The sequence below is a fragment of the Chamaea fasciata genome, unplaced genomic scaffold (assembly GCF_029207755.1).
Source record: "Chamaea fasciata isolate MVZ Bird 193981 ecotype frontalis unplaced genomic scaffold, bChaFas1.0.hap1 SCAF_7, whole genome shotgun sequence".
Taxonomy (NCBI): Eukaryota; Metazoa; Chordata; class Aves; order Passeriformes; family Sylviidae; genus Chamaea; species Chamaea fasciata.
Window position 1 is genome coordinate 8,920,342 of NW_027094092.1, and position 144,179 is coordinate 9,064,520.

Below are 144,179 nucleotides of genomic sequence, written 5' to 3' on the forward strand. Positions count from 1 at the left end.
GTACATTCATTACATTTGTCTACTGAAATTTTTAAAAAGATGCTCCACTTCATTGTACTCAAAGGCACAAATATTTATCTGTCTGCAGAGTTCCAGCTCCTGAGGAATCCCTGTGAAAGAGATTCCATGGGTGATGTTGGCCTTTATGGCTGCTCTCACCAACCACAGGAAGGATTGGCATAGGGACACATTAGGGACACAATTATGCTGTCCATATGGTTCTCTGGATTAAGGAATCAGATGAAGCTGAGATAATAGATCCAGGCTGGTAATTGCATTTTGCAGATTTGAGCTGTCGGGTAGTGAGTCAAGGAACCCAAGCTGGGAACTGGGCACTGCTGTTCTCATAAAGACCATTGGCTAATTGATTACACAGAAAACAGTTCATGTAGATAAAAGAAGCTACTTTTTTCCAATAACTGACAAATATGTTTTGGCTGAGGCAGAGGATTGTTAGCAAGTTACCAGGAAAAGGGGGTGATGTTTCACTTGAGCCATTAATTAATTGCCACCCCAATTAAGTGATTTCCTTTTATTCTTATTCCAAAATTTCCAGACTGAAAGTTAATAAGCTATTAAAAAAACAGAAGCAAAACTTCCTATAGATATTAAATAACTGTACTTCTTATTTCTGGGATGATAGAGAAGATACAGTCTGATTATGGTCATATGGTGCATCTGATTGATGGTAATAGAGCATTTGTAACTGCAGCTGATATGGAAGCTGTATTATAAACTTCAGTAGTTATATTTATCACAAATTGCTCTTTAAAATCATCATTAAAATTCTCAAATTAGTGCCCTATAACTTAATTATAATTTTTTGTGTTTTGATCTTGTTTTCTATTAAATATGCAGTCAAGGCCCACCTGGTACATAAGTGCTGAGGAAACGGAGATCATTGTCTGAAGCATGAGGATGCTGTAGTGATAAGCACTACTGATCTGTAATTGAGGAAAATAATTATTCTGTCTTCAAATTAGGATTTAAACAGGGTGGTGACACTGAAAAAGGAGAAGAAAACATATTCATTAGTATATGTATTACTTTGTGTGCTGAGTGACATGGAGATGTCATGAAAAAATACATTTAATCGTTGTGCATTTCTTTATAATATGCATGGAAAAGAAGCCAATCAAGGTTCTGCATGCAAATTCTAATTCTGATATTTCCTGACTGCTAGCACTTGTCTTTGCAGTCTTCAGTCTTCACACACACACACACACACACACACACCTTCAGGGTAGCAACCAGAATTTCTAGTGACTCTGTTGCACATGCTCAGTTTGAGGTCTGAGCATCATCTGGAGGCAGCAGAAGACAGGAGAAATTAAAAGGTGGGTTTACTTCTGTCTGTGGACTTAAGCTTCCTTTGAAGCCTCAAGGGAAAAAGGAGAGATAACTTTCTGATTTTCTGTTCTTTAAGTTATAGTAAAATCAACAACTCAAAGTAGTGACAATTCTGAATGTTAATGCAAAGCACATAAGGTGAATTTACCTAGAATTAATAGAGTTTTAAAAATTGAAATTAGAACTGCTATTTCATGTAGACATTTTCATTTCTTCCATTTAATATATAGATTGTGTCACATTTTTTGGTGTCGTATCAGAGTGGAGGATTACCTAAAACGTGTTGCCTTTAGATTCAGTTAGCGTGGAAAAGACTTCTGAGATCATCAATTTCAGCCTGTTTACCAAACACCACCATGTCAACTAGACCATGGAACTGAGTGCCACATCCAGTCTTTTCTTAAACACTTCCATGAACTGTGAAGGTCGGATAAGTAAAAGAGAATCCTGCTGAAAGATGACCCCTTTTAAAGTCTAGGATTGCTTACTTGGTAATGTGGCCTGTTACAGGTTAGTCAAACATGAAATCAAATCCTAATGGTAAAGTGTGCCTGTATTTTCTAACTAAAGCATTTTATCTATTGCAAATATAATATTAGCATGTTGCAAAATTTACCCCAAACCCTGCTGACTGTCAAAGTTGTTACTGACAATCTCTGTCCTTTCTACAGATACAGACTGAGGAGAATGCTGTCTGCAAACCAAAGTGTTCATTCATAAATGGCTTATTAGGAATATGATGCTGATTTTTTGTCATACATTCTATTAATCACAAGAAAAGCAGAGGACTAATTAAATTTGTTTTTTTTATTGCAACAAGATAAACAGTGCTTTAGAAGTTAGCTGTAAACTTGTTCTTATTAGTGCCCAAAAGCAGATCAATAATTCATCTCTACTTCTTCCTGTACTTTGTTATTAATCACAAATTAATGGCCACACACAGCAAATGAAAAGATGGACTCCAGTATTTTTCCCTGGGAGATCCGCATCATTCCACTTTAGATGTCACAGGGTGGTTCCTGCACTGTCTCTTCAGGCAGCAGAAGCAAAACCACACAATGTGACGTCAGGCTTCAAGCTACAATATAAATGCTTTTTGTCCATACAAACTGTAATGTATGCTCATCAAAGAAAGTTTTTAAAGAAATTTTAATTCCTAATAAAAATTACATAGACCTTTTATTTTGGAAGTGAATGAAGCTGCCCAAAACGTTTGAATATGTGACAGGTCCATACCCTGTTGTTAAGATATGTAACTTTCAAACATCAGCAATACAATTTTGCTAATTGATTTTATTGTCTTCTCTGATGTTTGGTTTTGCAGCCTGTTTTGATACTGACCTTTAAATCTCTCCCCTTAATCAGCTGGAGTATTCTTTTATGTCTCGTTCTTTCTCACACCTTCCTTTTTCTGCATTTCTTTGTGAGACTTTTGTGAGATTATTCCAGGAAGAATCACATGGTATGTGATTTCATTATAGAGGAAAGAAAGCCAAAGCTGCTTGAAATGAAAGAAGCAATTCCACAGGGAATGGTAAAGTCATGCTACCAACATACTGCTGTTAAAAATCTTGTATATGATTCACTGCCTTATTTTTATAACATAATTGAAAGTGATATATTTAGTGATTAAATTAATCAATAACAAAAAATAAAGTAAGCATTTCCAAGCAGTACCTCCAGATTCGCTTGTTAGTCAAACCAGGAGGCTTTTTTTCTGCTGTTTCTCTAAGCTGTTTAGTTGTTCATGGGATTGTCTTTCTTGTGTGACTTCTCTTTTTCACTACTGACAGAAATTTAGGTGTGCATTAAGGGGTATTACCTAACTGATGCTGGAACCAAAACATCTGCAACATCTGTCATCTGGGCACCAGGGCAGGTGGAGATGGATACACCCCTTGGGACCAGGAGCCTTACCTTCCCCTCTTTTGCTCTGTGTCATACAAAGGTCTTTTTTCTTTGCTTCAAATACTCTTACATGCCAAGTAAGTAGTAGTAAAGAGAGGAGATTACAGATAATCAATTCAGTGACAGAAGGATTTGAACATTTCTTGGAATATGAGACACTGATATCTGAGGCTCTGATTCACTGCAGCCACAGCCATAGCCCAGGAGTACACTCAAGCTGACCCACTTCACTGTGAAGTCCTGTGAAAATAAAACTTTCATTCTAACAGAGAGTTAACAAATGCCAGGAACTTTGAATTTGAGGAAAATACAGTAAGGGCCTTCTCTCTATTTCTTTTGTTCTGTTAGAAGGGAACACAGAGTGAAATCTGGTGAGCAGAAGCACTGTGGAGAATCTTGTACCTGGTGGCGACAGTTCAGAACAGAATTTCAGTGCTTGCAGAGTGCCTGTTGCCCAGCAGTGTTCAGTCACAGGTGTAACAGGGACAATTTTGAGGAACTTGGTTTATCTTCATTGTAGTGAGATCAGTGTCTTCAAAATCCATTGTCTCCATAGGGAGCAGAACTGGATATTTTGGTAGAAGAGGAGCACTTGATTCTCCAAAGTGTCATAGTCTGTGCATTGAAGTATCAGTTAGGGAATATCCCAAATGAGTGCTAATAGTTAAATGTTAAATAGTGCTGCTATTTCAACACTACAAAAATTATTTCAGGTTGTAGGTTTTCTGTTACGTAGTTCTTGTGTCCTCTCAAATTAAATTATTGCACAAGAGCAAATAGACCACTGGTGGCCCAAAGGATTCAGTTCTAAATAAAATGTGGAGTATTTGCATTTAGTGATATAAACAGTAAATTACTGTTGCATAATGCTGGCATTGTATGAGCAAGTTTCTAGGCTAATAAAAATATTCTAAGGCAAGAAAATAAATGAAATAGAAAATGCTTTTTAGAAAAATACTTTTTATTTTTACTCATATGAAACACAGACACAGACACACAAAAATGTCCTTTAAAATAATTTGCCTAAAATTGAAATTCTGATTCCTTTTATTTTCATTTCTGTCTTTTTCAAAACTGAATGTCTTCACTATATAAAAATGAGAGAGAAATAGTTTTAATTGGGTAAATATGACTGAGATATATGAAAAAAAGCAAAAGTATGTTTTCTGCAACACATGCTTGGAAAAAACATTTAATGTATATGATTTTTTCACGCATTTCATTTTCAGGTTGTTTAAAATGAGCCAAAAAGTTTTTGGAGAATGTATACAGACATGCTATGTGAATTAGGCCCTTTTTAGAATTTTGTCTGAGATTATTATTATATTTTTGTTATTAAAGGGCATATGTCAACAGCATTTTCATGTTCATGCAATGGGCAATTCTGTCTCACAAAGCAGAGCCAATCCACTTATTCATAGTGCCACCATGGTTGCAGTCAAGAAGAAGCCCTTGCGAACCACCACCTTCAGGATTCCTGGAGCAGAGCTGGATGATCACTCCTCACTTTACTGTGCTGCCGTGTGGTTTTCCGTGTGAGATCTGTACGTGCCAAGCAGCACTTTTTACACATGCACACATCACATCTATATATATGTACACACATTATATGAATTATACATCACACACATCACATTTAATTTGGTGTTTCATCTGTTCAGGGTAAACTGTTTGTGCTTTACCAACCCTATGATCAGACACAATTCCACAGAAAAACACAATTGTTAAGAAAGCTGACCTTATCTTTATTAGAATCAATTTTAATTCCACAAAGCAACATTTACAAAAAAAGAAAAGAACATTGAAACTTTCTAGATTTAAACTGAAAACGGCTTTTGTTGATTGTTCTCATGTTTACCTAGAAGAAAATTTTCATGTTCACCTCACAAACTCTTTTAGTGCAGGGTCATTGGTGGCATCTAGCCAGTGTTGGCACATTCAATTGATTATACAATACAAACTCTAATTAAACGGCAATCTTCCAATCTTAACAACGCAATGCATACTTTCTCTTTTACATGCTTTCTTATAATTCATTTTCTGCTTCCAAGCATCATTTTTGTCAGGGGTGCAAGTGCAAAGTGCTGCGGGCAGTGAAGGCCTGTACAGTAACCGTGTCAGCCGCAGGGCTTGGTGCTACAGGATGTGCCCATCAGCTTCTGAGCCCTCCTGAGGCTCACGAGAGGGTCACCAGATACTTAGGACCTCAGATGTTTTTTCCCCTCTCTGTTCCTTTGATGCTTTAAGTTTTAGTTTTCATGTTTTTCACATTCTATGATGCCCAGGGGTGTTGTTCTGAGCCTCATATTAAGTGTTGGTGAGCTCTCTTCACAGAGCAGGGAGACAAAACAAATCCTACTCCTGCTGAAGACCAAGGACAACTTTCAGGCCCAAAAGCACAAACAAGGGTGGGCTGAAGGAAGGAACAAGAAGGATGGGACCTCACAACCTGAAGCTGTAATTGGACAATTAAACTTCAATATGCAAATGGACCAAAACTTTAAAAAACATAATATTTTGTGACTGGTCATCCATTTTGTGACCATTTTGGGTCCACCTTGGGTGTAGCCCTGGTCAGGCCCTGTCCTGCCCAAGATGTACCCTAAAGGCCTTAATAAATACCTACTTAATAAATACCTACTCTATTCTCTAGCTCTGTCCAGTCTGTTTCAGGTCAGCCTTCCCAAGGCATCACCTTCCAGTCCAAACCATTCCATGATTCTCTGTGAAAAAGTGAGGAATTTTGTCAGCCCTTCTGGAAGCTGTTCTTTCAAATTTCCTACAATGCTTTATTTCCTGTAATGTCTAACTTACCCATGTATTTTTCTGACATTACATCTGTTTCACACTTATTTTTACCTACTTTCTTTTAAATAAGAATCTGTCACAGGTTAAACCGTTGCTCAAAATATGATTTTGTATTGTTTTCTAATGCCTCACCTGTGGTGTTTGAGAATGTGTCTTCACCTGAAACGAAAATTGCAAGGATTATATGTTTCTAAAGTCAAAATTTTATCCAGGAGACATTTGCCAACAATCATTTTGTGACATTAATTCCAAAACATGGAAGATGTGGTCTAAGCACTTGACCTCAGCACAATTAAGTACACAGGCTTCTGTAGTGGCTCAGAAGTAAACAGATAATACATTTAATTCTTTGCTGTGCTTGGGCTTTCAGCTGAGTGAAAAGGCATTAAGCAACATGAGACACATAAGCTGGATAGAGAGGATATCCATAGATATCTAATTAAAATATCTGACTGCAGTTCAAGGTCCTTTGATTATTTACTCTTAAATCTCCCAGTGCAATGAAAATTATTCATGCAAAAGATACAGACAAATTCCAAATAAGTACAAAAGCAGCTGCTGTTAAGTAGTTGATCTAGTCTTGTACTAGCCTTTAAACTCTTTCACAGCTTATAATGAAAGGAACAAAACATTTCATCTTTCAGAGGCAGCAACCGAGACTGTGATGTTATCTTTCTTATGATACGGCTTTGAACTGTGACATTTATTCTGACTTCCACCCTCATTCCTATTCCTACCTTCATGCTGAAAGAGGATTTCATTCGTATTCGCAGATATTCTTTTGTAACTTTTATTCAACCTTTACCTTGAGGCTTTCTTTTTCCCCTTAGGAAAGTTTTTTTTTTTTTAATTTGATCAATTGAATTTCATGATCACTTTTGAAAGCAAAGAACACTTTATGATAGCTTTATCTCTGCAACAAAGAGTATGTGTTAACAGAAGGAATCCCACTGAGGGAGATTCAAATATTTTCAGAATTGTCAGTTTGGCTGCTACTGTCTACATGGAATCATTTGAGGACATGGAGGTGAACATCCATGGTGTTATTCTAACCCATCTAAATGCAAAGTTTTTCTAACAATTTTAATGGAGGCTGGATTCTGCCCCTTCCTTTAACTTACCTCACTGAAAAAATAACCAAGCAATAAATAAAAATGTGAATACCAATTCCTTTCTTTTTTTTTTTAAACTTAATAAGTGAGCAGGGAGTACCAGATGGGGAACAAAACAGAAATTGGTGACAAGACAAAATCATCAAGTGACTGTGAACGTGGTCTGATTGACAGACAGGGATGATTCAAGCTTCTGAGACCTCCAAAAGGGGAGCACTGCACCATACATGTGCAGCAGGTTTGCAGAGCAAGTCTTTGTACGTGTGCAGAGGAGAAACCTCTGAGTAGAAAGGGCACAGTTCAGAAAAAGCTGAAGAGGTATATTTTAGCAATGCTATTTTATAAAAATGAAGTAGCAAGAGAAGAACATAAACCTATTTACTGAGAAGAAATATAGGGATTTAGATGAAGGGCCATGTCCCCTCAACTCACTTTTTCCTACAGCAGACACAGGTGTTGCTGCTTGTCTTTGAAGAACCCAATTATTTTCTCCATTTCCCCCTTCTTCTTTCTCTGTCATGTTCCTGATAATTGCTTCCTGTGTTTTCACATGAACAGGAACCTGTGAAGAAGTAAAAACCTTAAGACCTATCATGCTCCTCCTCCTCCCCAGAAGAATGAGTTCTTCTGCTCTGCCACTGAAGGAAGCAGTGAAGGAGTCAAAGCAGAAGCAGAGAGCTGAAAAAAGAATGTGGAAGTTCCTTGAGTAGTGTAGCATTCGCAGGCAATTGTTAGGTCCTCACTGAGTTGTAGCTGGCTTGGACACTGCAGCGTCTAATGCCTGCATTAAAGTCTCTCCTTTGTTCTACACAATTCAAAGGTCTCAAGCTAATAAGGAAAAAAACCCTACTTATATTTAATGAAAGGAAATGATTGAAATAATTCCAAAATAGAGAACCTGTAAGATTACACTGAAAATAAAAAAGAATTGATTTTTATTTAGTTTGTATTTTCTGAGCTGTCCACATACCACGATAAATAGAACAGTAATTTTGAAGCCTCTACTTATCCTACTTTTGAATCTTTCAGGAAATTTCTGTGGCAACATCACACCAGTCCATCAAAAGACTAAGTATTAACTTTGTTAACTGACTCAGCATCTCATGACAACCAGCCTACTGATGAAAAGCACTGGGCCTGTTACTGCTCTGGTTCGTGTTCTGAAGCCTTATGTTCAGCTTGATGTTTCTGCATTATTCTACCTGGTGAAAGAACATTATTGAAAAGCAAAAATTTTATTAGAAAAATACTTATTTTTAATAGAGGTTTCTTAAAGTTACTGATTGCTATGGGGTTTGTCTAAAAAAACCTGGATGGAAAGTAATAGATTTCAGTTAAGGAGCCTTGTTGCATAATCAAGAAAGGGAAAAATTCCACAAACAGCAACGTGCAGCTTTTCATTTTCTTTAGAGAATGCTGATCTATGCCAGGTTTTTCGCTAACACGGATCAGTCTGTCTTTCCCAGGTCCACTGCATCTCTCCCACTGATCCTCCTGCTCCTTTCCACACCTGTGCCAGGCATCCTTATGAGAGCACAGAGTCTTGAGACAGGTGCCTCTCCCACCACAGGCATGCACATGGCTGGAGACAAGAGCAGACAGTGTAAAACATTGGGTATGGAGCAGAGCTCCCAGCTATGGGACTCTCTCCACATCCACAGCAGAATCTGTTCTGCAGTGACTATAGTTTTAGCCATCTGTATTAAAACACATATAAAAATTACAAGAAACTGTCGTGGTCCTTTTTATACAAAAGGATAAATAGAGCATTTTATTAACACTTTTTGCAGCAACAAAAGTGACACAGTCCACATCTTTTTCATTAAACACAGCAAAAGCTATGGTCACATTTTACATCACTTTGAGGCACAAAGCAAAATACTTCTTTTCTTAAGGTCAAGGTCAAGGTATGATTTGCATTAAAAAAAAAGGAGAAAAGACAATCCTCAAGTTGTATATTGCGGTAGCAGGGTTTCCAATCACTAGCACAATACAATGAACAGACCAAGAATCCAGAATGGATTATTACGTACAATAATAATCATTTGATTGAATTAAGAAATGGATCATTGTTGTCATTTTAGAGTATTAAGAAGTGGTCTGGTGTTGCTAACTTCAGTTTGGTTCAATCCCAACAACCCCAAGTATATACAACAAGCTAAATGAAGGTTAATATATCATCTAGAAGATTATGCACTTCATAATGCATTGCACTTATTGCTTGGTACACTAATGTTGCAGTCACTGTTGAGTTATGCTAAAAAGACAAGCGTGATGCTTGTTGGCTTCTTTCAACCCAACACTAGTTATTTACCACTTTGGTTTATTGTGAGTTTTTATGTTACTCATATTCAGTGTCCATTATCATCCAGTTTGATCAAAAGACAAATACATCTTTTATTTCAGGGATTTTTAAAATAACAACGTTTTCTATAATTACAGTATCTTCAATAAACTTATCTATGTATACAACTGTGGCACGATGTGTAAAAATATGAAAGCTATTAAGGGAAGAATAAGGGTTAAATTTTTCTCTGTTTCTTCTATTGGTTTCAAAATATTCTGCAAAACAAATACATCCTTTTTCATAGGGCTACTTGCTCATAGTAAACCTCTCTTTGGAATTTTGTAAAAGACTATATCTTTTTCTAAGTTATATTGTTTTGGTTTTTTTTTCTCTTTCTAAAGACACCAGTACAAATTCAGAATATACTGCAAAGAATAATAAAGCTTGTTTTTTGATAAAGGGATTTGCCAGGCTGCCCGAAAAGTCAGACTTAATATTATATTGTTTTTATATTAGTTGACAAATGCAGGGAAGAACATGACAGTGTCTATAATTTCATGAGGTTCTGTAAAGAATAGAAATAAGAATTTGTGCCCAAACATTCAGTATAAAACTCCTAAGTAATTCCTTTATTTATCACAGAGTAGCCTGCAGCATGTAGTCACGATAAACATACAATATGCCCTATTTGTTCTTTAGGCTTGATACAATTACCATTAAGGGAACTGGGTCAATCCTGGTAAATGTCTAGGACTCAGCCTTTCTTCTTTGAGAAAGTTCTTGTCCTAGACTAAACACACAACTCCTACATTGCACTGAGTAAATGTGTGTCTTTAACACAATCTCTTTCAATACAGTGTAACAAATATGTAAGTGCATTTTTTAATGATCAAGTAGTTTTGGCTTTCTAAAAAGAGCATTAGATGTGCCAACTTGGTTGCTTAGTTGTGCTTTAATCTTTAATTATGAGTTTTAGCTCTTGTATACTGTAAAGTATCTACTTGCCTCTATAGTTTTGACCAGTAAACCCTTAAAACTCTAATGTTTTTAGAACAAATATAACCTAATGAAAGTGATAACATCACAACTCATACAGATTGCACTTCGATGTATTTTTTTTACAGTAAGACCTTCCTGTTTGATATGTGTTTAAATGTTCATACCACATTTTATTTCTGTGTGCAAACAATCACAATGAATTTAATCACAAACACTACAAAATATACCAAATATTTAGGTTTGTTATGAATAATCTCTTTCCTTGTAGTTGTATGAGTCTTGTACTTCCTCTTGTACAAATTCCTCTTTTTTCTCCCAGCCATTAGGCCAGCCACCATTGACCTGGGTTGTAGCACCATAAGACTTGGTGGTACCATAATTTACATAATTCTGAGTAATGTCCCCTGTCTCTTCAGCAAGTTCATCTTCATGAATAAAGCCACATTTCTCTTCACTTGTCTGTTCAGGGTCTGCCCAGGGTTGTTTCTCTCCTGAAGCAAATATGCCATAGAAGATCACACCTCCATAATGAACTAAAGCAGCAATGAGGAAGACATACTGCCATTCTTCACGTGTCTGTAAAGAAGAAATTTGCTAAATCAGAGCAGCACATAGATCTACCTAACTCTTCTGAACTGGAAGATTTAAATTAGGGATTGAGGTTGTGATAATCAGCACAGCTGAAACATTTAAGTGTCCATTTTAGAAGCATTTATATCCACCTTTCTTTGAAAAATTTATCAGCCCACAAAAGCATCAACCTAGTGGGCATATAGTGAAGTATGCCTCAAATCAGCACCCTTGGATGCAAGTCCCAGGCTCCAATATGGACATCCTGGCAATATTATAGAAAGTATTATAGAAAGGTCTTTCTGTTGAAACAAGTTGTATCAAACTGGAAGATTTGAAAACCGTATTTCCATTTACCTTGTTCTTTGTCATTGCTCCAACAATTATAGGGCAAACCATTCCAGACAAGGTCCCGACTCCATTAGAAATCCCCATTAAAATGCTAGCATACCTTGGGGCAATGTCTAAATGGTTGACATTGAATCCTGCAACAGAAAGGTCAGTGAGCGTTCACACCAAGAGGAGAGCAGTACTTCAGTTGAGAAAAGTGACATGACAATTTTACTATAACATATTTTGGCTGCTTAATTGCATTTCTTTATCCCTATAAGACTTATAATGCCTAAATATTCCTAGAGAGATGCTGGGTTTTAATTTTCTTTGAAGAAAATATTTTAAAGGAACACCAGGTTAATTTTCTCCCAAAACTGCAGTTTAAGAAAACCTCCAAACCTCCCAGTAGTGTCTGTGTAGAGTAGAGAGCACAGAAAATATTTAGGCAGGGTGAAAATTTGTATTTCATAGTCCCTTACATGACCATTTCATGCTGTAAATAACATGTCTTTTCTTCAAATTTGCAACATATTCCTTTCCTATTGCCCACATTTTTCTTTTCGTCACATAGACTAGCAGAAGGGAGTTGTTTTCTATTCTTCAGTGGTAAATTGGAGAAAAAAGACAGTATCTATAACTGAATTACTAATTAATTTTGAAAGATATTTATTTGTTCTTTTGCATTTTCAGCAGCACAGTCCTGCTGGAAATGTATGCAGTAACTGTTTAAATAATCTAAAGAGACAGAATGAATTGTTCCCAAAATAAGTCCTTAAGTGAAAACAAAAACCAAACCTTTGGATACAGACAGTAAAAGGGAAAAGGCAGGCAGTATGATATGGTCAACTTGCGGAAAGCAGTACACTTCCCAAATGGTACAAAAGAAGAATGATACCTTGCAGAATGCATGAGATTAAGGACAGATTTGACTAGAGGAGATTTTAGATGTTTGGCACAAAATGGAAGAGAGCCTGTTTGAGACATAAGGAACCAGCATGGGAGAGGATACTAAAATCACAGTGGGTAAACAAGGGGTAGCCAGGTGACTTGTGTTTGGGAAGGGAAAAGGCAAAGGGTTGATGAATCAGCAGGAAAGGGGAATAGCTGAACTGTAATTCAGAAAAGAAATTCTAGTAATTAAGCTCCAAAATAATATAATACCAACAGGCCCCAGATTAATAAAATAATACAATATTAACAAATCAATAACCAATGCATAATGGGAAAAATTAAAAGATCTATTTAAAAATAAATTTTAAAAATGTATTTAAACAAAGATGTGTAATTTTAGGTATCAGTGTGTAATACCAGTCCATTTCTCTTCTATGTTTGATTTCAAGAAAAGTCTGTAGTGTACATTAACATCTTAATGAGAGTCTAATTTGCTGCAATGAATATGGAAAAGATTGAACTATTTGAACAGAAAAAATCTAATACAAAAGCTGTAATACTAAATGTAAATTCCTTTGTAATGATCGTAAATAATGTCCTTTGGGAATTCCAGAGTGACTGGGCTTTTTAGTTACTATCCATGAATAAAAGCAAAGCTAGATGTTCTATCTCTTAAGATAAAAGAGTTTAGTATTAATAGTAATATAATCTTACCAGATATGGCAAATCCACTAAAGCCTACAGCAAGCACTAAGAATGAAATAGCCACTCCTTTGCTGTGTGAATATCCCACCACGAGAAGAAGAGTTGCTTCCATACCAAAACCTGGCGAAATAATAAATAAAACCAGGCACAGAATTTAATTCACTCTCAAATACTGCAGGCCTTAGGATGCCATGATATTTCATAAGAACACAAATAAAACATTACCTTAGAGTGGGATATATTCAGGTATTTCTTTCATCTCTAAAAAAAATGTTCTTCCTCTCTCAAAAAATACCTAATTTACTCTTTGTATGCTAATTTATTGCTATTTTCTTTCAGTTTTAAGAAGAAAATAAATACTTGTGATGTGGTTAGGTCAGTCCAGCCAACTCTCATGGGAATATACATTTAACCTACTTATGAATTTTGAATCTCAGAAGTCAAGGATATAACAATGTAAAAAGTCAAGGTAGTTGTCTGGGCTCTCTTAGTGCAGAGGGTATTTAGATGAGGAGCTAAGACTGAATAAGTAGCTAAGAGTAGGCAAAGTACCCTCCGAAAGCTCATCTATTTCTTTAACAGCCTAAATGGTTTTAAAAATGCCAAATAACTGCATGGAAATGGCAAATGGGAGCACCTGTCTTTTCTTTTATTTAGTAACAACATCTGCATTACAGAAAAAATGCAGAAAGTATTGCCTCCTAAGAACACACGACTGTGCAGTTTGTTTCTTTATTCTAGACAGAACACAATATGAACATCAAATCCCTCCAAGAAACTTTTAAATAAAATACAAAACTTACCTCCACAGTTCATTATCTTTCTCACATTAGTTGTCGAAACAATCTGCCTGCTTCTTAAAAAGTCAGCAATTTGTCCCCCAATAGGAACAATAATTGTCATCACTAAATGTGGCACAGCAGATAAGATACCCACCTAAAATTAAAATTAGAATTAGCAAAGTATAAACCATGAGAAAACCTTGATTCTTCATTTCCTGAAGAATTCAGCAGCTAATTAATTATTTATTTTCAATGTCACACTCTGTGTTAAAACTAAAAGTCTTGAGTTATGAAATGAAAAAAATGGTGATATGAAGATTTTATTTTATATTATTTTATTTTATTTTATTTTATGAAATAATGAGAGTTTTTAAGAACCTCTGATGCCATGACACTTTTTGTTTACAGATTGTTTTCATAGTTTATATTCAAGATAAAACTTTTCACCCCCTCACTTCACCCCTGTCAGAATTTTCAGAGAAGTCATGATCAAATGTGTAGAACTGAATTACTACCTTTCTTTTGGTGTTTACTGCAACTTTGCAGTAAGCCTCACATGCCTAGACAGATTCCCTGTGGATCATCATCACGTGCCCAATGGCCATTTGTCTTTGATTACTGACCAAGCTGCAAAGTGCATGTGGGCAAAAGGTATGTCTAAAAAACTCTGTATGTAAAAAAAGATAAAATACTAAATATCCATTGGTGATATTCAAAGTGCTATACATACATAGTAAAATAAGACATGGTTCTTTTTTGATGACTGTTCCAATAGATTATATGTGTGTGTTCATATTTACCTTACAGGTCTGATCCAAACTTCACATGGAACCTTAGATCACCCCTATATCTCACATTTTGCCACCATCTTTTCTCCTTTTTAAATGAGAAAGGGAGATCAGTTCTCACCACGTTAAAGGGGCAGATAGAAAGGTGACAAATTATACTATCCTTCCTAGAACAAAATGGCCCTGCTTTATAAAAGGCACTTGGAAAAATCCATTTGTCAATGCTTTCTATACAGCTTTGGTGGGATTCTGCAACCCCTGGGGCACCAGGCACCAGGGCTGACTGACACCTTTCTAATAACAATCATGATCTGGTTTTGAGCACTTACTTGCAATATAGCCCCAAGTAGATCATCACTAAATCTCATCCTGCCTCCACTTTTCCCTACCCCATCCTTTGTCATAGTTGTTACTTCACTTATTCATGCTGGTCAAGGAAACAGCAACTGGGATGAGTAAGATTTAAATCCATGATAAAGGTGCGTGACCCTTTTCTTTCCTATTCTTCACAAATACTACAAATGTAGCTCTGATATTTACTTAGTTAAGATAAAACTTTACATTCTTTTTACATACCTTGCTTATTTCAAATCCAAACACTTCCTCAAAGTAAGCAGGCTGACTAATTAGCAGCAAGTAAAAGGTCCAGCTTCTACAGAAGTTTGCAACTATTATTGCATAGACTGGCATAGATGTAAAAAATTTTCTCCATGGTGTTTTGTATTTCTGAAACACAGAAAGGAGATCCAGTTACCATGCTGATCATTATCAGCTCTCCATCTTCCCCTTCCTTACCCTTTCTTTAGCTATGGTTCAACAAGCACATTTATACACGGCATATAAAAGTTACTACAAAATGCACAAGTGGAGAAATTCAGTGGTACTTAATTGTGTCACAACACTCCTGTGCAAGTGCTTTTGTCTCAGTCATATACACGAACATATACAGACATAAGACCAAAATAATGATGTCTTTAAATGACTTTTTAAATAATACTGTCTCTAAATAATAATGTATTTACAAGACAATGTTGCTGTATGTAAGGCAACAGATTTGACACTGTAACTACACGGTTTCATTCAGATTTACTGCAAGCACTTTTTTTTTAGCATTTAAATCTTAAATGCTACCTTCTTCTAAAGTATTCCACCTTTTAAAAAAAAAAGAAATCAAGCCTCAGCTGAAACTGCTTGGTCAATATATTTTTTTGTTTCTTTTATTGTATTTTTAAAATAAATTGTGTAAAGAAACAAAGAAAGACAGATGGACAATCCTGCTGAGTCCCAGCACCTGTCTACAAGCCCAGGCTTCCACCCATCTGTGTTGATCCAAACACAGGATCCATTTCCAGATAAGTGCTTGAAAATCACTTCAGCAAGAATTCAGGCTGAATTCAGTCTACTATTGATTTGAATACTGGCTTTTCTTCAAAGAAAAACAGCCCATAGATGGATATGTGCAACACCCTGTATACCTATTAAATTACACTTAAGTGAGAGGTAAGGATTAATTAAGTGACTTAATTAATGAGAAGCCAGCCAGAAAATATAACTTGATGATATGGGAAGAATTTCAGCTTAAATATTTTAGAATCACCTGAACTATTGGTACAAGATAATCACAGTGAAAAAAAAAGGAAAAAGTTTAATTAAAAAGCCACAATAAAAAATAGACAGGAATTGTACAATCCAAATTCGAATTGTATGGAAATCCTTCACAGTAACTAATTTCACATCAGATTTTCAAAACCATGGACTCTACTGAGTGCTGTTGGATGTCAACTGAGACAGGCCTTCAATAACACCTAAAAAAGTCAGCTATCAAAAAATGACTGTAATATTTTCAGTCCCTTATTTAATATGAAATGAAGTTTTGACTAACACAAAAAATGTTAATTCCTGAGTTCAGTCAAGATCCAGTGTTCTGACCAAACAGAAACATAATGAGGGTCTACTGGGAATGAAAGGTGTAAAAATTTATGCAGATGAAGTGGGGCTTAAGCTTTTTTTTTTGTTTTCTTAAGTGAGAAAACATGGCAATAGTTCCTTTAAAGCTTTTCAGCAGTTACAGAAATAAGGTGATTATTAGTTAGCATGATTTAAGTGTTAATTTCCTGGAAAATTCAGAGTTCATACTTGCTTTTTAGCAGTTCTGGAGAACTAAACCAGTACAGAACTAAGATTATGAGAGGCTTGATAACATGTCTCCAGCAAAACTACTGCTATAATGGGAAATATTCTTATGGATCTCAAAACATGCTCTATTGCATCTTGCAGTCTTTCTGGCAGACAAAACATAAAATAATAAGGACAGGCAATTTCTGATGTTCTGGGGACCTCAAGAGACACTGAGTAGTGCTTTTCCTGCAGTTTGCTTTTAGGAAGAGGAAAACCTTTCAGAAATTACTATATGGGAAGGAAACTGACTTTTTCAGCTCAAGATATAAGAAAAGTCTAAAGAAAGCTGCAGTTTCAAATGTAGCTGTACCTCTTTTTTATAATTTGGAGTAGAGGCATAAATTCCACGAGTCATCTGCTAGAAGAACTGGAACCTGTCTTAGTGCAAAAACAGTGTCCACCCAGAAATACACCAGTACATTTAAGATCTTCCCATCCCCCAGGAACACATTTGTTCAGATCGTTCAAAATACACTTTTCCATCTTAAAGGAGAGTGTTTGATTTTTTTTGTCGTTCTCTTTGTTTGGGTGCTGGGATGTTCGTTTTTCTTTCTATCTCATTGGAAACCAGTGTGTGGGTAATATTCTTACTTCCATTGCACCTAGGAGGTTGGCACTCTCTCCAATGCTTTCTTCTATGTATCTCCTTTCTTCATCTGTGATTGTAGGATGCTTTGCAGGACTCTCATATGAAACCAAAAGCCAAAACATGTACCAGACTATACCAAAGCTCCCTTTGGAATGGAAAGAAAGACTTTAAAAAGAAATGCACAATAAAGCAGCAAACAAGGAAGAAAAATCTGTGAAGAATTACAACAAATTCAAATGGCAATTGTTGTCAGTGCTTCTTTACCAAGTTCCTTCAGTAGAGATAACTCTCCAATAGAGAGCTCGATCCTGTGAATAATACTTGTGCAAAATACATGCAGAACTAGAGCTAAGTGAAGTAGTCTTTGCTTCCTTTACAGAATGATTTCAGGGGAAGTGAATATTCACTGATCTCAACATCAATTTGTACCATGCAATACAATGAAACAGCTTCCATTTCATTTCACCAAACTGTAAATGAGGGCCCATTGAACTTTAAGATGCTGCTGTTTGATTACGGCACTAAATTTTTTACCTGCAGATTAGAAGACTGGCAATTTTTTCAACAAAGCAATGCACTTCCTGAGTAGTGTATTAAATTTTTATAATGCTTCCACTTAATTCACATAAATGCAGAATGAATTCCCTTGGAACATTTTTTTCAGTCAGTGTAGGTTAACCCAACTGATGTGGATAAAGTTATGTATGTCTTCAGATAAAAATCAGGACAACTTATTCAGGGCAGGTACTCTAAATTTGCAGTTTTATCAGTGTGAGAGATGTTAATATGAGCAGAGATTCTATAGATCTGCCCAAAAGTTTGCACTGCTCATGCTAAAAGTGATGAAGGTTAAGCATGAGGTAGCTTTTCTTATTTAATCATGTTGCTTTCTTACATATTCTTCTCTTTAAATTCTGTTCTTTCATTGTTCTTTTCCCTATTTTTAGCTTAGAAGTCCCACTTCTCTGGGGTTTTTGTCCTCTTAACAGTAGCTTTTACATTCTTAGAAAGGGTAGAGTAAGGTCAAACAATACTGGAGTGAAATGAGCAGAAATGCGTACCATACACATAGAACACAGAAGACCACCCAGTATATTGCACTAGAATCCCAGCTAAAGGCATTGCAATGACAGCTCCTGCATAGGAACCTACAAAACAAGACATGTGGATGAAAAGGGAGAAAGAAATCAATTTCCAAACACTTGTACTTTATAAATGGAAGAAAGACAAAAATACAAAGTTACTTACCACAAAAGGAAGTGGTTGCTAACCTACTTCTTTCTAATGGGGGGGCCCACTTGCTCCAAATACCGTGGCAGGCAGGGTAGGTGACCCCCTGGGGAATGGGTGTGCCACAAGTTAGCTAATGCTGGTCAGTCACTCAGTTAATTGTCTTTGCATGAGTTTTTATTTTTAATTGCTATAAACAAGAGGTTGAGAATGCTTTGCACTTTTATAGCAAAATCTGAGCACAGCCACAGAAAAACATCAGTATCTATCCAAGTTAAAATGGGTTTTGTAGGTCACTCCAAATCACTAAAGAGACCGTATGAAAAAAGTATCAAACATGTTTCCTTTTGCTCCCCTCCCCCTTCCAAGGAAGAATTGCAAATATATTAGAGTATTAGTGCACAAGGACCAGAGTCAAAGGAAGGAGGACAGCACAGACCTTCTGAAGTCTTTTAAATGCAGGACCGATTTAACCAACCCTTTTTTAACCTAAAATTTAAAGTATAACTTAAGAAATACAGATTAAAGTGCCACTGCTCTAAAGAAAATAAGATCTATAACCGTTTAGAAATATACTTTTAAGAGAAGTTTTTCACTCTGTCTTTAATGAATCTCCTTGGGCATGAAAAGCAAGTAGTTGAATGATATTATTTGACTTGATTTTAAACCAGCTACCTTTTGGGTCTGTCTTCAAAACCAGCCTTTAACTTAGCAACAGAAAAACTAAACCTGCAGTGTTGAAATTTTAAAAGGTGTTATATGAAATGTACAGTAATTGTACACAAATTCCTGATTAAGAATTATGGTCTATGCATATACACCATCTATATGTATTATATAGGTTATATAGATTCACTTTCCTCCTAATCTGAAATTTTGTTCCCTCTGCAAAAAGTAGAAAAACTAATAACATTTTGCAATTACTGAGTGTTTCACAAATATTGAGAGGATGAGCCACAATATGCAGAAAATTGCAAAATCACTACTTCTGTTTTGAAAGAAGATCCTGTAACCAGTTTCCTGCTCAGTTCAGTATTTTATAAATAAAAAAAAAAAAGATATAAGATTGTCATAATTTATCATAAACCTTCTTCAAACATCTTGTTTTGGAATTTTTTTGCATTCATAATTCCTTTGAGCAGCATTGGAGAAGTGTGTGAGTCTACAATAGCTATTTTATTGTGTAATTAATTACCCACGTGCTTATCTTCCTCTCATCTTTGCAGTGAAACACACCTCTGTGCATGCAGCTCACTTGCCAGGAATGGATCCAGATTTATACACATATACTTTAAGAAATTGGTTGACAGTCACCTAAATTCCAGGCACTTTCTGCACCCCCTTTTTTTTTTTTAAAATCTTTTAATACAGTAAAGTACACTAGTTAAAAGCAATTCATGCAACAGAAGTTTTGTGGCCCTGAGGAGCAAAGAACCAGCCAGGAGAGGAGAGGAGAGGAGAGGAGAGGAGAGGAGAGGAGAGGAGAGGAGAGGAGAGGAGAGGAGAGGAGAGGAGAGGAGAGGAGAGGAGAGGAGAGGAGAGGAGAGGAGAGGAGAGGAGAGGAGAGGAGAGGAGAGGAGAGGAGAGGAGAGGAGAGGAGAGGAGAGGAGAGGACAATTATTTCTTTCCTCTTTTAAATTATTGTAAACCTCTTATTCATTCCAAAAATCCATGGCATGGTCAGGACTTCAGATATAACCGTAAGCTTTTATTATATATTTATTCTGTGATACTGACCAGCAAGTAACTGTTGAAAATTACACCAGTATAAGCCTCATGCAGTATAGGAGTTTAGTGAAACTTCAGTGCTAAATGCATATCTCACTGGCTTCTCAGCCAGAGAATACTTTGCCATGAAATTTTATAGCTGAAGGAAAATCAAAGAGCTATAATTCATACATGGAAATCCTTTATACTCAAAATCGGTAATAAATTTAAAACCATTTCTACCTTCCTTCCAAAGATGCAATTGCTAGTTAAAGGCTAACAAACATCTATCACATTTACTAGTTATTTTATAATTTTTCCATACCTCTACAAGGCCCTGCAAGATCCTAACGAAGATGACGCATCCATAGTGCACCCTGGCTGCAGATGGTATTAGCATGTTGAGGGAAGATGTCAGCAGTATAGCAGCACCAAATACTCTGCAAAGATGGGGAAAAAGGGGAAGTGAGTGACTCCAGTGTTGTTCCAATTGACTTGTTCTACATATGCTGATGTATCAATATATATGTTCCCTGCATGTGTTCTTTATATGAGGAATATACTGACTGGAGGGGATAAGTGTCTACTTCCATCTAGTGTATTAATCTGTCTGGTAAGACCCAGACCAAACATGGATGTATTTATCTACTTAGCCTAATATCCTAAGGAAATATGTCCTATGCAATCACAGGTAGAGATATTACTTTCCCTATAAACAGCCACTTTAAGTTTCACACTAATTTCAACTGAATCAGATTGAAACCTCCACCCTGTGGAAACAAAATTAGGAACTTTCTCCAAATGGTTTGCTAAAACAGACAGCCAGTAAGTTTCTCATGTGCTTTGATTGTAAGAAAGTGACACCATGCATTCACTCCTTATAAAGCAGAAGAGAATCCACTTTTGTACAGGCCAGAAGTATCAGGAAGAATTTTAGAACTGGGATTTTCTTAGACACAAGAGTTAATCAATCTGGAAACACATATCTGTAGAAAACAAATCATCCTTACTGCTGTTTTTTCAGAGGTTACTCCCTGAAAATTGGTCATTTTGATTCCATAACATCCTAACTTCAAATAAAGCACATTAAAAAGTCTAAATAAATGCATGAAGTGGTGATCCATTTTCAAATCCACTGATTTGACTGAATTTTTATTTGATTCAATTAATACCCACCGCTTGCAGGAGGAAACCTTTTCTCCAGCATGATTGTGTCTTTTTTTTTAAAATAAAGCTATATAATGCAAATATAAATCTGATGACACGTGACATCACAGTATCTGATGTGGAACTGATTTGACAGAAACCTTTGACCTTCGCTTGTGTTCTTCAGAAACTGGAACAGTGCCGTAAGTCAGTGAGAAACAGACCTTGAGCTAAAGAAGCAGGATGAAAATTCTCCTCAAAGACACAATATTCCACATTCTATATTTAGAATCACATTCTGAAACAAACCTTCAAATAGCAAACTGAGTATATGCCGCTTTTGTTTGACACATACTAAAGGGCATGGTAAGGAACCTTTGCTAAAGAGATCTTAATCTTGTCTCCTCATTGTGCTGCCTTTGTTCTCCATCTGAAGTTAAACAACATTTAGCTCTGAACAGCACATTTCTGGCTTCGCTTGTCAGCGTGTTCCATACATTTTCTGGGACTGACTGGGCACGTGGTTGTGTTGCACTGTGAGGACTATTTTGACCTAAATTTTCTTCTACTTTTAATTTCTTTATTTGTAAGTTTCTACTCCAAAACTACATGCACTTCATTTCCTTATAATTTAATACCTCATGTTCACATAAACTCCAATGGTGTCTTGTCCTGTTAAAATCGCAAGAAGACTGAATATTAAAAAATGCCATGTCTTTATAAGGATGATATTTACAAAATTGTTGCAGTAGGTAACTGTTTCTTCAAGGAAATTTACTCTTGTTTTTTAATCCTGTATCTGAGATCAGCTTCTATTTGCGCACAACTGAAAGCTGTGTTTCCCAGAATGGCCTCTGTTCTCATGTTTATTAAAGAGAAACTGTTCTCTTGAGTCTGTTCCTTCTAGAAGACAAAGGAAAATGTCACTGAAGGAATGATTAGAGACATGCTTCTTCCAGATTAAAATCTTGCCTGTATTTAAACACACAAATACTGGTGAATATTCAGTTACATCAGGGTGCAGCTGATGGAAAAATTCTGCAGTGTGACTTGTGAATCAATTCTCTTTCTGAACTATGCTTTATGATTTCCTCACTCTCCCCAAAAATCTAAGGATTTAAAAGTAGAATAAGTTAGAGTTAAATTAAGATTCTTGCAAGAAATGACGTTTTAAATTCTTTTTGTGAATCACTGTTCAAAGTGATGTCATGCATGGCTCTTTTAGTAAGTCCATTTCCTCTATAACTCTTAATCAAGAGCAAATAAACCTTCCTATATTTGCTTTGCATCTCTCAGGGCACAATCATAAATATAATAAGTATTTCTCCTTTGTGCTCATTAATCTTCTTACATTTATTTCCATAAATACTAAATTCTACCTAACAAAATATTGTGATATAGTGCTGTTTTTTGTAAAATCTTACTGGTTTATTGCTTTAAATATCTCACTTAGCAATATTTATTATTATTTAGATCAACTAAAAATGATTTTGAGCTACAGTCAATCAAAATATATTTGAATGCAGCTCACATTTGAATATATTTAATTGGGAAATGGAACAATTCTGATTGTTCCTAGAGCATTTCTAAACTATTTTGCTGGCTCACACATCAAATTCTCAAATTGCGTAATCCTGTTTTTTTCTGCTTACATATTTTTCTGTCCACTAAGCTAGTGATTTATGGTCCTTTATATTTAATTTCTGCATCTTGCTCTATTTTTCTGCAAGGTTAACTCCAGCAGTCGGTTAGAAAGCTTAGATTCCTTATGTTATGCCAAACTGGATGTGTGTGTGATTCCACTGTTGTATGCACTGATGGTTAGTGTCCATTCTCAGACAGATACAGCTCCTTGCAAAACAGTTTCCAACTTGTTTGGGAGTGTTTGTTGCTCTCCACATCTCACTGCATTTTTATACAAGCACCTGTTTGTCCTCTTAGTTTTCTGATATCACACTGAATGGGGAGGTGTGGCCGTTATTGGACGCACAGATTTAAAGCTGCTCTGCCCTGTTGTACCTTTCTTCAGTTGTATTTCCACAGCTGAGCTCTGCAAGTGAGCCAAGCCTTGCTGCAGGGTGTCCCTCGGACTGAGCAGAGATAAAGCAGGTGAGACCAATGACACTGCCATAATTCTTGGCCCTGGCATTAGGACAGAATTAAAATGTCATGACATGTCTTCAGCAGACCCAAGACTTGCGAAAAAATTCCTGTCTGATTCAAAATCAGCAATTGTGCAACTCTATCTGGAAGAAAATAACCATAGAAGACAATAAATCCAATGGTAGTATGTCAGGGAAAGGGGAAAATCCCAACAAATTCTGGTCCTCGTAAGTGACCAGAAGCAGTCCTGAAACAAAAAATTATGCTTTACTTATCTATTTCTTCCTAGACTGAGTAGAATCAGTCCCAAAAATCAGAATCTAACATTGGTCTTCAGTGTTTTGCTGACATTGGCCTCAAAGGTCATGAACTGTGACTTAATCCTCCTGTAATATAAGTAGTAATAATAGCAAAGTCATATTTGAATGTGACACATTTGGGATAGGAGAAGAGAAAGAACATTACTTTGACAGCTTGGGAGAAGTGCTTAGAATGGAATGAGATTGCAGGGGGAATTAATCTGTTTGGGTTTCAAGACAATTGGCTCATTTTTTCTCTTTTGGACAAAAGAAAAATAAACGTATTTTTTTCATCTCTGGATTTCTAATCTCTGCATCTGTACAGCAGCACTATTGTCATCTGCCTTTGTCAGGCATTCCCATTACATGAGCATTCGGCAGTGTGTTGCAGATATTGTTACTCAGCTGGAAGCAGTGTCAGCTCAAAAGGTGAGCTGAGCACAGAGCACTTCAAATGCTGAGTGCCAGATGGATGATATATCGAGTTACATGTAGGATATCTGAAAGTAAGGGGTTCGAGTTAGACACATCTTTTTACCCCAGTGACTGGGAATGAAAATTGCTGCAAAGAATTCATGAAAGTAAAGACCCTTTTAGATGTGTATGTGGTGGAATCAATTCCTCATCTGAGTCCCCTGTATTTTTATTTATGCCAAATTTTAATATATTTGACAATTTCCACAATTATTGATGTCTCTCTTCTCTGAATAAGTAAAGTTGCCTTGAGGAAATGAAACTAATAGATACTGAATGTGTGTTTTCTAAAGCATATGAAGTACCTGAGCTAAATTTGTCCTTTAAAAAATTGAAAAGTAAGTCTTTATGTTTAGAACTGATTTTTTAATATTTATTTAAACAAGAAAATGCTGTCATTTTAAGATGTGTAAATATATGCTATAGCAATGAATTATTAAAAAAATTCATAAAAATTCAAAATAATTAAAGAAGAGTAAGTCTTGGTCACTTACAGCTACAAAACACCATTGCATGTGTTTTAACAGACTTGCATTGAAAAATATGAAAGTATGGAAAGCATTCAACAGCTTCCATAGAAAATTAATTCAGGACTGTAACTGAAGAATTTTTCCCTCCAAAGTGCCACTGGTCATAATTTCATGGAAAATCAATCCATTGAATAGGAAAGGTTGATTTTTTTTTTGTTTGGTTTTTTTTAGTTTTTTTTAGTTTTTTAGGGAGTCACAGGGTGTTTGGGGGTGTGTGTGAAAGCACTTTGCATCACTACAATAAATTAAATTCAAAATATTATGAAGTAGTTTCTTCTGACTGTAAACAGGAACCTATGGAAAAGGTGATCCATGTTCTTTTCTGAAAAACCTCTGCATTTGACAATTTTACATGAATATTGATCATATTCTAGGGAAGATTATACTCATTGGATGAAGAATGTGTATTGACCAAATACTTGATTTGTAAACAGTGATAATACATTTTCCCTAGTCATAGTTAGAAATTTATTAGGTAAGGGTGGAAAATAAAGAGGATTGAAAACATGAGCTTTCTTGTGAAATTTTCCCAACCTAGTTTAAAGATTTGATGAAAAAAAATCTGTCACTATAAAAGAAATGAAATGTATTTGGATTCAAGCTGGTGAGTTGGTTTGCCATTTTCCTTACAGAAATCACCTGAAATATGTTGAACAAACACTTATTTTATGAAATATGTAGAAAAACTTAAGGTGGGTTTTGTCTCTGCTTTTCTTTCTTGAACAGTGCTTGTTTGGGAGAGTCCTAGTGCAGCAGCAGCAGCAGCAGCAGCTCTGAGCAGCAGAACATGTATCACATAATGTGACTTTTTAGACTATTCTGTCAGCTCAAGATTTGTAAAACGTATTCTTTTACCTTACCTACTGTCTTTCATCCATGGCACACCTTCTCCTGCAAAGGGCAGCAACACAACTAAACATGCTTATGTAACATTTTTATACAACACAAAGAATATTCTGTCTGAGAGGAACTGCAACGCTCAATGCTGTATTAAGTACTTCATTTTTTCCAGTAAAGCATAATGTCTAGAAAGAAGCAAGACAGGAGCTAACTGCAATGTCTGTGGGCTTATAGCAGCTTTTCAGAATCTTTTCTTCTGCAAAAGTTGCTGGCAAAGACAGCTTGTGATCAGCCTTTTAACTTAGATTTTTCTTTGAATATATAGAAATATATGGAAATTTCTGGGGTTAGCTGACAACACTTCCCTCCTTACAAAGCATATCTCTACCCATATCAGGTGTGATGAGGGCCTTCTAAGACTTTGATACCGAACATGTACATTTTGATGACCTGAATTTGCTATGGTTTGGTCTGCCAGGTTGGAAGATAAAAAAAATCCCAAGATATTCATGAGACTTCTAGCAAAACAGATGATCCAAGGGGCTGGATCAAGCACTGGTGTGAAATGCCATGCAGAGATTAAGTCGATGTGTGTCAGCAACCCAAAGTCCTTCAGCTTTCTGCCTTCTTCAAACCCCCACTGATGCCACTGACTCATACCAAGACCCCACACAATTTTCAGGCTGTGCCTTCCATTGCTTATTTGCAGACCTATTTTTGGACATGTCAGTGTGTATTTTAGAAAAACTTGGGTGCTGTTGGATGACAGCACCACTGGAATTGATGCTGACTGTAAAAGAACCATGGGCCATTAAATGCAAATTGTTGTTCTTACCAGCAAGTGCATTACATTATACTTTCATAAGCAGATCAGGTTCCATCTGAGAAGTTATAAGCATTTGCCCTACTTAGTAGTAGTTCTTCCTTTCCACCTTTTTACTTTATATATCCAGTATATGTCTTCTACCCATGCTGGGTTTTTTTAAAAGGTTTTAATTTCTTCAATTTCCACAACTGCAATCCTATTGTCTTTCTTTTGTGTCACTAAGCAAATCAGATCCTTTACACTTTTTCTGCTTTTTTTCCTTCATTTGCTCACTGTACCAATCCTCTCTATTTCCTGTCTGAATTCAGCTGGGGAATTTCTCAACCTGCGGTTTTGTTTTACAACTCATTATATCTATACATGTCTAGATAAAGCTCATTCCTCCTAGCTCATTAGCTTTGGGACAGCTTGCTCTTTAAATATGTAATCTGCTAGATAATGTTTCAAACCAGGATTGTCTCATTCAAATCACCTTACCAACATGCAGGGCGTAGGCTGTCGTTCAACTGTCTCTGCTGATTTAGAGATATATAACATGTCTATCAAAGGAATCATTTGTAGGTTTAATTTTAAAATGTTTTGTGGAGTTGTTTGGGAGGATAACTAACATGTAAGACCCAAAAGCTGGACATCTATACTGCTTTTTGGAGTGTTTTCTGATATATGGGCCACGTATATCAGAAAGTTACAGCTGATTGTATCAGGACTGCTCAGAGCAGAGGCAGATTCCTTCTTAGCAAAGTGGCAGTGACATTTGTGTTTTTATGCTACCAACCTAGATAATACTATATTGCATCAAACCCCGAGTACAAATTGTTTTAGGGTGAAGTAACAAAGCAAGTAGAGGTGATTAAGGATTCCTGTTGCATAGACTGCCTGCAATTAATGGTCAGAAGCATTCCTGGATTTTGTTTCAGAGACTGTTTTACTTATTAGATACCACTGCTAATGCAGTAAGGATTTGTGGAAACTCAGGACTAGAAGAGAACTGGGAGCAAAAAGTTATTTGACAGCATTGACATATCTGGATGATAAAATCCTAGCAAATAAGAAGTTTCTTTTTCAGCTTGTTCTGAAAGGGGTGTCATGATACGAGGGCTTGAATTGGGTGATCTTTAAGGTCTCTTCCAACTCAAACCATTCTAGGATTCTCTGAAAGTACCTGGTGTAATTTTATGTAAACTGTGTAATGAATTTTATACAGATAAGGATCTCAAAGGATCTTCATCAATGCAGGATGGAATGCAAAAATAAGCCCAAATTTCAAATATAACCCTACTCTTGTAGTTATATCTCAACGAGGAGGGCTAAATTCTGAAAACTTTATATTTAGTTCTGAAAAAATCAGTCAAGGATAAATTTGGTTCTCTGCATTTTGTGTCTCAAGGATTACTTCTCTTCTGTATTCAATTAGTTCCAAAATTCCACGTTTGTCAATGTGGTATTATACAGCTTCTTCTCAGTACCAGAGAAAATAACATTTTAGGCTATAACACTCCTGCCTGAGGTGCCTTGCAAGCTAAACGTTAAGACCATTAATGATGGCTCACCTGCTTCCAGTGTACATAAATGTAAACTGTGCTCTTACTGACTCTGAAAAGATTACTTTTTTGCTTGATAATAGTGTGATTTGTTTTTCATTTTTTTTAGCTGTTCCCCATGCATTTTCAGCTGTTCTTCATATTCACCTCCTTGACTGCAAACTGTGAGTAGCCACTCATTTGGAAGACTTATACTACCTGAATTGATTTTTTTAAATTGTATACCTATCACGTCACTTGTTCACCTCCTTTGTAATCTAAACACTCCTGATAATATTTGCCTTAGTGTAGTTGTCTTTTTCAGTCTGTAATCATGCTGCTAACCTTTCTTGGGATAGCTTTTACTTATGTTTATTTCAAATTAGCTAAGTAGAACTGAAACCATTATGGGAAGACACCGTTTTGCTGTTCTATGGCAGATAGAGTCGTTTTGACTTTTGTCTAGTACAGGCTAGCTTCCCAATTGCTCTGTTGACCCCTCTACCGTAAACATATCCTTGTGAAATGCTCACTCTGACAATTAATGTTTTCCTAAATGATAGACAGAATGTAGTGGTTTTCTCTGAATTTGGCCCTTAATTTGCATAAAACAGCACAGGGCTAACAAAACTGGGATTATGCCATGAATATTGGAGTGGTAGATGAACTCAGCTGCACCAAAAACCAGAGAGAATAATCTACCTTTGCCATTAGAGATGAACACTTATTCCCAAGCACCAGTCCTAGGTTGAACACGTTTCACAAGAGAATCACTTAAAACCAGACCTCTTTAAAAAGAGTCTGTGGCCAAAAGTCGTAGTATAACAGCTTTATTTGGCTTTCTTAAATCAAGATAAAACAGGTTATTCTCATTCATATGTGTATATGGGAGGAGGGGGATGTGTCTCTGTGCTCTTCATACTAAATACTATTATAAGCCCTTCATGAAACATTAATATGTAAAAGTCGACCTCCCGCCATCTAATCTAGTATAATAAGGGCTTGGATACATTATTAATTTTTGTCACACATCTGAGGCCCCCTTTTATCAAGCAAAACCCCCATCTAAATCCCTTGTTGCATCATTAAATTGTGAAAACAGCTTCATCATTCCTGACAGAAAAATGGAAGCACCCTGCACCATATGGCAGGGGGAGCAGCAGTACCAGTTACCAGTTACCCCAGTCCCCTTCTTGCACAGACTGGTACTTCAAAGAACCTGCAATGCAGTAGGGTGGCAAAATCATCTTGGGGGGCGGGTTTTGTGCCATTTTGGCTTCTTTGCCTGGAAACAGATGAGCCCCACACCAGTGCCAGGGATCAGAGACCAGTTCAGTCTGCAGGATTTTGGATTGAATGTGAAAGGTGGGCTTGGCAAGTGCAGCTCTGGGGGGGTTTCCCTCACGATACAAGGTCAGCTGAAGTCCTCAGAAGTTTGCACTTGTTTAATCATCCACTAATCTCCTACTCATGCTGTGAATTAATCATTGTTTGCAAATCAGAAAACACACAATATGCCTACCTGCTAAAAGAATTGAACAATTTCCCTTTTTAATATAGAGAAATTAAAGACATGAACTTCTGGGACGCCTTTTTTACTTTTATTTCTAAACCAGTACTTTACCTTAAATTTTTATGCTTGTTGTCATTAAGGCTGAGTTAGAGAGATTCTGATTTCACTGACATGCTAATGACAGTTTCAGTGTAAATCTGTGGGACTCTGAGACAAGATGCACTGGCAGTTGTCTGAAATATCATTCATTTTATTCATCTAAATAATCCTATCAGATTACTTGCTGAGAAGAAGGATTTAGCCTTTGATAACAAGAAGAATGGCACTTGAGAAACAACAATTAATTTGACGTGAAATGTTAATTTGTAGAGTTTCATTCAGATTAGAGTGACAATGATTAGGAGTTCAGCATAGATAAGAGATAATTGTATTGTAGAGAAATGTAGTGTAGTCGTGTAGTTACATTTTTTAATGTGAACAGTGTCAGGATTTGAGCTTTGACAGATAGTAGGAAATATATGTCATTACCAAAGGTGATTTTGATTTTTTAAAAAATTGTCATTCTATTCTGCCCTTAGTGTCTCTTTGTGCCAGAAGGTTCTAATGTTTGACTATACACAAATGAGCTAAAATGGTCACTCAGCTTTGTTTTATAAAAGATGGTCTGTGATTATTGCAGATTTACTTTTGAAAAAATGCTTGACACATACAGTCAAAACTGGCATTTCTATTTTAAATATACAACTGCATTGGGAATTGGTTCTCTATTGTGTAATCTAACAATGTCCTATTCATTTCAAAGAATCTTTACTGATTTACAGTAAATGTTTAAAAAGTTCACTTAGGAAATCAGTGTGGAAATACTGCCAAAGCATTCTAGCAATGCTTTTGGTAGGGCAAGGGGTTTGTTACAGACTTCCAACATAAAGAATATTTAAAGGGTGTATCAGAAGTTTGAAATATCATGATATTCAAATTATCTTGAGATGAGGTGATAAAACCAAATAGTTTCACACCTTTCCATATGTGTGTGACAGCACAGCAGGTGGTTTATTCACAGACAGCTGCAGTAGCATGAATATGAAATAGGGAATATTAATTGGAATTAAAATACTACATTTCTAGATTAAAAACAAAACATGTGCTTACTTATAGGACCACATAGCCTGAAATTCACTATAGCAAGAGCCCTTAACACTTGATTATATCTTATATTTTGTTTAATTATCCCTTTACTGCAAACGTTTTATGATAGCTAAAACATAGCTTCCATCATAGAAATTTAAAACCCAATGAAAAAACCATAATTTCTCTGGTTGGACCAGTGGTGGGTAGCCATTAATGTTACTATTTCAGCTTTTTTTGTTTGTATGGCTGTCAATTGCTGATTCTTGTCATCTCTTTCCAGAGAACTAAAGCATACACTTATACCATGCAATTTTTCCAGTGGAATTACATGCATACTTACAATCAGATTACCTCCTAGTAAACTTTTTATATACATGTAACCTGAATACATAGCTCTTGCTGATTCTTTCACTAGGCATCACTTTATACTGTCATTTTTGGAGCAATTAAAGATCTCTAAAACAATCTCTAATTTTTCAACACCCACACTAACATTAATGTGTCCAAATTACCCACAAAAATCCGAGGTCAACATCATTGATTTAAATACACTCATTGCACTAAATAAAGAAAAATAAACATTCTAGGATTACACTGATTACTTTAGTAGAGCATCATGCTGGAAGCTTGTGATGTGTTTCTGGTCCCACATGGCTTAAGATCCCACTCAGTGAGACTGCTTTTCAGAGTGGTCCCTCCCTCCCTGATGTTACCTTGCACTCAAGTGTGATATATTGAAAAGAATCCAGTCAACCAAAAGTTGAATACATCATCTGATCGACTGGATCTTTTTGTACCCACAAGTTTATCAGCATTTATACATATTCCCCAAATGACTGGTGAAATGTTAAGACCTCGTCAAGTCTCAGCAGTATCATAATGGTGTCTGAATCTTTGAAAGGTTCATTAAGTCTAGCCAGATAATCGTCAGTCTCCTAGCGTGATAAATATCACTAGTCCGGTTACAGTCACTGACCTGGTTGTGCAAAACACAAAAAGAAAAGAAGGGATTTCGTGACACCACTTGAGGCAAGCACCCAAGTAACCTTGGGCTGCCTACAAGAATATATAGGCAGAGAGATGCCTGGGAATGATACAATACACCTGAGGCAAGAAGTGATTCCACAGGATGATACCTAACTAGATAAAATACACCTAGCTTAACTGGAGTAGTCCTCAGGTATTGTCATAAACGTAAATGTTTGTGAAGAAAAGTCTGATTAGAGCATGACAATTTGTGTGCTTCTACTACTGACTTTTCCTAGCGATGTCCCCGCCATTGTCTTGCAGATCTCTTTAGTTGCACCACTTTACATCTGAATGGGTTCAGATGGCTTTTCTGATGTTGTTTGGGTGAGTGAAGACAGCTTTTGATTCTCTGGGTCAGATTCTGCAGCCTTTACTCAACCAAAATTCCAGTTAATCTTGAGGAGTTACAGACTGTGTAAAGATGCAAAAATGATTAAAGGAGGAAGAAAAGGTAAATAGCCCTTTTAATGGAACTTAATGGCTGTTTGAAAAAGCAGTTTAGCTTTCTGAGCCGTTATCAGAAAGATGTCACTTGTAAACAGAAAGACAATGGACACCCCAGTTTAAAAATTACGTGGTTTGATTTATTTGTTTTTAAGGGTAGGATATTAGTGTTTTCTCAGTTACAGAGCATCTCTCTGTTTGCAAATACTGGTTTCTACTGCAGATCTGTCTAAAAGCTATGTATCTTGAGGAGACCATGTTTTGCTTTAGCCACACTCTCTCCTTCCTCTCAGTCTCAAGCACTCACAAGCCATCTTGCTCGTCAGGCTAAGCCTCTCTGCCCCTCCAAGCCTACCTCTAATGTCGCCCACTCCTGAGCAGAGTTAAAGGTATATATGGCTGAGGTCAGTATCCATTTGCACCTAGTGTGGTACTGGTTTGAAGAGTGGCACTAGGACCCTTTGCTGCTTCTGCGAACGATGAGCCTGTGGCATTAAGCATGGATGTGAAAGCCTCATGTGTCTCGAATGCTCTGGGGATCTAATTAACAGGTAGTATCGCACCCTGGGTGCTTGAAAAATTGCCAGACACCATAGAAACGAGTCCTTAAGTCCCCGGACCATCTGCACTTTCTTTTCATTGTGGAAGTCTCATTTAAACATGTTTTTCGACGATTCTAAATTCATTTATGCTTTAATGAAAAATTCCTGCTGACGGTTTTCCTTTTCATTAAAACAAAAATCATAAAAATCTTTAATTTAATCACAGGGGGGAACAAAAAATCTCTCAAGCTTTGATGAAATAATGAATCTTTGAATTTGCCTCTGAATACATGTTATTTGAATCTCGTTGCCAACAACCTCCTGAAGTGCGTGACTAAAGGAAAAGGAAACCAACATGAGATATGCCCAGCAAAACCAGGGGGTTGCTTGAAGGAGGGTGAGAGCAATGCAGCATCACAGTGGAGTTCCCGGTTCGCATGTAAGCGGTCCTTGCCTTCCTGAACTCCTGCCTTTGAGCCGGGCTTACTTTGCGGGAGTGCAGGGGAGCCCCGGCTGTGCGGAGCACAGCCCCGCTTGGGCTCGGACTCAGCCTTGCCGCTATTTAGGCGCAGTTTACCTGTTCGCTGCCAGCCGGGATGAGATGTACCCTCCGGGGATCTGGGTGATTATGTATCCCCAGAAAAAAGAGCCGTGGATCATGCCAACTGTTTCGGGATCCCAATTAAACTTCGCTTTCTTCCGACGCAAGGGAGCGGGACAGAAAGAGAGAAAGACAAGAGAAGAGTTGTAATTGTGCCACTTCAGAGCTTTCACCCGCAGTGCGAACGAAGGGGTTCCGGTGCCTGGCTCTGCCCCGGTTCCCCGCGGCAAAAGCTGGCCAGACCAGCAGAACAAACCCAGTGACAGCATCAGAACCGGCACCGGCCGTGCCTACCCGGGACACCAGAGGGGCAGCGGGGCCCGTGTGCCCCGAGCCGCCCGACCCAGGCACGGATGGCGGGGCCCGGCAGGGCAGCCCCGTGACTTCCCAGACACAGCCCGCACTCACCTCTTGTCTCTGCGGGCAGCAAGCCGTAAGGGGTTTGTGGATTTGGGTGTTTAGGACTCGTCTGCATTTGTCACATCTTTCTCGCCACACTTTAGCGCGCTTTAAAACGTCTCTAATCGTTTAAAGCCTTTTGTCAAAGCAAATTCACCCCGGTGTTTTCAAACATTCCTGCAAAACCTCCCCGCCTCCTTTACGGCGAGGTGCACCCGCTGACAGTTGATGCCCTCTTTCTCCCATCCGCTACGTTTATTTTAGGAGATATCTGCGTTTTTCAAGGCTGTGTGGAAAAGACAGGGCCGGGGGCGAATTGTCCGCACAATAATACCGCAGACTGGGGCTAAGAACTGAAATGAAAATGTAGAAATAATGGGTAGAAATTGTTTCTGTGTCAAGAACGGGATTTCCTTCCTTCGAAGGGCAGCGGGCAGGCGGAGGGGACCGGGGAGCATCTGGGCTCGGGTAGGGGGAAATGCCGCGAAACCATCCAGACCCTGTCCCTCCTGTGCTGAGGTGCTTGACTGGGAGTTGTACTGGGAGGATGTGGGATTTACGAGGGAAAGGTTCCCACCTCTTTAATAATTTTTCCTCCTCGGTGTATGGTGCTGTTATTGACCATATCCACGATGGCCACTCCCAAGTTACATCGGATCCCGAAGGAAATGCAGAATCCCAGTCCACTCATGATGGCAATGATGTACCTCCGGGGCAGCCCGAAGCAGGTGCAGTCGCACAACGGGGCTTTCTTTTCGGGCACTTCCATGGGCTTTCCATCTTCGGTCAGCTCGATGGTGTCCCCGGGCTTCTGCCTCTTCTCTAGGACTCTGCCCGACACAAGAAGGGAAAGTCAAGGCCTGGCCGCCTGAAGGCACAACAATTTCGGGGAGCTGGAGGCTTAAATTCACCATTCCCCTCGCTCCTTTGGCTTGGCGACTGATTTGAGGATTTTATTCCTTGCTTCCCATTCACCTTCAACTGTTCCTCAGCAATGACCTGTGGGAATCACGATTAGTCATCCCCAACTCCCCCCGCCAGCCCTCCGCAGCAGCCCAGGGAGGAGCTCTAGCTGAGAATTTCTCATCTATCATTAAAGACTTCTGCTTAAATATGTAGGACGCATCAAGAAGACATCATCTGTAACCACTGCAGAGGCGCCATGTTGGGCAGCCCAAGAGGCTCAGGCACAGAAACCGGCTTCTGGAGGTTTTATTTCTAATAAAACACCAAGGGGCTGATCTTGGTGTGCACCTCGCTCTCAGCTCTGGGAACAAAAGAAATGTTAAGAGGAAAAAGACGGGAGGGAGGGAGGAGCGAGGAGGAAGAGGAGGAGGAGAGGGCGATATTGCTATTTATTTTAGATTTGCAAAATGGCTGTCACATGCAGTGAGAGAAAACATGAGCGAGAGATGGTATCTCCGGAGAAGGCTTCCCCAAAGATCTCAGTGCTCAGGTACACGTTGTGAGTTTGTGATCACTGAGCAGCTTTATCCTTCCCAGAGCATCTTTAAGCACTATCTCCTTGCCCTCACTCCCTTGGTTTTACTTGAAAATCGTGTCTCCTAGAAAAGAATCTGAAGGGAAATGGTTGTTTGCAGCTATTTCCAATCAGCTGAAAAATACCACTAAACGTAATTTAGAACTTTAAAAAAAATCTTCTAAAATGCTGTGTCGATAGCAAGAAAAATCAAGTTTATAGAGGAAGTGTCCCATACTGAATCCCTAAATCTTCTGAAGTCACTGTGATATTTAAAACCCGGAAAACCTAACCAATTATGTCGTCTTGAGAAGCAAATACGTGACCATTTGCCGACACTCTGGACTCCACAACCGCTGCCCTCACCTCTGCTGTAGAAGTGTTTTCTCACTCGGAGGAGCATGTCTTTCAGGTTAACTCATCCGGCTGATAGGGCACTAACAATTTACAGAATTAGGCTTAAAAGGTTACCCGTGTTCGCGAGAAAACACAGGGATTTTCTCCAAAAGCTACTCAGCTGAAATTCTCCAGATTTTTCTTTTCCGGGAGTATTATTTCCATGTTTAAAGATCGCGGCATTAAGAAATGTCTTAAAGTTGTGAATAAAATAAACCACCGTGGGTTTATGTTCAAAATTCGTTCATGTGGATAAAGGGTAGGAGTGTTGTCTCCCTGAATGGGCGTCTTGTCTTCGGAAATAGACTGGAAATCAATGTGTAAGAGGCAAGAAAATTGTTTGGCTTCTAAGAAGAGTAAACAAAGTACTTAATTGCCGTGAGCTGAAAAAGATTAGCAAATCGCGCGTTTGTTAGTCGAGGTGTGAATTCAAACGGAGTTTTGCTGGAAAATACAAACACCATTTCTCCATTATCCACTGTGTGACTGCAAATAGTAGAGATGATAGTTTTATTTAAATGTTGTAGAGTCTTTAAGAACGAAAAAGAAAAAAAAAAAGGTCTATTTCCTTAATTGTATTTTAAGCAGTTATTCTGGATCATCCTTTCTTCTTATTACTAATTTTCAACAATTGAAAATGACTTAAATATAACCAAAAACTGTAGGAAATTAATTGCATTGTTGATGACTTCAGTTTTGCTTTTGGCTTTTCTTAATGGTACACTTGCTATGAAAATGGAAGCCTTAATTTTCTCTTTATCACTTCACTGATATGTCTCCTTCTCTTAAAATGGCAGCAGAAGTTGTGACTCATGCTGTGTAACAGCCTGGTGTCTGTGACCAGCCTTGCCGCATAGGTATGGAAAAAAGATTTTTACGTGACCTATCCTGGGCCGACAAATCCGCAGTTCCCTTATAGCTGCAATTCGGGGAAAAAAAAAAAAAAAACAAACAACAAACCCCCCCCCCCAAAAAAACAAACAAACAAACAAAAAAACCCACCCAAACCAAACCAAACAAACAAAAAAAAAAAACAGACAAAAAAAATCACAAAAACGAATCCAAAAAAAAAAAAAAAAAAAAAAAAACACCACAAAAAACCCCAACAAAAAAAACCCAAAAAACAAAAAACAAAAACCACCAAACCCAACCGAACAAACCAACCCCCAAAAGCAAACAATCAAACGCCAAGCCAAACTAACAAACACCCCAAACCAAACATTTTGGAGTAATTTCTAGCTGATGGTACAATCGAAAATTTACTGGAATTTCACAGTCTATTCTCAAACGTTGTGGAGGTCACTAAAGTCAGCAGATTGGATGGAGAACGATGTGTGAACTTTAGTGCATGCACTTTCTAGGTGTGCAAGAATCTGGGCTTATTTATCCTTGTGCACAGGGCTCGACGATGATAGAAATGTTCATTTGCGCACAGAAGTATACAGGAGTGATGCTTTTGAGTTTAGCAATTGCAACTGTATATCATTTATAGGACAAGCAGATGCTTCTAAAGGCAGATGAATAAATAATTAAACACATTCCTCCATATGTTTCAGCTTCAGGAGAAAAAAAAATCGTTCAGATATCAATTATTTATACATCTCCATGTTTACCTTCATCTGACGACGAATTACACAAAGGACAAGGCTAATCAAAACCAGAATATTTTTATATATGTATTTGTTAAGGGCAGGGGGCAAGATCCTGTGAGGGCATTGCAAAATTAAGATGGAACAAAAATACAGGTTGCTCCTCTCTCCTGATTATGATTTCAAGATGGGATCCTGTTTTTGTGGAAGAAAGGTGGGGTAATCTTTTACTACATCTTTACTGACACCGTCTACGAGTCAGATAGAGAAGTTAGGAGGGTGCCATATTGAGCAGCTTCAGCACCAGTTTCCAGGATCTAGATTATATCCAGCAGAATCGCAACAGCTCCCAACCCTGCCACCGCTAACCTCCCCAAAGCATTCGACCTCCTGCAGCAACGGGCGCTTTGGAAAAACGTCCAATTTTTTCTGGGAAGTAGAATCCTGTAAGAGATATCGGTCTTACCTGTAGAGTTGACCGAGCGATTTTCCAGCAAAATTCTTCAATCCCTCCTTGCCGGGAGTCAAAATCCTTTGTTTTACCGACTCCATTTCTGCGGGGATGCTCGCTGGATAATGCTCTGCTCTGGATACGGTACTGCTACGAGCAACGATGGTTCATATTGGTTTAATCTCTTAACTTTTCGTCCTCATTCAATGGCAATCGGTGCACCTACGGGTAAAAGGAGAATGAGAGGAAGAGTGCACGCGCGTGTGTGTGTGTGTGTGTGTGTGAGCGAGGTGGCGACGGCGTGCGGAGTCGGGGAGGGGGGGCGAGGGCGAGGGAACGCGCCTGTGTGCAGCAGCGATAGGGGCGTCGGAGCGCGCTGCAGGCAGCCCCCGGGGTTCCCGGCAGCGCGGAGTTGCCAGGCACGCTCAGAAACTCTCCTCAGCCTCGCAGGGTTCAGCAGCGGCGGGCGGGGGCAGAGCCATGCCCGGCAGGGAGGGGACGGAGCTCTCCGTTCCGGGAGCGTCTCGAGGCAGCGCCGGCTCGGCGTGACCCCGTCCGCGGAGCCGGCGGGGGCGGGGTGCCCTCGCCGCCCTGGGCACACGCTGCCAAGTCCCCGGAGCCGCCGGACGAGCCCACGGGCGGCGCGGAGCCGCCGCGTGTCCACTGCCCGCGCTCCCTCCTTTCCGCGCAGCGCTGTCCCTGGCGCGGCCGCGGCTCCGCTCCCCGCCGCTTCGCCCCTTCAGCACCGTGGCCAGCGCCAAGACTCCGCCGCTCTCGCTCCCTCCGCCCCTGCATCCTCCGCTCCCGCACTCCCGCCGCTCCCCCCGCTCCCCCACCCCCGCCGCTCCCTCCGCTCCCATTCCTGCCGCTCCCGCTCCCTCCGCTCCCGCTCCCTCCGGTCCCGGCGCTCCCGCACCCCGCAGCCGCGCCCGGCGGGGCTCCACGCGCCTTGGACGAGCGCCGCTGCTCCTCGGTGTGCGCAAAGGACGCGCGGCCTTCGCCCAGCCGGTCCCGGGCAAACCGGGCACAGCCGCAATAACGCTGCTGTGGTGCTATAAACAGGTAACACCCGTTCCGAAGGTTTGTTTCTCTCTATATCCACGTTTACTCACACAGCTTATTTTAGATCATGTTAGGAATCCATTAGTGACTGCTTTCTCTAAAGCATTTAGTGTTTTCCCTCTCTTTTTTTGGCCTCCGTTTTCATGCCTCTGAGTAGGCCACTGTAACTCTCAGCCTTGATTTGTGGTATTTACAGCACTGGAATGGACTGAGCATATTCTGAACAGAATTACTTTTCCTTTCAGAATCTAATAACAATAAACTTTTATCTCTTCGAAGAAAATTGAAGATGCAAAGATCGGTATTTCTTTCAAAGTCATAACCATTATATTTCTCTTAGATTTCATTTTAATCTTAAAATTTCTGTAATGTGCTACTTAAAGAAAATTATAACTTACGTTATAAACAAGTTCTTTTAATATTACTAAGCTTCTTCACTTGCCCAGTTGGTAACTAAATGCAAACTGTATCTTCAAAGGAAGATTCCCTGATGAAAACATCTGTTGTAGTTGCAATATCCTAAAAGCAACTGCTCTTTGGATTTATAGAAATATTTCTTTCAGATGTTGCCCTCTGCTGGAGGGTTAATGAAATTTTACAGCGCCAAAGCACATTTATACAAGACCAATTATTTTAATATTGAAATTCCCATAACGACTGGTCCACGCAGAATTTCAATATTTCCTCTCAAAATTGTAAAGGAACTACAAAGTACTAGAGAGGAAAATAAATTATGAATTAACCAGATGTAATTGAAACGTTGCTAATTAGCATCATAACACAGCCCTGATTTCTACATCACGGCAGCTATTGGATGTGGTTTGCAGCATTGTCACTGGCATTACAGACCTGAAAGGATTTTTCCCAGAAGAGGAAAAGCTGCACAGTTACATAAGCACGTCTTCCCAGTGTATCATGGCTCCACTGTGCCATTGCAGATGCTCAAAGGAAACCCATATTAATAGATTTTTCTGAGAGGCAGCAGGAACAGAATAATGTTTTGCAGGGGATGCAGTAAATGGGATTGGATTCTGTAATTCAAGCCATTTAGAAAGGTACTGAACCATTTTCTGAGCTGGAATTTGAGGCTGTAAAGCCTGCCGGGCAAGGGTGCTTTTTTTATTTGTGCTGTGCGAGGAGCTCTGGCCTTTTTTAATAGAAAGCTCAGCACTGGTATGGCTTTGATACTATGGCTACAAATTAGCACCAATAGCTATTAGCAAAATAATAATATTTAATAAATAAACGATGAACGATTTGGGAAAGATAAAGAATTTATCATATCACACCAAAATGGAGAAGGAAAGTCCAGATGGTACATTCCTGGTTGTTTTTCTTAGTAGAGGAGAATTTGATAGTCCTTGATTGCATAAAATATGCAAAATAGCAAGCAATTCTGGTACAGTAAAATCCTGTAGTGACTAGGCTCTGCTGCTGTAGCTATCTGAAACAGAAATTTTATGTTCATCAGATGATACATCCAGATATTACTGAGTCATGTCCTGATCAAGCTCAGCTGGTTTGGACTCACATGAGAGCAGTTGACAGCAAAACTCATGAGTTCTACAAAATTTGTACAGTCCTGTCAGCTTTTGAAACGTAATATGTTAAGTATTTAACCTTGGTAGAATAAACATTGATCAAAATTGTTATTGATAATTATTTTTTATTATGTCACAGAAGACCATTCACAAAAGTGCACTCAAACTTCAGTGAAATCCCAATGAGCTCTTTGCACTGGTGTCAACGGTAAAGGGAAATAGGATGTTATGCAGAACATTCTAGCCCAGATGATCACTGCTAAATGTTCACATCTTGACCAGGAGGAAAGAGATTCAGCCAAAAGTTGCCAAGTAAAAAATGTGGCTCTGAAATGGCTGTAACAATATCTGTGGGATGATATGGTGTAATCCAAGATGCTGCAGATGTCTGTGTTTTTCACACAGAACAAAAAACTTATTGTTTCATCCTGAAATCTTTCCATTAAATACAATTTTCTTCATGTCATTGGATTTTCTTTACCTTTTGCTCATGTGAAGGCTAAATCTTTACCTGCCCTTTTATTTCTATAAATAATTCATTTTTATATATTTCAAACTGAGTCATTTCAAGAAGTTAATCTCTTTCAGAGCTGAAGAACTACAGATGTGGTTGTTAGCTCATTTTTTCTTATTGCTATGTAGCTAATCTCAACATTTTCTACAATACCCTCAGAATAGTGCCTAAATATTGTATATCTCTTTTAGAGAAATTCAAAGTCAATATATACACCAATATAAATCATTTCTCTCTAAGTTTTAGTCTTTCTAAAGTAAACTACACAGTAAGCTAAATTTTTCATCATGGTACATACCAGTGATTTAAAAACAGTAATTATTTAAATTCTATTTTTGACCTTATCTTTGCTGCTGATTCACTGCAAAATGAATTTTCTCTTTCCCAACGTCATGCAAGAAGAATTTATAATTGAACATATATTTTATGATCCATTTTGAAAAATAAGCTTATATGTGTTACTTTGGCTTCATATGATCATACATACAAAGTCAAAGACATTTTGTTATTCTTGTTTATGAAAAGGTGACAAAACACTGCCCTGAACAAAACAGTGTCATCTTCAGGAAAAAAAAAAAAAAAGCTTAAAATCTTAGTTATGCCATCAAACCTCTGTGTGTAATACAGATTTGTGGTACTGAAGATAGCATAAACATGCCTCAAAATTATGAATTATGATCTAATTATTACTCCTGTTTATAGTAGCTGTTCGCTAAATCCAGTGGAATTTGATGTCACCTGAAGAACAAAGCAATTTTTCCTTTCTTTGGGACTATGGGACTGCAAAATCACACAGAAATGCCAAAATAATCATCATGCTTGCCAGCCCACCAGAAAGAAGGTTTTCTGTAATAAGCAACACCTTTGTAAACTCCTTTTTAATAAACAGTTTAATGAAAAAAATTCAATCATTAGAAGAAAATATTGAAATAAAATCTTGTGCCAAACCTTAAGAGGCAGAAAAATGTGACAAAAACATTGTTTTAAACCAGGAATTTTCTCATTCTCCCTGAAAATTTGCAAGGATCACTTCCTGAACAACTTTGGTGGGCTTCTGTCTTATTCTCCAGAGTCATGATGATTCACTGCTTGAAAAGTCCCTTGAAAGACTGCACAGTACATCACTGGGAGGATTTAGATGTAGTGTCCATGTGTTGACATATTAAAGATGTGTCTATGCTGAATTTTGCATGCCAAGGTGTAAAGATTCCTGAATCCAAGTTAAAATTATGTGAAGTTGGGTTGACAACACTTCATAGATAATTTTGCCTTTTGGAGGCCTATCCATCAGTGTCTAAACCTATATTTTATGAAATTGGCTGTGCCTCTAGCTGCAGACCTAGGCTGTGAGCACAGTGTGGTTGTTATGTCCTGGTGAGAAGTGTATTACACAGTGGTGTCAAAAGGAATAGCTGGAATGTGCTGCAACAGTCACAAAAATTCTTTCTGCTTCCTCACAATCTGGGATGTTTACTTCTTGAGGGGTACTTTAATTTCCTGAACTGCTGACCAGATTGGTGATTCATATGTCATGCAACAAACATGGCAGAAGTTGAACTGTTGGATCAGATCTTGGCTGTGTATTTCCACAAGAACACAATTATCCTTCTTTTGTGTCCGAAGGAGAACATGCTTGTACGGAAATATGTTTAAGGATGCATGTGTCTGGGCAGAACTTCCACATGCACATGGTCCCTCTCAAACAGATTGTGCATTTTGGAAATAGAAACCCACAAGTTAGGGCCACGATCACAGGGATTTAAAAAAAAAAAAATCTAGCAGGAAGTTGGACACAGAGGCTAAATAAAAGTGGCTGTGGACTTTGTCAAGCAAAGCTGAGAAGGTTTTCCAACTGCTTCAGCTAAGTTTGAGATAAGGCAGCTTAGTGCTTGCAAATTGGGCTGCTCTTTCAGATGCCCTTATTCAGTTGCTAGAATGTTTTTGCTTTGTCAGTAGTCCAACAGGCACAGGAAATGAAACGTGATACAGTACAGGAGTTGCACACTCATTTTTCAGGGGGGTTTCTAGTTTTAAAACAAACTGGAGGTAATTTTCTCAGGGATCTCTGCACTAACATAGATGATGAAATATTCTAAAGATATGTTACAAATTTCAGGGTTCTGTTTGTTTGTTTGTTTTTTATTTTAGGAATATCTTGTTTCTAAGCATGTAAATTCTTAGTGTGCATTCTAATAGTGCCTAATTATCAGATAATACAGCTCATGTTGAAGCTGATTCTTCAGCCCACTAGTGGTAAAAGGACTAGGTAAATAACTAGAATTGCAGACAATTTTTATATTCTATTGGTATTGCAGATTTCACCATGAAAAAAAAACCACTGGATGATTTGCAGTTACTCTATAGGACCACTCCATAGCTGGAAATTTTTCTGTTATATTACAAAAAGATTGATTTATTTCCCCCATTCTTCCTTTCCGGTCTAAAATCTAGTTAATTTTTAGTATTAGCAGATAGACTGTTAAAAGAGCCACAACAAACTAATAGAAGTCCACCCAATGGCAAATGCCTTTTATATCATGAAAGCAATGATAATACTTTTTTTTCCTTCTCCTTATCTGTGGAGAAATTTAACAGAATTGAATACATTTATCTTAAAAGTAAATGGAGATGCTCATATCCATCCCACATATTACAGGAACATCTGTTCTTTTGAATTCCAGTACTGTTCCATGAGTTACATGCAAAGGATCCCAAAGGACTGGAAGCCATCTGTCATGTTACACAGGCAGAAATGCACCTACCTCTGGGGCTCAGACACAGAAACAATTCTCTCAGTACCCAAAACAACTATGCAACACTTGGTGAGTGGGATACAATTACCCACAACAAAATTTAGCCAAGGATTTGTGATGGCAGCACATTATCCTGTCCTTTATTACTGTTAGGATTAATGATTAATATAATTAATCTGTCGTTACATTATTATTCCAGGATGACCATCATTGGATTGTTTAACAGCTTAGAAAAGGCTTTTTTGCAAAAGTCAGTTTGGCCTTAGTGACAGTCAGGTGTCTTTTCTCCGCATGAGAAATGTAGAAATTGAAGACTGTATGATGGTGACTTTTTATTGCAAGAACTAGAAAATCATAAACAGATTTTATAAGGCTGCAGTAGGCCTTTATTTTCTGTTGACTTGTCTCTTAGCATTGTTTTAAAATGTATTAAGAAAAGTTTGGGGAGGAATTTGCATTAATTCAGATCACAAGTTGTACTGATCTGAACAGGGCTTAAATCTACTATATGCTTTCATTTGCTTGAAGAACACTTAAAGAGACACCAAAAGTAACACCAGGTACATAATTTGATCAGGCAACTATTATTGGTGGGGGAAAACAACCCAAGAAAATTCATAATAGATATTTGGAAAATAATGGTGCTTAGTACAACAGCAGACTGACATCTGAAATACTGGAGCAGGTTCTGGACTACCATGTTGGGTCTGAGACTGATGCTACAACCTAATTTGTCACTCAGTTTTAATGTGCCTCAATTTTTGGGGTGTTATTCCTCTTTATGATAAATTTTGATTTTTCAATAGACTAAATTAACAAAAAATGTGGTAAATGCTCTGTAGGAAGAATGTATGTAGATTCTTTTACATATAAAGTTGTTTCTCAAAGGAGAAAGACATACTGTAATATAGCTGTAATTAGAATCTATATCCACAAATATAATTTACTAGTGGACACGTGTATTTTCATGTCCTAAGCCGTAACTTTTCTCTGTAGGAGGATATTCAGACAATGAGTAGAGCTCATTGTAGCAAAAAGTAAATAAGGAGGAAGTATGTGTTGATGTTTGGGGTTAGTGGACTCTGTAGAAAGTAACTGTCATGCTTTTCCAAGAAAGAAATCTGAGGGAGACTTTCATTCATCTCGTGTTTTTTTCTTTGGCTTCATTTCTTGACAAGCTGACAACCATCACATGAATTCAAGACTGAATGTAATTCATTTATATTCTCTGGAATTTTCTTGGAATTAGCATAAAGGCACTGTCTCCAGTATGGATCCAAAATAGGAGAATATGAGATCTGTGGAAGTTTCGTGTTTCATACATTTGCATCTGCATCAGATAACACCAACCCAAGTTAACAATGCTAGCATGTCTTCAAATGACTAATAGTTTAATAAAAATATTCCCATCATTGTATTCATAATATATAATCAAATATTGTTTCTTCTGTGAGCAAAGAAACATAGAATCACAGAATCATTAGGGTTGGATAAGACCTCTAGGGTAATTAGTCCAGCTGTTAATTAATGCATCTGACTCCCTGAGGCTTCCTGTCCTCAGTAACCCTGGTTTTCTACTGTCTTTTCCTTACACCAGGCCCTGGTCAAGATCTATGAGAACTCAGGACCTCTCCTGCATGTTCTCCAATGCTTTCCTGTCAGCATACTTCGTTTCTTTCATGTCACCAACATGCCTTTTCCATCTTCCTTACTGTGCTTCTTTTATTTTCCTTTATAACACTGCTTTTGGAATTTTTTTTTTTTTTTTTTTTTTTTTTTTAAATTGTAGGGAACTTGTAATTCTGGCACATTTGTATTTTTCCCAAAGGGGACTAAATGGGTTCAAGAGTGATTATGAAAGGAAATGAACACACACAGAAAAAAAGTGTAAGTCTAATTTTGTTAGAAAACAGGACTGAGCCCATCAGTGTCGGATGCTGTTAACCTCATGTTTCATTAATAGCACAAGCTATCTTTGATATTGCTGTATCTTTTGAGGGACAATGTGTGTGCCTTCTCTAAACCACAAGGTCTTGCCCCTTTTATAAACACTTCAGAAGTGCTAGATGCCTTCTTTGGAGAACATGGCCATGGGTTTGAAGGCAGAAAAGTCCAAGTGTTCTCATTGTTGCAAAGGAAAACCAAAGATGGTAAAAAAATTTTTAAAAGACAGAAATGCTATTCTTGTTGATACGTGGAATACGTAGTATGTTCCTTCGCACCCAGAAATATTACAGCAGCACATAAATTCAGATGACAGGAAAATATCTGCTTTATTTTAGGGCACTGCTAATGACCTCAGTGGTGGTTGCATTGTGTTCCACAGGGGAGGGAGGAAGATCAGGATGTCACACAGATAGATTACTTCAGGCCAAAGCACTTAACCTATCCATTTAAAAATACCTGTGATCTCTAAATGTAACTAAAAATATCAAGTTCTTGATTCAGGCACCTTTTCTAAATGTCAGCATTGAGCTCAGATTTCATTCGCATTTCATTTTATAATCTGGTGTTTAAGTATAAATATTTTACATCTGTTTTTTCTTACTGTTTTTTATAAATAAATCATCACAGATCTGGTAGATCAACTAACTGATTCCCCTGGAGGAAGTCTGTTGATTTTTGTGTGACTCAGTCTCTGTGTGACCAGTTCTGATGTCTTTAGCTATTCCAGTGTTTCTTCTATGGGGGAGGTGAATTTTAGTTACATATTTAGTGGCCTATTTGCAAGACTTGGAAGTTCAAACAGTTCAAAAGACTTGTGCTGAACTGCATTCCCTTAACAGGCTCAGGGTTTCCTTGTCTGTTTCTTAAGCTGTGTTTTCACCCTGAGAGCCAGAACAAGCATATCTGTCTTTTGGTTTTCTTTCCGACAGCCCTCATCTTAACAGTTGACATCTGCTGGGCCTTTACCATGGACTTTTACTGAATTACATCTGATTGTTGCAACTCATTCTGTAGCTGAGTCACCTCCTGACTCCCCCTGGGGCAAAGATTTGCTGGTTGCTTCCCTTTTCTACCCAAAGGGCACTCTTTAGTGGGCAGTTCTTCATTGGCTTTTTTTCTTTTCAGAGCTGGAGAAGTGCTCAGTGGCAGGGCTGGTGCTCTCTCTCCCTGTGTGCTGTGAGAAGTGATCAGTCCTACCATTAGTGCTGTCTCTGCACGCTGTGCTGCATGATCCAGGGATCCCCCTCTGTTTGCCAAAGCCAAATACTAAAGTGCAGATAGAAAGCTCTTGTAAGACAATGCTATTTATTCTGTTTCTGTGCTACAGAAACTTCTCAATCTATTAGAGAAATAACAGCTGGAAGGAGTAAAGAGACAAATGCCAAAGTCCCCGCTTGGACTGTATTCCTACCTAGTAGAGCAAGAGCCGTATCTCTGCATAATATTCAGAAAGGAATTCAGGATTTGCCCATCTGTATGGAACGAATTTAAATGTGCCCATGGCATTCTACCAGCTGACCAAGATTCCATACAAATTTCACATCCTCTATGCTCTCCTTTCAAAAGTAATGCCAGTTTCTCAAAAAATCCTTACCATTTGTTTGTTCTGAAGCCCTGTTGAGGTATTTTTTAGATATTCAGCCTGCTTTATCCATGAAAATTGTCCATCATGCTACAGCCAAGCAAAGACTGAGATATGAATAAATATGTAAGAAAAGGGAGGTTGCAAGCACAGTTCTGTTGCTACTTGCCAAATGTCCAGAGCTCACCCCCTGGGGGCTGCAACCAGGTAATTAATGTCTGCAACACCTAAGTTATTAAATATAATTGTTGGTTTTCTTTTACTCTCAATATTTTCCTGTGTTTCCACACTGTATGTCTTACTTTGTGCATAATTCTAATAAAATCACTGTTGCAATTTCCAGACCAAAAGACCTAAATTTTGTTATGGTGATCTGAATGGTTTTTGTACACAGAATCTTTTTTCTCTTTAACATGATAGACTGACTTTTAGGCACTAATTTTCCCTACTTTTGTTTTGATGCATCTAGTAATTGGTCTGACGCTGCCAATTCATCCACAGTTCACATCTACAATGATGTTATATATGCCTTTTTTTTTTCTTTTTTTTTTCTTTTTTTTTGTGGATATGTTCTGGCTTCTGAACACATCAGAAGCATTACAAAACCTAGATTTAGTGCCTTTACAACAACAAGCTTCACATTTTTTGGCTGTTAGGAACATTCATATAATAATCAAAGCTCTGAAAATAAATACTTATCCCCAGACTGAATGGCTGGAAAGAAAGTAGTCCCTAAAAATCCATTCTGTAAGTCATGTCCTCTTCACTTCCAAATTCTTTTTTACAGTGAGGCCTGACTGGCTTATGAAAACACCTTTCCCTGGAGGAATCTTATCTTAAACAAAAATCTCCACTGAATCCATGTGTTAAATCAGTCTCATGTTACTGAGTCACCCTTGGTGCATTGAGATGGTCTTCTGCTTTCACAGACAAATTTCCCTGGCAGGTTGCCCATTTCTTTCCATTTATGACAAGGATATTAATCACTCTCTGATCAGTGTGTGCTCCATCATCAGGACACACCATAAATCACAGAGAGGTACTTTGGCAGCTGGTTAACATTACACTTAAGTGTTTCACGCAGCACATGCTTTTCCCATCTACATGAGCACCTTCCCTTCATCACGCCTTGTACCTTGTGTAGCATTCTCCAAAAGGCTTCACAAATTGATGACTTGTCTTTCAAAAGCTGCCCTGTACTCTCCAGCACTTCTAAGAGATTTCAAAATGATCCTCATTCATCCTTCTTCACTGCAAGGATGGGTGACCAGTCACAAAGCCTGAGGCAGATGGAAAAATACGACCAGTGAGGGAGAGAGGAAGATGCTCTCTTAAATCTATCTGAGACACAGAGGTGGTCAAATAGTATAACAAACCAGCCCAAGTTTCTCTTACTGAACCCAGTCTCAAGGAATATGACTTTAAATACAACAGAACTTTCTCATGGGTGACAGCATTTTAGCAGGAAATCTCACAAACTATTCATGTTCTGGAATTCATTTCCCACACCACAGGCAGGCTATCAGCCTGAGAGCAGACTCTCACTAAGCTTTTTTGAGCGGGCTGAAGGAAATTTCTTTTTAATATATATATATATATATATAAATATATAAAAATATTATATGCATTTTAATATATTTAATATAATATATATGTAATATGTAAAATACATTTTTTCAAAACACTCCATGCTTTGTCTACCCCATTTCCCTGCAGCAGGTTAACAAGCAATTTACAGATCCCAACATTTGAAGGAATGTCCCTTTCTCAGCACAAGTGGGATGGCAAATGTACATGTCAGCTGTATCACCTTCTTCTCTGTGCTTTTTATTTTATTCCTTGGTATTTCACAAAAGGTTACAGGGACATAAATAGGAAAACATAATGTTCAAAATTAAAGTCATTCTTAACAGTTGATAATGTTGCTAAACACTGGGGCCCAATTCTTAACGCCTCAATAAATACTTGACCAAAGTGTAACTCCATTTTTTTGTTAGTAGACAAATCAGGTTCAGAAATTCTTTGTGCATCAGGAGGGAAGGCTAAACAAACTGAGCATGAGCAGTAATGTTTTCTTCTTGATAGTATTCAAATACCTGATACTTGTCAGGATTTTTATTTATAAATTAGTCTGAATTTAATTCTCCAGATATTATATTATATTATATTATATTATATTATATTATATTATATTATATTATATTATATTATATTATATTATATTATATTATATTATATTATATTATATTATATTATATTATATTATATTATATTATATTGTGACTATGTTCACAATATAATGTGTCCAATACTAGGGTTACACAACAACTCACCCATGCAAGTATCTGAAGTGCAACTTGACCATGGCAACTGGTAACTCAGTCTTGCAGAACAAGATGAAAGACTGAGAATTGAAAGAAGTAGTCAACTTTTTTGCCCTTGATGATAACAAAATAAAGCTTCCCTTCTTAATATTTTAAAACATTCCCCAAACATATTTAATAACCATTTAGAAAAATTTCCATGATGCAAAGTTTTTCAGTTAAAAATCTGTTGATATAGATGTTTGTTTTTAATGAAAATTCTACTTTGGAAAAAAAATTTAACAACCAGGGAATAAAATTAAGGGAATGCTTTCATTTGCAGATGTGGTGGGTCAAAATGTGCTAACTATTTTAACTGGGATTTTTAATATTGCTTGGGATATGTTAGAGCTATAAAAGAAATAAACAAATAAATCTTGACAAAGAATAATTTTAAAAAAACTCTGAAAGCACAATTTTTTGTCAAAGTTCTAGTTTTTCTGCCAGCTTTGTTCATTTCCTACCTTGTTTCATTTGAAAGAATAGAATATTCAGGGCTGGAAGTTGACCACTGCAGTCTTGATTTTCCATTTTCCATGATCACTGCAGCTGCCCAAATGAGGAGCCCAGAATACATGTCATTATGTTTCCTACATGTACAATAATATCCTATCTTGAGAAGGTGATGTGACCTCGCTATGGATTTTGTAATATCATGGATTGGTTCAGGTTGGAAGAGGCTGGTCAGGGTAGGCACTGTCCACATGGGGAGGAAAATCATCACAGTCTAACAGCCTCAAGGTGTCTCAGGGCCAGACAGCAACTCAGCTGGGACAAAACAGGTGTGACTGGAGTAGGAAATAGGGTGATCTTGCACAAAACATCTCCAAAGACTCAGTGCAGCTGGCTGCTATGGCAGTCATGAGGGGAAGGTTTCAGCTAAGACCAGGCTGCAAGGGAAAATCCTGCTCTGAGTTCCAGCATTTCCCCTGGAGGAAGAAATCCATATAACAGAGATGTTCAATCAACCCCACAGATGAGATGAAGAAAAAGTCCCTGGAAGGAGTGTCCTTGAACAGTATCTAAGATCTCACCTGCGCTTCTGTGGGAAATGGCTTTGTTGAGAATTTTTAAAGCTTGACAAAAGGCATTGTTAAGAGAGAAATAGAACTGGAAACGTTCTATTTCATCATTTTCAAATGATGGCCTTGTAAATAAGACTAGAACAAACAGAAAGAAATAGAACTATGAAAGGTGCATTGTAGTAGGACCCATGAGGCGTAGTTTTAGATGATTTGCTTTAAAGCATCAACAGCACTGTGGCAAAAGCTGATAGGCCAAGAAACACTTATAATTTACTGTCATTAGGAAATAGTTAGCTTCTGATAGTGATGGCATGAATTGTAACATCTGTATTATCTCATCCTTCACATGAGACTGAAAATGGACTGAAAGTTTTTAAAATGCTTCTCAGTTGCCCCATCTCTGGGTCAGAAAAAAGGTATAATTGGACACACTTCCACCAAAATCTGCCTCTGTTTTTCATCCAAATGCAGAGCCAAAAAGCATAATGCTGCCACTTGGACAGATGTCCCCTCTCTGCATTGTAGTTAACACGAACATCATGTCATTGCCTGTACCATTATTGCCTGTTCTAACAACAGATTGATGGTGGGACTGACTTAATTATTTTAGATGTTTGATATTTCACTGACAAATCACTGTGGTCTGATCAAAGACAAAATCAACAGAGAAATTCTTACCTACCACTTTGGGTTGGCCCTTTCAGATCACCTCCAGGCCAGGCTGCTGTTCCAGCATGCTTTAAAATGCAGCATGGAACAAAGACAACGATCTGATATCACTCTCCTCTTATGCTAAGCAGTATAAAGCCTTTTTCAGGGTAGAGGCTTAATTATAAAGCATCAGAATGACCGTGAATTTTGTGCATTTCTGTGCCAAATGTGTACCAAATAATTGGTATTTACTGCAGAATGAAGAACCTTGCCAATGTAGCCTTGTAGGGAGTTGTATTTGTTCTCACCACAAGAGAAACTGAATTTCCCTTGCCCAGCATTTGCCCCATCCTCATCAGATGCCTAAGTTCTTGTGGAAAAGCCTTGCCCCTGTGACTGTCTTTGTGCCCAGGAATGAGCTCAGTCCCTGCAATGACAGAGAGATGACAATCAGGGATGGGTGGTGTGTGCACAGGGGGGCTGCTCTGTGCACCCTGTGGTTGCTCTGGGTAGACATTTGAAGCAGAGTTTGTCCAGCACTGAAAATGAAGCAAAAACTCCAAAGGATTTCTTTGCAGTTAATTTCTTCCAGGTGCAAAAGCAAAGAAAATCCTGCTTTTCCCTTCTCAACAGAATCAACCTCTCAGATGCCCCTTCAGTTCCTGTTTTAACTATTAAAAGTTAATTTTAGTCTCCTCCTAGGCAGGGGAGACCTGCTGTAAGCATTTACATTTAAAGGCTTCTTCTACACAACTGAATATTAAAAATTTCTCTACAAGTTCTAGCTTCAAGCCTGTCTGGTGCCTCAGCACTTCTGTCTTCTCCAGTTCATAAGGCCTTACACTTCCTCCTTCTGAAGATCAAGTAATTAATAATGACTTCATAGCTCCTTTCTTTATTCAGTTCCCTCCACATGCTCAGCACATAACGCCAGCACTCTGAATTTACAGTAGAAGTATGAAGCAGGCTCTTCTTCTGCTTTGATTTCCTCTACCCATACCACCGCCCCCAGTTCTAATCACAGCAGTGACCCCATTAACTAGATCATCATCTTTTTAGCAGTCCCACAGAGAGTACTTTCAGCTGATGAAGAAGTTGGCTGTTGGTACCTGGTGACTCAATATACTGTGGCATCTTTTAATTAAAACACGAGTCATTGTGACAGGCGGGTTGCAGCCACGGAATCATTTGCTATTTCCACCTAAATGCAAACAAAAACCCAATGAAAAAGCACTTACTGCTTACCATAAAACATGCAGGATTATTCTCCCTTACTCAAAATATGAGACTTTTTTGCTAGTGCCTCCTGTGCTGCTTCTGAAGAAGCTGAAAAGCTGTCATTGACACAGAGGTAAGCAATCCTACGTGGAAGGGGAAAACAGGGCATCCTTCCTGATTGCAATCCAAGTGGCTTGCTTACAGCAGCACAAACTCTAGATAGCTTAAAATTAAGAGATTGCTATTATATGGTGAGCTGTATATAAATCTCTTTGCCTACCTATTTCATCTGTTTGGTTTTTTACCTGGATCTTTGTTACAGAGGTATTGAAATCTTGGCCACATCTGAAAATAATTGTCTACAGAAATAGGTGGAGACATAATTTTAGCTGAACAATAACATACAGATGCCACCATCAGAGAAGAGGCTTAGCTGTAGCATTACTGTTTGCTGGCACTAGAAATGGGCTACTGTCAGCAGACATTTTTATTTGAGATAACCTGACAGCAAAACTGTCTGTTGTGAAGAGGTAACATGGTAGGGAATCCAGCCTTATCCTGTAAGTTTTCCCTGCTAAAACCTTCTGTCTGGAGTGCTTTTATTCCTTTTTGAAAAACCTACTAAAAAAGCTATTGAGCATGCAGTGCTAGAACATTGCAGCACTATTTGTATTACATTTCACCGAGCACCAGCTGAGAAAAATAAATAAAAGCCACCAGCATGGGAGATGCAAGGATCTAGGAGCCATCTGAGCCAGAGCTTTTCTACCTTTGCAACTTTTCACTGCTGAGGATGGTGTGGACCAGACAGACCCACAACATCAAGTGTTTCAAACTAACTGTGCTTAAGGAAGGGCCAAAAAAACAAGGCGGCTCATTTATTTAATGCCTCCTGATGACAAAAGCAGTTACCATGGCCTCTGCATCCTTCAGTACCAAAACTGAAATGCTGAATTAGTGTTGGATGCTTTGAACACCCAAGGGCCAAACAAGGTCAGTCAGTGATTTAAATACAAATGTTTCTGACAAGCTAACAGCACTGCTTTGTTGGGGAGTAGAAAAGAATAATTCAAAAACATCCTACCTTCATCAAATGATTCAGACTGACTCACTTCTGACTGAGAAAACATAGTCACTAATTATTGCAGGGGAATGTGCGTATGCACCTTCCAAAAATTGATATGGCTGCTGAATTTCACATCCTACTCATCATCTCCCAGCAGATTTCTCAGTACTTGCTTAAAAAAAGCCCTTCCTGAGTTGCATCTGAATGATGTAAATGTTGTGTTAAGACAACTGATCATTTTAAACCAGAATGAGATTTAATTTAGCTACTCCTTTTTAAGGACGCCAAGGCAAGTATTGTTGTGACCACAAGGCAGACAGACAAGAAAAAGTAGCTGTGGCTTAATGAAGTTACACAGTAATTCATATAGTCTGGCAATAATTTTGTTATCCTTCATATGGTAATGATCATCCTTCCCGCCCCGCCCCGCCCCCCCCCCCCCCCCCTTCCTTTACCTCTTTCCATCTGCTTAAGGAAGGAAGTTTTTTTAAATAAGTCCTTTGTGAGGGCTCCCTTCACCCTCTCTGGATACAATCTCTTGTCACACCAGATGTTAGGATCCCTGACCCCTCCCCTGTGTCTCCCAGCAGTGTGTCCTAAACATTTAAGACAGTATTTTCAGAAACACCGTTTTTTTATTAATTTTGAACATTTTGAGGAATATTAGAGAAGATTTTATTTGTTTCACACTCTACACATCTCAAACAAATTGCAGACTTCAGATGCTGGCATATTGTTTCTCCCACATCTTTCTGTTCTTCCCCACTAATCCAATGGTGAATGGGTTATTTTTCTACTCCTGTAAGACAACACATTTTACACCATTTGAGATGCAAATGTTGGGAAAATGGCTTCTATTTCAATGCTCCCTGTATTTTTTTTACTTTGTATAGAATAAATATGGACTTTTTTTAGGACAGACTTTTTAATCTGGGTAGACTATTTATTTTTCTGCTTCAGAAAGCAGAACCACTGAATTTTGGTGCCCAAGTATAATGAAGGAATCAAGACTTTGAAAGGTAGCTACAATTTCAAATCATGCGGAGTGCCACTTTTGTACCAGAACCTGTGAATGTCTTCTCACAAGCTACCATGCTATTCTTTTTTAAAAAATATAATTGGCTTTGGATGACACTGTACCCCCAATTAAACTTTAAATTTAAATTACCCATTTACCACAGGCCTCGCTGGAGGCAAAGTTTACCCTCTAAGTGCAAAGCTTGAATACACTTGAAAACTCACAACTTAATATACAAATAGTCCCTATATCCTGTATATCAACAGCACCATCCTTCCTATTTTTTCTTCTCCCCCCTCTTTCTTTTGCTACCAATTTCTTCTCCTTTTTAATGCTTGTTCATTTTCATACTTAATTAAGTACCCTATCTCACCTCAGTAATGAGCACAGTAGTGGTACCATATTATATAATTATACCTTGCTTGTTTTGGTCTTTTTTCCTTCTCCCCTTTTTTAACACAGAGAATGATTCTTTTATTCATCTTACACTTTTCTTTAATTTGCTTAAATTGCATGTACCTTAGCTTATAATTTCAAAGTTACAAACGAAATGACCTACCAAGCCTGGCAGGTGACCCTGTTCCCAGAGTCCTGCCAAGGTGATACAACAGGAGAGGTGACATGCTGAGATAAAAACATCTATTGACAGCAGGACATAAACTTCCAGCCAGATTCCCTTTGATTCAATCCAAAGCCCTTCACTGGTCCCAAAAGTGACTTTTAAGAAAGATTAAAATACGCATTGTTAGACTTTACCAGTCCTTTGGGAAAGCTTCAGCCCTGCCATCTTTTCCAGGGTATGTACTCAAAGCTATTTAAAGTGCATGTATGTGAACCACTTGTGCTGTCTGTGGAACCTGCATGTGTGACTGAGAACTTGAGAAGTCACCTCAGGTCCTGGCATTGCAGGAATGAAAACTGCATCCAGATAAGGCAGGGAAAAGCAGCCTGGCTGAAAATGGATCTGTATGAACACCACATACACGAGTTGCAGAAATCTGTATGAATATTCTCCTCCAGAAGGCTCTCCAGGCTTTTGACTTTCAGTACTTGGGCTCCTCTCTCAATTCTTGGAATTTTCACACACAAGTTGAGAGCACATTAAAAATGAACACAGCTTTATTTGCTAGATTTAGATCTTAATAAATGTGCATATTAAATGTTAGAGAATAATAAAAAAATTTATTCCGACATTAGTGTATCATATATATATCAGCAACATCCTTTAGCAGACAAAAATGCTACTCAGATTACAGCACAGTACAAGTCAAACAAGTGGTACATGTAGAATAGTCAGAAACTCCATCTATTTTCACTCCATTCTGTTGCCTCAAACTGACACCGTTACACAAAAAAGTAAAAGCATAGTAAAAAAAATTACAAGAAAAAATAGGACAGTGTCTCATAGTAGCACTCCTCTTTTGCAGTCCATTGCTTAGAACATACCACACTAAACCTGCCCAAGGTAAAAACCCTAAATTTTAATTGAAAAAAAAAAATTCCCTGATTGTACTACACCTGAAAGGTCAATTTTGTTTTGTGTAACTAATTCTAATGAGGCAATCTATTGTTGCTTAAATTACAGTAATTGCAACACAGAACTTTATTCACTTTGGTTAAAGGACACTTTTAGATACTGAATTGCACCAAAATGAAATATTCCAACAGTAAGAATCAGCACGTCTCCAAACTGACCAGGCCTTCCTTACTTTTGTCACTTTTCAAGAACACTTTAGGAGACTTATGTGAACCATTATAAACCCAACCATACTGATACCCTTAGTCAAAATACTGCTTAATGGCAAGTAAAGGCAAACTATTATGTAAAAAGGTGTCAAGACTAGTTTTTTTATGTGATACTAGCTTTTAGTATGACAACAGATTCTCTTTTCAACAGTTTCTGTATACAAAGCTATGTTGTGTAATGAGATATTTTTAATATACATACATATTTCTTCCTAAATAGGCTGATCCCAGGGGTTTTTCCTCTTTCTATTGTATGATACCACATATACAAAACATCTGTTTGTACTGCATTAAATAGCAAGTGGTCTTTAAAAATCAGTTTGTAAGAAGCACAAGATAAGAGTCAAAACATCAATTTAAATTCAGGGTCTGCACATCAATGCTGTATCCCAAACAAATGTATTTTCCTCCATCTTGCTTTTAAATAGCGTTGTTCTTTCACAACACACCTATTTTGCTGATATCTTTTCAAGGGTAGTATTTTAGGACACTTTATTACTTGAAGAAACTAATCTTCCATAAGCAGAAATAGTGCATCTAACGCTGAATTTCCAAATCTGTTTTCAGCTTTAGTCAGGTTGTACATTTTGCACAGAAATACATCCTTGTGCATCTCATCACCTTTCTGTTTGAAGCATCTGTTTGCACTGCAAACAGTAGCAAAGCCACAACATCTAAATTAAGCAGTTTAATTAACAGTATATGTGCAAGATGCAGCACAGTGCTTTCATTGTGCAAATTGTGGTGTTTGATATGTGATTATGACTGGTGGCTGATACTCTTCTTTGGCTTACACATTAAGCAGCAGAGCTGATTTATTTACACATGCATTCCCCCAACAGATCCATTACTTCAAATATATCTGAATACTCAAGAACAAGATCAGTTCATCATGAACACAAATCGTCAACATACTCGATTGATCAAGCAACCTTAAGAGAATGAAGGTGAATAACTTACAGTAACGAGAAATGTACATCAGCATCATCAACTCCTTGACTGGCAGCCAAACTGTGTGATGTGTGCACGAGGTAGGCACTTCATATTAATCCTTTTGCTAATGGCAACAGCTCCACTCAGGACACTGATTTAAAACTGTTACAACATTAAGGTTACTCGCCAAGTAGCCCAAGACACAGGCAAGGTTTGCTAAAACAAAATACCCTAAGTTGTGGTACTAGTAAACAGCACATCATTCAGCTGATACGGAATACAAATCTCAATTTTCATGTGTATACTTGCAAGGAAGTATAACTTTCAAAGTGCAAATAGAGCAAAGTTTTAAAATCTTGTCTACCTTGCGTATTCAGCATGAGAGAACTGAATAATCTGGTGTTACAACAATCTGCAGTCTAGGCACAAACTGCTCTCCAGCAGTCCACATGGCACCGAAACAGAAGTGTGCCAAGGCAGGCATGGCTAGGTAACACTGAACAGCTCTGTCTGCAGGTTCACAGTATCCTGAAGACTGCAAGCACATTTTGGAAATAGGCACTGCCCCGCAGAGATAATTTTCACACCTCTTGTCAAACGTGAAGAAACAAGGCACTAAGCATGGAAGCGTTGATACGTTTTAAATATACAGCAAAATCATAAAAATGCCTACCTGCGTCAATGAGGAAGAAAATTAGGGCACATTCTTAAACAGCTGGAAGCTACTTTGCACAAATAGTTGTTTTATATTTATAAACTCAGTAACTTTGTAGAAAAGCCACCTAACAAAAAAGAAAAAAAAAATCCTTCCCAAAGTTCCAAAAGGAAAAAAAAACCCTAGAACCCCCAAGCCTCAGGATACTATGTATAAGAACAATAACAGTATAAATATAGATTATTTGGCATGCTTAAAATCTTTTGGATAAAAATCCAAGACCAAACCATTTAGCTAAACCAACTGGTATGGTGGTCCAGCTCCCAGTCCACTGCCATGGAGTGCAGGCACACTCCATAGTATGCACTGAGGACAGACACAGCTTTAGTCCTTTGCTGGCATTCACTGATAATCCAAAACTATAAATAAATAAATGATCGGCTTTGACCAACACCAATGTCAAACGTAATCTTCCAATGGTATTGAGTATGAGAAATTAAATAACTGTTATTTTCCAAATCACATACATCTTCTCAAAACCCACTGCATTTAGGTGATTCCACAATACCTGCCTTTAGAGAGTAAACTCTTCTGTAAATTGTATCTTTATGAAAACAAACTATGGCTTTTTTCTCCCCTTCCCTAGTATGTATTAACTGAATTTTGTGCCTGTAGGTAATTCCAAGTGGAATTAAGCCAATATATCTTTGAAAATCAATTTCTTCTACAAAATGTATAGAAGTTCAAACCAATGTTTCGTAAGACACAGTGAATATTAAAAAAAGCCCCAAACCTTAACCCTTGTATCAGGAGTGTTCTATTTAAGTTATCGCATAATAAAAATAATAATTCTCAGCATTTTCCACAGCAGGGGTCCTCTGTGGTATCCTTTTCAGTCAGCTGGGATACAGCCTGGAATGTTGCAATTAGCAACAGAGAGAAGGCTCAGTTGTAAATGACCTTATCATGTCCTGTGAGCCCTTTGAGGTTAACAGTCCCTATACCAGGAGTCAAAATTCTAGGATTACAAGATTACATTTCCTACTCAAAGTCATGGGTAAATAAAAACCAGTGCCGAAATCATACAGTTCAGTAGATTTCCTAAACCTCGAAAGCTCAGTAAAACTCTTAAAGAAAACTCTAAAATCTTTGGACTGAAAGAGAAGGGTTGAACTCCCCAACAGCTTTCAACATGACGCATACTGAGCAGACCACAGATAAAAAAAGCTAAAACAACCTAAATCCCAAACAGTTGGGGTTTTGGCTATATTGCTCTGGATAGCTCCATTCTTCCTTCTGTGGCGATGAACTCTTTTTCTGTGGCTCGTTTATCACCTTGGCACAGTCTCTCCTTCAGTTTTTCAAGTTCATACTCATGTAGGATTTTTTGTGTTAAATACTTTTCACGTTTTATCTTGGCTTTCACATCTGCAGGAACATCAGGGATCATCCATGCTACAAAGAATTTGACGATGAATACGACATGCTAAAAAAAAAAGTAACAACACATTACAGGATGAAACACCTCTTTTTTTATCTGACACCAAATAGGTCAGTTTTTGTTCACAATATAATACCTTTCATTTGCCTGTCATGGAACAATACACACCAAATTAATGTGTATCTAAGATGTGCATGAAGATTAAAACCCATCTTCTTATGCAGAAATTTTAATTCCAAACCATTAATGACTTAGAAAACCCAAGAGGAAAGTGTCAGGGCCTGAATCTCAACCATCACTTTTTAACTCCTGTTAACTTGGCAGTCTCTTCAGCCATTTTCACTGTTCCTACTCTGAGGTCAGCTCACTTAAGTTAAAAGGTCCAGTAACAGTAATCATTTAGGACATGCGTACTTGGTATTACCTAGGGAACAAATTATTTTATACTCCTAGCAATTCTATTTTCTGTAAAATCAGTAACTATCTAGAGAATCACAAGGTACCAACATCAGAAGGAAATTTTGTAGGGAGCATACCTCCATAATAATTATAAAGGCCAGTTTTGCAGCAAGAATGTGCCAGAACTGCATAGTGTGTAAGTATCTCTTCTCATGATCTGGAGGATATCGATAGTCTCTGTACCTGTTGGAATGACAGACATACAAAGGTGAAATGTTACAGTCAGCCTGGGACAGACTACAAGCTTAGTGACACTTACAAGCAAGTACAGTTGTCACTCAAGGAACGTTTTCTTGTTTCAAATGGTCTGTTTCCTTTTGCAGAAAAAGGTTGCCTCTCCCTTTGTTTCTATCCTTGTGTTTGCTTAAGCACCCTCACACACATTGCAACAGAGCAGAGGATGTGTGACATGAAATTTGGTACACAGGTTACTTGTTTTTTGGGCAATGATCAAATACTACAGGACAGGGTGATGGGATGTATCACAGGGTAATCGACACATACTGAATAAATGTGACAGGTATGAGCAGATTATGGACTGGACAGATGCAGGGTTTCATGAATGGACAGACTTCAGTGCATATTCTATACCACCAAACAAATGAGGATGTTTCCGAATGCGCTGGGGTGGTTGTTTTGGGGGTTTTTTTGTTTGTTTTGAGATTTTTTTTCATCCAATCAATACTTCTATTTTACCATTTCCAAAGTTCTTTTGCAATCCCAATTGCAATTCTAGAATCTCCAATGCTTCCACTAGCAAGAAAGGACTGTTTTTTAAACAAAAGCAGGACAGGTCTAATTTTTGGTCTGATCAAGCAACATAAGGACTGATTTTAAATACCGTATCTCATTTTCAGCTTTGGGATCTAAACATCTCCTTTATCCTGCTTTCTTGTCTACTTATTCAGCCTAAAAAATCTTTGAAAATATAGCCTGAAGTTTGCAACTTTAGGGACATAAATTTCCTTCCTCACTCAAAAATCAGTAGTGTAATTAAGTAAACAAAAAATCCAATGAAGGAAACACAAAATGCAAGTTAACAGTGAGACTCTCAGTGGTGGTTTTTTTTGAGGTGGTTGTTTTTGTTATTGGCTTGATCTCTTACCACCTCAAGCATTACCTTATCAATAGCCTAAATATTACCTCTCACACTTTAGAATGATGAGAATAACAGAATTTATTTTCTAATGGACTGCTTAGATGTGTATTGAGTTTTTTTACGGTGTATTGTATACAAAGTGATAAAATACTATTACACCAACCTGCACATGACAAAGTTTTCAGGATTCTCTTTAGGTTCATTTCTCTCAGGAAAATCTGAGATTAGAAACACTGACAAACTGTTGTTTATGTACCCAGACATTGGTGAGTCTTCATTTTCCGAATAAGCATAGTAGTAAACTAAACGAGGGATCATATCTGATGTGAATGCAACAATAAAAGCCTGAAAAGAAATCAGAAAAAGAAATAAGGAAAGTGGCATACAAAATCTGAGAGCAGATTTATAAAGGGGTTGCGGTTCTGTGACTTTGGCATTACCCAGAATCTTTTAAAAAAGGGTGAGAAGCATGATTAGGGCACTTCACCTCAGTAAAAGATGCTGACTGCATCCTCAGCACATTTTGCCTGGAAGCTTGAGATACTTAAGGTGCTGAGGTATCCTGCTACTTCAGTAGTACCTGCAAGTGGGTTTGTGCCTGAGACTCACTAAAAAGAGGATCTGTTGTGCTCTTTGTTGTGTAGTCTGCTTTACAGTATGTTTCTGATGAAATACTGGCATAGCACTTAGTTACCAATTTATAAAAAATACTTGGAGCCACTGCTCCCACAGGGGCATCCACAAGCAGAGCAGAATTCCCATAGAACAGGCCTCATAGCAACAAGGACAAAAATGCATCTGACCCACATTCATCCACCTTTCCTGCCCCCTACAGTTCCCTCTGGGAAATCAGTGTGTTTCATCAGACTAGGCTTCATACTGGCTTTTGCCATTCCAAAGGGCTGGAAAACACAGACAACTGAATGAAAGATTATGACCAATAAAATGTGGATGGGGAGCTGCACACTCTCAACACATGGACAAGCCATACCACTTAAATGGTTTGATGGTACCTTTGTAGGTTAACATGAAACAACATTGATGGAGGAGAAAAACCATCAGCTGGTTTTTAATTCTTCACATTTTGAATACATGGAAGAATCAGTGCTGATGTAGCAGAGTTAACATACTTACATTAGTGACAACAGACAGGATGGCCATCCCATTGAGGATTTCCTGCCACACTCCTATGCTGTGTGCTTTGGCAGCCACAGGCCTTCTGTACTGAGTGGTTAATTTCCAGGAGTCCACACGAATCTCCAGGATATTGTTCATCAGAGCAAGAAGGGGAGCCAGGGGAAAGGATGCCACAAAGAGAGTAATGAATCCAAACTGAATGACTGCAAGAGAAAAAACACAAAGTCTCAAAATCTGCCCTTCCAGAAGTATCCTCAGGGTGAGGGGGGTCTAGCACTAGCAGACAAACGGCAAACTTCTGCCAGGCTGCACAAGTCATCTTCAGCCCTGGCCTGAGCTAAGGGACAATCAGCCCTAGTCACAAGACTTCTCCAGTCCCTTCAGGCTGCCATTCAGCAGCACCCATAGGAGTGGGCATTTGGGTCCTGTGAAATGATGCTGCCAGCAGTGCTGGATACCAATCCTTTCAGGGTGCTCAAGTTCTCATAGGAATTGTGTGTGACTGCTGGGGAATTGGGATGTATTCATCCATCAAATTTCTCAATTGTTACCAGGCCAGTTTTGTTCTCTTGCAGTTTGTACCATCTTGTTCTTACCAACTACACACCTCACAACCTTACCTCCACCTACTTTTGATTTAATCAAAACATTCATAACAATTCTATATGCAATAGTTCCACTGGGGAGTCTTGACATCAGCTTAAGAATTATGAATAAAATATACAAGTGATCCTTTCAGTTGTTAACAAAATTAAGCATCTCAGTACAGAACGTGATAATCCTCAGCACACAGGCAATACTGCCACTATATTTCAAATAAAGGAAATAGAACATTTTATCTGGTTTAGGTAGTGGAGAAAAATAAATTCCCATACATCAGTCATTCACTCTTCCATGATTTCAGTGTTAAGTTCTTCACCTCAGACAAGCAACAAAATTCCTACTAGCTTAGTAGCCCTGGGACAATTCTGGAGCATAATCCTGATTCTGGAAGAGCAAGGACATGGCTGGCAACAGTGACTGTTCTGAGTGTTATTAGCTTCAGAAGACCACAGTCCTGTACCCAATTAAAGTGATAATACTACGCATCTCTAGAACACTTAGAATTATTTCTGCAGAAGTAAAACAACACAAAGATTCATTTTTCAACAAAAATGTATCCTTGTAATAGCCAAATATTAACTTCTTTAAAGTGTCCTTTAGATTTAGCTTGGCTTCAGTTTTGGTTTCAGTTTATCAGGTTTTGTAAACTACTGTAATAAGCTGACATGCTCTTGTAACCTTTGAAAACCCGTGTTCCCTTGCTTGTACTCCCTCTGCTGGTCTAAGGGACCGAATGGAAGCATTAAGCAGTGAAAGACTGAAGCTGAAGGGATTCTCCTCTAGCCACTTCGTAGATCTCATGTCTGCAGTACCCATCCCTACAGCACATTTGGCATTCATCCCATACTTAAAATTTCCACTGACATCAGCTTAGAATATGCTTTGGAACAAGAAAAGAACGGGCACAGAGACAGCTGGCTGCACTGAGAATAATGTTCTCCATTCAAGTGAGGAAAACAAAGTCTTTGCAGTGTTTCTGTGAAATTCACAGCAGTTCAAGATGCAAGGACAGCATTTTTTTTTTAACTGGGCTGACCTATTTAATGATTTCCAGCAGTTAATCGTCCTGTTTTGCAGATGAAAGTGGTGGCATCAACCCACAACAATTAATTGAGAAAATGTTCTTTTAAAAGTGGCAGTACAAGGTGTCCTGTCCTCAATTCCAAATGTGTAATTTTAAACTTACCCATTTCTAAATATTCATAGAACAGGCCTAAGGCTCCAAATGTCTGCAGATCATGGTCTTGCTCCCAGCGACTGTATAAATTTTCAGGATTATTTCTGGCTTTCCGACGACCCCACCAGTTACAAATCCAGCTGTATATGCAGAAAAAAGTTAACCGTGAGAGAAGCAGATCAGATTGGCTCACTAATCAGATTGTTATTAGCGTGATGCTAATAACACCAAGCTTGTGGGTTTAGTCCCTGCACAGGCCATTCACTTAAGAGCTGGACTTGATCCTTGTGGGTCCCTTCCAACTCAGAATGTTCTGTGAAGTCAGAATAACAGAATGACTAGGCTGGAAAAGACCTTCATCATCATCAAATCCAATCTATGGCCTAACACCTCAACTAAACTGTGGCACCAACTGCCACATCCAGTCTTTCCTTAAACAAATCCAGGGATGGTGACTCCAACACCTCCCCAGGCAGACCATTCCAGCACCTTATCACTCTTTGCATAAAAAACTTTTTTCTAATATCCAACCTATAATTCCCTTGGTGCAGCTTGAGACTGTGTCCTCTCCTTCTGTCAGTGCTGCCTGGAGAAAGAGACCAACCCTCACCTGATACAACCACCTTTCAGGGAGGTGGAGAGAGCGATGAGGTCATCTCTGAGTCTCCTTTTCTCCAGGCTAAACAACCCCAGCTCCCTCAGTTGTTCCTCACAGGGTTTGTGTTCCCAGCCCCTCACCAGCCTCGTGGCCTCCTCTGGATGCGCTCAAGCATCTCAAGTTCCTTCCTAAACTGAGGGGCCAGAACCAGACACAGCACTCCATGTCCTTCCTAAACTGAGGGACCAGAGCTGGACACAGGACTCGAGGTGTGGCCTCACCAGTGCCACAGGGAATACAGGGGAATAATGACGTCCCTGCTTCTGCTGGCCACACGATTCCTGACACAAGCCAGGTGCTGTTGGCCTTCTTGGCCACCTGGGCACTCTCCTGGCTCACGTCCAGCTGCTGTCACCAGTATCCCCAGGTCCCTTTCCACCTGGGCACTGTCCAGCCACACTGTCCCCGGCCTAGAGCGCTGCAGGGGGTAATTGTGGCCAAAGTGCAGGATTCTGCACTTGGACTTATTAAACTTCATCCTATTGGACTCTGCCCATCCATCCAACTGTTCCAGGTCTCCCTGCAGAGCCCTCCTACCTTCCAACAGATCAACACATGCTTCCAGCTTAGTGCTGTCTGCAAATTTACCAATGAAAGCTTCAACACCCCCATCCATGTCATCAATAAAAATATTGAGAACAGGCCCCAGCATAGATCCCTGAGGGACACCACTGGTGACTGTCCCCAGCTGGATGCAGTACCATTCCCCACCACTCTCTGTACCTGGCCATCCAGCCAGTTGTTAATTCAGCAAAGAGTGCTCCTGTCCAATCCCTGGGCTGCCAGCTTAGCCAGGAGTGTGCTGTGGGAGACAGTGCCAAAAGCCTTGCTGAACTCCAAATAAACAACATCCACAGCCCTTCTCGCATCCACCAGGCGGGTCACCTGGCCATAAAAGGAGACCACGTTGGTCAAACATGACCTACCTCTCCTAAACCCGTGCCTGCTGGGCCCGAGACCCTGGCCTTCCTGTAGGTGCTGCGTGATGACACTCAATATAAACTGTTCCATTATCTTGCTAGGTACTGAGGTCAGACTGACTGGTCTGTAATTACTGGGATCCTCCTTCCCACCCTTTTTGTGAATGGGTGTCACATTGGCCAGCTTCCAGTCCTCTGGAACTTAACCAGTGAGCCAGAACTGATTGTAAATGATGGAGAGTGGCTTTGCAAGCTCATCTGCCAGCACCCTCATCACCCTGGGGTGGATCCCATCTGGGCCCACAGATTTATGAACATCCAAGAAGCTCAGCAGTTCTCTGCCTGCCTTCTCCTGGATAACAGTGGGACCTTTCTGCTCCCTGATACCATCTACCAGCCCAGGAGGGCAGTTCTCCTGAGGACAAGCCATATTCCCACTTAAGACTGAGGCAAAGAACACATTAAGCACCTCTGCCTTCTCCTTATCTGCAGTTACTAAGTTCCCTCCCAGATCCAGTAGAGAACAAAGGCTGGTCTTACCCCTCCTTTTGCCATTAAAATATTTGTAAAAACATTTTTTATTGTCCTTTAAAAAACTTCCAAATTAAGTTCAAACTGAGCTCTGGCCTCCCTAATTTTTTTCCTACATGCCCCAGCAACCCCGCTTAAATACTTCATGAGAGACCTGACCCTCCTTCCAAAGATGACATATCCTCTTTTTATTCCTAAGTTCCTTCAAAACCTCATTGCCCATCCAGGCTGGACGTTTGCCTCATCAGCTCCTCCTTCAGCACACAGGAACAGTCCATTCCTCTGCCCTCAAGATCTCTGTTTTGAAGCATGCCCACCTTTCCTGGACTTCTTTGTTTTCCAGGGCTGCTTCCCAAAGAACTTTCTGAATAAGTCTCCTAAATAGGCCAAAGTCTGCCCTCCATAAGTCCAATGTAAAAGTCTTATGTTCCTCCTGATTTCACCAAATATTGAGAACTCTATAATTTCATGATCATTGTGCTCCAAGCAGCCTCCAACCACCACACCTCCCACCAGCCCTTCTCTATTTGCAAACAACAGGTCGAACATAGTCCCCCCCCATATCTGAGCAAGCTCTTGAATACAATGTGCTTTTATGCGCGTGGCTTTCACAAAAGAGGCTGAAAACCTTTATGAAAGAAGTACAAGTGTCCGGATTTCTGCTTAATTTACAGAATTCTTATCTTCCTGATATGGCAATCATTCCTCCCAAGAACTTCTTCTGGCTACAGAATGGGCACCTCAGCAGCAGAAAGAACTTACGGAACAATAGCCTCTTGGATATTTCCCCAGATCTGCTTGCCAGCCATGACTATGGTGAGCTGTGTCGTCAGTTCTATCAAACAGCCTGCAGGATCACACTAGTGGAGACAAACTGAGTGTTAATGGACATGAACAACGGGTATCACCCATATAAACTATATTCTACTACTGTATAAATGTAAGAAAGGAGATCTAAAAACTTGTAAGGACAATACTTCACTTCCACATGGACTGCCAGCTAAGCCAGTCTCTCAGGAAGGCTGTTACAGAAGGGCTTTGAGTGTTTCAAGTGTGAGACAAAACAGACACCAAAACATAACAACCATATGAAGACAACAGAGTAATTCAGAGATGCTTCAGCAGGACCTGCATGCAGCACACACCCCTCAAAGGCTCAATCTTTTGCACTCAGTGAGCTCTCAGCACCAGATTCTTTTTAAGACCAATGGTGAGACCCACTGGTATTTCAGGAGAACTGGGACCAAGAAAAGCTTCATGATTTTTCACTCTTGTGACTGACAGATTTTTACTGCAGGTGTTTTCCTGACTAGCAACAGCAGAAGAGTCACTGGAAGCCTCAGCATCAATCTCAGGTGAGTCAGCTGAGGTCCAGCTCAGCTCAGACCAAGCCTGCAGTTGGAAATTCACAGCTGTGGGAGCTGAAGGGAACAATCCACCTGAATTGAGAAAATCTTACCTCTTCATTTCGCCAGCGATTAAACATGTATGTGTAGGCACCTGGGTAACCAACAAACTTCCCTTTGAAGAAGGCCACGTAGAAGCAGGATGAATAGTAGTTGACAAACTGGAACAAAAACATTTTCATAGTGAGCCTGTTCTCATACTCCATATGCGTTCTGGGGATCTCTGTGAAACCAGAAAACAATAATTTTATGTTCCTTTTTTTCCTTTAAAGGGATACAGATTCACAAATATTCATCATGCACAGTGACCTCAAAGGAAAAAAAAAAGGAAAAGAAGAACACCTACAAACATTCCAGCATATGGAGTTCCTGCTCTCAGACACCCTATCTTTACTTTACAATGCAAGGTTTGATTCAGGCAGGCAAAGGAAATTCATATTTAAAACTTCTATAAAATTTAATTTCCCCTTCTTTGTCCTGTCCATTAGCACTTGTCTGTCCCCATATGTTAGGGGATTTTAGGAGATCTGAGATGAATCTCGAACAGTAACTAGAAAGATCTCCTGTAGTATGAAGATTTCACTGTTGGCAACACACAATTCTTCTTTTTCTTTGTGGTACAGAAGAATGTTACAATATTTTTCCCCCCAATATACTGTTTGTGCATATCATTAAAATCAGCTGAAACTGCATGGCCCGTGTGTCTCCGAAAGATGAGGCTCATAAAGGGCAGAAGAATGGGGGAGAGTATGGGCATCTTGGAGCTACTCAACATCACCAAACCTTTGCTGAGGATTTTGCTCCCTTTTGCTGCTCATTGTCTATCACAATTATATTTTTAAAGGCAGCAGGAAGCCCTAAGCATATCATTGTCAGATGTCCTGTTAAATGATAACATACACCCAATTCAAGTTGGGAAGTAGCATAAGAAAATACACTGCAAACATTCAAGTCCCTCTGAACTGGTCAGGACTCGGCAGACATGCTGAACTCATCTGCCTATAATTGAGTAATCTGATGTTTCCAAGCTTTAGTGTAAGTCTGCATGCCAGAAGAACATGAGGTATTTACTGGGAAGCAGACATCAGGGTGTAGGACAGAGGAGGCAGCACTCAGGTGAGGCTGTCTGCCTAGCCTGCAGGTACCCAAAATATTTTTATTTTCCGTGAGCTCTTAAAATATTGATGTGAGGCACACAACTTTTAGAGCACCAGAAGTAGGTTGTACCTGCTTGTCTGAACACCAGATCTGGCCTAACCATTTCAAGGAGTTCAAGAGTGAATAAAGTCTGGGCAGACACTCCTGACAGCCTGGGCCAGGCACAGCCACCTCGGCCACCTGAGGAGGGCAGCAGTCCCCCCACACCAGGGAACTGTTAGGTCACCCTGTAACCCACAGCCCCAGGTAGTGCTGCCACTTGAGAAATCAATCATCAACACTTGCAAATCGGCAAAATAACACTGCTGAGCCTTCATGCTTATAATTCTTGCTCCTCAGGAAAGAAATATTTTTAAAAATTACGATTTTCTGTTTGTTTCTGCATTTTTTAGGGGCAATTTTAGTTACTACTTGTTCTGTTTCAGTTTGGTCTGATTTTGCCAAGAGGGATAAGCAATACAGATCAGAGAGATGGTCCATGATAAATCAAAATAAACCAAATGCAACATCCCTTTAAGCTTCTGCAAGGAACACCTTTCAACTCTTGACTTGACTTGCAAGATCTCACAAAAAAAAGATCAACCAACTGTTTTTATAACAACTGTTTTTATGTTTTTATGTACAAACTGCAAGTACCTAATATTTTCAGCTCCCCTCCCCAAGCTGAATATATTCTGCCATTATCTCTTTCTATAAAACACTAACAGGGACTTCTATCTCTAAATCATTAAAGACAAATAAAATGAAGTAATTTTAAAAAAAAAATATGTAAGAAGGGCTTTTAGGAATGACATTTCCAGCAAGCAGGCAGAAGTCAAACATAAAATACACTACAAAAGTAGTCACTCTTTCTGGGCCTCCAGCTCTGGAGCCAGGGTACTGCTATCAATGGCTACTGCCACAATAACACATCTTGGGCACAGCTTTTCATCCTGCTCAACCTCTGCCTTCCATCTTTGTAACTCCAAATCTGTACAGACAGAACTAAAGGAAACAACACTGGAAAAAAAATGGAAAATGTACTATCCCATCCCATCTTCTGCCCCAGACTAAGAGTGATGAATATTTAGTCTTTTTTTCTTGTAAAGATAGCTGTGATTTATTTTTTCAAATATATTTACAGGATTTCTAATTGCAATACTGCTAGATCAAGACATCTGATCTAGCTTTGGTGACTCAAGATGATTTTCAACTATGTTCAGGTCTGTGATTGTCTCTCTAGACTATTTCTAATATAAACAAGCATTACATGAGGAGAAACCTGGCTATGAGTTTCTAACTCATAACATTGCATTTCCAACACCCAAGCAAATGATTCTATGTAAGGAAGAGTTTCAGTTTACCTCTGAAGGTATAAGGAAGACAAGTTAGAAAGTTCTGTGCCCTTCTTACCATGGTTGGCTCAGTGCCAGCACAGAGGCACCTACTGAATCTTTGGAATGTTTCTCAAAACCTGTGGCTGCTTCTATTGGGCAGCAAGCCAAAAGCCCTCCAAAACAGTAAGTACTTAAGAAGCACAGAGGTGCTCAGGGCTTTTTAGGGTGTCTTAGCCAGGTATAATGGGCTTTCCTACACCTGCACATGGCTTTTGCTTTTGTTTTTGTATCGTTTGTTATCTTCTCATTTATTAAAACCTTTTGGTTTACAAAACACACCCAAGAAGCCGTCTCACAATTATTAAGCCAATTCTGAGAAGTGCTAGACACCCTTAGAGATTGATACATCTTCCTGGGGCTCAAAACACTCTGGCCTCATGTAAGATTGTATCATATGAGAGCTACTGAAATACAGGGAGAATTTTCAGTCTGGCCCGTGGATACACCTGAGTCAGTAGCTTGCAGCAATGACAGCTACAGAGCTCCCACTGTGCCTGAGTGGAGAACAACAGCACAGAACACCTCGATGGTGTTCAGTGGGATCTTCCATGATCCCTTCCAAGTTTTGCCCTCTGCTTACCCATATCAGTAATCCAGATGGCTATTCTCTCGTAGAAGAAGTTGAGGATCATGATGATGACGAAGTTGAGGCAGGAGGCAGTGACTGAGGTGGCCAGCTGGGGGGTGAGCAGGCCGCTGATGGGCTGCAGGGTCTGCGTGTTCTCCATGAGGCTGGCGAAGGCCGCGTACACGGCCAGGCGGTACACGATCACAGCAATCATGCTGGCTATGATCAAGGACACCTGAGCACAGAAGGGACATTTGAAACAAACCTGCAGCTTAAGACAGCTGTACACTATAGCTATATGCACGCAGCTTTAAGAACAAGATGTAAAGCATCACCCTTTATTTTTTTTAAATTTTATTCTTTGTGGGTATGAATGCAGCAGCACCGAAATGCAAAGTGCACAGGCAAAATGCTTTGTTATATTATATACATTAAAATGAACAAAATGGTTCTGTTAACGTAAGAAAAGCCAACACTCTAACACCAATATCTGAGAAGGTGCAGAAGAGTATAGACAGGAGATGGAAAGGACAAGTTCGATTAAACTGTCGGCTCTGAAACTCACTCTGCATTCATGTTGTGAATTCTCTTTTTTGTCTGCCTTTACTACAATTTTTTCGGTATGTCTGTTAACATCAAATAAGTTAAAGAGAAAGTTATCCCCATGCTAAAATGTCCAATCAAATTACTAATTAATGACAGATTTCCAGGGCCTTTTTTAAAAAAGAAAAAATTATCAGAATTGAAGTGCACTTTAAATTACAGCATGAAATCTGCAGAGCAGTAACAAAAGCATGCGTTAGCATCATGATTAAAACCAACTTGTGTTAATATGGTGATTAGTAATGATCAGCATCTCTGATACGTGTTAAAATGATGATTCAAAAAGATGCTCACCCAGAACAGCACTGTGGCTCCTGAGATGCAGAATCGCACAGCCTGGCTGGTTAAAGGCAAATAAGGCTCCATCTCCTGAAACAGTCAAGTACAGCACAGTTCATGTTATTCTCACATTTTTAACTCCAACATCCAGCAGCACACAGAGCTCTCACCAGCTGTGTGAACAGTGCTCATGTCCAAGGGAAACCATCCAGAACCCTGCCCCTCTCAAATGGCAGCCAGGACAGCACTTTGAGTGTGCTGGGGGTCAAGGGGGAGAGGGCAGGGCAAAAAGATCAGGACAGAAGTGGCCATAAAACTGCTGCAAGTAAAGACAGTACCTGGAAAGAATGGTTCAACTTTTGCAAAATCAATCAGTAGCTAAAGGAAAAAGACCAACTTCCTGAGACGAGCAGGCCACAACTATTACTGTAACACTAGGTGAGCTGTCAAACAGGTCTGAGTCCACAACTGGACTCAAGTTTTATAAATTCTTCATGCTGAGACCCTTAAAACCTGTAATTTGGATATGCCAGTCAGAGAGTGCCTTTCTCCACCCCTTCAATTTTATTTGTTTTTTGAGTTGAAGAAATGGCTATGAATCTAGCTGCCAAGCTCGCTGCAGCACCAGGCAACTGGGTCTTAGCCATGCCAGTACCCCCAGACAACACATGAACAATTTTCAATGCTCGTGTAAAGTTTCTGCAACCAATTGTAGTTCCTAAAATAACAGAGTAGATGTTTTACAAAAGAATCTTCTCTTTAAGAACTAATGCTAATGGAAGAAGATCTAGTGAAAAACAACTTAAGTTTGGTAAATCTGTGGTCAAGGCACTGTAGAATGCTTATACTCCTCTTGAGCAAAGTGGCACTGAGTACTACAGATAGCTGCAATGCCAAACATAATATAGGCAGTAATGTGCAATGACAGAGCCTAAGTTTGAATAAAATGCTTCAATATTTATGTACATTAGAATTCTATTGTGATTAGCTAACCCAGATTTTAGTTGTGATCTAGTTAGACAGTTTAGCACCAAGAACAAGTGTTGTAATTCTCTAGGGGAATGGTTTCTTCCTTCTGACCCCCTGGAGTTTCCTTACCACATAGAATGACCCTTCCTTCCTTCTCTGACCTTATTGGCTGTGGTCTAACTATCTTTTCCCTGAGCGAGGGGCTATATAGTGCTTTGCATTTCCTTGTTCTTTCTCTTTTCCCCCTGGAATTTCGAAGAATAAATGCCTGAGACAAAGCTCCTGGGGAAAGGGCCTCTTCTGATATCTTTATCTCGTCCTTGGTAAAAATTCCCTCCAAAGCCTCCTAATAACTGAGTAATCTCAAGCCCCCGGAGGCGGGCAGGGGGTATTTTTACAAACAAGTATGTTAATGACAACTTCAAGATCAGCAATTTTGGTTTCAGTGCACTTATAACTTTGAATCATGAACAATGATGAAATAATTTTCTGCATGAAGCAAAACCAGCTGTGGGACTCAAGAATGTCATTGTCATGTACCCACATAACCTTACTGGTTAATGCAGAATATTTGAAAGCACTGGCCTTTCACGTGTTCAGTACTGCATGTGCTCCAATAGAACAAAATTACACTATTACCTGTACAGGTTAGCCTATAATTGGGTAGTGATAAGGATCACTGATAAACCCTGCTGCAAAAAAGCTTCTGAAAAACCACTGAGACATAAATTGAAGTGTCATAAAATAAAGGCTTGTCTAGTCATTCAATTTTTAGGGCAATTGTTAATGCATACTTAGAAAGTACAGAGGAGTGCAGTATCTCACACTGAGATAAGAGAAGTATTGCAGTCCATTTCTACTTCCTAAATGAAGTTCTCACCTAAGGGATCTGGATTAATTTAGAGAGAGAACAACCTTCTTACTCAGGACAGCTATACAAGGACACCTAAGCCTTTGGCTGTGCTCTGCTCCAGCTGATTCTCCTCACCAGGCTGCAAGCTTTGGTTCATGCTGGACACAAGCACTGCTGTAACCCATTACTGCCCTGTCCCAACACCATCATCCTCTCACAGAGCACACAAGGGCCAGCACATCCAGCTGGACAGAGGTCCCCTGCTCCTTCCCTTAGCTACAGCACAAACAGGGCAGTCTAGCAGGGTTTGGGCCCTGGGCAGCCATGGAACAGGGTGTGGGGTTTTTAGCTTCTTTTCTTCTGTTAGAGCCAGGACTAAATGCTTGAGAGATGGAGTTTGTGTTCAGACTCATATGTTTGTTAATTCTTATCTATGTTACAGTCTCACAAACTGAGAGTTCTAGCTAACAAGGGGAAAAATGGTTCTAACTCTTTCTAAGGTCTTTAAAGCACAAATTGTCCAATTATAAAATGACACCTAGATTATTTTTACTTTTAACCCAATAACCAATCACCACCGGCCTGCAATGCGGATTTTTCTACCCAATCACAAAACACCACCCAGACCCATGAAGAAGAAGGTGAAAAAGAAGAACTTAGCCTACACCCTAAAACCTCCATCTTGCTTTATATATATATTACTATATACTAAAATCTTAAACTCTAAGTTTTCCACCATGTGATATTACACACTTCTATTCAAACTCCACACCCATAATCCCAGTTCTATCATTCAATTTCGGAAGCCTTTTCCAAGGCCTCAGGTGAAATGCAGTGTTTTCTTGGGGGTCAGCGCCTGTCAGCACAGAAAGTGTAAAATTCTCAGTGACCAGGATCCCAGCAAGGTGGGGGGCTGAGCCTGAGCATACACAGGGCTGCAAAACAGCAAATAACACACAACTGGCAGGCATGTGTTTACAATGAGTAGAGCTAACTAATGAAAATTGATTTACCTGAACCTGTTTTCCTAAACATGCAGAAATTAATGCTACATCAGAGCATTCTTGAACACAGTGCACTGTTATCAAAGAGCTCTGTGCAAGGTGCACTAGTTACAACAGCAGAATTAATGCAGCAAATGCGGAAGGGGAAAAACTCTGACTAGGGAGAAATAAGATCAGTATATGTATTTCCTAATGATTAAGGAGACAAGCCCTGAAAGACAGGGCTAGTGTTTATAGAAAAAAGACTTCCCACATTCTGCCTAAGCTTCTATTTCTTTTCTGAAGACTGTGTTAGCTAAGTATACTCAGGACTAGTAACAATAAGCTATTTATATGCAATTCTATGAAAGGGAAAAGATGATCTAAAAATACATCAAATGGGTGTGGCAGATGTTGTGCTGGAATGCAACCAGCTGACCCCAGAATTTGTCAAATAACTACAACCTAAAATAAATTTAAATGAAAACAATTAATTCCTAGTACCTATATAGAGTGTTTAAGAGTTAAGTAGGCTCGCTAATTGTATCGCAATTACATTTCAGAGAAAGGACTTTGACAACTTTCATCCCACTGGTGTTCCCCAAATAAAGTGGTTGTGTATCAGAAGCAAAACCACAGCTAGACCAGCTTATCACTTTTAGATCATGGCGACTGCTTCTTCGTATGTTGTGTGGGGAAAAGAAAGAGTGGTTTCAAAGGTATGAAAATTTCAGAGACTGCTACCCTGAATTGTGAAACATGCTGTAAAAATGGGTAAAAGCCATAAACTTTGCCCTTAGTTTCCTGATTTAATGTCTCAATTTTCATGTTACAAAATTTTCAGCATACAACTGAATTTGCACACACATCAAAGCAGCATGTTCATACCTGAGTTATAGGATTCCTCTTCTTTTGGGTACATTTTGCTTCATACTCAGGCCTCAGCTGGAGCTGTTGCTGTTCCTCTTCAAAATCAACCAAATCCCATTCATATTTCAGTCTTGCTTGCCGCCTCTTCCAAAATTCCAAGAAAAGTGTAACTACAATTTGCAAATGTTAAAACAGAGTCAAAGGAGACGAGAACAAGTTCATGAACCAAGTTAAACATCTGAGCTGGCTTCTTTTCTGTGGTTTATTATTTATTCCTACAGTGTGACTCACTAATTTTTACTGACTGCCTACTATAGTTCACAGATAAGATCACAATATGGATCCAGTGATTTATTAGCTAACTGAATTCCAAAGTGGACGACAAGAAAGATGCCAAGACAAGATACAGGTATTTCCATGGTTATGGTGACCATATTCAATTAACTACTCTGTGTATGCAAAAAGCAACATGTAATTCAGAAAAGAACCTGATAATTCAACAAATTGCTGTGTATAAAACTATAACACATAAATAACTATTACAACAAATAAGCAGAACAGCTTTCAAGTAATATTTTCAAACATTTCTATTGCTTTTTGATGCTTATTTGATACCATGGTGTCCTAGGGTGACTTTATGAGGCTGAATGGTGTCTCCATTCATCTGTTTAGCCCAGAAAGAAGTTTTGTGCCTTTGAAATTAGATCTGAGAGCGGAAGGGGAGAAAAGGAGAAGCGGTGGAATTTCTGAGGCAGCTGGACTGAAACACACAGAGATAAGAGCTTCAGCATTCTCTCTCTCTCTCTCATGGACTGTGTTGTCCGCAGCACGGACAGACAGCAGGACAGAGCTCTCCTTTGCTTTTAGTTAGTTTTTTTAGCTAGCTGAGGCAGAGAAGTTCCCTGGACTGTGGCTTTTCTTTTTCCTGGAACTGTTCAAAACCTGCTCTGGACCAAAAACCCAGAAGAGCACTGGGAGCTCACACTAGCAGCCCACCGGGGCCCCAGGATGGCATTTTCCAGCCCTAGAGGGACTGATGAGACACTGAGAGAGCTCAGCTACGCCATGGCAAGGACTATGTCAATTTGCCATCTCTTCAGAACAACAAGAGGTTCCATTATTTAATATTATTCATTTTCTATGCTTGTGAGTACTTTGCTTGTTAAATAAACAGGTTTTTTTCCACTTTTCTACAAGAAGATTTATGCCTCCCGAACTAGTGGGAAGAGGGGCCAATTGAATTTGTTTTCTAGAGGGATCCCTTCAGAGGTTTTCTCCCAAATTTGCACTAAACCAGGACATATGGTCATTTTAAAGACAATGAACGCCAGATGATTTTCATATGATCAAGAGCTGGGCTGGCCAAGAATTTTTTAAGACACTAGAAAGAACTGATTTCATATATAAACAACTATAAAATGAGTAATACCATATAACATTTTAAGAGCCCTTTACAAACTACTTTAAAATGTAAACATTTTGTAATCTGATTGTTCTTATTCAATCTGGGGAAGTTTTATGGTTTAGACAAACACAGGAAAGCTTATCTTCTGCAGTTCTAAACTCTTTGGCTGGTGCTTCCTGAATGACTAATCCATGCCACGCAAATGCTAGTACTTAGAAACCAAGAAAAGTTTAGTAAAACATCCACAGAACAAAGAATTTATTAGATTTAAAGAAGTAATTCTATATGAAAGAAGTGAGTGGATAGATCCTCTGATAAAAAATACACAGGTTTTCTATTAGCACACCACAACCTTTGTGAGTTAATGAAGTATCTATATACAAGTTGAAGACTTAGTGATGACATTTCATACAAACAATATAAAACAAGAGAATTGCATTTAAGGAAATAAGAAACAATAACTATGCTATCCTGAATTTATAAACCTTCATAGAGTTGAAGAAAAGAACATGTATTCAACACAGTTTCTTAAAAGTCTGAAGAAGTATCACTGGTGTGAAACTGTGATTACAGAGGCCAGAAATCCACCTATTTCTACATCATCAAAACGTACAATGCCTCAGGTTCACTGAAGCAGAATTTTCTCATCCCAAAAGTACAGCTAATATATGATGGGCCACTATCCATCCCGTAAAAGGAGACATAGCTCCCCACTCTCCCACTGGGACACTGATGATGTGCAGGGCTGAGCAGAGAGGACTCTTACATGGGCTGCATGAGGTTGGACCCCTCTGATTACTAAGGAAATAATCAAATGTTAGCATTTAAGAGTACACAATGCTTATGATATTCTTATGGTATCCTAGATGCCTGCTTGAGTTTTTTTAAGTCTTAATTCTTCTGTAACTTTAAATTATTTTTCACTCGTTCATCACTCCTGCATCTGAGGCAGGATACTAAGGTGGAGCCATCATTTCCCTTCTTCCCACTTCCAGTGTCCCTCAGCAGCTCAGCCAAGATCTCCTTAATGCTGGACATAAAACTTATCAAATGTACTCACCCCATATACCCATGAAAATGGCAAAAAAGAGAGTTGCCACGTTGTCAAACAAATGGGAATACTGCAACAGAATACCGAGGAACAGGTTAGTGCCAAGGCAGTTTTCAGGATGAACAGAAAAGCCAAGTGGCTGCAGAGGCAGACCCAGACCTGTGAGGACTCGCAGGTGGTGTTCAGTCTCCAGTATTCACAGTCTCGGTCACAAAGTGGGCACATGATGATCTCTCCTCCAATTGAAGGGTCACAAATTTCTTTGCTACGGAGGAAAAGACTGTAAAGTATCTGTTTCCACAGCATCCTAAAAGCTGCTATATGAAATTTATTTTTAAAATAAATAGGAGCTTCATTTGTCCAAAGCTCAAGATTTGCAGCTTCACAGCGAAGATGCCACATCTTGTCACATTCACTGGTGTTAACCAGAGGCTGGTCAGGGCAAGACAAGAAGGAAGCAGCTGCTACAAGGAGTAGAATTAACAATTCCCTCAGTATGGGCTTTTCAGCTCTATCAGCAACGAACCAGGAGTCTGTACTGCACACACACTGCTCTCAGGCAAGATATAAACTCTGTTATTTTTCATCAGGTTAGCAATGTCATCAAAACACCTTCTCTAAAAGCAGAGAGACCACTTCAGCTTTGATAACCGCAGTAAAATTTGCAACTTCAATTCAATGACAGTGGGTAAAATTTAGAATCCTATGATAGTCCTTCGGTATCCAGAGAAATCTCAATGTGTAACAGTATTCTCAGATTAATTCCTAACTTAGCTAAAATACAGGTCTCAAAATTACATTATTCAACAGAATAGATGAGAATTTTAACTTGATTAGTCATCGTTTATGGTTAAAACTCAAAATTTTATGGAAGCCTTCTTACAGAAAACAGTGAGCAATGAAAATTCACTCTTTTCCTCTCCCCACCCCCAATCCCTGAATACAATAAATCTTTGGACTTCTGATAAAACAAATTCTATGCTTATTTAAAAAATAACCACCAAACTGTGGCTTCTAAGATGCTAGATCCCTTTTTGATGGAAGAACATTGCTGATCTATTTTACTTATGCTTTTGGTTAGTACCAATGATGACCTACACAGAAAGGTCAGACTGCTCTGCAAGACAGATTAAATAGAGGAGCTTAATAAACACTTAAACAATTTCGAGAGATCTAATGGATACTCTTAGGATTTCATATATTGCAGCTTCTCCAATACAGAAAGCTATGGCCAACAAAATATTGCTTTTTACCTAAAGTTCAGTCTTACTAACTGATAGTCACAAGTTCTGCATTAGTGATCCACCACCTTTTCAGTCAATAAAGACTGCTAAGGAAAAATTCGTCTGCTTTGACAAGCTTTAAAAACTTGCTGCCAGTTGACAATAAGAATAAAATCTTTCTTGCAAAAATAAAGTTTTCACATTGCTTAGCTTTTGCCCAGGAGATATTCAACGTTATGCTTACCTGCTCATATTTTCATCCATTGTAAACAAGCCATAAAGAAAACAGATTAGGCCAACAACTGCTGCAAGGAATAACATCTCGGTGTAAAATCCTAGCCAGGCAAAATAGATTCCAATCTTCTCACCATAGTACTTTCTGAATACAAAAAAACCCCAAAAACAAAAAACCAGCAATTAACAGGAACACAAAGCAAAATTTAAAACTAGAGCAAATAGAGCAAAATAGCAAATAGAGTAAAAAGAGTAGTAGAGCAAACTGGCCAGAGTAAAAGTGAAACACTTGGCAAAATTCTCTTCTAACGGAAGAGTAAATGCATTGAAGTACTCTGGAAAATGAGGTCTGAAGCTGCCCATGAGAAGTTACTCAAGCTGCATGAACAAGGTGAATGATCAGGATATATGGTCTCTTTTATCCCTTTCTTCCTCCTAGCATAAACTAACACTAAAATCACTCTTTTCTCTTTTCTACAGGATAGTGTAAGTGAAGATTTACTTTCTGATTTTTCTAAGAAGTCACACAAATGAAACAGCACAACAGTTCTGATTGTGTGGTTAAAACAAATAGGTAATCCACAGAGATACAACCAACCACTTGTGCCACAAACAAGGAACTGGCCCCTGTGAACAAAGCAACATTCTATTGTACCACATCAGCTGAATCAAAGAGATCTTGAGTTTAAATTTGGGGTTAGAATTAAGAATCAAGTTTCCAAACTGATTTTATCAGTATTTTTTCAAGTCTGCGTTGAAATTTCAACATTTCAAATAAATCTTTAACATTGTTTTGTGAAGATTGGTTAAAAATCTGAGATACATTATATATATTTATGTTTCTTTACAGCTGAATTATCTGTAATATACTTGACCCCCGAAGGACTGGCTAGGTGGAACGAGGCTTAATTTGCATAATGGTTTCATGTTTGCCTTTGTTTGCTAAATTTAGCGCAGTGTTTACTCTTTTTTTTTTTTCCCAATGTGAGAGAGGATCAGGAGAAATACAAAGCAGGCTTAAATCTTAAAGGGTACAAAGATAGATTTATTAACATACACTAATGGAAAAGAATGAGAATCAAAATGAAACTTTTAAAACACTCCTTCTCCCCCCACAAGTGTTCACTTTCATACTAATAACATAAAGAGACAAAACTTAGAACTTTTAGTCATTGACTAGGTATAAAGTACTTTTTTATTAGTTCATTTGGAGAGAGAAGATCCATTGGAGAAGATGAGAAAACTTCTCATCTATCAACTTCAAAACCAATCACTAATTATGTTTTTTACTATCTGTAATAAACTAACACAATTTGAGATAAAAGCATTTTTCCACTTCTCAGAAGAAAGATGTGTCATGTCCTCCCAGGACACAGTGCCCAGTTAATACCCAGTTCTCACCAGATCTTTAAAGTGGCAAAGATTTCCTAGCAGGAGCAAGTTACAAATGGATATAGACTGCATTACAGTGAAAAGCAAGGAAGCACAACAAGCCCCAGGCAGTTGAGGGGGTTATTTATTTCACCTGATCAGGTCCAAGGGCTGCTCCTTGTAGAAGCGCAGGAAGCGTGCCCACTCCATGTAGAGAGTGTACCTCTCACTGTCACAGTTTGGGTCACTGGCCTTCTTCCAGTACTGGCACTGTGAGCAAATCAGAGTAACGGGAAAACACCTCATTGACAGGTTCAAATACTACATTGAAAGAGACAAACAGGAATCATGATGATGTCTAGAGGGGGGAAAATCACGCCCTAAATTCTAGCTTTCGTGTTTTTCACATTCTGTGCTGCCTAGGGGTGCAGTTCTGAGCCTACTATTAGTGTTAGCAAGTTATTAACTGTTAGTATTAAGTGTTGGTAAGCTCTCTTCACAGAGTAGGGAGACAAATCCTTTTCCTGCTTGAGACCAAGGACAACCATTACAAGTTTTCAGGCCCAAAAGCATAAACAAGGGTGGGCTGAAGAGAGAAAACAAGAAGGATGGGATTTCATAATCTGAAACTATAATTGGACAATTAAACTCTAATATGCAAATGGACCAAAACTTATAAAAGTGTGAGACCTCGTGACCAGTTGCCCATTTTGTTACCATTTTGGGCCCACCTTGGGTGTAGCCCTGATCAGGCCCTGTCCTGTCCAAGGTGTATCCTAAAGGCCTTTTAATAAATATCTGCTTTATTCTCTAGCCCTCTAGTCTCTATTTCAGGTCAGTCTTCTCAAGGCATCAGTTCTGCACCCCTCCTAAGACTGCAGTGTTGGTTATTACCTTAACTGTCAAATACTAAGAAAATTTTGAAACTTCAGCACTTTCCTAGAAATTAAACAGCATAAAATAACCACAGTTTCTGACAGCTTTTGTAAACTTTTTTTGTGCCACAGAGCTCTGCTTCCAGGAATATTTGGCTACGTTAATTATTCACTTTGTTTTTTTCCTTTTTTCTGAATGTTTCTCAATCACAAAGAAAAGCAAGAAAATTGTTTTCTAAATAGGAAGCAACCAACAGAATTTTAAGCAACCTAAAGCTTGCATTTTGAAAATATTCTGAAAGATTAAATAATTATTTTTAGACAAAGATTTTTGAGTCTGTCTCACAAGTTTTAGAATTTTTCATAAGGTTTCTTAGCATTTATAGTTGGCTGTAGTTGTATAGAAGAGATTCTTGCTTTTTACTGCTGTTGTTTTGGTAGTCCCAACAGTACAAAGTACTTCCCAGCCTAGACTAGAGTTCTAGATCCTAATCAGCCAAACTTTCATCCTGAAAACCTAAGGAATGTCGATTCACTAATTTATTTTGATTTTCTAAGGAAAATAAAATATTTTCAAACATTTAAAAATATAAATCCATATACAGTATTTAAAAATGTCTTATGGTAGAATTCAGAGATATAAATAAGCAACTTAAGTTCACTAAAGCATAGTGACATCTAAAATAACCACTAAAAACATGGAGATAATTTAAGAATTAAGCAAAAAAAAGTAAACACAACATTTAGGAGGAAAAAAATTTTAAAGTGCAAAACCCCACGGAAAACACTATAACCCATCTCTCTCTCATTTTCTCCATGGATTTCATGACTAAATCCACACGTGTCATATTAAAAACTGACCTTACAGCAAAACTAAACACAGTATTTACTATCCTTACCACATTTCCAGTATTACAGTATCTGCACCCCAAAGCTCACTGGGAGACGGACAAGTCACCATGCCACACTGAACTGCAGGGTTCAGGCAACTCCTCTGACTTCAGTCCCACAGTGGTACGATCCCAAGAGTTTTCCTCTAACTGCAGGCAGTGTGCACTACTGTGTAACTGCAGCAGGTGTGTGTACACACCCTATACACAGGCACTGCTGAATGTCTGCATCTGCAGTAGGTGTTAATGGTATCCTTGTTACAATCTAAGGTGCTACTGCATGGTCTGTGTCATCAACGTTACAGGAATATGATGGAGTAAGTCTCCAAAGAAATGATGTGACAGACATGTATTCTAAAAACTCATCCACAGGAAGAAACATTTCAGCACTTAAAAACCAAAGAGTAGGGCTGACAGGTATGTCTTGAGTGTCACCAAACAGAATCAATTACTGGGACAAACTAAAAAGTTTCAGTATATTTTTGTATCTCCTGGAACAGCAAATGTCACAGTAGGTAAAAGAGTGCAAACACTGGGAAATGCTCGAGGGAGCAAAAAGTTGAAATACTTACATCATGAAGAGGATATGCAGCTGTATAGGTGCCATTGTTTAGCAGTCTCTTAATCCCAAATTTTTTCTTCCCTTCTTCTGTTCCATATGGGCAACGTGTAAGAATGTAATTAACCTGAGATCCAACAACGAGAATTTCAGACCTTTCCTATTTTAAGGCCATTTAACAGAAACCTATAATGGATGCGCACTGTGTAAAATCTGCAGGAACAACATGCAAAAGCAAAAGGTATTTCTTCAGAAGGCCTTATCCCATATAAGAACACTGGGGGCACAATTGCCTTGCAGACATCCAGAAGATCAGTTCCAACAATTATTCTACATTTCTAAGCAAGATGCACAGGTACCCAAGCATCTCTGTATTTACCTCAGTTTCTTTTTTTACGGTTTCTATACTCACTCATTCCTCACATGAACATTCTGTTTATGTTGTAAATCTCCATGTAAACACAAACAGCCAAATTCCCATACTTACTATTCTGTTTCTCATGGATGGTGAGAAGAAAGTGCTCTCATCATTAATGAGGTACAGCTCCTGCTTGTCCTTGCTGAAGGGGGCCGTGAAATAATCCGGCTCTGGGTGCATCACCTTCTCAGGCAGCCTGAATGGGAGAAGCACACAGTCCAGGGGGTTCTCTACCATGGAGGGAATGTCATTTTCCCTGATGGGAACCTTAATGTTCAGCACTTCTGCATATGTGATCAGAACCTCCCACGGCGCATGGATTTTCACAAAAAAAATCTTGCCATCTTCAGATTCCTGTTCCAGAAAAGTTAAATCAGACATTAGACCAAATTGTGTTTTACTGCAAGATTCATGGGAATATTTTTCATATAAAATGTATTGCCTTTTACATATTTTTAAAGGATTTAAAAACAAAGAGGGAGGGGGGAATAGAAGGCCTTTCTCTGTGTGTGTGTAGATATATATATATTTACTGAAAAGCTTATTTGAGTGGTTAGCTGTTCATAAAAATAATCATTGCACTACTAAAAGCTCACAAAGGCTTTTCAAACTATATTAATCTCATACACTGAAGCCTGAAAATTCTCATTACACTGGAAATATGAAGAATAATCTTGTCATACCCTCACGTAACATGTATGCTCTCTAGTGTTGCTCTGCATTCACAGCAGAAACTGGCAACCAGAAGGGTTTTTAATATTGCTCAATGAATTCCCTACCTATGGACGTTACAGAGGCTGAACTTCATCAAGAGTTATTTTACTCAACTCAGGCTCTGGCATACTGACTGCATCAGTCAAAATTGCACGTTCTCCAGCTATTACACCAAACAGCACCACTAATCAAACATCCTCAAGTGGTTACAGGGTCTTTCCTCATAATTACAACATCCAGTGAGCATAACTAATCCATTCATTGCTTTCCAAACTTGTTACTCGTTGTTAGGTGGGATTAAAATCAGCTGGAAGCATACTTCCCATTTACGTGGATTTAAATCAAATCACAGCTATTTTGCCTTCTTCTTGTTATGAAAGCAAAGACTCTTTTTGTTATGAAAGCAGAAGCAAAAGCTTCCTCTTGAATTCAAGTTATTCTGCTTCCATAATTCTCATCAATGGATCTGGAAAAAGCACTCAAATAAATATATTAACCTTGTTTCCCCTAAATTAGTCACACTCCACTGAAATCCACGAGTATAATTCATAATTTTTCTCAAAGAAAGTGGTTTATTAATTTCCAGATCTATTCTTTCGGCCCTAATTTTTTTATTTTTACCTTCTTGTCTTCTGTTTCTAGCTCCAAACCAGCCTTTTCCAAGTTGCTCTCAAATTCCTTTCTCCTTTCCTGAAGAGAAACAAAGACACTTCAGTAAATGATGAAGTTAGCAACTAATTGATCACTGGGTTTCACTTCTCTCAGCTGCCCTGATGACAACCCTTCGAGGCTAAGTGACTTTCTCAAAGCAAGCAGACAGAAACCAGCTCATGCACAATTTTGTGAGGGCCAGCTTTGTGGTGGGAACCCAGCAGGAACTGCACAGACTGGCCACAGGGCACCCACTGGGCAGGAAAAGGCTTCTTCTGTGCTCTCTGGGTCATCAGAGAAGCATCTGATGTCCTGTGTCTTGAGCATTTCTGACTTCAGGGGGCAGATGTGTGGGGTGTGTTCAAGTTTAGCCATATTTCCAAGAGAAAGTTGAAAAGAAAAAACTCTGGAAGCATGTGGAAGACTGATTGCTTACAGCCTCATCTATTTACTATTTACCTCACCTATTTATTTTGTATACTTAATCACACAATTATGCCTGATACAGATATTCAAGCACTGATTACAGACAATTCAAACAGCATTTCACAAACATCACTGATAAGACCAACAAATCACCAGGTGCTTAGCTTGCATGAAGTCAGCATGGACTTCAGGCAGAGATAACAAACTTGCATGGGGGCTGCATCACCTGTGCGAGCTTGATACTCTTCTTGAACTCTTTTTTTTTGCACAGTAATTCCTAAGTGCTGTCTTTAGGTAAGAACAGTTTCTTCCTCTCCTCCTCTGTATAATTTTTGCTCCTATTAAGAGACTGTTTTAATTTCCTCTTAATTATATAAAATTTGCTGAAGAACTACTAGAATAACAATAAATTAAGCCAAATATTGAGCCCTACCCTCTTTAAAATGCACAAGCTAGACGACAAATTTATTTCTGGCTAAATCCTGCCATGCTGTCTAACATTTCTTTTATTGAAAAGTCTTAACTGACAGTTTTCAAACATACTTAAAAAACCCAAAACACGATCGTTTTCAGCCAGCTTTCTTTTCCTGCATGTTTGTGAGGAGTGTATTGCCACTTCTGCATTTCAAGTTTACATAACCTACTTAGATAACTGAATGCAGACTGAAGAATAGCTTTCATAGCTCTCAAATACTTTCCTGTGTTAGTGGCCTCTCATTTTTATGTGTCACATTACTAGATACTAAATTAGACACTGGGCTACATAAACTTGTGAATATGATAACTCCTGAGTTATCATATTCATGCTGGGGGCAAAAAGAATTTCTATGCACTATTTTCCCTACAAACATGTCTAAATGCACCGATATAAATATGTGAAAGAACTCTGGTTTGCTGACATGATAATCAGATAGAGAACAACACAACTAAAAGGTTATTTAAGAATGTTTGTTAAGATGCTATAGAAAAGCTGGTATTCAAGCCTAGCATCCAGAGCTATATGCTACTCTTGATTACCTTTTCTCCTGACAAAGCAAGCTGGTGTGTACTGTTCCTCCAGCAAACACTGGAAGAGAGCCAAGCAAGTCAGCTCAGAGGGTTCTCTGCCACCAGACACCAGCCAGCCTCTCTCTCTCTCCAGCTGTGCAGCTCAGGAGCAGACAGAGCCAAAGGGTCTGGCCCCATCTTACTTACCTTACAATACACTTAGTGTGATGAACTGCAGTGCTCTAAAAGAAATTATGCTCTTTTTACTACCTTGCTCATCTCCCATAAGCCCCCTCCTGAAACTCATGCCACGTACTGTATTTTCCAGTTAATGGGAAAAAACATTTTTAAAAAGAAATCAATCTTCTGGGGGAAAAAAAAAAAAATCCCTCCCCCTTTTCTTGCCAAATACTGCATTTCTTCATTTCACTGTCAAAGGCTTAAAATGGATAAAATGTATACTTGGACCAGAGCTGTTTTTTTTAATGTGCACATGTTAGGATTTTAAGCTTACGATCCCAAACCTAATATATTTCTGACTCTACTATAGATGCCACTCTGCAGTCCAAGAGGCACAAGGGAAGCTCTTTAAGTCACCACATCCACCGTATTATGTGGATATCTCACATCATGTGGGATAAGCACAGCCTGACTTTATCATCAAACACGTGCTGGGCTATAATGAACCATCCCATTAAGATTAACAAAACAAGATCCAAAGTCCAGCAGTACTATCATGCCCAGTGCAAATGCAACACTGCACAATCAGGTACCTATGGAACAGAGATAACTTCTATAAACCTAATTGTGATAACCATGCTGTGGTACAACAGCAGGTAACAATGCAGGTCCAGCTCCTGGTGGCCCTTCTGACTCAGCATATTCTGTGATTCTCTAGTTCTATGAACTCTTGGCCCGGCACAGGACACTCAAAGAGTCACACCGTGTGCCTGAACATGTTGTCCAAATGCTCCCTGAACTGTGTCAGGCTGCTGCTGTGACCACTGCCCTGGGGAGCTTGTTCCAGTGCCCAAATACCCTCTGGGTAAAATACCTTCAGTTCCAAATACCCAGCCTAAACCTCCCCTGACTCAGCTTCATGCCATTCGTTTGAGTCCTGTTGCTCACTGGTCTCAGAGAGAAGAGACTGCTACTTCTTCCTCCTCTTCCCCTCACAAGAAAATTGTAGACTGTGATGAGATTTGCCCTCAGTCTCCTCTTCTCCAGGCTGAATGAACCAATTACCCTCAGCTGCCTCTCATTAGGCTTCCCCTCTGCAGTTCTTGTGAAGAAATATACTTATGGACAATAAAGACTATGTCCTGGTCATACACCTTTGTTAGATATTTTTTCTAAATTCTATTTATTTTTTCACGTTCACATGCATTTCATATGGTGGTGAAATATTTCCACATGTGCTGGAGGCTTTAAGGAATAATATTAAGTATTGTCTCAAAAAATCGTAATCCTAATTTTTGTTCAGACACCTTTGTGGTTTGAATCTAGTCATGTAGTTTACAGAAGACAAGTTCCAAACAGTGTTGAAGCTGGAATTTATCTGGCAATATCAAAGAAGTAAAAAGTTGTTCTGTATGAAACTAAGGGAGAAGATGAACAGACTGACTCTTACATCTGTATCAGGGCTATGTTAAAACACACAAGGAAGTTATTTATCCCATTCTTAGAAATGTAGAATAAAGCTGTTTCCTTGAGACTAGGAAACAAAACCCTTTGTCACAACTGTTATCCTCCTCGTGTGAACACTTCTGTTCTTAGCTGTTCCATTTCACTGCATCATTGTCCTACCGTAAAAGAAACGTTTCTCTCTAGGATAACTGTACAATAGCAAGAACAATGTATGTCAGACATATTCCAGAGGCTGCAGTTCATCAATATTTAAATCTTGTTACCACAAAGACAACAGCACAGTAATTAGGAAGTCTGCATGAATTTATGGACACACTAATTGCATAAAGGTCTATGCTGAACATAATTATAGGGCATACGCAGATGCCCCAGGAACTGTGCAAAAAAATGTTAATCTCCATGACTGTTCTATCCAGTGACCACAGAGTTAATCTACAGGACACTGACCTTCCTCCATGGGGCCATAAACCCTTTTCCAAGGAACAGACATACACAGAGTTAAATCTCACAAGACTTAAAGTAGATGTTTAGGCCTTTTGAAAGACAGAGATGCTTCTTCTAGGAAGTGCATTTTTACCTCAAAGAGGAAGGACAATATTAGCTCCTAACCCTTGGCCTTTTTCCCACGTGAATGCTTCAGTCAATAATGACACCCACGGATATGGACTCTGGTCTGGCAAAGATTCCTACTATCCCCTAATTACCCCTAAAGCAATGAGAAGGAAACTGCTGCACACAATATGAGTGAGAGACTAGACTGACCATCTGACTCATTTTCCTTCCCACCTGAAACATTAACTAAATAGTATTCATTTCTTCCCTCATTTTAAATAATTCAAGTATGACTAATGGAAAAGTTTAAGAGCTGCTTTGACAAATTTTTGCATGGGTATCTTTTTTCTCTCTACACTGAGTGGTCTTTTCTTCCATCTTTTCCAAATGAATTTTGCTTCAGGGGAGAAGAAACCATCTAGGCTAGGAGTAGAGCCAGACAAAGAGTCAGGGTGAGTTTGAAAAAGTGTGCTTGTATATAAACCTATGGTATCATAGCTATCAAATACCCTGGACTCCCAAGAAAAACTTTGGAATGTGGCTAGCTGAGCAAAGCTGACGGAGATGCTTAATCTGGGAAAAGCATCAAACAAAGACATGACAAATTTTTGTATTTTTTAAGGTAATAAGAGTAGGATGCAGGAGCTGTGTTCCACACAGGATTGTATTTGGATGCAAGCAAGGACAGGCAGCAGAAGTTCTTAATGAAAACAGTATTTTCTTCATAAAGAATGAAAGCAATATGCAAAATTTTTGAACAGGCCAATCTTGTAGGATTTCTCAAAAGGAAATTTTAATTTTTAATTATTAAAAACTTCAATATGACAAGATACGGATTGTAACTGTTCTCTGTTTCAAAGAATAATAGTTTCGATCATGATTTTGTCATACGCATTGGTATAATAAGTTTTTTCAGATATCCTTATCTTTGAGAGTAAAATGATTACTTGAGAATGTAGTTTTTTTGGTGTCTCTCTCCTTTTTAAAATTTTTTGGATCATGAATAAACTTTGGAGTTATATATTGGAGAGACTATTATGTAAATATAACTTCTCCTGAATATGAATGAAGGCAGTGAATACAGAGAAAAAAAGTGAAATCCTTTTTTTAAAAAAATATTGTTCTTTATATAAAATTTGTTGTCTTGACTGCCTCTCAATATACTGGATTTTTTATGGAGCTTGAATTTATGTTAGCCAAGTTAGACCTCATGTGTCAGCATGAGCATGTAGCAAACAGGTGTCATTAACTGATTTCATCTTACCTATTATCACCATTCAGGCAACTGGGTCTTGCTGGCAAGTCCAGGGATAATCACTAACCGGCATTTTAGGGAAAGTTTGTTCTTGTGCTCTGTTAAATAGGAGGGCTCTTATCAGAGCCCCTTGAAATATTCTTCTAGAAGAATGAATACACATATGTATTATATCTGTAGACAGTAAGTCAAACACAGGGAAAAGCTCCGGGAGGACATGCTGTGTTCGTGTGACTAGGAGTATATTTTAAGAAAAGAGACTCAAAAGTATTAATGGAAAACTGTACTGAGTCTTGGAGCTAAGAACCTACTTCTCCTCTAACTACAGGCAAAGGGTGTGAAAAAAAAGTTATTGTTAAAGAAACTATTTACAGGTACAAATATTTCTCTAAAGCCTCAGCTAGTCTTTTAAATGAAGAAGCAAAATAATTTGGATTACTTTGCTCCACTGTTTAATATATTGCTCAGCCTAAGTAGCAAAGAGCAATCAATTCAATAAACATAGACACAAAAGTCTAATAAAATTAGGTCCTGACAAACAACAGTAAATTACACAGAAATTTCCATACATGGAATTGCCTTTCACATAGCTATATAGATATTTTTAGCTAAATGCTACTCCAGATGAGTCTAGTGATCTAAAAGGGTCAGTAATTGATGTTCACCTTATTATAAATAAAAATTAAGAGAACTTCAAAAAGACAAACTTACCAACTTTTTTTCCCATTCCTTATTAAGATCATCCACATAGGAGAGAACAAAATCAATCCTCCTGACACCATCCCTGAAGAAAATTGAATCTTTGCTTTGATGTCTTTTATCAATCTGTAGAATATACAGGCATATGAGTTAAAAAACAAGCAGTGCTGTTTCTCAGCAATGTAACAGAAGGCAAAGAGGTTTCCCCATATTGCCACAGTTCTTCAGTTTCTTTACAGCTGAAGATATATTTGGGCAAGTTTTAACAAGGGCTACATCTAGTTTAAATAATTTCAAAATCAACTGCATATGTCCGAAAGCATTACACCTAAGTAACTGGTACAGGAAAAATAAATATACATATGTTAGTGTAGCAGTACTTGCGATTACTTGAAGCAGGTAGCAGAATGTAAATTCCATGCATTTTTCTCTACATAACAAGATTCACTAAATCAACCACCACAAAGACATATGGTCCAGCAATGACCACACGTAAAAATAGCTCACAAAAATACACAGCTGATGTTTCAACACTGAGTATTTACTTTCATGGGAAAAAATTACACCTAATAAAAGTTATCAATGTAACGGGGCAATTAGTATTCCAACTGATCTATTAAAGGTCATATTTTAATTTACCAACATGCCAGAATGTCTTAGTAACAACATCCACCTTTTTCACTATTAGGCCATAGTAATTAATGTTAGGCAAATAAAATACTGTAACCCCACTCTGCTGGGAAAGTTAACTCATAAGGTAATGTTATTTATCATCAGATCAATATTCAGCTTTATCAAATCACATACAAGACATACAGCAAAGTGCTTTCCATAGAAGCAAGTGAATATTCTAGTTCAAATGTAACTCTGTGCTGAGGAATGCTGGTGTTATTTTTTCAATCACACCTATCAGCAAAAGTGTATTTGTATAGGGCTGAATTGGGGTTTTATTTTATTAGAGCAGGAACAAAACAGAGTTTAATGAACCCGCCTTTCCCCTCTCATATCATGCAAGGATGCACATGTACCCTGAGAAAGCAGAGAATATTTATTTGCAACTGTGAGCCTTGCTCCCAGTTAACAAGAGGCATCACACAGTGAAGCATGTTGTTACTGCAGCATCCAAGCCACCTGCAGCAGCATGCACCACTGCTTTACCCTGAGACGTCGCTTCAGGAACAGATTATACTTCCTTCCACTCTGTTGGAACAACCAACAAGGAGTTAGCAGGCCCACTGCTTCTCTCAAGAACACACACCCCAACTACCGTGAGCAAGAAATCCATGTCCTTTAAAGCCAGGAAAAGCCTCCAACCATCAGAAAAACACAGATCAAGTAATGTGACTCTCATGTCTTTTTTTATTATAGGCAAAAGCTGGGCTGGAATCCATCTGGACAGCAAATACATGTTTTAAGATAATGACTCCTATAATTCTACTTGCCATCATTTGGATATTTAAGCAGATTTAAAAAAAGAGCAGTAAGAAAGAGGTTTTGAGTGTAGAGCAAAGGTACCAAAACATGCATAGTGGATGCATTTTTCTGTTATACTCGTGCTTGGTTGTGCCCACTGGGACACCAAAAGACAAACGGCAACCATGTAATTCCAGAGCTGACAAAATTACAAGTAATAATACCCACATAATTCATGAGTTTATCTTTAAATAGGCTGAAATTAAATAAAAATAATTGAAAATCCTATTGTTCCACAGTGTTGCACAACTTTATGCATCTTCATTATTTTTATTCATTAATTCAGGTAATTCATATCCTGGTAACTGCTGAAATCAGATATTTGAAGCAGCCATGCATTATGGAAAATTCCTGTGTTCCTATCCTAGCCCTTGGGGAGCTACAAAACACTTGCAAATCAATGCAGCACAAAAAAAGCTACAAGAAATTATTTCTGAAAATGCTGCCATCCACTCTTTGCATTTTCTCTTCAGCAATTCTGTTAAGGTTTTTTGCTTTTTATCTTCTTGAGAAATATTTACAGCAGATCAATTAGATTATTTGTATGGCTGAAATCAGGAAAGCCACCTCAGAAATACTTTTGCTTCCAAATGCAGTACATCATCTTACATGACTAAAAGGCTCACAAAAATCATGGAATCCAATAGCAGAAAAGAAAAAGCATTTTTCTGTTCCACTTTGTACTGAGAGGTTTAGGGCTTTCTTTGCAAATGTAATTGGGACTACATGCAAACTGCAAGTTCAGACACTAAGTTAATCAAGTTAAAATAGTGCATAGAACCACACTAACATCTGTACAGAATCAACACTGCTGTAATTATTCAGCATTACATCAAGTGAACCCCAAAGTGCATTCTAACAACTCATAGTGTTCGCAATTGCCCCAACCACTGACTAAAAAAATTACTTCATGAGGACAGAAATTGTTCTAGTGCACTGAATTCATATACACAAAGAAGAAATAAAACAATAAACACTACCTACTTCAAAAAAAAAAGCTCCTGCCAAATGAATACCCCAAATTGTTTGGGTTGAATAGTTATGATTATTCAATACAATTGAAGAAGTATTTTATCCTTATTGCCATCAAAATTTGGTCATTTTCTATGACGTATCAGAATCCTCAGTAATTAAAGGTGTGACTATCAATTTAAGAAGATGCAGTAGTCATTGTCAGATCTGCTTTCATAAGGGAAATACTCATCACTTCCTTCTTTTGTACATTCATTGTGGATAGTGACAGACCTGCTAATTAAACCCATAAATTATTCCTTTCCATTTTTGCTGCATCTGGATTTCACAAGGAGAACAAGATCAGTCCTGCACATTCATGAAGGTTTGTGCACACATGTGCACCTACAAGTTTAACATACATAAAAAAGTTTGTAATTTGCATTGGTTGTATCAGTGAATCATTAAACATTGTGGATTTGTACATCTTGTTTCTTAACAGCTCTTTCCAGAACTGCATGAATGCAGTTAATGATCCTCGACAACCTGCAGTTATTAAATGAAGCTACATCTCATCATAGAAAATATTCTGGAATGTGTTCTTCCCACAATACAAGTAACCAAATTAAAACTTTCCAACACAGTACAGATAGCTGAAGCTATTTAGTAATTAAGTTACACCCAGTGAGGAACTACAGAAGAGATGGAGCCCTGAGGCATATGGTGAAAACTCAAGAAGCAACAACCACAAGTCACAACAGGAGAAATTCCTACTGGATGTGAGGCTATGGTTGAGTAGGAATGGGTACAACAGATTGCCCAGAGTGACTGCATGATCTCCATCCTCAGAGATCACACAGCCTGATTAAGCTAGGCCAGGACTGACTGTGCAACCTGATCTAGGTTTGAAGCCAGGCCTGCCTTGAGTAGGATGTTAGCCATCCAGAGGACCCTTCCAATCCAAGTTCACTGGAGGATTCTATTCTATTCATGTGAATGCAAATATTCAGCATTTACCAGGGCTTTCAAAAAGTTGAATAAATCCATCAGCTACAAAGCAAGTTACACAACTCACCTGTTCAAAACACAAATAATGGCCTCCTGTTATCCTGTAATAGCTTTCCAGCCTCACTAATCTAGTTCACTTTCTCAGAACCGTGACCACTCACCTTGCAGACACATGTGCTAATCAAATGCTGTAACGGTCTACCAGGAAGAGACATTTTCTTTTCATGTGGCGTAAGTGCAAACTTACAGGATTCATATGGTATTACATCAATAGTTATAGTTATCCTGTATTTGATGATTTCTGTCTGAACACCCAGCAGAGGCTGGGGTATTGGACCATGTCCAACCAAACAACCCTCCAAGTACCTAGGCCTGCAATCTTCACCTCAGACACAACCCAAAGCCCTGCAGCAGGACACCCTGACTCAACAGGACGGGACAGGAGAGACCAAGATGTCAACAAGGAAACCAAACACAGCTCAAGATGAAGTAAGGCTGTAAGAGCCCATGGTCTGTTCTGCCCTGACTGGTTTGGGAACAGTGTGCAAATGCTGGCTGGCAGCCCCACACGACCTTCACACCGACCTGGAGCAGCCACTCAGTGCTGAGTGCCTGCTGAGGAGTCCTTGGCTGCCCTGCTCCCTGAGACAACCCTCCAGGGCCAAGGCAAACAGCTGGAGAGGGTAAAGCAGCTGCTGGAAGTGGCAGCAACCTCTGGCACTGGCACAGAGAGCGCTCCAGACTGCAGGCTGAGGCTGAGCACTGTGCTCCTTGTCTCTGCGGCCTCACGGCTCCCCCTGGCACACTGACAGTGGGCAGTGTGGGCAGCTACCCCCTGATGGGTTAGTGGTAGCACAGTACCCAAAAAACAAATACGCTTTGCAAATTGTACCTGAATTATTAAACTCCATATGTTTTTATGGGACTCAGGGATTTCTATTTCTGGTTATCCATCCAACAGGAAATGTATCCTTAGAGGTCACTTAGCACAGCTCTCACCTTGGAGGCATGGAGCTTCCTCAAAACACACTCTGCTACTAAATATCCCAGCCCTCTCTATGTCCATGCTTCAAAGACAGGGAAGCTTGTCCTAGAGCAATAATTTCCAGATTGTTATTCAGTCAGAAAACTGTAAGTTCCTGCAGTTTCTATGTTCAGAAAAACCCTTCCCAAATGCAATGCCTTGGACCTCAAGGTTTCCCAAGTGTCCAACCCCACAGAAGAGGGACTGCAGGTGCAGACCTGAGCACCCTTCCCCTTCTGCTTTAGTATCCTGTACCTCTTTTGTGGGGAGGTGGTTTAGAGCAGCATTTTCAGTAACAAAGCAGTAACCACTACCAAGCAGAGGTGGAGGAACCCATTAACTTCATTAGCTACAGCACAGGGAAGCACCTCTGGCTGTGACTAACTAGAAAGACAAGAGCTTACATTAGTACCATGGAATGGTTTTTATGATCCCCTACCAGCATACCAAGGAATTACATTATTACAGTCTTACCATACCAGGCAAAAAAATCTACCCCAAACTACAACATTATATTGTTTTGTAACATTTTTGCTGGTTTAAAAGCTACAGTATACCAAGAAAGTATTTTATTAACTGCACACCTTTCATAATCACACAGCAAGTCAGATGTAAAACAGACAGTGTAAAAATCCCCCAAAAATACATTAAAATGCAACTAGGTAATTTATGAATTAGCAAACCACAGCAGAAAAACTTTCAGAATACAAAAATGGATAGAAATACAAGGTTTGAAAGCTGAATCAAAATTCAAGAAAAGTCTCCATAACTGAAAGGGTAGGAAACATTCAATGACTTAAAGTTATCACCTTCACTTAGATCCCCAGTTTGCATGGAATATTTATGTACTCTGCCTTTTCACAGAATTAAAACATGCTACAGGAAAAACACATGGATTTAAGTGCTGCTATGCTAAATATGAATATATATATTTATACATATATATGAACTTAAACATAACTTCATAAACACATATCTAAATTACATAAATGTATTTCCAAAAGTAAAATGTTCCTGCAAATACATTTACAGAACATAGACAAACATACAGGTGAAGAATTTCTCCTGGAAATCAAAATGGCATATTTCGGGTTTATGCACTCAGCTCCCATTTTACCAGAGTCACTTTCCACAAAGTTCTCATCATCATTCTTCCTTGAAGGAATCCACACAACTGAAGAGCTTACTCACTTGAAAGATGTGTATTATCAAGACTCTTAACACCACCCATTCCAATCTTCAGTTACACTTCATGCAGGCTGTAAGGTTGCATTTAAAACTATAACCTTTCCAATTCAAAGAAACACAAAATCCCATGATTTCTTGTAGCTGAACTTGCAAGCTAAACTTGCAAGCTGCTTTTTTCACCTTCGCTCATGTTTCAGTTCTGAACCACATTAAAATCTGAAAGCTTGAAAACATGCATTTCAAAGCAGTTTAAGACACCAAGATATTTGCACATAAAAAGCCTCTCTGGATAAAGGAATACATTAAACAAGAACAGAACAAATAAAAATAAAAAGTAAGCTAGGGGAGCGTACTTGTTAATGGAAGACACCAGAGCCCAAAGTAAGCAAGCAGACAGTTTTAATACACTCAGCATGTACTTCTTCAGTTATTTTAATTGACTTTTTGTACTTCTTCTCCACAGAACAATAATGATTGTTTTAAGTTTTCTGATATATTTGAGAATTTATATAGTTATCTTGTCTGTGAATTTCAGCAAGTGGCTATTCTGAGCCTTTCCTTATTATTTACTACAATGACAGAAAAAAAAAAAAAAAGGAGGTAACATCTTTCAATGGATGTCAGCATTTCTTTCTTGCTCTTTTAAAACATTTTAAAGTATCATGCTGACTCACAGAGCCCTCAGGCCACCATGATAGAAAGGAATCCCACATTTGTTAATAACACCAGAGTCAGAATACATCCTCTATCTCATCAAACCAAAACAATGGTAAAAAAGCAAACTTTCCAGTTTTCTCCACCAATCTCAACTTTTCAATTTTGTCTATCATCCCTTTGATTCACTCCAATTTATCTTTTAAGTCATCTCTAGGAATAAATGCAAAACCACGTTCGTTTTTGTCAACTAGAAAAAAATTGATTTGAGAAGGATGGCATCCTTGAAACTGGAAAATTTTTTGGTGAGGGATGTTTTGGCATACTGTAATAGGAGACGCCACACAAATTCATGCAAGGAAGCATGAATACTTCTTGCTGCTTACCACTTGATGTTCAGGGATGAGTAAAGTAGTCTCAGTGCTGCTTAGGCCCTGCCAGTGGCATCACGGGAGAAACATAATGTTGTTAGCGATGATGCTTTAAAGGATGCTTTAAAATTAAAGGCTAATTCAGAAGAAACAGTGTAGCTCCTGGTTTAAGCTGCTGAAAAGCTCTTCTGAGTGATAGATGGATTTTCAGTTGAGATAGTCAGAGTTTAAACCAACCTGTACTTCCTCAGAGAAGAGCTTGGTCTCTAGCCTGCACTACCAACTTTTACATGGTTCACACTGATTTTTAAGCATTAATAATTACAATTTTTGGTAAGAGTTAAACAGCATTCTTCATCACTTCCATTAGAAAAAATACAGTCTAAACAAGTTTGTACAGATTAGCATTTATAAACTGGTGAAGAACAACTGTTAATAGTACCCTTATTTATTTTGATACCAAAGAGAGAAAATGTACACAGTATAGATGACTGTGCATTCAGAACAAATATGAACACAAACCATGGACAGATTTAAACAGTGCAACCAAACAGTGCAAAGTCCATTATGAAAACACAATAGTTCTCTGTGGAATTAACTTTCAATAGAAGCAGAATACTAACAGCATTTTATTATTATAGTATCATTTACTGGCTTAGAGTTGTAAAATTTCAGAAAGTTTATTATCCCAAATCCAATTTTCATAGAGTATTGTTTATTACTTTTTAAATAATATTTTTCACTTCTGTTAGAATTTTTCTTGAGAGAAATCGCTGAGATCCATTCCTGTTGTGGTTACATATCAAGTAATACATACACACATCTTTACATTCTTTTTTAATGATGCCATCTCTGGGTATTTGCTTATCTAAATAAGCCAAAAAATGTCCTTTTCAGAATGCAGTAAAATAAACAGAAAGATCGATCTGTTTTTTGTCAAGGAATCCCCCTGAGAAACAGCACAAATATAAATAGCTGCACTGTGTTCTTACCATTGATGCCTTAAGTTTTAGCTTTCATGTTTTTCACATTCTGTGCTGCCTAGGGGAGCAGTTCTGAGCCTCACATTAAGTGCTGGTGAGCTCTCTTCACTGAGTAGGGAGACAAAACAAATCCTACTCCTGCTGAAGACCAAGGACAACTTTCAGGCCCAAAAGCACAAACAAGGGTGGGCTGGAGGGAGGAACAAGAAGGATGGGACCTCACAACCTGAAGCTGTAATTGGACAATTAAACCCCAATATGCAAATGGACCAAAACTTATAAAAATGTAAGATCTCGTGACCGGTCATCCATTTTGTGACCATTCTTAGTCCACCTCGGTGTAGCCCTGGTCAGGCTCTTGTCCTGCCCAAGGTGTATCCTAAAGGCCTTTGAATAAATAGTTACTTTATTCTCTAGCTCTGTTCAGTCTCTGTTTCAGGTCACCCTTCCCAGGCATCACCATAAGATAGTCTGAACTGGGTTTAGAAGTCTAATCCTCCTGTCACTGATGCTCCTGGAAAAACCTGCACTTTGAGTAGGAAGCTAAGGGCTGAGACACTTAAGTGGGAAGTTCTTCTCCAATGCTACACCATAAATTCTTGCCATGGGAAGTACTGGACAAGCTGAACATCGATGAAAGCACAGCCTCACTTTCCAAAACTACCCTAAGGCTCCTGACCTCCCCATTGCACACATTCCCCCCATCCACGCAGGTACCCTTCCACCTGCTTTTATCCAGCCTCCCCATCTCGTACTCCTCCCACCCACTACTCACCACCTCCTCCATGGTTTGATGCAAAACAGGCTTTGGCCAGTCCCTGGTCTTCACTGCTCAGCCTGCTTCACTCAGAGACAAAACTTTACTGCATTTAGTTACACACAAAGCTGTGGGGTGAAGACACACAGGTGGCAGAGGCCTCTGTGCATTCTGGTAAGTGCTTTCCTGTTAGTCATGGGATCTTACCCTGCTCAGTATACCTGTCAAAAATTAATTAGCTCAAGTCCTTAGGATTAACTATTTTTCAACTGGTGCTCACACCTTTCTCCTGCGCATTTCAAGTACTCCGATAGAAACACACTGCTTTTTCATGATTTGCCAAAGTCTGGGAACAGCACAAAGGGGCTCCAGTGTTGGTAGCACATGACATGCAAAACAGGAATCAACTCAAATAATTCAACTTTGTTGGGATGAAAACCGAGAAGGTTGGCAGTGGTGGCAGCAGTGTTGGGCTGGTCCCTCTTACTCTGGAATCCACTCTTTTAAGTCTTTAATGCACTCTGGCTCTCCCCAAAATAGCCCGCATGTGTTTTTGTTAGACTTGGAAGAAGTCTTTTTGTACTTCCTTCTAGATTTTGAAACCAATTTGGTCCATCTTTGCAACATTAACAATGGCATTTTATATTTCTCTACTTCAAGATCCACCAGTCTGAACTGAAAAACGAACAAGCAGTGCTCATGGCCAGCAGGAGACCCTATTTGGACAGAACAGCTGTTTCTTTTCCCATCTAAAACTTCCTGTCCTCCTCTAAGCATGTAACAACAAGTAAGAAATCAGACAATATGAATGAAAACAAAACACCAATGTAAAGATCATGTATTGTAATTTCCATATGCATTTTGAATCAGTTTCTCAACTGAATACTGCCCACACACTGCTACCTCTTCAAGACATTGTGGACTGTACATTTTAAGCAACGCGGTACTGTGAAAAAATTTATAGCTGATGATGCTTTTCATGTTGCACATAATGAGGTGCTCTAGTAACTCAAACCTTCATTTGCTTTCTCATGAATCTTACTGCACTGCCACAAGGGTCCCAGAGCAGTGGAACTCCGGAGTGCCTTGATTTCCCCAGCAGGCCAGCAATATGAAAGGCAGCACAAAACAAAGTGTGTGGTTTGTGCAGGAACAGTTTCTTCCAGCTGTCAAAACATTTAAGGACTGTGTGATACTCATTTCAAGACTGACACAGGAAACACCATTAAGCTCATACTGTTTTCTACCCCTACTGTGTTGTAGCACTAACACTGTAAGTCTCTTCTGAGACTCAATGAGGGTCATGTCATATTCATGGCTTTGCTCTTTCAAAGCAACACAGGAAGAAAATTTTTACATGGATAAAAAGGAGGTATAAGACAATCTAAAAGGAATACTAGTTTTGAAAACTAATTGTCTTTTCCACAACAACCATTCTTCTTCCTTCCTACCAAGTAGTACATTAACTAACACCATTCATACTGTACCTTACCTCAGAGCTGCTTGGGATTTCTGATCCTGCAGTTGAAATAGTTTCAGGCCCGTTGCATTCCTCCCCTAAGGAACATTGAAAAAGAGATTCACATAAATACATCCCCTTTTTTAAAATATTCTTGTATCTGAAAATGATGTGGACCTTGAAGGCACGGAACTATGACCAAGTAAAGGATAATAATACCCATAACACTCATAACACATAAATCTTCAAGAATGGTTCTTTGGAGGGATAAAATGCTGCAAGACACAATACACTCAGTCTGTACTACCTTGGTGTAACCTTGCATTCACAGAAAAGTATTTCTAACTGCGACAGAAAAAAATCTGTTGTCATCACTTGTCTCTCTTGTCTCAAATATCTGCTAGGACTAAGAGGGTTTCATACTCAAAGTTTTGCTTTGAGTTATGGAAGTTCAATTACCTGTGGAAGTGTTTTTGCTAGAAATCAAATTAGGGTGTGTTTTTTGGTTAAGGAGTCAATAATGCATAACCTCAAGATTACGAATGCCCATGTAATGGAGATATGACAACAGGATCAAGAATAGTAATATGAACTTAATTACATAGCTTCTTGTTCAAAAAACAAACAAACCAACCCTAAAACAACCCAGCTCCAAAACAACAATGATAAAACAGACTAAACAAAAAAAACAGCCTTCATTTTTAAGGACAGTAGTGAACTCCCAGGTACAGTCATTTCCCCAGACACTATTACTAAAATGCTAATGCTAAAGGGAAAATCCTATTTAGTACATTCCTAATCTTAAAATGGATGGAGACACAGGCTGGGTTTGTGCCTCTGAACTTGTTTCCTCTGGAGAACATCTCTGAGCCCACAAGCTAGGCTCCTGCTCCAAGAAGGATTTTGTAAACAAACATCTCTCCACTGATGATGCAGATCAGTCTCTTCAATCAGGCATCTACATCACTCCACCACCAATGGAAAAGGATAAGCACTTTTGAAAATAGTTGACCAAAGTCTACACCATGCACCTAAAAATGGTGTCTCTTTCTTTCAGAAAAGAGGATTCATCTTCTTTCTCCATGAAGGAAGCATTGCTGAATATAGCTTAGACTGGACAGACTTACACTGTACAACTGTCAAGACAACTGCAGTTGGAATATTTCTGCCAATAAAACAAGTCTACTTTTCTTTTTGTAATCTCCAAATATTTGATGTCAAAATTGCGTCCAGGCAGGGTATAAAGTGGTTCTTCAAAAATATATGTAATAAGCTACTTCAGTACAGCTTGAGAGCATTTTGTTCCCTACAAATTCTTTTCTAAGCTCACTTACAGAAAATGGTCTCTGTAATTTATAACTATACACATGATATGATGAGAAACCAGACAATGGTGTGTAAAATACAACAAGTAAGTTTCTGAATGCCAAGTCATTTAACACTGTTGCATGCTGTTCTGCTAAAGCAAACTGCACCTGGAAAATCTGTATTAGGAGATACAATCTGGGAGGCAGGTGGCTACTGCAGACTTGGCCAAAGGAACCAGCCCTTGGCCCAGGAGCAGAAAGAACAAACATTTTGTCACACAGCTCTCCCGTTCCATGCCAGGAACAGTGTGGCACCTTGTCCCTGCAGCAGGAATATTCAATTTTCTATACTGCTGAGGGAACTTGAACTGATTCAATGGCCTATAACAGCCTTTATGTGGGGTTTTTTTCTGGATTTTAACCTCTCTGTAAATGTGAAAGACCAACTTCAGAACAAATATAATTCAGAGTTTCACATTTTAAATGCTTTTCCAGTACCACAGCTGATTACTTATGCAACTTGTGGAAGGAAATCCTCTTGCTATCTCTGTTCCACTGGAATAAACCTGAATAACCCCAGAGCAGCACATGAGAAGGTAAAAAGAGAACGCAAAACACATATTAACTGAAAAGTACAACATACTTAGTATGTTCACTCCTTGTAAAACATGTAATTAGATTCCTGAACAGGAGCAGCACAAGCATTGCACACCCAAACCACCTAGGGAGGTGTAAAGAGGCCCCATCCCAGAACTGCACCAAGCACCATGAATGTAAATGCCCAATTAGATCTTAACCAGGAGGGCTGCCAGCAGAGAGCCAACAATTGACTTGCAAATCACATTGCAAAAGGCCTGGCCCATACATGATAGCAACGACTCACATTAACTGAAATTGGATTTCCAAGAGGCTCCCAGCAGAGGAAAAAAAAAAAAAAACGAAACAGGACAGAGGCAACAGACAAACGGGAGGAGGGTAAAACATGGGTTAGTACGATACCTTCTGACTGCGATGGCTTGAACTTGGTGAGAATCGCAATGTCATCTTTAAAAGGAAAAAACACTTCAGTAAGAACCAGAAGTAAAATTCATTTTAACATGAATCCATTTCATAATTCTCCTCTGTCCTTTGCAATACAGCAAACTGTACTGTAAAAGAATAAGCCCTGGACACCAGAGACTGCCCTAGACAGAAAGCATGGCACAGGCTCCTCTTGGAACACCAACATTCACCTTTTTGTCCAGACACCTTATTCAGCAACACATACAAGGATGCCACTTTTCCTTAGCAGCAGCAGGGAGCACCAAAATAGTTTCTACTAGCCAACAAAACACTTTTAAAATTCTTCATAAACTTACTGCTTCATATCTAAAGATGGGAGTAAAACAATATTCTGATAAAATTCTGTATTTAGGGGTTTGTCCTTGGTCTTCAACACTACATGCTTTTATGTTTATAAACAGATCTAGAAATATCTGCATGCCAAGAACAACAAACAAGGACACTTACTAAACTAAGTGGCCCTTTACTAGGAAAGTATAAATTGCAGACTCTTCGAAATGTTTTCTGTTCAAAATAAACTCCAGTACAACTCTATTAAAGCTCACTAAAATTTTTCAGAAATTTATCACTTTAGTATTTGTTCAAATCATTTGCCTTCATGGGAATGCACATCTCCTAGCTGAAAGAAATGCCTCTTTCCCAATGTAACTGGTGTCTTCAACAGCTTTACAACTCCTCACACAGCTACTTGTAACTCCTTAAACACATGTGCCTTGGCAGCGAGCATGTTACTGTAAATAAACAAGCTTCATATGGCCTATAATTCCGCAGAAAGAGGCAACATATGCTGTCCCAAACAACACCCAACCACAGGGCAGCCTACTTAGAAACTTTTGGTATGCCACCCCTAAGAATTGTAGACCATTTCTACTTCAATTACAGACCCGTGAACGATGAGAACAACAGTAACCCACAACACAAATTAACAGTACTGAGGACTGAAGAATACAATCAAGACTGATTTAAATTCTTTAAATATAGGTAGTTCAGTCACACACACACAAAAAAAAAGGTACTTTCATAACTGTAATCTTATGATTTCTGTAACAAGCATAAAAAAATGGCTTCTTGTGTAATTAAAACAATCAGAAATTCTACAACAATTCTAATTTGTTCACAGTGCCGGGATCACTTTGTTTTTCTTCATGGCAAAACGGACAGATAAGGAAAAGGCAAAAGTACATGTGTTCAGTGCTGTTGCAAAAAAGTAACGATGGCATTGTAAATCAAGGCCTCCCACAGACCCTGTTTTCTGACAATAGCTGCAGCAAGGCAAGAAAAGCAACTGCACGTTCTCCAGGAGAAATGCAACCTGGCCACAACAGTGGGGCCTCCACTACGCAAGTCAAAGCCCAGACCTAACCACAGGACTCCTCACTCAACTCTTGGTGCACTCTGAAGAATGGTTTCAGCTTCCAGCACTCTCCTAGATGGAGAAGAAGCACGCTCTGGAGGACACTGGAGTCTGGTCTTCAAAGCATTATGGAGAAGTCTGCCTTGCTAGGGAGAGAAGGGATTTTAGCCACACAGGTGTGGCTGGCCTGTGCTACTCATCTTTGAAAGTCAATGAAAAAATCCTTGGCTTTTTTAATTACTAGCACAGTCACAGATGCTCTAGCCCCTTTGTACCTAATCTGCAATTTCCTTGGAAGATGACAATCCTTTTACTTCAGCACCCCCAGTAAGTCCAAGTCTGCTGCGACATAGCAAAGAAAAGACCTTGGGATGATAATGCTGCACTTGAGGTACAGCTGGGCATGGTGCAGATGCTGCAGTCTGGCACAGTTCAGGGCAACTCTGCATCAGAAAACAAGAGTAAGAGAAGGCTTTTGAGTTTTCCTTTCTTCCAACTTCCATAACCCTGATTCATCTGCACCAAGTACAGCTCTTGACAGATTGTTTATGCCACTACAAACATTTATGTATTAGGTGCTTCTGAAGTGAGGTGGCAGATGAGGAGACATTTTTAAGGATCCGAATTTGTTTTGCTACTAAAACTAGAAAATCATCTGCATTTGCACACCTAAGACCTCTGACAGAGCTATTCCAAAGGAAAAGCCACAGACAGGATTCTCATGTCGGTGTTGATAAACTGCATTGTTTAGCAGCAGTAAGACCGTATTACTATTAATTCTGCTATTTCAGTATTGTTTCCAAAATACTGCTTTCAATTATTTTCACAGTTTTCTTAGACACAATAACAGCATCCTTTTCAGCCAACAAAATCAAGCAAGAAGCTTTCACTGGCATTGTTCTACACTTGTTTGACACACTGGCATATTAGTTTACACACACGCCTATCCCTAGAGCAAAATATTGATGGGCCAGGCAAAATGAAAACAAACAAATAAATCAACCAAAATCCAAACAAACCCTGAAACTTACACTGCAGTTGTTATGAAGTAGCTACTTTGTACTATGGAGAAACGTCCCAGTATTCCTCTTTAGAGTGCTATGAAAGAAAATGTTATTCCAAGATGACTTAAAGTTACCATCTTATTAAAGCCCCTGACATTATTTGATCACCTGGCCAGGAAAGAGAAATGAGTCACTCCTTCCAAGTAAGCACCATAACGAACTATTGCAAGTGCTTCCATATCTAAGGAAAGCAGCTTTACAGTGACTTCTCAACTAAATTTATGCACATACTGATCATATCCTCCAGAGCTGGATGGAGTTGCCACTGGGAACTGGAGACCCACCTAGCTGACTTCTTAGAAAGCAAAATAAGGTTATTACCCCAGCTGGCATTGTCTGAAGAGTAATAACTGTGCTGCTGAGCCAAAGGTTCAATCTTAAGATGATGCCTAAAGTGGTGATTTGGGCACACACAGAGATGCTTCTAAAATTTAGAACTATTTAACAATGAAAACATTCTCAGTGAATCCAAGCAAATCTATTGGGAATATTTTTAAAGAATTTTATTAGTCCCTTAAAAAGAAGATTGCATTCAAGAATAGGCTGCTTCACTGACATACTAATTTCCTTCATGTGTTTTATTACTAAACAAGTACTTCCAGAGTATGGGTATTTATCAACACATCAGCAGTAAAAGAAAAATATCTCTTTTTACATAGGCATAAATAGCTGGAAACCTGTTCCTAACAGTAAGAAAATCTCACTTAGCATTTGGAAAAGACACGCAGTCCTAGTCCTAATCTCTAGTACTGGATATTTTAGAACAGGACGTTTACCCACAGCTGCCTCCCTTTTCAAGAACCACAAAACCACCTCCCCTTCTGATTAAAAGCCACCAGGATAGCAAAAAAGGGAATACATTAAATAAAAAGAGAAGTTGTGCAAATCTGTGTTTAGCAAAATATCCCACAAGCATAGTGTTGTAACACTCAAGTTGAATGGCATTTTAATGCAATTCAGGCAACAACCATCTCTGTATTTTATGTACCAGCACAAGCAAGACTCAAAGCATGCTGTCAGCACTCAGACCTTCCAGGTATCATTTTTCTGCAGAATGACACACTAAACTGATTAATAAGTTCAAATGCAGTTAAAAAAAAGAAAGCCCAGACTAGTAATAGCAGGATGAAGTCAGGTATATTTAAACTTCACAGCATTTACATGCAGGCAAGTAAGAGGGAAATGCCAAATAAATCTCAGCAGAACAGGGTGGTAGAAACACCAGACTGCAGGAGTTTTGATGTTGTCATTAGGGCGGACACGACACACAGAGTGACGTGGTAAAATCTTTAGAAGGCTCAGAGGGCTCTTTATTATGGCCACGTGCTGTCTTTTCTACAGTTTTTACAAACCTCGAGGGCAACATCTAATTGGTTAATAGCTTTCTTGTTAATTATTCTCTTGGTTAGTAAAAGGTATTTTACTTGTCCATCAAATCCATCTATTCTCGGATTGTTCGCATATTTTCTTTACTGATTCCCATGGGACAAATCCCATGTTATTACAGATGCACTTTTTTTTCACCCTCAGAATAAATTGTTGTGTTAAAGGAACTTCTCATTCTCAAAACAGCTTCATATGGGAACTTACACATTACCTGTTAGCTGCACTTAGAAGAAATGACAGGCTAGCTTTTTACCCTATTCCTGCATTTTGACAACTCATGAAGTTTAGGGCTGTGCTTGTTTGCCCTTAAAGAGTATTTATATATTTGGGGCCAGATTTTATCAGCACTCTCTAAGTGCAGAGGCAGGCAAACAGCTCTAGCAATGGCCTTGCACATCCATGGAAGTGCTGGGTGCTCTCATCTCTCCTACAAGGCAAGATGAAAAAAGAGGAACTGCAGCAATGTTTCTCATCACAGCCCGATGGAATCACGAGCACTTCAAGAAGTGTTAGGCACAGACTGGCTTTCCTAATGTGCCCAGAGATACACCTCACAGCATCATACACTGATGCATTTCTCCAGCTTCCACTGAAACCACTGATGTAAACCCTCAGGCAACAGAGTCTCCAATTCTTTTTCCTCGTTTGCAATGCACAAGCGCCCAAAAGTAGTGAAGGGCCCCATGCACTATTTAATCTGTGCACACACACTGCATTTCTACCCTTGTATGAGAGATCTTCTATAGATGTTGTAAATGAAAAGGGAGACTAGGAAACTAATGATGCAAATACAGCAATATATTTTTTTTTAAAAATCACCTCGAATTTACTGTCCTCTGGCGGTATTCTTTAGTTTCACTTTATTTCAGATGGCCAATTTAATCTGAAAATTTTTGTTTCTTCTGGTTCTTTATGCTCTACCTCACTCAATGCTTTTTTGGTTATGCTTCCAATGAAATGCATCATTGGAAATTTTGCTTCTGAATTCAACAAATATCTAATTTTCTCACATTACATAACATAAACATATACCAGTACAGAAAGATGTTTTATAAATAAACGCGAGATTTACAACAATTGCAAGAATTGGTATTTTTGTCCAAATTACTTAAAAATGATGGAACAACTTTGGAATTCCTAAACTGATCCCAAAGAGAAACTGTTCCTATCAATCAAGAAAATTATCAGGGCCATGGGCCATGACTTCCATTGCCTAAATTTTTTTATGTAAGCACCAGTCAATAACAGACCTGAAGTAGGCAAAGTGGTCTGAAGAACCAAGCGGCCTGAAAACCACATCTGCTAGCCATTACTTGTTGGCATGGTACATTTCTAGCACAGTATAAACTGTGCAAACATAGACTTTCTGATTTCTTACCTAGCACTCAAGACAACTCCTTTGAATAGCAAACCACAGGGCCCTTTCTAAATGATCGTTAGCACAGAAAATGAAAGGACAGCCATCTGCATCATGAGTCCTACCCACATGGCTTGCTGGGGTTCTGCTATCTTGCCAAAGGCCTCAAATTTCATATTTACCCTTGTGAACCTAGTAAAGAAGAAGAGAATCCCTTGGGATTTCCAGTTAGAAGACTGCCTTTCATGCAAAGATATACACACTTCCTAAAAAAGCATGTTTGGAACTTCACCACGTCTAATGGTCCTCACTGAGAGTCACTGGTGAACAAAGGCATGAACATCACAGCTCTAAAGCTTTAGGTTTCAATGAAAAACTTACATCTACATGGTAAAATCCAAGTAAACAAATCCCAATAGACTCAGCTCCTCCCACACGCGGTGCTTAATCTAATACAAAATGTTACAGTTGATGCAACAAAATACACAACATACAACTACACACACAATGTTTAACCTATAAATAATTCCTGACATGTTATTCAGCTCTAGCACACAGCAAATAACTGTAAATCCTTCCATAACTACATTACCATTGCAAGAACTATCCCTAGCAATACAACACAAGAACCTTCCTTCCCCTTTCTCCCTTTATAACCATAAGCACGTGGAAAGCTATCACCAAACATAATAAAATTACTGCTAGATAAGAGAATACAACCTGGTAATTACACTGCTCTTAGGTTCAATCCTCAGGTCACAATAAAAACTAGTGCAAAAGTTCACTGTATTGTTACCTTGCCTCTGAACATTTGATCCCGTTTTCACATTACCTGTACCTTCTTGACAATATGTTTTAAGTTAGGTGACTATTTATCTTCTCCACGTGCAAATGCAACTCACTGATTTTTTGAAGATACTAAATATGAAGACAGTGGTATTTGGTTTCTTCGTGGCTTCGTTTGTTAATTGTCTGAGGTTTTTTTTACAAATTATACGCCAACAGTTCTCAAGCATGATTTTAAAAGGGCACTGGTGAAAATGCCCTTTTATCTTATCTTGGTGTTTCTTCGTATCACAGTAATTATTAAGTCTTTGTACATAAAGGTTACAGTCTCCTTCCATTTTATAATACATCAGTTTATTTCTGTAGGAAACACCTCAGAACAGCACAGCAGGCACTGCGTTAGCAGCAAACTGATGGAGAGGCAATCACTGAGAGAACATCACTCTGCCTTACACCAGAAGAGATGCTGGTGGCTTTCTTGGTGTTTGGCATTCACAATCCAGAACCTCTGCCCCCAGCTGAACCAAACCATTCCTCCAGGAACTGTTGTGAGGGAGAGACAGCTGCAGAGCATTTTCGTTCATATTCTGAGTGAGAAGCTGAAATTCTAGGCCCCTTGTTAAAAAAAGAATAAAATGCTTTCACCTGTGATGGCACTTCTGCACCTGAAGGATCTTAGAGGTCTTTTTCAACCTTAACGGTTCTATGAATCCACCTGTATTTCCCTGCTTCCCAAAATGTGGTCAGAATATCCCACATAATTGCTACTGCATTTAAATGGCATGCAGGGGACTTAATCCTTCCTTTGCTACTCACTAAACTGCAGACAGTGAGTTTAATCTCATAGGCAGGGTTCTCACCTAAATTGAAAATGTTGTCCAAGAGAAATTTTTTTATTTAGACTGACACAACCTTCAGAGAAAAATTCATATTTAACAGCTGCAGTGGAATGGGCTTGACGTTTTCATTTTTGCATTAAAAGCACCACAGCCATTCAGTGATAGGACACAAGTTGTTGGGATGAGTTACCAAAAGCACTTTTTTCCTACTACAAACAGGAGTTTACTGTTATAAAGAGGTTTAACTTTCAGTAACCAACCTGTATTTACACTGTGCCCCCGCAGTCACGCACAGCAGCCAGTAAAGAAATTCCACTCAGAAACCAGACATTGGTTGGGCTAAGGGAGTATTTTCTCCCCTGCCTTTTATATTACAAACTATGTCTAAATTTCTTGAAGCTTTTATTTCATTACCTAGGAATAAACTTTCAAACAGCTCTCCTCTTAACAAACCCTTTGGTTTAGGCCTGTGGGAACATGATATCCCGTTCAACATTTCCACAAATAGATCAGAAATTACTACATACATTGCGACAGTAATTAGAGACAGATGTAGTTCTGAAAGGAGGCCTGCATTTTATGTGACTGCTATGAATTCTGATCAAATAAGTGCAGTATCATTTCATTAAATGGCAGCAGGATTTGGCCCTGAATGCTGAGGTATTGTAAGATGCCAATACACTGGCACAAAGCACCGTTTGCAGGTCACACCACCGGCTTTCCCTGATGTTTTTCCACCTTTCTTAGAGGGAAACAAGCAAGATGATGACCAACCGAGGCAAGCGTTTGAATTTAGATCACTTAGAGCACTCTGAATGCAAACCAGGCTCCTGGAAGTTCTAGAAGAGAAGCCATGTGTTTAAAGGCAGCATACTTCAAATCATGGGCATGGAGCCAACAGCAAGCTTCCAGAAAACTAGCAGGCTTGGGTTATATCCCACAACACAGCTACTGCAGCATTAACATGCTGGGGAAAAAAAAAAGCTACTGAAAGTGAATGTAAACATAAATCATCTTAGCAACATATTGCAGTCCCCTTCCTCTGATATTTACATTCCAATTTTGCAAGTTCAGCTTTCTTAGACTTTAATATTTGGAGTAACTGACACATACCTTCCAACAGAAAGCAAAACCACACAGACAAAAATGGAATTTTTTTAGCGCACACAGATGTAATTCAGCAGGAAACTTCCTTCAGGGTAAAAGTTTTGGCACACAGGCTCTACACAGGCAAGTTAAACTTTCTGTTACTGGTAGACAGCATTTTTTTTAAGTTTTGCATCCCCATGACCTGTTCCCCAGCATTCAAGTTTAATGCAAAGCAGTAGTAAATCAGAATTAAATACACACACACTATCCAAACACAAACACATCTTTAAAGAAAATAAGTAGCAGATGTTTTCTGTCCTGCCTTGTTTCTATTGATTTACACAGGCCCCGCCCTGTACACATTGGACAAAGGCATATGTTTAGATCTATACGAAGTCCAGTTGGTAGGTATAGGTATAATGTTAACTTTTCTAAACAATAATTTAAGGCAGTTTTTGGGGTGTTTTTTAACCTTGGGGGACTTTTGGGCAACAAATTAACATAAACTTAAAAACCCTACTCACTTCACCTCATACTGAATTTGTTTCTGTTTCAGAAAAGGGGTTAATTAACAAAATTGAACTGAACTAGAACATGATTCTGTATGGAGAATTATGTGCAACTGTATGGCAAATCCTCCTTAACCATCCTTGGACACTGAAAACCCTGAAATCTCCTTATATTCATTATTTATGACTATAAAAACCCCACAAGGTTCATGGGAAAACTGAATGCTGTGGAACGAGGTTTACAAATCTGACTTCACAGAATCATTCCCTACATGGGAATACTTTGTGGGGTCTGTAAATATTTTTTGGTCTCAAGGTACTTCAGAAGAGCAGTCCATGGAGAGCGCAGCTCAGTCCGAGCACTTTTCGCTGCTGGCAGGCAGTGGGATGGGCGATGACTCAGGTCTCTCACATCCTCTTTGGAACAGGACGGCTGGCCAAGAGGCTGTAATATCCATCTGCTCGGGTTCCTAAGAAGTCTGCCAGCTCCACCAGGCCTACCCAGGAAGGGGAAACCTTCGTCTGACACTTGCTGCGGACGCCTGCCTCCCTGCAGCTGGACACTCCTCCTGGCTGTCGCTGTAAAGAGCTTCTTCTGGTTAATTTCACAGCCAATACTGCCATCAAACCGCTCTGAAACATGACTGCCTAATATTTTGAAAATCATGATCTGCCACTAGTGCTCAAGGTGTTTAAAATGGCACTATATATGTTTTTCTGAAAGAGACAGGGTAGTCAAGCTGTGAAAGAGAACAGATAACCTCAGAAGCCAACACAGGGACTTAGTGGTTCTTTCCTGCTTTAAGATTTTCAATTCTAGGACTGATGGCAAAGCATTATTCCCAAAACAGATTTTTTTTCTAGGTCAGCATTTTCCCTTTAAAAAAAACCCAAACAAACCTATACAGTCTCAATCTGAAAACATCAACATACTCTCTTACATCTGACTGTTGATTCAAGTTGCCAGGTGAAGTGCTGATAAACACACACTTGCGTCACGTTATTTTACAAAGCCTAACATGACCACATTTATTATAAGTAATGATATACCATACTGACATGAAGTGGAAACTACAACACTGGCAGAAATGACAGAAAAAGCAAAGCCCTGACAGCAATCCGGTGGCACATCCCCTGCCGCAGGCTCTGGGAGTTGAGGCTGAGGGGTGCCAGCGCACCTGGGATGGGGTGAGGGGGATTAAGGCTGCTCACACTTGCCCAGGTGAGGCGACCCGCTCTGCTTTGAGCTCCTTGGAAGGACAACCCCAGCTCCCGGGAGCCATCCCCATCCCAGTTGTGCTTCGGGGGAGGCTAAAAGTTTGTCGTCCGGCAGAGGGACCTTTGAAACCACTGTGTCTTTTAAGATCAAACGGATTCTCTAGTTTTTTGTTCTTGGCAGGGTGAGAGTTTTTGTTCTTGGCTGACATGAGAGCCTTCATTTTCAAGGTTTATTTAGGGGTAATAAAGACCTAATCATAGCTGGATCATGCTCATGGAAAAGCGGTTTTGTTCTTTCAAGCAGAAGCCGAAGGATTAAAGGCTCGATGCAGGAGGGATCAGGACTGACCCGGGGTCAGCCCCATCTCCAGACGGCTGCCTGCAGACCCTGGGGAGGAACTGGAGTCGCCCAGACTCCGCGCACCGCCCTCGCCCCCGCCGCTCCCATGGGGCCCGGGGTCACCGAGGGGTGGGAGGCGCTCCCGTCCCCCAGGGGACAAGGGCGGCACAGGGCCCCTCTCCTACCGTCCGCCGACAGAGCCATCTCGATGAGGGTCTCATTCGCCTTCTTGCCCAGACGGTTCATGGTGGCCGCCGTACCGCTGCCGGGGAGCGGCTGAGGCGCAGTGACTCAGGGCCGGGCCACCCCATGCATGCGCACTGCCCGCGGGGCGGAGCCGCGCCCCGCACCGGCGAGGGGGCGGTGGATGAGCGGCTGTGCTGGCCTGGGCGGGACAACCCCCAAAACTGGGTAGGGTGCCTGAGAGCGGGGTCCGTGATATGTGTGATACGGGCTCAGATGTCTCGGCTGTGCCCCCCTGCTAACCTGCTGGTGCGCCCGCAGGAGCAGAACGGACCTGGGGCGCTGCGTAAGCACTGCTTGCTCAGCGGAATCTGAAACAGCCCTCTGTTATCAACGCTGTTCTTATCACAAAGCCAAAACTCAGACCCATAAAAGCTGCTGGGAAAAAAATTGAACTCTTAAGTCGTGAGGCTCCGTTCACAGCTGCTGTCCCTGCTCCTGGAGCTGCTACCATTGCCATGTCTCTAACAGCCCTAGCTTCTTACCGCTTCCTTCAATCATCTGAGACAGTTCCCAAAACTCATTGTTCAGTACATGTATTTAAATATATAGATATAGATACATAAAATACAAGCTCAGGCCTTCTTTCAAATCAACTTTTTGTGTTTTCATCTTCTACTACCTGAGTGACCGTTTTATGCACCAAACTGACGGAGTTTTGTTACTTAGGCAACTGTAACACAACAGCGCTTTCGTGACCAATAAGAATTCATGGAATTATTTATAAAAAGTTAAGTAAGTCAGTTGAGTTGCTGGGCTTGTTATCAGCTCTATATACAGTACTAAGCCTTTATTTGTGCAACATAACGGCTTCAAGAAGTATTTTTTTTTAGTCAGGAGCAAGACCTAAAAATGTGTGTGGTTGCTCTCCAAAGCCTAAAATTAGTTGGGGTTTTAATGTCCTAAAGCAGGATGGTGGGAACAAAGAGGATAGGCTTGGAGCACCAAAAGGTGCCCTGAAACAGCTTGTGACTGCATACAGTGCACCATGTCACAAGACTGTTAAAGATCTGTTCTTCTAAGCCTTTAATTTCCTCCTAGCATTACATATCTTGGATAAATGCTTTTATGTCCACAGAATATGCAATTAGAGTTGCTATTCAACAAGAACCAGAAACAGCAAGAACTGCCACGGGCATTGCTCAGTTTTCCTCCTAATTGCAGGCTCGCTGTCCCCAGCTCCACCCAGCAGCGAACCCAGGCATACCTAAGGCTGTGTAAGTACCTCAGCCAGAATGCCAAAAAGGGTTTTAATGACCCCTGTAATTGCAGAGGCTGATAGCGTGACAAGGCACTGACTTTGTGCAAATTACACAATGGCCTGTGATAGGGATGGGACAGAAGGATGCTCTTCCAGAATGAGGTATCTGTGGAGGCACACAGGAGGTCTGTGCAATACCCAGCGTTGAAATTTCTTGTATATTGAGTTGAAACAGCCATTGTCTGACTCGGTGGTTTCACAGTTTGCCCAAATGATCTAGGACCACACTTCCTTCCAAGGGCACACACCTTTTTTCCCTCCCACCTTCCAGTTTCACTCTCAATAAGGAATGCTGATAATGTGATGTATGACTTACGTCAACCTATTAATACAAATGATCATGTTGTTGTTTTGGGGTTTGGGGGGGCTGTCAGTTCTACAAAGAGGCGGCAAACCGCACAATGGCAGGACCATTTTATTCCTAAAAATTTTAATAAAGTAGCCAGGTACACCATAATATTTCTTCTTTTGGGGTTCAAACACTATTTCTAATGCAGTGCATACATAAACCAAAAAATTATAAAATTCCTAGAAGGCTGTCGGTAAAGGTAGCAAGCATCACCAAGATTGCTGGCAGGGAATATACTCAGTATATTCAGTGGCAAAGGATAATCCTTTGTTTGTGCTAAAGGAGAGCAGGTATTTTGTATCTCTTCTAAAGTCTTCCTTTCCATTGATTGGCCTTTTCCACTCCATGCAACTAATTTTTAGGCCTTCATATTTAAAAAAAAAAAAAAAAAATTAAATGCAGAAAATTGGTGGGGTTGGAGGACAAGATTTCAAAGACATCTCAGTGCCTATTGTTGTCTGAGGTAGATACCCCAAGGCTGTTCAAAAGAAATTCCAACGTACAACCTGAGATGCCAACTTTAAAAATTCCACTTAGAGGATTATCTAAAACTTTTGGCGCTGAAGCATCTTTGAAAATATAACCTGAGTTTTTTCTGAGAGGTAGCGGAATCGATGTCCACATCCTCCACCAAGAAACTGTCGTGGTTTGACACTGGCCAAACTCCAGGCACCCACAAAAGTTACTCGCTTGCCCTCCCATGCCACAGCCCGACAGAGGAAAAAAAAAATTAATGAAGGCTTCATGAGTTGAGATAAGGATCAGGAGAAAACACTCCAAATGCAAAACAGCCTCAACTTAGAGGTAAAAAAGTGCATTTATTACCAACAAAACAGAGGAGGATAATAAGAAGTAAAATAAGCCCTTAAACCACCTTTTTTCCCCCCTAGCCCCTCTCTCCTTCCCACTGACAGCACCAGCAGACAGGGCGTGGGGGTTTTTGGGCCAGTTCATAACCAACATTCTCTTCCTCTGCCCTAGGAGAAGAGTCCTTTCCCTGTGAGGCTGTGGGGTCCCTCCCACAGGAGACAGCTCTCCGTGAACTTCTCCAATGTGGCTCCACTCTCACGAGCAGCAATCCTACTGCACCTGCTGCAATGTGAATTCCCCCCACGGGCACAGAGTCCTCCCAAGATTGCTGCACCGTGGGTCTCTTTCCATGGGGTGCAGTTCTCCAAGGACAGGCTGCTCCAGCCTGGGAGCAGGACCCCTCTCTCCCACTGCATCTCCCACTGGATCACACCCTCCTCCAGAAGGTGCTCCAGTCTGGGCACCTCCCCTATGGGCTGTGGGTGGATCTCTGCATTCTCCATGGATCCCCATGGGCTGTGGGTGGATCTTTGCATCTCCCATGGATCCCCATGGGTTGCAGGGGCACAGCTGCCTCACCATGGTCTCACCAAGGCCTGCAGAGGAATCTTGGCTCTGGTGCCTGGAGCTCCTCCTGCCCCTCCTTCTCCACTGACCCTGGTGTCTCCATGTCGTTTTCCAGCAAGTTCTCACCTCCTCCTCTTCTCTGCCTAGAAAAAAATGTGCATGCCCCACTTTGTTTTGATTTTCTTCTTAAATATACTATCACAGAGATATTACCAGCCTCTCTAATTTTTCCAGCCTTGACCAGCTGCATGTCCATTTTCAGAGCCATAAGCCTTTGGCTCTGCTGGACATGGTGGAAGCTTCCACCAGCTTCTCACAGAAAGCCACCTCTGTGTCCCCCTGCTACCAAAAGCCAGGCTGTGCAAACCAACACACCTGGGCAAAAACATCTGGTAATGTTTCAACACGTCTGAAATGTGGGAGACAAGTGGAGGGGGATCAGCCTCTCCTGATGCCGGGCTGCCACCCCAGCCGGCGGGCTGCCGTGGGTGTGGGGAGGGAGAAGCCAGCCAGGCAGGAGGTAGGGATGGATGAGGTGCCGTGTGCTCGCCTGTGGAGCTTGCTACTGCAAAGAAAAGAATGTAATTGTCGAAAGGGGAAGCCCAAGGGAATTGGCAGCTTGTCAGTGTTTCGGTCTGTGCTTCACGAACTCTTCCTGCACATTACTCACTGGCTGTTTGGGATCTGACTCTTGCTTCCCGTTACACACAGTTCCTCAGGGAAACCCAGCTGTTTGAACACCACGGTCAGGGGCTCAGAAACACGGCAAGGCTTGCAGATGGGCATGTGAATTTGTGTATTGAGAGACAGCTGATTCTTTGTGCCTGCTGCCGCACAGCCCTAAATCCATCAGGAAACGGAAAGGGAGTGTCAGAAAGAGCTGTGGTGAGAGGCGGCAGAGTGCCACCGCTTCTCAAAGGAAGTAAAAAGTTTTACCAAGTATGCAGAAAGTTCATCATTAGTCACTGCATTTTTTTTCTACGTCATCACTTTTTAGTCAGCTGAAATTGCAAAATGCAGCGCAGACAGCCACAAACACCTACGGAGTCAAAACAAACAGATGATTTCACAAATACGTGTTTTTCTTGGCCAGCGTTACCACACATTGACAATAGCAGAAGTAAACCCAGGCACCCCGTTTGCGATGTCCCCAGGGGAAGGAAAGCGCCCGGGCGTGGTCCCGGCTCTCCCGGCCATGCTGACCGCGGAAGGACCCGAGGCTGATCCCGGGCACCGCTCTGTGTCCTCTGCAGCAGCGCTCGGCGGGGGCTGCTGGACCTCCAGGGAACCTGATCGGCAGCCTGGATCCCCGCTCGGGAGCAGACAGACCTTTTAGTTCTGTAATCTAGTTACACTCCCTTAACTGGATTGCCCGGTGTGCAGTTGCCATCGAAGCCTGCTTAAAGCGGTAATTCAAAGAAACCACCCCACCGTACCCCCCCAAAAGCCCCATCACCCCGAAACCCTCCCCCCACCCCTTAAAAAAAAACCCCAACAACAACAAAAAACCCTCAAACTCAAACCAAACAACCCTCCGAACCCAACAACAACAAAACAACCCTCCCCCAAAAAACAACCCCGCAAAACCAAAAACAAGCCTCTCTGAAACTCAACCCCCCCAAACAAACAAACAACCCCGCAAGCAAACAAAAAAACAAACAAAAATTAAAAAAAACCCAAACAAAAATTAAAAAAAAACCCCAAACAAAAACCAACCAAACAACCTCCCCAAAACCAAACAACCAATCAAACAAACAAAACAAAAAAACTCTAACCCTACAAGAAAAAAAATCACTTTGATGTGTTTTGGGGACTTGCTGGTAGAGAGATTCTTAAGGATGGTTGAATATGTACAAAATCTTCTCGCTAACGAAGTGTGAGGCTTGATACTTGGCTCTCGTCATGTTGCCATGGGCATAGTTCCGTTGATTTTGCTAAACTGCTCCTAAACAACACCGAGTGAAGTCCAGTGTTTAATTGTGGGCTGTGCGTTGATATAGGTCCACTCACAGAACAGATTACCGAATAGGGTGGGGTTAGGAAAAGGCCACTCCATCAGTTCTGGCTCTTAACTTTCAATGTTAAGATAAGAAATTGGATCATCTTACTAAATTCCTGTGTCGTTCTGGTGATTGCATCAATGTTTTCGCTTGTCCTTTTATAGTCAATTTGGTTTCTCAGGGTTTAGTACCCTCTGGTGGTGATAGTCTTTTCTCCTGTGTCAATAGGGGTGCTGGCGCCTAATGCTTCATTTTGGTCTTTATCTGTTGTCTGTTGATTATCCCAACGTGATAACTAGTTCACATAAAGTCAAATTACATTATTTTTTTAACACAGGATTGTAGAGTGAGTCACTGAGTCTGATGTGTAAAAGCCAGAGCACTGAAATGATGCAGAGGGCTCAGTAGCTAATAAAAATATTAACAAAATCAGCTCAATTCAGTATAGTATTCATTAATACCTTAAGCAGTAAAGCAGAACTGAAAGATAAAGATTCCATAAAAGTGCAAGAGAACAAAAAACCTGCAGTTACATATGAGGTACACGCAAAGATTTTCATCACAAGAAATTTTTTTTAACCACAATTTCTTGTAGGTAGCTTTTAATGACGTGTACATCTTTCATAAATGCCCATTTTAAACTGTCCTTGATTACATATTTCATTACAAAGGGTATTAAATGATATTAAGAGATCAGCTTTTTCTTGTAAAAAAAGTCTAGAAAAAGGTAAACCTCTCAGTACGCATATTAGTAAGTTACTTCTTGCAACACTCAAGCACAACTTATGTAGCTGGAAGGCTGGCGATAATAATAGAAATAATGGTACAAGTGATTGTCTGCTCATAAGGACAGTATTGAGTGACCTTGTTCTTCTCTGCTGTTCATAAAATTCTCCATGTCGAGATGACAGTTATAGCAATAGTTATAATATGAGCTTTAGGAAGATATTTCACATTTGCTGTTATAAATGATTGTTAAATTCTGTACATTTGATAGAGCTACATTTAGTTTTCAAAGCTTCCATTCATTGCAGTGCACATATGTAGCACTCCTATAAACAACATAAAAGGAAGCATCCTTTCCATGTTGGCTTCTTGGATATAAAATTATCAAGCTACATATCTCTTTTCAGCTTGTCTTCTTGAGTAGACTCTGCAGTTTAGCTCCAATGCCTTGGCTGAAGGTTTTCCTCCTTTAAAACCTCATGCAGCTTCCAACTTTGACCTTTTTTTGCCATCAATCCCATTCTCCTTGTCCCATGCAAAAGCAGAGAGATGAAGCTGCAAAGGCCTTTTATTTTACAGAGTGGTCTAGGCATAGGTTTACAGGTAACACTTCTAATCAGAAATTAGTGAAGTTAGATGGCCCAGGGAAAAAAGAAAGTGCAAATTTCTGTGGAGATTAAAGACAAGGAGAAAAGCAGCATTTCTAAGAGCAAGCAAGACGAAGGGTTGTCTGTCTCAGGGTAGCCTGTTGGATGGTCATAAGGGAAAAGGAAGGTGATTAAGACTAAGGTTTCTGCAATAACCAACCCAACCCAAACACACAGGTTTTCCCAGCTTCTTGGGGCTGTGCACTGGCTGATACCATCTCCCAACACAGCTGTGTGCTTCAGGGAGCTGTTGTCTGGCCTGTGCTGGCCTGTACCCCAGAGGATGTGAAAACACTGAAATATGCTGGAAGGCAGCACAGGAGGTAAATTAAATACTGGATGATGTCAGTCTTGACCCAGTACTGCTCAATACACTCTTGCTTCTAGTTCTAATAAAACTGAGGGGTGGAAGCTCTTGTCTGCTGCAGCCCTTCAATTTCCTTCTCATTTTCGCAATTTCTCCACGCAACTGAGTGAGGTACAGTGAGTGTGTGGTTTCCAGCCTTTCCCAGTCCCTAGCCATAGCTGATCCCTATCCCAGATCCTGCCTGAGTAATGCAGCACTTATTTCCTCACCCAGAGGAGCCCTTAGGCAGAGCTGTCAGGGCTACCCCAGCTGGCCTGTTCATTCTGTACAGAGCTCAGCCTGGGCATACAGATCAGTTGTGTGAGCTCTGCAAACATGATAAGCATCCAGGAGCAGCAGGAGTCATTAAATACGCAGGCACCCTCAGCCACATCCAACAGAATTGTAACTGTTGAGCAAAAAGTAAGGTGACAAAAAAAAAAATATCTAAAAATCAGTACTTTAAGATCAGAAGTATGAATAGTAGAATGAAATCAATATAATCTAATAATTCCTGTACAGATTCTAAATAGAAAAAAACAGAGTCTGTGAGGAACAGAGTGAAAAAGAATAGAAGCAATAAATAAGAAAAATGTAACAATAAATTAAAATGTTAATTGGCTGGGAAATATATTTAAAATTTCAGGAGAATACCTAAAAGCACTCAAAGTGGAAGGTGATTCATCTCCTTTCGAAGTTGCCTACCATTGCCATCAATAACATTTCTTCTTTTGCTGTTTACCTCTGATTTCAGGTAGGAAAGCCAACGTGTAACACTAAGAGGCCAGCACATAATTCTGTAATATCTGTAGATTCAATTTGTCATTTGAACATTTTTTCAGTGGCTGCCTCTCAGAATCTTAATTCTCCTTTCCTGTCAATTGGCTGAATACATTACAGGACCTATGTGTCTCTAATAAGAGTTAAATCTCTTTTCTTGAAATAATTGCTACTGTCCATAACACAGTTCTTTTCATGAATTGTGAATTGTATTGTTCAGCAGAAGACAAACTAGTTGGGCCTTCTAACTATACCCTCTTAAATATCCATTCAATTGCATAATATATTTGTCATTTGTCATTTTTCGTTTCTTTCATTTTAAAAGTTCTACAGTTTCACACCAGTTTAAATGTGAAAAGAGGCAAAAGTGTACCATGGTAGTTACTAATTGGATAGCTTCCTAAATTCTGAAATCCTCGAGTGTTAATTGAAGAATTTTCCTGATTGCTGAATTCATCACTTATCCTACACTTTTGGATAGTTTCCTTTGGGTTATATTTTCAGGTAAGTCAGTCTGCTAAAATAGTTGGTATTGGTGTACCTGTCAAATGCTTGAGATTACTGGGCTTATCCTTATCTTCAAACATAAAAGATGAATAGATAGGCACTTGTTGATAGCCCAATGTATTGTAAAGGAGACAAAGTGATATTTGTGTAATCTGGTAAACAAACTGTGGTACTTCAAGTACATCAATAGGTTTATTTTTCAAGAAATCCTGTTGTTTTTTTCCCAAGCTAGGCCTTTAAGTCTAGTCTTCATTTTTTTGGATTAAACCTTAGTTTTCTCACTGTTCTCCAACACAATCATATACAGCTTCTCAGAGACATAGTCTGGGCTTCACAAGTTTGAACTGTGCGTGGATCAAGAAATGAGCTAGTATAAAACAGACAATACTTTTTGGCTAGGCTTTTAAAACCAGTTGGTTGCACAAGGAGTCAGTGATCATATTTTCTTTCATGCTCTTCTGTGGATTACTGAAGAAGCTACAGTATCAAGGTTTGTTAGTGCAGTGGGCTGATTCTGGCTCTGAATTTGCTCATCCCCTGCCCCATCTGTTCCAAAGCGTGCACTGGAGGAGTCAATGTGACACTACAGAGGAGGGGTAACACTGGCTTTCCTGAACCATTCCTACATTAATTAAGACAAATGATGCTACTTCATTTTTTAGTTCAAAGCACATCTGCATATTTTGATAAAAGTCTTGATTTATATGAATATTCAAGGCCATTTACATTTTGATTTCCAAGCGATCTTTGGAAATAGAAGCAAAGCCTTGTGTCTTGTACAATAGTTCTTAGCCCATCTTTGCTTGATGTTCCCCTAAAATTTGTCTGACTCAAGTTAATGGAGTAGGCTTATTTAATCTCTTCAGTAAAACTTTTGAGGAAAAGTTTCATAAAAGTTGACCTTTCAGTAATAAGTCTGTGACTTTTGATGTGATTTAATTTTCCTGAGTCTGACACATTGAGAACTAAAATGGAAAGAATTTTTTAGAACTGTCAGTAATTGCTGCTGTTATCAATCATTAGCCAGCAAGGCACCATCTGCATCAGCTAACTTTGCCTTGGCCTACCTAATTTTGCCTTTTTTTTTCTTCATATCCTTGGTACTTTCACAAAATAACGAAGTTCTTAAGCTTCATCCCTCTGTTTCTATTTGTAAAATTGATATCCTCCCCACACATTTCCTGTCATGCTCAAATGAAAGTTGAAACAGGCAAAGCATTTCTCTTCTACCTTGTATTTATGAATATCCATGTCATTTTAAAATAATATTTCTGACTGTGTTTTAGTATCTCTATACTACAGCCTTTAATAATGCCAATGGTCTGTGTCCATCATTGTTTTTCTATCTGCATGCCCCAGAACTGATGTTTCAAAGATTTTTTTCTTCTTCTGCTGTAATGTTTTTTGCAGACATCTGATAATATTTGTTCTGAATTAGTTTTCAAGATCCTGCTTTGCTGCTAGATTGGGGCTGATATTCTCTAATACAGTGCAACTGCATATGTTTTCAGGGTTAACAGCAGTTGCAGCACACGCTTTAATCAATCTTTTTTAACACTGATCCTTATAGCACTCTTATCAGATAGGGGAGAATTTATTATTAATATTGTTTAATTGTGGTGCATCTTACGAAACCATCCAAGAGAGCTTCCTCCTCCAAAGAACAGCAACTTTATTACAGTCGCGTCCTGAAGGATGGTCAGTCTCCTATGCTGCTTCATGGGCACATTTTTACACTTTGAGAAACCCATTTCACATGTCTCCTGTATTCTTCCACTATTTTTTTTTTTTCTTATTAGTGTCATTCATTGTTTTTAGAGCTTGGGATTTTGTAATTCTTTCTATTGCTTTTCTCTCACAATGAACTCCTGACATATAGTTATGTTCCTTGCTGTGATAATGTGGTGCATCAAGTGCAGTGACCATGTCTGCATGTTGTGTGAGCAGCTGGATTTGGAACTTTACCTGTGTGGACTCCTAACACTTGCTGGTGTTAAAACAGGTAAAAAACCAGGCCCAGACAGTGATAGGATAAGCATTGTCATCAACTACTCTTCCAGAACAGTTCCCCTTGTCAATACTCACAGTTAATTTGATTGCAACAGTCCAATGATAATCTATCAATTCAAGTTTCAATGATAAAATTATTAACAACAGGAATATTGCTCTGTGTTTTTACACTATACACCTCAGCAGTTGCTTATCTAGCGGCTGTGTCAGGAAATAGGATTTGGGGTGAGTTGTATGAAAAATGTGCAGAGACTGTCCTCAATTTTATTACATGTTGTGAACTTGGCCAAGTGATCTTGGCTTTGTGCAACAAATTATTTCCAGTGGTACGTTTCAAGGTGCTATCAATTTGCCAGTGAAATAAGTTGGTGCAGCAGGGTGTAGACATGTCTGAGCCAAATCCAAACAAATGGCTTGGCTAGGGCCCTGTTTTGCTGTTTCAAAATGCAAAATAACTGGCAGGAACCATGAAGAGGAAGGGGATCACAATTGCCTTAATGTTACAGTCCATAATAGTGAAGTATTTAACTCCTGTCAGAGCAACCTGACCTTAACTTAATTTTTCTTTCCTACCTACATTTGTACTTTCTTATCCTTAAACCTGAACTATCTCGTGTACAATTTCATGTCGCCCAGATATAAAAACCTAACCTGTTCTCCTGCTAATTCTTTTCTAATTTTTCACTCTTGTGAATTCAAAAGGCACTGCTTTGATGTGGTCTAGTCAGCCTTGGTCTTTAGCAGCTTTGTTTCTAGACTACCTTCCAGCTGTCCTGCTATGTTGTCAACATGACCAGAAGTAAAACTTTTCTTCTGATGGCAAGAGGCTTAAATAAAAATATCTTCCAGTACAGAGCCTGAATGAGACTTAGATACCAGAGCTGGCAGGGTAGTGATTCTTATATGTGATGGGCACACTCAATAGTTAGGGCTTGTTAGACATGTATGTCTAAAATACACATTCAGATGTTGAGAGTGTAGTTGGAACAAGGAAAAGTGACAGGAAAGAAAACAAGTTTCCAAAAGTTTCCTTTAACTGAGACTCTTTTTTTCTGAATTGTTTTTCTTAATATTTCAGAGTGAAAATGTTTTCCTCTCTGTAAGTAAAAATATGATTTGAGAAAAACAAGGTCTCTCTCTACTTTCCTTCATACTTTACTGCTTTTATTTTGTTAATTTCTCGTTACAGTCTCATCCTTCTACATAGAGTGAAATTATCTATAATCTGAATAATGATTCATGTCAGTTTACTATCATATAATGTACAGTGTTTCATGTGAATCTCAAAATTTTTTCCCCCCAAGAATTCCTCTGGCATGTAAATCTACTTCCCAGAGCCTTCTTTACCTCTGTTCTTTCTTCTCATCCCACTGGTGCTGCCTAGGTCTTCTTACCCAGATCCCTTCCCCTTCCATTGGATCCTGATATCACCCTTCCTTCCATTCCTCCCTGAACAGGCCTTCCCTCCTACCCTTATGTTTGTTTATCACTCTCTTCCCAGCCAGCTCAGAATACATTTTCCTCTTCTTGGAATTTTCAGTGCGTTTCCCTTAAGAAGCAGATGAGGACATGGTAGCAGTAAAGGGTTTTCCCTGCTTCTGACCTTCTGCTTTTCCTGCAGAGCCACGTATTCTCCCTTTTCCATCCTAGCAAAACTAGATTTCCTGCTTTCTGGAACAGCAATTGATGGTTCAGGGGATTGGTGCTGTCACAGCAGTCTCCTGGGGTCCAGCATTTACCCCTGGGAAGAAGAAAGTACTTTATGTCATCTTTGTATGCTCCCGTCTCTTTGTCTGCAAGTATTTGAAATTTAATATTTGAATATATAAAAAGTTTCACATCAGACCTCTGTGGGTTGTTGCTGATCCTGTCATCCTTCAGTTCCAGCATGTTCCCTTTGGAAGTATTACAATATCATTCAGAGGGAAAAATATTTATCCATCTGAATCTGATGGTGGTGCAAATTCTATGGACCTAATCCCAAAATGTTCAGTTTGCCCATTATAAGAAAAAAATTGCACTGAAGTTAATGGCTCAAGATTTTTTGTTGCTGTTATGATGCCATTTAAAAAGAGAAAAAAACTTGTCAGAAGCATTTATTTTTAGATAGCAATGCATTTCTTTCTTAGATGAGGAAAATCAACTGGAAAACAAATATAATTGAGAAGATCTTTAGGTATTGCAGGCATTATACAATGAACAGAGATGCTTTTCTGTAAGGATTTGATATGACAAGTTAGAAATCATTTTCATTTCTTTTAAATTAGCTTCTGACATTTTCAGAGGTTTTGTCTTGGGTTTAAAAAGCACACAAAAGAATACAATCCCCATAGGAAGATGCTATCCTGTGTAATTTCTTTCTTCTTTGCTTGCAATCATTCTTTCAGTGATGCTCATCTTTGGTGCTGCTCCTTGGCCGCAGGATGCTTCTTGCCATAAGATACCCATGGCTGTAGCTCACCATAAAATGATCATCCAATTTGCTAGGTGCAGTCATCTGTGAATAAGGTCTGGAACATGGTATTTTGATTTGATTTAAGGTGAAGAAGTGTGTTCTTCCTTCCTTCCGTTGTTAAATGCTTTCCAGGAAGTATTCGTGCCTTGTTTCTGGCTCTCCCAGCACACAGCAGCGTGGAAGAGATGGAATTTCACAGCAGTACCTCATGGAGCTGCCTTGAATTGCTCCTCCTGGACACAGACTAGTTAGAAAGATGAACAAAGTTCTCATTTGGGGAACACCCAGCAATATTTTTTGTGCGTGTTTTATCCACCATTTAGACGTTCACAGTCACTGACTTTTTTTGATTCATATCTGGAATAACAGATATATCATTCAAACTGAGAGCCCAACTTTATTTTCAAGAGCTAATGTTAATCATTGGACGTTGATTCTTTTAGTAAGAAGTTTGCTATTCTAGAGATCTTTTTGTTCTATAAAAATGATTGCTTATATTGTGACCAAAACAAGAGAGAATTGGAACAAGGTTATCTATGTAAGGCAATGACAAGGATATTAACCTGGGAAGAGAGAAATGTCAGACCAGCAGAAATGATGAGTTAAGAGCTATTGCTTGAGAATATCTCCTACCCCACGGAATCTCTTGCTATTAAGCATGTTTTGTTGTACAGACTTGTTAACAGAGTCAAGATTAAGGAAAATGACTCTAATCCACTGGTTTGGACATTCATCTGGTATATTCAAAAACCAACTGTGTTTTTCAGCCCCACGGGCATAAAGTTTTCTGTTAGAATGGCAGGAGTGAATTATGGATGACTACCATACACTACCAGAAATTACATTAGCACATGTAACACAGAGAGGAATAAGTATAATTACAGTAGCTGTGCACAGCAAAGTGTGGATGAGTCAAAAAAACAGTGAGACAAATTCTCTTCTTGCTGAATAACCTTTGTGTGCTTGGAGAACGATATTTCAGCCTTCCTTTGGTTTGTAAAATCTGAATATTTGCCTGGCAAAATTTTTTTGCCAAGGACCACCGTGTAGCACAGATGTGGTATTAATGATCAATTCACCTTAAGCCACAGGTGAAATCTAGGATTCAACATTTCAGATTTTATATGCCCTGAAATGCTTACAGACTGAATAAAAACTCTTTGCTTCCTTCACATTATAATATATTAGGTTCTCAGTGACTGCAGGTTGGAATAGTAGAGATGATAAACGAGGTTGCCACAACTATATGTTTGTCAGGGAACTAGAGAGTGGAAAATAAACACATGAGAAGACGGAATTGTTTGAACCATAGTAGAAAGGTATCTTACCGCAGTTCTCAGTCTAGAATATGTATAGCTGCTGTCCTGCCACCAGAGGGAGTTTCATCTGAATTAATCCTGACTTTTGAAGCTTTTATTTAGATTTTTATTTGTATTTAAGTCAAAACAAAAACAAAACCAACTTAAGCTTTTAGTTTAAGCTTCAGATAAGTTGATTGCAAGTAGGTCTGAGTACATAATGTTCTTCCATTACTTGTTTCTGGTGTAACAGGAATTTTCAGCAACACTTTCTTTGGAAAAGGAAAGCCATTTTGTCAACCGCAATACAAGTTTTGAATACTGACTACATCTAAGTGAAAGACTTAGGGGTTATGCCAATTAGTAAATACTGCTGCTGAGGTAAATCCTGTAAAACTTGATGCACTTTTGCTTTTCTAAATTTTCTGTTTATCGGCATATTAAAGGAAGCTGATGTGTGTACACAGCTCTATAAATGCTCTAGTGCCTGGGTCAGTTTATTAAACTTTTGTGTCTTTCCTGTCTCCATTGTCCTAGACTCTCTCTGTTTTTCTCAGTAAAAAAATAGATTCAGCCTTATCAGTGCTTAACCTTGTGTTTTGGTACTTGTTAGCCAACCTTGTGTTTTGTATTTTAGTATCAAGACTCCCTCTTAGATTGCATAACCACCTGACTCCAATTCACCCTGTCTTTATATTTGCCAGAATGTTTCTATTGCTTCTACATCCTGCTTATACAAGAATGTTCCCTGGTTTCTTTGAGCTGGAAGAAAGTTATTCAGGAGCTTAAAGGTGATGGAAATCTTCCTTTTCATTTTTCCTTCTCTCCTCACCTCACAGCCCCTGTGATATATTAGTGAAGTGATTCTGTGAATATCAAGAGTAGAAGTTGTGGAGTTCAGCCCTAGTGCTTCCTGCTCAGAGTAATCCAGCTGTATATATTAATCTTGGTTAAATTAATTGCTTACTGGAGCGAGAGCTGTGTGCAGTGCAGGCTCTAGGTTGTGTCACAGCACTACAGTTACTGTTCATTCTGTAAATGAATCTGCTGTATTCTTTTAACAATGGAAACTAAATGCATCATGATAAAATCAAATCAATGCCATGTGGATCAGTCACCAGGGGTTTCTTGATTTCTTTCTCTCAAGGCTTTTGTCATTCAGACATTCCCTACAAGCTGTCAAATGGTTCTGCTCAATAGCAACCAATAAAGTAATCGCCCCTTAAAAATTTCCCCAGGGAATCTTTTTAAATTGAACAGGGAGTAATAAATCTTGTAGTGTCAATAATGCTGAAAATGTAAATTTGGTTGATTCTAACTATGTGCCTCCTCAAGTCATATTCCAAATGCTGTTCTGGGAAGATGGCTTCAACTTGAATTCACACTCTTGCTCTCTACCTGCGGCACCAGTTTCAAATCTGTGGCAAGGGCTATCTGAGATAGGCTGTGTAACAAAAGAGTGTTCTTGTGATCAGACTGCTTCCTCAGCCTTTTAAATCTAACTACTGATAGTGATGCTGTTAAATTAAAACCAGATGGCAAGGATGAATGTGCTGGTAAGATTTTCTCTGATGGCTGACTGATAAGAGTCCCTACATGCAGCAGAAATGTGTCCATCTGCTGAGCATAGCATGAATCTGATTTACTACACAAAGCTGGTTTAACACAAGTATCAATAATGTAAATTTCTTTATTATATAAACTGGGTAGAAAAAGATCTTATTATGCAAATTTAGTCTATTAAAGACATTTCTGTGAATAAATTTTACTAGATGTTCTTTTCATTCTTGGTAGCACAGATATTTTTTCACAGATGTAATTTTTGGGCATTTGACAATTTTTTTTTTCTCCTGCTGTTGTGAAAAGTGAACTGCAAGTACTGACATTAAACATTTTGGGAGATTTGTTCTGTTCTTTCTATAATAAGGAAAAGCAGTCCTGCCAAAATTAAAATCTTCCAGTGACTTAAATATTTGTTTTACTGCATTATTTCTTAGGTTCTTGATATCATCCTAAATAAACTAATTAAGGGACTATTTCTGAAGTTCCAATTGCATAGTTATACCCTATAATCGTGCTTTTATTTGTTAATTCATTAAAAATTTTCTATCTCCAGTGGTCACAAACTGACAGCTTTATGTGTGACTACTAATACATGTTTTCAATATAAATTTGTGATGAGATAACAAGTGCTAAAAACTTCTGGTTACAAGATGTTCATTTTTTGGGTTTGGTTGGGCACCGGAGCAGCCTAGAAATGGTGCATTATTTTACAATGAGGGTAATGAAACACTGGCACAGGTTATCCAGAAGAGTTGTGGATTCTGCATCCCTGGAATTGCTCAAGGGGAGGCTGAATGAGGCTTGGAACAAACTTGGTCTAGTGGAAGATATCCCTACTTTTTCCAAAGAAAAATAAAAATCTTTTTTCAAAACTCCATGGTTGGAAATCATCTTTGCAATTTGGACCATATTGATGGATATATCTTTCTCCTCTAGGTCTGATGGTAGACATTTATGTGCTGGGTGTTAGTAGAGTCAGCTTTCCCAAGCTACATGGTCCACTTATGATGTGTGCTGGAATAGCAGGCCAGGCTCTACATCCACAAGTGAAAAACATTCCCTGTGGTAACTGAAAGGGATTAAATTAAATGCAGATTGGACTAAAGAAGTATGATTACACCAATTAGTCTGATTTTTGTATATAGACTGGTAAGGAGAAACATCCTTGACCAAAGATTGATCTTTTCCTGTATAATTAAATTTGGGACAAAAAGTCACAAGAACCAAGGATGTCCAGTTCTTCAGGTTCAGAAGATGCCTTAGGAAGGTGAGGAACCCACCAGTCCCATGTATTGGGGACAAAAGATCCCATGTGGACGATTCAGCGAGTGTAGGGCAGACATAAGAAACCGTGCATAGATGGCATGGCTTAACTCCAGCTGGCAGCAAAGTACCACAGAGCTCTCTCTCACTCACTCCTCCCCCCAAACCCGTTTGGATGAGCAAGAATAGGAAAAAAGCAACGAAATCGGTGGGTTGACTTTAATAACTGAAACAAAGTCATATATAATGTGATGATAATAATAATAGTAAAGATAGTGATAAAAGGGGGATGAGGAAGAGAGATAAAACGCAAGAAAGACAAGTGATGCACAATAGCATTACTCATCACCTGTTGATGGATGCCAAAGCTATCCCCAAACCACAACCAGCCCCACTCCTGGGTTACTGCCCAGTTTATAGAGTGGGCATGGTGTGAAATATCCCCTTGGCTAGTTCGGGTCTGCTGTCCTGGCCATGCTCCCTCCTGGCTGCTTGTGAAGAGATGAGTTGGTAAGTCTTTGACTTACGTTAAGCCCTACTTAATCACAACATCAGTGTGTTATTAGCATTACCCTCACACTGAATCCAAAACACAGCCTTCTACAGCTACTAGGAAGAAAATTAAGTCTATCCCAGCTGAAACCAGCACAATATAAAAAGCGAAAACACCACTTGACGGTGAGCCGCGGTGAGGGCTGAGCCGGCAGGGGGCGCTGTCAGCCCGCGCTCCGTGGTGGGGAAAAGCCTCGTGCTGAGGCGGCGGGAGCGCTCACCGTCCGTGGGACGCCGTCAGGGCGGCGTTCTTGTGGGACACTGCCCCTGGGACACCGTCAGGGTGGCATTCTTGTGGGACACGGTCCTCCCTGAGACACCGTCAGGGCGGCGTTCTTGTGGGACGCTGCCCCTGGGACACCGTCAGGGCGGCGTTCTTGTGGGACACCGTCCCTGGGACACGTCCGGCTCGGGCTGCCGCTGTCACGGAGTCCTTCAGCTTGGAAACTCCTCTGAAAGCATCCAGTCCAGCCATTAGCCCGATAAATATCTCTGGGGTTGACGAGTCTACTGCTTTCCTGGGCAGTCTGTGCCTGTGCTTCACAGTGGTTTCTGACAATTATTTTTCCTAATTAAATACCCTTTGCAGGGTAAAACTAAAAACTCCTTTTTGGTTTAAGATATTTTAAAGGCCTGAGGTGGCTTAAAACTTAAAGCTTCTTTTGTTTAAGTAAATATAAAAATAAATAAAACATACAAAAACTTCCTTTTCATATACTTTATGGCCAGGAATGCAGGCCTACATCATTGGTTCCAGCTATCTGCTGTCACTGCAGGTTTGTTTCATCACCTCTTTGCCAAAGTTGTAGTGATTGCTACATGCTGGCAGAAATCTTCTTTTACGAGTGTGGCAAAAGCAGAAAGAGGGAAAAAATCCTAGAGCACTATCCTTGGCAAGAAAGTTCCATATATAGGAAAGGAGAGGTTTAGGTTTCTGCTCCATTTTTTCCTGTTAACTATAAATGAAATCAGCTTTAGTTGGTATTGCTTTTCATTACAGGCTTTGTAGTGCAATGCTCCGTCTTTTGCACAAAGGGTGTTCACAGAAATGTCATCAGTAATAAAACAGCAGCAAAACCTTGTGGGAAAGAATTTCTTATTTTTTCTGGTAGCATGATGCTACAGAAGACTTCCTGTTTGTCTCCTTGCCATGAAATCACCAGCCTGAGACCATCATAATTTTCTGTTACTCTGACCTTCAGCCTTTCATCTGAGACAGAAAAACAGTGACGTGCACTTTCACCAAGTGATTTTCTGCAAATAAATTAATGTACTGCCTGTATCTCCTAATGCAAACCATAGCAAAGAACCACAGTTAGTTGTCCTGCCATTGTATATGCTTGATACTCATTTGGAAGAATAAAACAATAAAGGACAAATACTTTTAGTTGAGGGAAACCATATGTGTGTATGGACTCTTGTCTGTACTTGATTATTTTTTCACCCTCCATTTTAATCCTGTCTGAGAATTTTCCAGATGTCAAAATACATTTACCCTTGTAATGCACGGAGTTTTCTCTTGCTTTTGGTTCTGTAGGAGAGTTCTCTCTAAGTTTTGTTGGTTCATTTTTGAGAAATCCTGCTGTGTATTTCTAAGAAGTGTGTCTAGCCTTCCTCAGGCTGTTTCATTGGCAGCCTGAAATATTGCAGCAGCAAACATTAGACACTCTCATCAGGGAAAGCAAGCACAAGCAAGCACTTAATTGTCAGAAAGGGGACAAACATCATCAAATTCCAATACTGCAACAGCTCATTGATTTAAAGTACACTATTGACAACCATTTCTTTTTTCCCCCACACTTGATGTCAGGAATATTCTTCAACATTTATTCAGAAGTGTGAATTCCCATACTGTGGGAGTTTTTTCCCCTCAGGTAACTTAGCGCTTTGAGTGATCCTGTTGAATTTTTGCAAACATTGTGTCCTAAATTTCTATCTTCCAAATTCAGGTCACTAATGACTGTATGACTAAATATAACTATACCAGAATGCTGGTATTAGTTTATCATAGTGTATGTGTAGGTTAGATGAGTGCAGTTCTTCTAGATATCAGATACTGTCTGGAAAGAAAATGAGAATTCGTAGAACCAGATTGGTTCCTGTGAGTCAGTTTATTTCCATCGTCTCAAGAAGATCCTTAGAGACCTGCTAGATCCTTAAATTTGTTTTAGGATATTGGGTTTTTTTCTTCTTTTAGAATAATATGTTCTTAGAGACTTGGCACAGATGGGGATGCCCATACAGACTTTAGATGTAGAGGATCATTAATATAATTAGGCTCCTATTGTGCAAAGCACTGTGCAAAAATTAAGAGGAAGGAAAATCTGTGCTCAAATAAATAATCTGCTCCAAAACTCAGCAGATTGTGAATGTTAGAGAATGTCTGGGCAATTTTTTAAAAGTACTTATTTGATGGAAAGTTCTTTTGACACATTAAGGCACTGAAGATATTTCTGGATGCAAGGAAAAAGCAAGACTGAAAGGCAAGTCCTCAACAGACAACTCCATGTTGAGGCTGAGGAAGCTGCAGACTGCAACTTTTATAACCCAGGAGAGCAAGGGAAGGAAATACGGGTTTGGGTGCACGGTCTCCCTTGCAGCCCCCTTAGCTGGCAGCAGGGGAATGGGGCTTTTGTGCTAAGATTTTGGCAGACTACCTAGAATGGGTCTGTAGAAGGAAAACTAAAATTTTCTTTTTGTTTCCCAGCTACCAAGAGGTGCAAACACGTGTTGCCACCTCCTCTCTTTTCTAGTGGAAATAACTATTTAAAAGATTTGCCTAAAAATATTTCTTAATATAAACATTTCCACCATAAGCAGTTGTATTTTCTAGTTCGGTTTTGGTGCTCTTTGAGAAGTCTGCTATGAACTGCACACAGCTATGGGAGCCATCTTGCTCAGATTGGAAGACTGACAAAAAATGCCCTTAACCAACTTCAAGATGGAATAGTTTTGGATTCAGACATAAAAAATAGATTCTCAAGATGGTACACAAAGTCTCTTTATTTGCTTGAATATTGGTAGAAAAAACAGTAGTTACCATTTGCAATAATTATGTACCTTAAAAGATAAAAAACTTAATTCACATTGGATATGTGCAGGAGAATTAGGGCATTATGGTGTTGAGTCACATTTTTAGAACAGTTGAGCTTGTCAGTGCCTACCTCACTTTCAAAATGGGAATTGAGGTTCCTAAGCAATCAATGTGCTTATTAAAAATTTATTATAAGTGGCTTTTTCAAGCACTCTGGCTTTGGAGTCTAAGCATCTCTATGTTACATCCATACTTCTGAAATTCCTAGAAAGAGTAAAAATGTCACATAAGTGGACCAGCTGCCTATCTTTTCCTCCCGGAAGTTCCAGTGAATTGTTTTTTATTAGATTAGATTTGATTTTGGGCTATAAAAATTTGCTGCATAATCTACTAAGTGTTTCTCCAAAGAATTTTGTACAAACAAACCTCAGCTGTTTTTCAAGGTATTTTCTGCTGGAGATTTATGGTTGTCTTGAAATCTAATCTAGAAATATTCTGGAAAAATATGTCCTTCTAAAACAGGGTGCCATATTGATAAGACACAAGCTTTTCAGTCTTCTTAAAGTCAGAAAAAGGAGACAGTAAGTCATGTTTTTAGATGTGAGATGAGTTAGTCACTACCACTCCTCATTACACTGACCTGGGAAGCATACTTGTATCTGACAAGCTGCAATTAGAGAGTACAGTTTGCTTCTTGACTCAGGCAGTGGTGATTCATGTGGCAAAAAAAAAAAAAAAAAAAAAAAAAAAAAAAGATTGTTTTTCTTATGCTTTGTTCTGTAGAATAACCTGACCCCTTGCCCTTCTTCAGGCAACACAGGATTGAGGCATTGAAGGTAGATTCTCAAGGGGATTTCTGGTGCTGCAGTACTAACCTACATAATTCCTAACTTTGCATACCCAGAGGGCTAGATGAGTTCACGACAGAGAAAAAAGACTATGAATTCTGTCATCCTTGCATCTTATATTTACCTAAAAATGGGTTTGTAATTCAGCATGCAGAAACGACAAAAACTCTAGGAGGTGGGGAAAAGCTACCAGAGGGGGCAGCCCTCAGGTCAGTGCCTTTGGGGAGCTCCCTGTCTCTCATGGCCCTCCCCAGTTTCTTGCTACTTTTAAGAAACACATGTTAATTTCCCCAAGGACTTAGATTAATTTTTGAATTCCAAGGATCCATCTCAACCTAATGGCAAATGGTTTTAAAATTTTCTATCCAAAGAAGAGGAACTTCATAAGGGAATATTGAGAACAACTTTTCTTGTTGTTTCAGTGAGATTCTGTCCTGCTGAAAGGTTTGATAAGTCCAAGTTTTATACTGTGGTTGCGCTTTTTGATCTGTATTTTCCAGTTCCTAAATAAATATTCTGATGACTTTATGGAGATTTCCTGTACTCTTCCATTGGGTTGAAATAGACTCAGAATATATTGTTAGCTGCTGTCTGTGAGAAATGAAGGGGAATGTTAGTGTTACATGTAACAGGAGTTTTTAAGTAGGAAGTGTCCACAGACTTGTACTAAAATATGGAGACAAAAATATAGAAAGGAATTCCAATATCAGGGTGGCTAGAAAAGCCTTTATCCAGCATTCCTTAATGAAGTCTAAATGAAACTCCACAGACAGCACATATTTTTCAGGTTGGGGTTTGAAGTGATAGACGAAGAGACAAAACATCAAGACAAAAAGGTTCTTTCAAACAAGAGGAGAATAGCAAATACCATCATTTTCGAAGTGTCTTGCTAACTGCCACTTGAAGCCTTGCTATTTCTAAAATAACTGAAACCTGATATTTTGTTTAGTCAGGAAAATGTCATACCTAAGTAATTTCTTCCTTCTCACTGTGATTGTTTTTACTCCCTGGTAGTTCATATTGCCAATTTGGTATTATTTAAGTCTGAACTACATATGAGTTACCCCTGTTAAGGACTTGGCTTAGAAACTTCAATTTAATTTGCACATCTTAATCCATTAAGTGTAACTTAATTTCCATTTCATTTAACGGGGGGGGGGGGGGGGGGGGCTGGGGAACCCCTCTCCGTGCCTGAGAACATTTCTTCCTTCCATATATACTTAATGCCAGATTTAGGTGTTGGTGAATTCTCAATTTTTTTTAGATAAAATGGAAAATATGGATCAGATTGGCATCCTACCCTCCTATTTTTAGGATCTGAGATCTGGAATAAAATTCAAGTCCTGACCTTTTAAATAATGCCCTGTCTAAATTTGCATTAAATTTGTTGAAGAGAAAGGACTATCCTTTGGATATTGCTGAATATTGCTACAGTGGATATATTTTCTGTGCTGTCTGTGGCGATTCGTGTGAAATGCTATTAACAGTGAGAGATTACTCTGTGCAGTTTATGATGGTAGCCTTGCTGATAGAAGCAGATACTTTCTATTATATTAATGTTCCATTTAAGTAGTAGATTGTCAGACAAACTTTATATAATCTCATTCCCCATATGTGCAATATACATGTCTCTGAGTTTGGCTTTGTAGATTCATTTAGCACCTAATGCACTTTTTGATGAAAGATGGTTTTTAGCATCTCTTTGTAAAGCTTGTGATGCAATAACTTTTCATAGTGCTTCATAAAAGAGGCATTTATGATTTTCAGCAGAGTTATTTCAGCAAGTCTAATATTCAGTTTACTGGAGGGAGAGGGGAGAAGAAGGAAAAATGAAAGTAAATTAGGTCAGAAACCTCACATACAATCCAGTACAGCCTCATGACCTTTCATCCTGCTCTTTCTGCTGAAAAGTGTAAGTTAAACTGATGAGCTGTTTCTGCTGGAGAGCTCAGATGCTCTCTAGATGCAGGACTGGTAAAATATTCATTCACCTATGTATCTCATCAAAACCTATTTGACAAAATGCCTAATCAAGGCAATTGATTATTCACAATTCCAGAAGAATGGAATTAAGTGTGAAAAGAAGTTAGTTCGCCTACACAATAACTAATGTTGAACAGGATTCAGAAACCATTTGTGTATCTGCTTGTGTCAGACCAACCAGTATGAAGACCTCCTGCTTGCATTGCAAATCCGTGCTTCATTTCTGGTTTAGGAAACGTAAGGGGGTGGTGGTCATAGGGAAATTTATCTGAGCAATGCCATCAAGAAGAATGGAGGCAGTATGAGGGGCTTGCATCTGGCTTTAGAAATCTTAACCAAAGTAGACAGACAGCTGTAAAACAGAAAACTAATTAATGTCTTGCTCTTCAAATACAGACAGTAGTTACGGCAGTTTGGAGTATTAGACCAGACCGTGAGCCAAAATAAATTTAACTGGCAAAAATAGTGTTAATAGCTCTCTAGCACTATTTTAAAAAAATGTCAAAGCTGGGGATCTAATTAATGCATTAGATCACATTTGCTGGTGGCAGATGGAGAGCAGACTGTTTCTCAATTGGTTTAACTCGTGTTAGTGAACTGGCATAAAGCAGTACAGGAGTGAAATATTGTTTAGAAATATATGAGTTGAAATGGTTCAGTATTATCCAATTACCAGAACTAAAATTGGAAAACCTGACAAATGTTAATGGGATAGACTATTTAAATGATTATAAATCATTATATTTCAGGAGGTATTAATCCTGAGCTTAAGACAGTATTTTCTTATTGACCCTGCTATTCTGAATTTTTATTCAGAATAAAATTTTACCTCTTCTATCCTCTTCTGTGTCGGGTAACTCATATTGACTACCACCAAGAACAGGATATAAAATTGCACGAACCTTTGCTTGGTTCAGTAAATAATATATTTTTCCTTTCTGGCAGCAAATGCTTCCAGAGTGTATGGAGTGAAATGGCAAAAAAGACAAGTGGGAAAAAAAAATCAGCCAAAAATCTGTAGCAGTTCTTCCTTTTCAGAGAGATAAATTTATCATGGAAAAATTCTCCTGTCTGTTACTGTAGACCATGAGACAGCAGGTAGGTTACTATGGTGAGATATTTAATAGTTTTTTCCTCTTTTAAGATACTTCATAACCATCTACAGTAGGAGACAGCACCTAATGAGTATTGTTCCCAATGGAATTTTGAACCAAGAATTTACTTAATGTATTCACTAGTGAACCCACACTTCAGATCCTTTCTTTGGTGGATCACACTTATTTAATAAGAAACCTAAAAAATTGTACTGTTTGTGGCATTTTTATTACATAGTTATCTTATTTCAGAGTGGGTTTTTTTAGTTGGTTGGGTTTTTTTGGTGAGCTTAAATATGCTATGAACTTATGCTTTTCCTTCTATGTGTCAGGATCTGGATGCTGGCCCTTTGACTGCTGTTGGCTTTTGGAGAGTAGCTGTAACTAATTATCCTTCAGTACCTTTCTTTTCCCTCTTTGTCCACAGTTCAGACTTACTCAGCTCAGACTTACTTGTCTACATACCAAGCTAAAGTAACAGTGAATTCTTAACTTGAGTTTCATGGGCTTCACTTTCTAGATCCACTAATTAGATGAGCCTGTAATTAAATCTCAAAAGTAATTCCAACCAGTGAAGTGCCTTGTGAACTGAAAAGACCGGACAAAATGCAGTATGATGTGTCATTTTCCTTTAGAAGGAAGGTAGTTTTACCTTACCATTTCCTTTATATGTCATAGCCTGTAATTGGAAAAAAATTATGTTCACCTTTCTTTCCCATCTTACAGAGTTGAGACCCACATGCCCCATTCTCTTGCCAAGTGTGGGTGTCCATGCTTACTGGGGTATATACATGGGGAGTACTCGTCAGCCATTCTTTTGAATTTGGGTTGTTGTGTAGCAATGAACTCAGGATTCACTGGGCCAGGAGGAGAATAGAGTAGAACATGGCTCCATGGATAAGGCACTATGTGATAAGTGGATAGCTTCAGTTCTGCTCCAAGGATTTGTATTTTATTCAATGCTGTTTCATCATGTCCACTTTCAACCATGTTTTAAAAGGAATAGTTCCTACTTAGCTATTTCAAAGAAGGGTTGCAGACCCCTTCTTTCAGGAAAGGGCTAAAAGCTGTGAATCTGCAACAGATAAAAGCATTTTCTTGCAAAATGTGAAGCACAGAGTAGGTCACAGTCACATTTCAAATGCGCTTACTGTTTCCTAAAACAGCTGCTTCCTTGCCCTCCTTCCCCCACAATGGAAAATGAATTCTTGAAATACTTCTCTCAGGAGCAAAGGGAGGCCTAAGGAAAGATTAGAGAAAGATTAAGACTCTACCTTTTACTTTATTGTCTTTCTCCCTGATAATCATGTGAAAAGTGTACACTTGTTACTGTAGGCTAAGCATGTTGGAGGAAGGCATGGGCAAGGCTCAAGGCTCCAGTGTGCCTTATCCTCCGGGCAGCTGCTGGGTGAGGATGTTTAGTCTCTCCTGCCCCTCTCCAGCCTGCCTGGCTCTGGCCCGGCTGTACCACCACCTCGGCAGATCTCTGTTTACCCGGTGGGGTAAGGTAGCACTGAACCTTGACTGAGAAAAAGGCCATTTCCCACCGAATGTCTTTGTGAATGGGGAAACAAGGCCCAAGGTAAGTGATGGGAGGCCACACAATTCCTCTTTAGAATAAGTTTGGCAAGAGCTGAGCTTTCTTGAGGTCTTGACCATAGGAGTCCCAGATGAGTCCCCTTCTGCTGGAGCTTGGGCAATTCAGACTCTTTGCAGGATAGAAACAATCTGGATGCTTATGCTAGAAGAGAATCAGTGAATTGGAAAATGAGGTGAATAGCTAGAGCAATCCTCTGAAGGGAAGAGTGTGCATTTGTTAGAGAGTGAACACAGAAATCAAGAAGCTGGAGATAGGATGGAAGCTGGAATTATCTTTAGACCAACAATAATACCAGTGTCTGTCTTTAGTACCACATATTAATGTCTCTTTGGATGGCCTTTTAATTCTCTCTTGTGCAGAAGTGGTGCCTTGAGCAGGTATCTGGAGAGCTTTCAGAGAGGTAGATGCTGGAAAGTGCAGGTTTGACTACAGAATACCTGACTTGCAAGTGCTTACTCTCCCTGTTAGCCTTGGCTTTGATACCATGGAAGAGGAGAAAAAAGCTAAAGGTGAAAGAGAAAAAAAGCAGCACAATTTAGCAGCAGACATTTTCATTGTTGGTGTCTTATCTACTGCTGGTTGCTGGTTATTTTCTTCAGGTTTTTGTTTTCCCTAAAACTGCCCAGTGCTTATCCTCCAGCCTTCAAAAACCCAATCATGGTACTTGTGATTTGTGATGGAAAGCAATCCTTTCCTATATTTTATTTGCAAGCCAGCCCTCCATAAATTAGATATTCTTCCAACTAGCAGTGAAGGCAGGACTAATGCGTCATCTTCAACCTGGTAGCTGATCTTCATCTTATAAATAAGAAAAGTGTATTAATTTAATTTACTCTTTTGGTGTGGTAGTGGAGGGCTGGAGGTGGCTGGACTGCAAAGCAGTTTGACCAGTCTGAGACAATGAGTTGAATTGTTCAGCTGACATGTATGTGTAACTCCAGGCCCATCAGGATATTCAAATGAAAATGGGCTGACTTGAAATGTGATAAATAAGAAAAGGTTTTTTCATTGAACTAATTCTAACTTCACTGTGCATTGATTTAGACTTTAAATAGTTACAGTAGGAAAAAGTACATTGTAACAGACAACGGGGAACTGCAGATTTTTTCTAATTTACTTTGTATTACAAAATTATCACATGAAACAATGCAAGGGGAGGTGATGACCCTGCAAAATATTTATGATAATACCAAAGTATTTTCTTATAAATTAAGATCCTCTGATAGAAGCATAAATATATACATTCAAATTCAAACATTGATATAGGTACAAGTGTAATAGTAATGAAAGCTGTCAGGGCCACACTGGTCTTGAAAGGTGATAGCACTGTGGGAAAGACATTTTGTTGATGACAAATGAATCCTATCTGTCTTTCTGCATAGGGCTGGAGAATGATCTGAAGTGATATAATTTATCTAGTTGTATCATTAGAGAAGGGTCTTGGAATATGCTGCATCTTGTTCTTGCTTATTCTTCAGTATTGCTTCTTTGTAAGCAAAACTTCCTTTCCCACTGTCCTTCCTCTTTCCCAACCTCAAATATAAGACGAAGAGGATGTAAGACATTAACTTCTTAGAATCAGTGCATGATAAAAGCAACATACAATATATATAAACTTACTAGTCTTGATATATTGATTTATTAAGCTTTAAATAACATTTGAGTTTCTTGTATTCCAGTTTCCACAGAGGTATAATGTCTTTCAACCTTCGCTTGATAAAGATTGCTTCATGGGTGTGAGCAAAAGAAGGTGAAATGAAATAATGGAAAATGAATGGTTCTGTTACTACCCGTAGTGTGTGAATAATGACTTGAATGAGACTATATCAGCACTGAAATTTGCTGTGCCTGGTTTCTGAATTTAATTTGTCAGGGTTTTATTTTTTGGGACAGCTTTTCCTGTATTTCAAGTAGTCAATGAAGTGTCATGCAGTGAATCATTTTCAGTTTTAGTTTTGCATTTTTATTCACTTGTTTTCCTTCTATCTATTTCTATTTAGGTTTTATCAGAAAAGCAAATGCTTGACCTCTTCTCTTACCTTAATTACAAATCCATTTTGATACTAAAATTGTAAGGAAGGATATTTCATGAATATTTGGCCTGCAGCCTGGATAACAGTGGCAAGATCAAAATCCAGTTATAATAAATTTCCAATATGTTTTCAGTGTGTCCTTGATCCTGCCATCTGATATTACAGTTGTCTTCAATGAGCAGAAGCACGTCATGTCATAGTTTAAATAATATATTGCCTATTCCTCTGCTTCGTGTCTTTTCTGTACATGGACAAAGTCTCTGAACACTAAATGCTAGTTTAGGCTTTCAGAGGCATTCTAGGACCTCTAGTACCACTGCATTACTCAGGTAATGAAATCTTATCTGACTCATGGAGAGAATAAGGAGATCTTTTCTCATAAGGAGAAAAGATCCCTTAGGATCTGGGTTTTCTCACAGTGAATACATTATTGTCTTCTGCTTTTGAAGAAGTTTTTTTCTTTCAGTATTTTAACTGCCAAACAAAAATGCCCCTAAGCTTGCCTTTCTGAGATTATTCTGTGAATTCATGCAAATTAATATCAGGACTTTTTCCTCATATTGGTCCCTACTTTTTTCCCATTTCAACTGCATACCTTTAAGAAAAAGTTTTACTTTTTCTTCTGAGAAAATATAAATCCACCCATATATTAATAGTGATTTCCCTGTTCACACTTCACTTACACGTTTTCTTGAATCTGATGAAATGGCAACATTTTGAGGTATATTTTTGGTCTGCCCCAGTACCAATTTCATCCTGATAACTCCCCTGGCCTCTCTTAGGACTTGTGGTTCAAGCCAGACAGACACTTGTTTTGCACAGCTGTATTTTATGCTTTTGCAACTGAGTCCAGCCCAGGTCTTAATTAGCAATGACATATTCCCTGAACTCTGGATTGGTAAGAGAAGATAAACAACTCTAGGTTGGTAAGCAGAAGATAAACAGCAGTTGCAGCATTCTTGGCTAGGAATCATGCCCTCAGTGCCTATGCTTGATATGCAGGCATAGTCCCTAAGCTGCTTATGCTCATGTCCATCTGCTGAGATGGCAGAGTGCCTTGTCACAAGTTGTTTGGACTCCTGCCTTGGGCACAGAAGTGCCAGGCAATGATCAGTAGCCTGCATGACAATGCAAGCATCATTTCTTCTAAAAGAACAGCTCCTTTAAGCAATTAGTGTATTACAGACTGCTACCATGGGCCTCTTAGATCTTGACTACACCTGTTGGCAACTGTGTGCCAAGCAGAGAAACCATGACCCGTACCAGAGAGCAGTCCAACCAGCGCAGTGTCATTTTTAGCTGCCAAGGAGACAGGTTGCACTGCCGACGGGGTACTGAAACTCATCAGTAGTTCTCAGGGTGTCAGAAAAAGATCTCAGCAGGCCAGAACTGCCTGGAGGCACATCCAAAACAGTCACTATAATGGACCCCAAGTAGCAACTAAAACAAAGTAACAGTAACAGAACCTGTGTGACAGCTTTCCTCCTAGAATTGGTAACTAAATCAAGATAAAACAGGATAGCTTGGTGCTACCTTCTTCAAAGAAAAATAGAAGACTCTGACCTTAGTCTTTCCACTGAATAACTGGATAAACACCTGTGATATGGGAAAGAAGGTAAAATTCATTTTTTGTAGGCCTAATTAAGTAACCCTACAGGCTGGTGGGGCCCAACATAGCAGTACTTGCCCACTTTGCTAGCAGAAAAAACAAAGGGCAAAAACGAAATTCTGAATAATGCTCCATGCAACTGCAATAGAGGGGAAAGTCCTGAGGTGCAAGTCCTTTTTCAATATCTTTTTTGACTCAGGAGTCCTGAACTACCCCTCCGTTTAGGGTACAGCAGCTGCCTGACAACAGGAGCAATTCCATCAGCTGGGGTTACTAAAAGTATTTTGTCTTGAGATGTTTTTAGATCCCTACAAGCCACTTCTTTTGGAGAGGAGTCCAGAAGCAGCTTCTAACTCATTCTGCCAGCCTTGTTCTATCCAGAAGTCAAATCTCAAAAAAATGAGCTAGGATTTTTTTTAACAAAAAATTTCCCCTTTTGGGGGCAGTGAAGTTTTACAGCTTTTATATGGATTGTCCCAGTTAGCTCATTTCAAAAATGAAAAACTGTTATATACATATACATATACATATACATATACATATACATATACATATACATATACATATACATATACACTTGCATGTACATGTACATGTACATGTTTTAGATTTTGAATTTAAAATTTCTCTTTAACTGAATAAGAATGTTTTTCTTTATTTTTAAACTGCATTGCAAAACATTTTAAATTGAGCAGATTTTGGCCATGTAATTTAGTAATTTTTAGAATTTTAGTAGTCTATAAAGTTCATGAAATATTCATCCAAGAGAGTCTTGAGACAACATTTCTTTTTTATTTTTCTTATACAGCAGAGAACTGAAATCGGTTGTATCTGTACTTCCCAGCATTAGCCTTGGGGTAATTTAAAATCTCTCAGTTGGTGGAGTGGACAAAAGGACTTGTGAAAACCTCTGTATGTTTCCAAGGGCGTACAATGGGCTGGAGGGCTGTTACCAGTCTGCTCTGGCTTACACGCAGCTGTCACAGTCTGTGTCAGGTCTCACTGCAATCAGTGGGACTTCTGCCATTAACTTCATTAGGACCAAGATTTGCCCTAAGCCCCAGCTGATATTTTGTGTACACCATTACCATTATGCTGTTTTCTGCCAGATGATCATTTTGAGTGCCAGATGAAGGGATTTTGGCAAAGCCTGGTGAACAAAGGCTGTTGATTCCTTATTATGGGAAAGTTTTGGTTCTGAGTCATGTAATAACCTTCTGAACAGCTGAGTTCAGAAACTAGTCTCTTGTGTGCAGAGACACAATGAATGCCAGAGCCTGGGTCTTTGACACCTGCAGGTAACATCATAAACAGCAAAAAAGGCCTGTGAACGTGTAGATAATGTAGTTTAAACATAGATTGGTCTTTGTGTGAACCTTTACCCTCTAACTGGAAAGAGATTCAAAATGAGCTCCATAACACAAGAATATCGAATACCAAGTAAATAACCCATTGCCTTTATTCTGCATGCTCTCCAAAAGGCTCTGGACTGATATTTCAACATCATGTCACAGATTTGTTGACTGCAGAACTAGCGTATTCTTCAGGAAGCATTTTCAGGAAGTCTGGAATTGTTCTGACTGGAAAGTAGGATTTACTCTACTCATTATACAGTTTTACAGTTGTTGATCTAAAATTATTTTCAGAATAAGAATGTAAATAGTCACAGCTCTACTATGAAATGCTATCTAAATAAAAATATTTTGCCCTTGGGTCTATAAGTATCAATATTGTTGATAATAATATAGTTTCTTTGTATAGACTCAAGGATAAAATTTGGTTTATGAAATTTTCTTCTTACACAAGGTATGTATCAGTTCCTGCAGGTTTTTTTTGGCTGGCTATATTTTATGGTAGCAGCTGACACAAGAAACTATGTGCTGATCCCTTTGCCAACCTCTGAGGAATGATCCTGGTGCATGAGGAGCTGTTGCTCATATGACTAGCACCAGTATTCTTTTCTTGGGTAGCAGAAAACAGATGGAGATTGTTGTACTCTGAAAAAACTGACTCTGATCCAGAAGATAAACTTGGAGAAGGAGAAAACACTCTTCTATGTCAAAACCTAACACAGCTTTTCTTGAAGATAACAAGCCCAATTGCATTGCTTATGATGAGAAGAATATCAGGCTTTGGTCTTTCTGCTGAGATCAACCAAAGGTATAATTTAAGGGTGACTGTGGCAATGTGACATAGTTATGATCTACAAAAATTTCAAAAAAGCATAAAAAACATAACAGTAGTCATTGTCAGGGCTATCTGTTGCAGCATCTTATCTTTGAGGGTAGCCAGTAGTGGGTGGCTAGGGGAGAATATGAAGGCAGGGCAGATGGTGATACTTCATAGGATTTTCTCCAATATTAAATGAGAAACTCAAACCTCTGTGATACAGAGCACACAGAGTCAAAAGAGTAACTATTTTCAGTCTCTCATCTCCTAGTTTGAGTTTGAAATAGCAGAACACATGGACAGCTCCACATTCCATTACCACTAGCAGCTAGTTCAAAGCCTGAGCCAGGGTAAAATTATGGGCAGAGCATGCATCACACTCGACATTGTGTGAAGAGACTGCGCTGAAGAGCTTGAAGATTTAGGAGGAAACCAGATGCAGATTAAAAGGCCTTTTAAAACAACCAATGGAAACATTCCATGGGTGCTTGCTTTTAATTTTCAAATACACGTGACAATTATTTCCTCATAAGTTCATATTTGTGTTTCATAATGAAATGCTGCAGTCCAGCATTTTACCCTAAA

At 39.1% G+C, this 144,179-nt stretch overlaps 2 protein-coding genes and 2 long non-coding RNA genes across 12 annotated transcripts; all 4 read right to left on the bottom strand.

Moving 5' to 3' along the window:
- Positions 1-8,909: 8,909 nt before the first annotated feature.
- On the bottom strand, positions 8,910-37,980 carry SLC17A6 (solute carrier family 17 member 6). Its single transcript, XM_066187483.1, has 12 exons — positions 37,563-37,980; positions 34,209-34,461; positions 33,209-33,327; positions 20,563-20,677; positions 18,549-18,636; positions 18,362-18,448; positions 17,303-17,445; positions 15,110-15,259; positions 13,767-13,899; positions 12,973-13,083; positions 11,392-11,519; positions 8,910-11,040 (listed from the first exon to the last, which is right to left on the bottom strand). The coding sequence occupies exons 1-12, from the start codon at positions 37,646-37,648 to the stop codon at positions 10,708-10,710; spliced, it is 1,746 nt and encodes a 581-aa protein (XP_066043580.1). The 5' UTR covers positions 37,649-37,980; the 3' UTR covers positions 8,910-10,707.
- A 6,402-nt stretch (positions 37,981-44,382) lies between these two features.
- LOC136291708 (uncharacterized) lies at positions 44,383-50,005 on the bottom strand. Its single transcript, XR_010721669.1, has 3 exons — positions 49,774-50,005; positions 49,280-49,350; positions 44,383-48,226 (listed from the first exon to the last, which is right to left on the bottom strand). It is a non-coding gene; the product is annotated as an uncharacterized lncRNA (long non-coding RNA).
- Positions 50,006-55,388: 5,383 nt separating this feature from the next.
- Positions 55,389-112,143, bottom strand: ANO5 (anoctamin 5). Of its 9 annotated transcripts, XM_066187484.1 has the most exons (23): positions 112,033-112,143; positions 101,843-101,887; positions 99,570-99,634; positions 96,353-96,400; positions 90,827-90,868; positions 89,681-89,794; positions 84,073-84,141; positions 82,807-83,091; positions 82,333-82,446; positions 80,150-80,265; positions 78,635-78,769; positions 77,327-77,432; positions 77,177-77,237; positions 74,730-74,881; positions 71,052-71,126; positions 70,167-70,389; positions 67,106-67,275; positions 66,409-66,506; positions 63,547-63,677; positions 61,755-61,960; positions 60,784-60,965; positions 59,599-59,704; positions 55,389-59,107 (listed from the first exon to the last, which is right to left on the bottom strand). In XM_066187484.1, the coding sequence occupies exons 1-23, from the start codon at positions 112,091-112,093 to the stop codon at positions 58,886-58,888; spliced, it is 2,826 nt and encodes a 941-aa protein (XP_066043581.1). In that variant the 5' UTR covers positions 112,094-112,143; the 3' UTR covers positions 55,389-58,885. The 9 variants fall into 9 exon arrangements, with proteins under 9 accessions (XP_066043581.1, XP_066043583.1, XP_066043584.1 ...); XM_066187486.1 differs by lacking the exon at positions 101,843-101,887; XM_066187487.1 differs by lacking the exon at positions 96,353-96,400.
- A 2,424-nt stretch (positions 112,144-114,567) lies between these two features.
- LOC136291709 (uncharacterized) lies at positions 114,568-116,102 on the bottom strand. Its single transcript, XR_010721670.1, has 4 exons — positions 116,014-116,102; positions 115,748-115,917; positions 115,453-115,642; positions 114,568-115,220 (listed from the first exon to the last, which is right to left on the bottom strand). It is a non-coding gene; the product is annotated as an uncharacterized lncRNA (long non-coding RNA).
- Between the last annotated feature and the right edge of the window lie 28,077 nt (positions 116,103-144,179).

Coding starts and splice junctions, on each gene's coding strand:
- SLC17A6 (XM_066187483.1), bottom strand. CDS start 37,648: ATGGAGTCGGTAAAACAAAGGATTTTGACTCCCGGCAAGGAGGGATTG. Junction 34,462..37,562: donor TCGCTCGGTCAACTCTACAG/GTAAGACCGATA, acceptor TGTGTCGGGCAG/AGTCCTAGAGAAGAGGCAGA. Junction 20,678..33,208: donor TCCCGGCTGGCAGCGAACAG/GTAAACTGCGCC, acceptor CCATCTTTGCAG/AGTATTTGGTGCTGCTATAC.
- ANO5 (XM_066187484.1), bottom strand. CDS start 112,093: ATGAACCGTCTGGGCAAGAAGGCGAATGAGACCCTCATCGAGATGGCT. Junction 96,401..99,569: donor AAATCCCAAGCAGCTCTGAG/GTAAGGTACAGT, acceptor TGCCACTGGCAG/GGCCTAAGCAGCACTGAGAC. Junction 63,678..66,408: donor ATCCAAGAGGCTATTGTTCC/GTAAGTTCTTTC, acceptor CTGCATATACAG/CTGGATTTGTAACTGGTGGG.